This window comes from Aythya ferina, assembly GCF_964211825.1.
Source record: "Aythya ferina genome assembly, chromosome: 1".
NCBI lineage: Eukaryota > Metazoa > Chordata > Aves > Anseriformes > Anatidae > Aythya > Aythya ferina.
Window position 1 is genome coordinate 160809155 of NC_140296.1, and position 137990 is coordinate 160947144.

Consider the following 137990-nt stretch of genomic DNA (forward strand, 5'->3'; position numbering starts at 1 on the left):
AGTGTAGCATTGTCAGCCTCTAGTTTCCTCTTGAACATTTGGAGCTACTTTTATTAGGAGCTGATAAAAGCCAGTAAGCCTGAGGTATTCTCCCTGCTAGTAGTCTTGTAATTAAAAAAGAATTAGAAAATAAATAAAAAAAAAAAATAAAAGAGGTTAACATCTCAAGGCTTGCAGGACCCTGCTTTTCATCCTGAGATGCCAGTGTGGGAGCGTTGCTTTGGTTTCAAATTCCCATGGAAGGCTCCATCGGGAATGCTTTGCAACTTCTTTAAGTAGCATAACAGCTTTCATTTTTGTCTAGCAACAGATTAAGGAGCTTCAGTGCCATAGGAATTTTATTTTTTTCTTACATAATTTTTCTTTTCCTTTTTTTTCCTCTTAAATTTATTGAACAGGTTTTGCCCAATATTAGACCTAAACTACTGCTCATCTTATTAGCTCCCTTCTTATTATCTCCCTAACTTTTGCAACTGCTGTCAATAAGATTTCTTTTGAAAGCTTTAACTCCTGCTTGGCTGCACAGAAAACATTTTTGATTAATGGCTAGAGCATAGTTGACTCAAATTAGAGGTTACTATTCCTAGATGCTTGTGCAAAAAAGAAGTGGTGTAGAAGTTGCTACCGGGAGTCCATTAGTAAAAGGCTAGACAGCCTTTGGCTGGGAGTTGGAGCAGTATGAATAACGCTGCAATGAGGCAAGGGAAGGACTGGCTGTGCTCCTGGGACCCCTTCTTTCAATTGCCTCAACTGCACACTCTGAAGACTTCTTATCAATTTGCAGAGAGTTGAACTGTGGTGTGGCCAGGAAGGGCTTGTCGCTCAGCGTTAATGTTGTTTTGTTCAACAGTTGCATCCAGACCAGGTGTGTGCCCAGTTCCCAGCAGATTTTGAATCTCTCTGACAAAAGAGGGGTGTGTGCATGAGAGAAAGAGAGACATGCACATTGTGGCTGTTTGCACATTAGGAAAATGATTTCACAACTGTTTTGCCTCTGTGCTTTCTGATAGATGGCACCATATTGCCAACTCTGTGAACTGCTTGTCATGGAGAGGGAGGAGAGCAGACTATGACAAACAACTAGTGGAAAGTAATTTTTCTTCATGTCAGTAAAATTGAATAATAGAGCAGCATACAGAAGCATAGCAGAAGCTCCTTTTGTAAGCGGTCAGTTTCTAATGCGTATTTGTCATTTTAATTGAGTAAGGCATTTTTCAGCATTAAACAAAAACAGAATTCTAACTAAGTCCAGGAAAGGCATAAAGAGAGACAAACTGATTAATCTTAATCTTGTGCAGTGTGAAAGTTTTTATATATAGTCACTATGATCTCTGCTCTGACTTTTTAATCCAGGGTCCTGGGAGCTGAATAGCAACCCTGACTGTGCCAGAATGCTTCTGCAAATCCAGATTGAGACATCTTTTGAAAAGATTCCCTTTGAGTCCCCTCCTGCCAGACCTCTGTAAACCTCTGACCCTTGCAATATCTCCATTGTCTGCGTTTATAATTGTAAACTCAAAAGTAAGGAGTGAGATTATGGACCTCCCCCATGATGGTGGAGGAAATGTGTCCTGTATCCTTGAGTTTTGTAGACAAGGTTAGGTCAATGTGGCTTTATATTAATGATCATTGTATTTATTTATTATTTAATAATGAGTAATTGAATTGCACTATGGAAGCTACTTAATCTCCAATTAAGTCATCTCTCTTGATGACTTTATGGATGACAGAGCCTATAGTTTCTGAATTGTATAATTTAGCCAGGATTCCTTTGCTGATATTGAACTAGGACCTACATGGGCCTTGTAAATGTGGTGTCATTTCCACTGGCACATGCCAGGGATCAATTTCTCATGCAGTCATCATCACCTGTTACAATAGTATTTAAGAAACTTTTCCAAATAGGGTGGAAGGAGGAAGGGAAATATATAATGTGTTTCTTGGTCTATCTTGGTTTATATAGGGGAAGCAGTATCATGGATTTCATTTTACATCCATATGCTAAAAGCTGTGCCTATGTAGTTTGGTTTGATAGAGGCAGTTAAGGTACTTTAGCTTAGCTCTCCAGCTGAGTGCAGGGATACTACTTCTCATACAATACAGGAAAACAATTTTGTTCTTTTCCTAGGACAGAAAAGGGAGATATAAACATTAGAAAGCCTGTGAAACAGATGGTGATTTAACTGGTAAAGTTATTATAGATAGGATGGCAGTCATTCAGACAGAAGATGTGCAAATCGTAATAGCTTCTCAGGTGCATATGCATGATATGAGCTGTGTTACAGAGCAGGTCAAGCAATCAGTTTTACATTCATTTCCTGAGTCTCCGTCATTTTTGTTAGATCACTCTCCTGTGAGCAGCCTATTCCATCAGGGCATAGAAATTTATTCTCAGATGAAGAACGTTTGTTTGGCGAAGGAGGCAGGAAATTCAGAACTGTTTTGACCTGTTTCTAGATGACCAAGATAAAATTACTTTTAGTCTTGTTGGGAAATTGTGGTGACTTATTTGAAATGCAAATGGAGTTTTAAACTTTGGGAAAGTAACAAAAATATTGCTTTTTTAATGAAAAGAGTATCTCTCTTAATTTCACACTGTTCTCTCATGCTTATAAAGTGGTTTTCATTAGAAATATCCCAATTCACTTTTTAAGAGTTTACATATAGATATGGACCTGTCTGTTTTGTGATTCTTTGTAGAATCCATTCATTAGCACAAAGTCATGTAGATGAGTCTTAGAGTTCTTTGAATAAAGAAAGAAAAGAACATTTCCAAATATTGAACCAAGTATAAATTGATGTACCAACATCTCCTTGAGAGTGCAGAAAGCCTGAGACAGGAACTTTGATCTTTTGAACTATTCTTATTATCTCTTTGGAGTGTCAACACTCAAACTGTGTGATAGAAATGTCAGTGGCAATGTTATCCATTTTTGTGTTGATCACTTTCACAGAGGTATTCAGGGACTGAGCCTGTTTCTCAATCTTAGGTCACTTTTTGAAGCACTAAATCCTTCATCCCTCTTTTCTGTGCAGCTGACAAATTTTCCTCCTGTTTCAATGACATTGATCATGCACTCTTAAAACAAAATTTACTTATTTAATACAAAATGTAAAGCAGGTGTGATTATGCATTTTAATATAAATTTCTGCCTCATTAAAAACCAAAATTAGCACTCTCTGTGATGGAGAAAAAGTAAATTGAATTTAATGTCAGTGAATATTTTACTGACTGTATTACCAACTCACATATGGTTCAATAAAATTTCTCAGGAGTTGCAAAAGTATTTCCAATCTGTCCAGTAAAGCACTACAATAATAGGAGACTGATAAAAAAAAATATATATCCAGCTATAGGCTTCAGAGAAGGAACTATTTAGCCAAGTTTAGAGTCAGAATTAACAGATGGGAGCCTTGTAGCTCTGATCCATTTTTAAGGAGATGATGATCTAGAGAAACTGAGCAAGGCTCGGATGTGGGTACGCATCTGTTTGTCTGTCATTGAATATATGTCTTCTTAAATTGCAGTCTCTGATAGTGTTTTATTAGTGCTTCTAGATTTGACATACTGCGCATGTAGGAGTAGCAACCAAAAACACCTGCCTTGCCTGTGAAATAATCTTTCCTATTCCAGGGGTTTGGAAGAACAGAGCATTCAGGAGCTTCACTAGCCCTGCTTTTGCCACGGTGCCACTCAGATTCCCAGCCAGATGTATCCATCTGCAAGAAAATGGAAAAGAAAGATGGACTAGAGAAGGTCTAGCAGAGCTAGGAAGCTGCTCAGGACTTCTTAATCCCATGCAAAATGGGTAACTGCGGAGGTGACCATGGTCAGTAAAAGTCACAAAGGAGATGTGTTTGGATTAGGCAAATAAGTGGAAGTCAGAAAAGCCGCAGTGAATTTTTATTTTATTTTTTTTCCCCCAAGAAAGACCCATAAGGATCATCAAGTCCAACTCCTGGCACCACACAGATCTACCCAAAAATTCAGACTATATGACTAAGTGCACAGTCCAAACACTTCTTGAACTCCGACAGGCTTGGTGCCATTACTACACCCCTGGGGAGCCTTGTCCGGTAGATGTAGGCATAGAGCAAATCTATATGTGTTCTAAAATGGAAAATCTAAACAAAACATCAACAAGCCAAAAGAACAAACTTTACATGAAATACTTACTTAAGGCTTGAATATGGGAAGTGGGATAAATACTGCAGGGCTTTACTAAAGGTGGATTATGTCAGGCATTTTTGATATCTGTCTTTGCTGAAATTAATGAATTTGTAGACCAAGGAAGTGTGGTTGATGTAATCTATCTGTACCAGGAATCTGGAAATTAATATCTGGATGTTAATAGTAAAAACTAGGAAAGTGGGGATAACTATCAGTTGAATGACAAAGGACTGGGTTGTACAGGTGTCACCAGTGAAGTTGCTGAAGGATGAGTCTTGTGATCGGTCTCAATTTTTTTCCCAGGTGACTTTGGCACCAAGAGTGAGAGCAAGCTGTTGAAATTTTCTGGTGACACAAAATGAATTAACAACATAAATATAAGAGCAATTAGAATTGCATATAGAAAGGTCTGGATAGTCCTGAAGGTGGGAATAATGTAATGAGGGGAAATTCCATAGTATAAAATGAAAGACTCTGTGTTTATGGGCCAATGAAAATAATTTCTGCTATATGAGTATGGAGGAAGAAGGAATTAGGTCAATTAGTTGATCATTAAATAATTAAGACACTACTATGTACGTCAGGTGGAAAGCAAATGATGGGATGAATTTGAAGTTAATTCTGTGTGGAGAGAAGTATTTGTCTTTACTCAACACAATGGAGAGGTGTCTTTTGGAAGTGCTAATTGACAATTTTGTTTACTTGTCAGGAAAGAGAAGTTATAACTGTTTTAGCAAACTCTGAGATGGAATGCTCATTTCATTCAAGGGGAAATGATGACTCATTTATTTTAAAAGACAAGACTAACATACAAACAAGTTGTTATAAAGTGGACATGACAAATTTGTAATAAAGCCAGAAGTTAGAAGCTTTGTAAAAACAGAGCAAGGAAGTTTTGATCAGGCTCATGAGTATGAATAGAAAAAAGTGAAATAGTTTGAAGACAGTGTTGCAAGAAAACTTTATAGAAAAAAATATGCAAGATGTTATAAGGTAGCAGAGAACTGGACCAGGTAAGCCTGAGAGGTGCTGTGCCACCAGTGTTCATCATCCTGTTTAAGAATGGTTGCATGTACGTGGTTACCTGAGTTGAACTCTTGTCTTTCAGGAAAGCTGGTAGTTTCTGCTTCCCTATTCTACCAGGGTTATTTGAAAGGGAGGAGGAAAAGAAAGGGAAGACCACTTTCATCCTTTTTTTTTGGTCAGGGCAGTTGTGGTAACTAATTTGGGAATTATCTGGAAGAGGTGGTCTGTTAAATGGCCAATAACTCACGTACATACAACAACTGACACCCATGTTGACCCTGGTTATACTGAGAGCTGAAAATGTAAATCTCTGCAGCGGTAGTTTTGGCCTCCTGAGCTGATGTAACTAGAGTAGTGGGACTGATGTTAGAGGCCTACAATTTGGCTTTCTGTTTGTTGCTATGCAGTTGTTAGGGGTGTAACTTCTGTTAGATGAAGCACAATTAGACAGTTATGGAAAAAAAAAAAAAAAAAAAAATCAACCAAAACCAAACAACCCTGTTACTGGCAGAAATAGCAGAACTAAAATTACCCAAGAATCTCTGGTGACTCATTTCAGCAACCATGAACCATGAGCAGCAGTACAGGGTAGTCACCAGCCAGAGTAGGGCAACCAACCTGGGAAATGCTTACCGCCTCATCAAACTCACCTACCTCAGACTGGCCATCCTGGGGACATCTGACCACGCAGGGTCTCCAGGGGTGCCTGGGACTAAGTTTGCTTGGCTAAAGGCAATGCTAACAATACTGTGTTCCTCCTCACTTGTGACAAGGTTTCTTCCTCCCAGCAAAGACGAGGGAAACAGAGAGAACCATGTTTCTATGGTTTTGTATTGTCCTATGCATTAGTGAACACTCCTTCACAGAGGCAATAAACAACCAAAAATATGTATCCAGTTATTTTATAGTAATTAATGCATATGTTAAGTTTGTCCTGACCCAAACCACAACAGTAATCAAGCTCAGAATTGCAACAGATCTTTTTCTTTTGCAGATAAGAAACTGACAGAGGGGATACACAGGGATACCTTAACTACTGTACTTTACATGGAAATGAGCCTAATAATGCAGTAATATGAGGAGGAAAAAAAAAAAAAAAAGGACAGGGAAAGTGTTTGGGAGATTTAGCTTGTGTGTCTGTTGTAGGACCAAGGATTCTTCTGCAAATTAAACTGACTGCCATTAGCTTTGACACAGTGCTGAATGGTTTGCAACACGGACTTGCACACCTCTGCAAATGAGAGCAGAACATTTTTCCTGCAGAATCAATTTATGAGAACAGATCAGAGAGAATTGGAGGAGAAACAGTACAAAGGAGACTGAGAGAAGGGTGGTGCAGATAAGGAGAGAGAAGAAACTGGAATATCAAAAGATGGAAAGAAGAAAAGGATAAAGATAAGCAAGGCTAAGGGATGCACAAAGGGGAACTGTAAAAGGAGAAGAGGGCATGCGGAAAGAGGCAGACAGAGGATGGTGTTCATGAATGTGTGTAGGAGTTGCTGAGAAAAGACTCATGCACAGCAGAAGCAGAGAAAGATGCACGATGGATGCCTGTACTGGGGGAGGGGAGCAGCAGTGAATACACACAGCAGGAGGGGGAGAGAGATAGATGGCAAAAGTATATAGGAGTAGCGGGGAGAAATAGTGGATGTACACAGCAGGGAGAGAGCAAGTGAGAGAGAGACACAACAGATGCACACAGCAGGGGAGAGAAATGCATAGAAGGGGAGAGAAGCACAGGGAAAGTATCAAGCAACCTTAATAAAATCAAACAATAAAATAATAAGAAATCATAAAATTCATTATTTGAACATTCGTTGTTATTTAACACAGAAAGCAAGAGACATCGAAGAAAATATACATTAGTTAAAATTTAAAGCACTTCAAATGTTGTTTGTTTTGAAATAAGACTATTCTTGACATAATGAATTCCTCTTCACATTTGCAGTGAAGCAGATGTCTGCTTTCTGTCTCTGACAGGGGACCCAATCCATTGCTTTTTGACGTCAATAGCACTGTGGCTTTTTTCAAGGGCATGCATATATCTTGTCAATGTGGCTTAACAAGCCTGCATCACTTCTCTGCTGTGGTCTTGCACAGGTAAGGATGGTGAATGAGAAGCGTTGTTACCTAAATGTGGTGAAATCTAACAGCTGTCAGATGCCTCTTGATACTCTTCTGCATGTTTGGGCTCAGGTCTCTGTTAATCAGTGCTGCATGCAGTTTAGGGGAGGTTGCTTTGATGTGCCTCCCTGTGTGGCTGGTAGAGGTACTTGGCACCAGAGCCATGGCACCGGCAGGGTTAGACTACCTTGATGATAAGTATAAAGCAGCATAAATAACAAGGCCATCAACAGTGTGATTGGTTAACAGGCAGCTTGTGGAGGTTTGTGTGTTGTTTTTTTATCCTCTTATTGGACTAGATGATGTGTATCTTTTCCCAGGTTCTGTGGAAAATATATGAGAAAAGTCCAACAATTTTTATGAGCCTAACATAAACCCCACTGGTATGCATATGGAGGGAACACTAGCATGCAAGCTATTTTTGTTATTACAACTGTTCACAAAGTTGCTTTTCCATGACTGAGCTGGTAATTTAATAGACATCCTATAAGACAAAATAACAAGGGAAGAGTGACGCAAAGTGAGATATTTCTCACTTGTTAAGAGACAATGTCAGTGTAGCAAAGGTGTGAGAAACTGAAGGTTAAAGAAGCTGTTTCTCAACAAAGCAAGGTTTCCTCAACAGGAAAAGTGCCTTCAGTATGGAAGAAATGTGATGTTGCTGAAAACTTGGCCTCTACATACTGTTTTTGTGGATGGAGTTAAAGGAACATACATAAGATGGCAGCAGTGTGGGCTGTTATGAAAGACTTTTTCCTGCAAATGCTTTGTACCCTCTAAGATCATTTATTTCCATTGGTGTGAGAAAGGCTCTGCATAGCACTGATTGTAGTCTTTTGAAGGGACAATTGCCAGTGTCCAAATTCATGGGACAAAGTGAGTATAGCCAATGTGTACGTGCAAGCCTGTGCCTTTGGCTGGGCAATAGGAATGTGAGGCTTTTGTAGCTGCAGTGAACAGTAGAAGCATAATGACTGGATTGCTCAAAGGTGGAATCATGAAAAAAGGCATGTTCAAAAAAAAACAAGTGCTGTTATTCACGTCACTGTTTTCCCTCCTTTTGAATTCTTACTTTTTTTCCCCTTAAAAGCTCATATAGAAAAAGATTTATTTTCTTCAAGTTTCATTTAACTTATGCAATATGTTCTGTGGTTGCTGCTGTCCTCCTACAGTGTAGCAGGCTTCAGGAAGCACTGCACTTTGTGGCCAAGCAGACTTAGCATAAAGGAAGGAAGGTGGATAAAATATGTGAATTTCAAGAGAAAAGACTTCAGAGACTCATGTCAAAAATGGTAATGCTATAGGATACAGTGAGAAATTAGAAAGTCATAGAAGCCCCCAGTTCAGAATTAGAAGGATCTTACTGTCCGTTCCCTTCCTGTCATAGGTGCATTATTTGATAAGTAATGTTGAAAAGTAAGGAGAGAGAGACTCTGTCTCAGGACCTTGGCTTTTTGTATAAGTGGAACCAGAAATAATGGGGAAAAGTGGAAGAGTGATGTATTCAATTAGATTTTAATGCATCTGAAAGGGTAATTCAGAGACAAGCTGGCTCTTCTACTGTGTGCATTGGTACCTGCTCTGAACGTGCATTAGTGCTCTTAGTGTAAGTGGTGTATGCATTCATTGCCTGTAAACGTGTCCCTTTAGTTTCCTTCTAGCTCAGCGTTGTGAGTTTCTTCTCCTTTTTATGAACAGATGGATTTTGCTTAGGGGTTCATGGAGCAGGATGAGGTTCTTATCATGGCTGTCTCTGTCCTCAGAAGTTCTCTTCTTTGGTAGTATCAGCTGAGTCTCTTGTTCTGTGCCTTCGTACCATTTTAAATACAGCATAACATTGCTGAACAAATGGCCATTCTAATTAACCAGAATGAACCAGAAACAGAACAAACACTGGTGAATAAGCTCTCTTCTGCATGTCATGTGCAGCCATGTTTTCAGAGTGCTGCTGTGGTTCAAGCAGAAGAAAGGCCTCATAACATTTCTATGGGCTCTGTGCAAAGCCTCCGGAAGTCGATGGGGAAATGACTCTTCAGGCTTGGCCCTGTATACATGAATGATGAAATGATTGCTTTTGGAATGCTAAAAATAGCTAAAATATTTGTATTGTCTTTTTCCATGTTGCCCTAATAAGTTTTGTCTCTCTTCTTAGATACTTTAAATTTCTATATGACGTTCAAAATGAAATATCTCATTAGTCCAGATGTTTGAATAAGGCTTTGAAAAAATCTCTCCTGGCATTTGGATAATTCCATTTTGTAACCTGGGAAAGCATGGATTATCTTGGGCAATTCAACTGTGACAAGATGAGCTGAATCTTATTACCAGGAGATGAAAAAAAAAATGGAAAAGAAAAGAAAAAAAAACCAACACACTAAAATACAAGGGATTCAGCAAATGGTGAAAATCCAGTTGATACAGTTTCAGTGAGTCTGTTATAAAAGGAAAAGCTTAGCTGAGAGTTTCAGATGGGTGAGAGATGATAATTCTGTGAAGGAAGTGTTGCTGTTAAACAGAACTTGTGGCTGTATTTGAGTGCTGTGGTGCCAGGAGCACCATTTGGTTAAGGGTACCAAGATTTCTCTAATTCTTTGATGAAATCTTTGCCTTTTTTTTTTTTTTTTTTTTTTTTTTTTTTTTTTTTAAGATGTGCTGATATATTAACAGCACAACCAGGTTCTACTGCATACATAAGTAACACCTCATTAAACAAATCTTGTAAACAAAGTGGCTGTTGTGCAGATTTAATTCTAGAAGGAAAAAGTTTAGATATACCTATAAAATACTGAAATTTTTCCATTTTTCATCAGCCACTCTACTGAAATTAATTTTAGAGAATATTAGATTAGATGTTGTTTGTTTAACTACTTGAACTGTATGGGTTATGTGACAGATACAGTAAAATGTTTTGAATATAAAATAGTTTAAAATTAAGTCATTTTAAATTGAGAATGAATACTGTGAGAATAACTCAGTCCCCTTCAGCTGTGATTAGTGACTGTGTGATGTTTAAAGGGATAGACTTGAATTTTAATATGGTTGATGGGGCCTATGTTACACCTTCTCTATAAAAAATTAAAACCACAGGTACAGCATAAATCATATCTGATTCTGTTAATTCATAACGTGTTGTGATTTTTCTTTTTTTCTTTCTTTAACTTCAACATTAGCAATGATGTATTTTAGGTTATACTTTATATAAATAGAATAAAATTAAAGGACCTTATATGGATGTTGACTGCAGTTTTATTGATTATTTATGTGTTTATTTATATATTTGTTTAGGACCATGTAGTCTGCAAACACCATAACCTCTTTTTCCTGTCAACAAGCAAAAGAAAAGAGACATTGGATTCTCACATGTGATGAAACACCAGAAGGAAGAAAGAGAGAGAAAAAGAGCAGAAATAAAATGTCAGATAGAGGAAGAGAGCAGTGTAATGCAGCTGAATTTATGTGCATTTATGCAGTACAAACTGGGACTTATGCAGCAACGTGACAACAATGTCAATTATGACCATATCACTTCTACTTACCTAAAAGGAAAGGCCTACTCAGATTGATGTTTCTTGATATATTGCAATATGTTGCATGTATAGTATTTTGATTTCAAATATAGTATTTTGATTTCGAGTATTTTGAATCCTTTGAGTTCTCTGGGCTGAATTTAGGCAATGTCATAATTGCAAACGTATTAGAAAGGAAGAAAGAAAAATAAAGTTTCTATATGCTTTCAGACCTATCAGGCTATCCACATCTCATTTAATGGTGGAAATCAGTTAGAACATGCCACACATTTTTAAGAGTTTTTTTTTGTAATACTCCATTCTTAGTAGGGTTTCTTTGTGTATATACAGACAGGTAATGATACAATAAGCACAAAATTAATTACCTTATTTTAAAATGTAGTTTTGGATTTGCTCCTTTGTTTGACAATATCAATTATAGAGTCTGTGAATATTTCTCTGTTCTGTTTTTAATATGGTCTCTACCTAGTAGTTAAATTAAATGATAGTTATATTAGATTAATGAGAGTACCTTCTTTCCTTCTGAAATCTTCGCATGTAGGGGCTTGGCATAAGAGACCGTGATGACAGAATTCAGACCATTATCTTTTGTTGTTGCTTCTCTTGTGGCAAGTCTTACACCAAATCTAGACAAATTCAGAATAGTGTGGAGGGAGAAGAGTAGAAGAGACTATTTTTTTCTCCTGAAGGTTTTTCCCCTTCACCTTCCCCTTTCTTTTTCCAAAATGATTACCGTGTTGACTTCCTGAAATACACTAAATAGGAAAAAAATGTGTAAGTTCTAAGAATTGCACAGTATCTATGTGATCTGCACTAGATTGGAGTAGGACAGTAGCAATAGATTACAGCTAATGTTCTGCAATTAATTATTTAGAATATAGTGTGTCAGATTCAGTTCTGGTTTCCTGAATGTACTACCATTTCTGAAATAAGTTAAAAATAAATATAATTTTTACAAGGATATGGCAAATTCTGACATAGAACACATTCAGAAAAGTATGTTGGAAAAAAAAAACAAAACACATTATAGTCTCGCAAGGTCTTATATATTTTTAACATTTTGAATATTTTGAACACAATGGTGGTAACATTCACAGTTTCTCAGAGAGAACTTTAAAGAACTTTAGGAGATTCTGAAAAATTCTTTTGATACATTTCCCATACACAGAAATCCTTTCCAAATTTATATCTTCCTTACACAAACTGAATCATATCAAATTGTAGTTGATGAAAATATTGTTGCCTCATTGGTAAATTTATTTTCTCTGAGGAGAAAAAAAAAAAAAGTACTTTCTACAGGAAAGTACTACTCATATGTTACAAGTTGCACAAGGGTTAGCACAGCTGAGAAGATGTAATGCAGTGTTTGTTTTTATTATTAAGTTTTAAACAGACAAACACAATAGAAACTGATCTTGTGCATACAGTGGCCAGTTAAAGCATATTAAAACAAATGAACGATACCTCTCATGGTATAATTCAATTAATCAGCAAAGTAATCATTACTATCTAAATTGCCTCAATCCCCCTTGAGCCTTTGCAGTTTAAGTAACATATTTCATAATCCATCAAGCCACTGCTCTGTCTTTGGTGTCCTGTGTCCTTCGTGTCCCTCACCCTCTCCTTCTCACGTGTTGAGAAGAATTAGCCATTTCACTGTTTATAAATTTTTATATGAGGAAAAACTAACTCAGGAGACTCCTGGACAGCAGTGTGGTCTCAAGTAGGGAAAGGTAAAGGTGACATAGCCTGTATTCTGTACTGTTTGCATTTAGCCATCACTCAGGGCAGGGCAGTTTTCTAGTTACAGGGTGAAAAGTCATAGATACATAAGACACAAGGGATGAGAATAAAGAAGGCCTGTTAGCAAGCCTTTCTAAATCAGAGATAGGGATCACATTTGAAATGCTCACTGAAATATTGTATCAGCCTATTTCACACAAAAATGTTGGAGTACAGAAAAAATTGGAGCCCAAAAGCTCTCATATTTAAAAGGATAAATTACGAAGGGTGAAATTTCTTGTTTTCAAAAAGGTGATTTTGACAGAGAGCTTGTGGTTAGTAGTTCTTTCAGAGATCTGTTGTGGTATAGTACTGAAAATAAGCTAACAAATAAATATGATACATTGCAGAATAGTTAACACAACTTTTTAAGAGAGAAACGTAATTCTAATTTATTTGGACTTTCAGACTTCTTTTAAAAAACAATTTATTTATCAAATTTTCTTGAAGGGAAAAAAACACACAACTACAAAGTATACCTAGATGACTTTCTAGATGAGGGCATGCTAGTCAGATTAGAATTTTTAAGTGTAGAAGTATGTACCTGGGAAGTATTGTGGTTGAGATGAATACAAAGATGGTTGCCTCAGGGGTTATAAGTAGGGACTACTTGTTCATCATCCTCTGTAAGATCCAGACAAATCCAATGTTATCGTTAGCTAGTAGGCTTAGAGAAGAGAAAAAAATAATAATAATAAAAAAAAAGACATTGTTTTTGGTTTGGCTTTTCCAAACTACAGAATTTAAACTGTGAAACTCATCTCTACTGCTTGGAAAAGGTCAAAAATACAATATGATTTAAAAAGTGCTCTGAAAATCAACAGAGAACTGGCTAATGTATAGCTATTGAAGACAATGGTGTGGATGAAACCTGTGATTTGGAAGGTATTATCCTCATTCACTTAATGACAGGTACTGTGCACTTTCCCTAGATGTTAGCAGCTACGGAGATCAGCTATGTACTAGGTGGACTAATGTTCTGATCTGTGGTTGTATTTTCTAGACTCCTAATTCATATATGGTTGTATGTACAAAAATCCTCACTTCAATCTTTGCTGTAGTGTATCACCATAAGATACTCTATATAAAACATAGGCTGCTGTGTAGTTCACTATAGCTGTTTTCTACTCAATAAAGATGCTTTGCAACATCATGACCAAAGGTGATGATGTTCTGCTGTTAAATTGGGTGGGTACGTAATATTAACAATTCTTCTTGCTCTAAAAAATACTTCAGGGTGTGCCAAAGAGGCATGTTTTGGAAAGTCAGCTTTGTTTTGGAAAGTCAGTATTTTAAGGAACACTTACATTACTGAGTGGTGATTGAACCATTTGGAAATATTATAATGTTGTTGTGTGTGGAAGAAAGTGATATCTTTCAATATCCCACTTTAGGACCCAGGAAATAAATGCACTGTGCAGTTCTGAGTAATTACTTGCACTCTGTTCAGGAATCTGTCTCTGCAATTTATATATACATAAACAACTCTCTGGTTGCCTCCAACACTTTGCCTTTTCTTTTCTGAATTCTTTGGCAGAAGAATGTTTTCTCCTCTCCTGCAAGTGTTTAGTTGCTCATCAGCCTATCCAACCCACCATTTTCTGAGATCCCAGTTGGGCAGCAGTCAGAACTGAAGCCTGTCTTCTGAGCTCTTCGTGCTCATTGGTCTACAATTGAAAAAAAGATCCAGTTTAAATCCATTTTGTTTTATTTTTAACTTAAAATCATATGTTTTATTTGAATGGAATATTTAAAAGCATTTTAAAATTTATTTATTTCAATCTACAAACCTGTCAATGAGGCAATTCATATGTAGGTTCAGGTACAACAGTCTTTGATAAACTACATATTATAAAGCATAAGTATTATATAGCACAGAAACACCAAATAAAGAAGAATTTCTAGCATATGGGTGTGACCTTTATCTAAACAGATCCAACTGGAAAATATTGCTGAATTTATACCTTTAAACAATCTAAAAGCATAAGGAGTCACCTGCTGTTTACACAAAACACAAATGCAGTTATCTACTACTTATTACTTCACTATAGCAGCAGAGCAAAAGGTTATGGTTTTGTCCACTCGTATCTGAAGAACGTTTAGGTTATACTCAATTTTTAGCACAGTCTTATATTCATTGGCTTCTGCAGGGAAAGTGAAGCATATGCATGTGTGGTTTGCTGAACAGTGATGGACTTTAGGACACTTGAATGCTTTTGTGCACTCAGGTCTAATCAAGAAGTATCTGTAGGATGTAGCAGAGTTAAATTGTTACCAATTTGATAGTTCTCAGATTCAAGTGGTTTTTCACACAGCACTGTTTTCGCTAGAGCAGTCTGCTTTGACTTGCAGAGTTTTATGCTTTTATAAGGGCTCGGTTGTATGATTTTTTATTTTTTATTTTTTCTTAAAAGAGAAAAACTGTCATAAATCTAAAGGGAAGAGCTGTACTTTGTTCCAAGGTTAAAAAGGAAAATTGAAACAAAAGAAGGACCAGTTAATAGCATAATAGAATAGAATGTAGAATGTTCAGGTAAAATGAAGTCGAGTTTCAACTATGATGAAGATGATACTGCCTGGCAAGCGCTGTCTGAAGAAGACATAATAACTAATAATTTATCTGTACCTGGATTATTAGGATAAATCTGCAGATAAAGATATGTGTATAATGGAAGCTTCAAAAGCTGCAAATCTCATGTGATAAATGATTCAAAGTACAATACATTAGCTTGGATTTTAATGTTTGTAAAATGAATGAAACAATATATCTATATGCCAAAGCCATATTATCATAACTGCATTTGCCAAAATATAAGACATAAATTGCACTTAAATTTAGTAATCTGCGATGGTATGCTTGAATGTATCTTTGTGATTAAATGTGAACAATTGCTCCTTTAAGGTAAAGGTCTGTGTATGTGTGATTAATCAGATTGAAATGACAGGGCGGACAGCTCATGCCATGCCTAGTTATCAGAATGATTGATTTTAGTCGATGCTGCTGGATGAAAAAATATCTGTTAATAACTACAGCTGCAAAACTCCTGATGTCACTGATAGCACAAATCACTTCTCACATTCTGTATTATCTGGCTCATTTGCAGATACAGAGCATACAAACTGATCCATTGGAACGCAAAATTACAACTTACAGATTTATGCAAGAGGGATGACTGCAAAGTGCTTTGCATGAGTAGTGTAAGAAGCTGAAAATTGCTCCTGTTGTAGCTGTCATAGACACGTTGTTTTCTTTGGTATGCGTGGAGTTTTTGCTGTCAGGCTTTTATCGTGCAGACTGTGCTGTACCTCTCTTCCTGCCTAAAATAGAAAATCAGTTACCAAACCCGGATGCTATTAAGTGTTCTTAGAATAGTTCTTAACTAACTTGGTTGATTTGCACTTTCTGATGAAAGAACATTAGGTTGTTTATTACAGGTTCTGAACAAACATGTTTGGAAAGCAACAAATAAGATTACAAATTGCATTACATCAACATAACTGTTTACCATAGTTATATTCCTTGAAATATAATATTTATCTGTTTTGTTGGTATGCTTTTATTTTGGAAGATCAGGAGAGCTCATCTTCTTGCAACATTATATCCTATTTGCATTTTGCAGGGGTTAGGGGAATGGTGTGTGTCTTATGTTCCTCAGAATAGGAGAGGGCAGCAAATAATGTCTTATTATGTATCTGGTAGAATACACTGTTCTTGCATTCCGTCTATTTACTAATGCATGTAAGAGACTACACTGTCCATTTATATTGCCTTTTTTTTTTTTTCCTCCCCTTTTCCCTTCTGTTCTGAGTGTTTAGCACCAGAAGGTGTAATAAGCTTCATTTTTTCCAGCCTCTCATGTCCATAAACTGCAGAATGAACACAGGACTGAGAGAAGTGCAAATCCCTTTGCATCAGTATTAACTGCTTCTCCCCCTCCCCCAGCAATTCACCTCCTGTTGTTCTAAATCCATCTCCCTTGCCCAGCTTTTCCCCACTGTCTTTTCATCTGACATTCCCCACTGACCCACAACAAGACATTTCATACGCCTCCAAACACAAAAATCTTCTGCAGGTTTTTATAGTCTTTCTTTGCCCCCAGAATTCACAAATGCATCAATTTTCAGGAAGCAGTGGCCTGAAATGCTGGAATTGTTGCTTTCTTGGAATGACAAAACCTTTCTTTGCTCTTTCAAGCTTCTGCTTTCTGTTTCATTGGTAAGCTCTTCAACTTCAAAAAGATTCATACATTTGAAAAACAATTCAAAAAGATTCATACATTTGAAAAACAAAAACAAAAAAAAAACCAATCAACCAAACAACCAAAAAAAAAAGATGAAAAATGAAACACCCACAACAAATACCACACAAAACCCAAACTTGTTGAATGCTGTTCCATTACGCTGCTGTTTAATTATGGCTGGTGTTCTGCAGCAAACCAGTGTGGTCTGGATACTAGTTAGCCTTAGCATCTTATGGATATAAATAACAGGGGAAAAAATGTTAAGTTACAAGAAAGCAGAGATAATTCTTTCTTAGTAGGATATTAAAGCATTACTGTCTTTATTATTTGTTCTTATTTCTCCAGAGGACCCTGGTCTTGATTATGATTCTGTTGTGTTAAGTGCCTCTATCAATCACAGGGAGATCATGTCCTTGCCTGAAGATGTGCATATAAAGATACCCCATACAGCAGCATGCCCTGAAGGAGCTTGATGGTAATTTCATAGGTGCTAAATATATTAATGTGAGCTCAGGTAGACTGTTGTGTTTCTGAAGTCTGAGGTATTTAAGATAAAAACTTTTATTAATTAGCTAACTTATTTATTTATTCCAGTGAGATTCCCCTAGTCTATCACAGTAACTATGATGCAAAAACAAAATACTTGCCTGCCTTTCAGATCTGCAAGCTGCTGAACTCTGAATGGAAGAATAATGTGGGATATATGAATATTAATGTATAAAATAATTTTAATTGTTGAAGAATTTCTATAAACATAAAGAACATAATCTTTGACAAAATCTGTGTGGATATTGCTCTTTTATATGCTGAGAAGGGATGTATAGGAATTCCTTGTTAGAGACTTTCACTATAGGAATGGAAAATTGAGGGTGAATCCTTTTTACTAGTACAATTTACTTTTTCCTTAGTACTGAGGAATCGTCCCTTAATCTGAAAGTCATAGTATTTTGAAGAAAAAACTTTTAATATTCAGAATGGATACAGATGCCCTCTAAACAGCTAATAATTTTGAAATATTATTGGCTGTAGATGCCAAAAAAATTCCATTTTCTCACTTTCCCTTCTTCTAAATAATGAATGTCACACTAAGCTGCAAATACGCTTTAGTCTTTTGTTCAAGCAAAAGAGTCAGGATTGATTCTCACCATAGTTATACCTTTCTGTTTTTTCTGGGTTCACCATCTAGTTTGTTTGCAAATATGGCAGTGGGCATTGAGAAGATTTGTTAAAAATACTGCCAGTTCTTTTTATGAGCAAGACAGCTGAAGAAGGAATTGGAAGAATCTGAGCCATGAAGGAACCTGCACTAGGAGAAGGAGATGGGAGTTCCTGGCAACATTCTTTTCCTAACATCAGTAAGCCATTGTTTTGGCTGTAAGTTTGAGTGAAGATTAACTGTCTAATGAATTTTAGATATGAGGTCACAGTTTGACACTGAGTACAGGGCATATGCATCCGTTCCATTTCACAGGGCATACTCACTGTCTCCAGGCAGAGCTGCAGGACTCCTCATGTATAAATAAATAATCTGGTCTAAGACAGATTACGTTCCTCAGATATCAATCACTAGTAAATATCATGTTCTACTCACAGTGTAGGAATACTAAATGGAAACCCATGACGATTTCAAATTGCTGTGATATTTACAGTCCCAGGGCTCACTGTAGAGACTTATTGGATGTCTTTACCTCTGAAAATGGGCTGAAAGCTGTAGTGGGATACTCATTCCTAGCTTGCCTCTCAGACTTTCAAATCAACTTTAATCTTATTTCCTTCAACCCTATGTCTGAATTACTGGAAATAATGCAAAAAGCTACCAGATTACTGCCTGTTGGGTTCACTGAGGAAACAAAGCCCCATCCCAACCTTTCCTGATTCCCTGTCTGGCAAATGTTTTGGACCACTGTATGCTGGGTTTTTATACGAATACAGTGTGTGAATGCAGTGGGAGAGAAAGGAAGAAATGTGGTAAAGCAAGCTTGAAGCTTGGTGTACTTGTACAAGCTGTGCAATTGTTTATTTCCCCTTCTTTCTACCTTGCCATCAGCTCTTTTTCTGACAGTACTCGCACATCACCCATTTCAGGTTGCAAGCAACACATCCCTCCATGTGTTGGCATCTAGAGACAAAGTTGGTTCAATCCTGGAGTATTGCCATCTTTCTGGTACAGTGACTGCATTTTATTTTATTTTATTTTATTTTATTTTATTTTATTTTATTTTATTTTATTTTATTTTATTTTATTTTATTTTATTTTATTTTATTTTATTTTATTTTATTTTATTTTATTTTATTTTGCAGTCAGTTCATACTCTCCCCTTAGAAGCTTCTCTTCTTCACTGGCTGAAATAGAGGTGAGAGATTGTTTATGAAACTCATGAATTCTGTGTTGGAGACTGTCTTTTTTTTTTTTAAGAGGCCACAGTTGGATGCTTTGAGTCTGGACTCTGTTATTTTTCAATACAACTGTAGCTGCTGTTTCATTCTTTCTGAATTTTGGCCTAATAAAAAGGAATTCTGGACATGTTTTGATCTATTTTTCTTATTCTTAGAGGGGAAAACAATCTACATAGATTATTTTTTTTTTTCTCATTTAGTATATTAGATATAACAAGCAAGTTAGCCTGTGATAAATTTTAATGAACTATAAGAATAAGAAGGAACTCAAAAGTTGCTAAATATTCTGGTTTTAATCATTGTTGGTAGGAAATATACACTAGATGGATAGTTTTTACCCTTTTAAGTCTTGATGTAAATGCTCTGATTTTGGGGTTAGATTATTTTTGTTTCTGTAACATCATCATTTCATAACAAAAAGAAGATGTAAATAAAAGAACAGCCCAGCCATGGACCAGTGTTGGCAGAGCAAAAACCACATTGGTCAAAAATGCCATCAAAGAGGGATACACAGCACTCTATTAACCTGTCATTGTCCAGTCCTAGAAGTAGGTCTAAGGAAATGGTCTAGAGAAGTCAGCCAAACTGACTTTGTAAAGTCAATTTACATTGTAAATTGATACACCAATTTACAATGATGAGAATCATTGCAAATTGATGTATCCAGCTTTAGCTTTAATGAGCATATGTGTGGAACAAAAGAATTCATGTTGATCAAAGTTCAGGTGTGTGTCTAGAAATGATTATTTTCAACTGGAGTACATGCAGAATTTGATTTTTAAGTCCTTTATTGGTTCTATTTTGAACTGCAACCACAAAAAAAAATTAATTTTAGCGTGTGTCTTCATGGCAAGAAATTGTGTCTTCAACAGTAACGTCTTCCTTCATATAGCATCATGTTTACCACATCATGGACTTCATGCCAATGGGCCTCCTGAATTTTCAGTAGAGATGGCTTCACTGTGAGGGAAAGCTTACTGTTTTATAATTAGTTCATATTACAGGGTAAAACATTTACATATATAAGTAATTTGGCTTACCTTAAAATGTACAGTATTTTCAAATGTAGAAGTATGAAGCTATTTCTATGAAATGGTCATATAGGAGAAAGCCAGTTATGAATTGAGAAAGAGAAGCAGAGACTTTTCAGAGGCATATCCAGCCAATTTTGATTCAGGTATTTTCAAGCAGTTTTTTTTTTGTTTTTTTTTTTTTTTTAAAGTGAATTCATATTTCAGGCAGTATTTCTGACAATCTATTTTGTGATTTAGGTTTAAAATTCTAAAATTTCAAGGTTTAAAATTCTAGTCCACATTGAAAACATAATGCCAAATTTGTAGTGATAAATGAATAGATTTATTTTAAATAAGTCTTTGATGTTTAATTTATACTTTTTATTTTATTTTTGGTTCATTACTTTTGCTATTTTTCTGTCTAGGAAAAAGTGATCAAAAGAGACAGAGGGATCAAGGGGGAGCATTGCTTTAGACTTGTCCATATAAGTAAAACAAGAAGAAATACATTGGCCAAGGAAGGGTAAGGGTGCTCATAATCTATATTTATTTTACTTTATTAGAAACATTTTATTATATGTTCCTGATTTTATTTTTTTTTAGCGATGGATAAAAGATCATGGTGACACTCGTTCTCTACCAACATTGCTACCCTTGGAAATCTATTTAAAACTGGTAACCCATGATTCATAATTGGCTAATATGCCTGCTAATGTTATTTTCATAAGAGAAGAAGTTTCATTTAGCTGAATTTATTTATTGACTAAATATCTCGAATTTCAACAGAGTGGTATGGTTGCTAAATTATAACCTCGTATACTAAAAGTGATAATACCTCTTATCATTATTTAAGTCTGTTGTACTGTGCAATTATAAGGAGGAGGAGGAAACTGAAGAGGAGATGATACACTGAGCAAATGTTTCAGTTTTAGCATTTTTTGTTCTTTATTATTACTTACCCGTTTTACAGCAAACCATATTTCCTTATAAGTGGGCTTTGAATCGAAAGAGTTAGTCATGTTGTTTGTCTAATTCTAAAGAAATGCACATGTTTTATATTACTCATGTAAAGTTTTCATGATCTCAGTCTTTAAAATTAACACGCTGCTTGGAATAACAAAATCTTGGTGTTTAGCAAGTGATCACACGAACTAAGTGGCAGAAAGATGATCTGATCTTACTAGGATATACTTTTTCCATAGATTTGAATTACAATTTCCTATGGAAATATTCTGAAATATTTTTTAAAAAGTATGAACTGATGGACATAAACACTATGGCTTGACATAGCTTGCAGTGATCTGTCAGGAAAATACATAGGGACAATTCTCCCCCATAGACTTTTCTTCAGTAAACTCATACACATTCTGATGGATGTCCCTACTCTAGAAATTAAGCTGGAATAACAACATTTGGTTCTGATTGTGAGGCCATTAATTTTTTATGGTTTCATATATGCCAAAAATGTAATAGCTTTTAGAGGAGCTTTTATCTAGTTCCAGTCTGAAGCTACCAAGTATGAAAGTGTGAAAAGACATTACTTAGCATGAAAAAATGGGAATGCGAACAGGTGGAAAGCAGCGATTCAGCAGTTTTAAACAATGATGAGCATGCAGGTGTTGTTCAGGAACTGGACTAAAGTTAGCTTATTTGTTCTCTACCATTTGTCTTATCTTTAGCTGTTACCATAGGCAGTCTCAAAATTTAACTTTTGAAGCCCTTGTATGTGATATTGTCAAGGAATCCTGCTTCAAGAACTACTTCATTAAAAGACTCTAATAACCTTTCAGGTTAGAGCTGGAAAAGTGGTTGTAATGCTCAGGAGGAATAGATTGGGAGATCTATTCCACAGTATTTTGGTTGGTTGCGGTACTTTTATGGTATTTTTGTTGTTGTTATTGTTGTTCCTTTCTTATTTATGTATTTATTTATTTATTTTAAAAACAGGTTATACACAGAGATGCTTTACTATTTAAAAATATATTTTACTTTATGTTTTCAGAGCTCCATAAACCAAACTTAAACAGGGCAGATTTCATTTTTCTTTCTTTCTTTTCCTCACCCGAAACATCCTATTTTTGTCCTAACCCCTCAGAAAAATTGAGAGCTGGAATATTTGAATAAACTCTAAAAAACAAACAAAATCTTCTTATGCATGCCTACATCAAGTCGTTCAAGAAGTCATTAAATACTCTCAAGAAATTCTGTTAAATATGTCTTTTTGTGATGAAGAGATATATTAGGTGTATACTAAATTTTAAGGAATGAAATCTATATATTCTGCACATATGAAGTTGCAACTTCCTTGAGTAGGAATTTAAAGTCTTTGGTGGACAATAATTTTTTTTTAAAAAGATGGGGTTGGGGGAGTAGAGAAATGTTGTTAGGTAACTGTCATTGTATACCTGCTTCAGATATTGTAGCCTGGATTTTTGAAGTCTTTATATCATTGTATTCACCTATATTTTATATCTAAATAAAATATGTACACATTATTTTTTTTCCTTCAAACTGGTGTAAAATGTAAGAACATTTTCCTGTGCTGTAATAACTAGGGAAGTCTATCTTTTATATAGACTACAATTAAATAGAGAGGACACAGAGTGTGATTACAGTATGTCAAGAGGGCAAAGAAGGGAGTTGCCTACCTGAGGCCACTGAATAGCTTCAGAGAGCTGGCCAGTATTATGTTATATCTAAGGGCAATGTAGAAAAGTAATTGATCCTTGAACTGACAATAAAATGCTTGCTTCTGAAACTGGTGAGATTCAAAGGCATCCTGTTGGTGTGGAATAGGACTGATTTTGCTTTCCTTATTCACTTGGTTCTGTGGCTTGTATGCACTTGTGTATTACATTTCCCTGAGAACATTTTACATTGCAAACTATTCAAATTCCTGGATTTTTATATGTATCAGAGCTATGCGTGCTTAATTTCATGAGGAGAATTCATTGCTGAGGGGTATGGGTTTTTATTTTTATTTTTGCCAGGAACCCATGACAGTTCTCTATTTTGCTGTTGTTGAATTTAAGCTTCCTTTTGCAGTGTTTTCAAAAATGTGATTGTTTCTACAAATGCTGAACATTTATACATTATAGTACAAACATACAGTACATATAGTACAAAAAAGAATCATTTAGGTTGGAAAAGACCTCTAAGATCATCTGTTCCAACCTATAACCTAGCACTGACAAGTCTGCCATTAAACCATGTCCCTATGCTCTATATCTACACATTTTTTTGAAGACCTCCAGGGATAGTGACTCAACTGCTTCTCTGGGGAGCCTGTTACAACACTTCATAACCCTTTCAGTGATGATTTTTTTTTCTAATATCCAACCTAAACCTCCCCTGGTGCAACTTCAGGCCATTTCCTCTTCTTTTATCACTGGGGAATGCTTGGGAGAAGATATGTCCTTTGGTCAAGAAAGGATGAAATGTTTCAACTGGCATATATATTTATTTGTGTGTGTGTGTGTGTTGCTATCCATCTATAGACATATACATATTAAAAGGTACATATTATATTATATATAATATAATATATCATATTATTATATAATATAATATATAAAATATCATCTAAATATTATTATAATATAATATGTATCGTAACATATAAAAACATTAATATGTTATGTAATACTTATTTAATGAATAAGTAATAACACATATATGCTGAAACTTGAACAGTTATTTCAGAATGCCCAGGAACGTTTTTGTCTTTAAAATTCTAGCTGAAAAGATAGCATCTTACTATTTTCTTAATTGTTGCAATATCACTAATATTATTTTTCATTAAAAGGAAAAAAAAAGGGAAATGAAAGTAACTCAACACAAAACACTCTTTGGAGTGTTTTGGCAGGCTTACTGTTGAATTTCAGCAGATATTGCTTTTCAGAGGTTGGCTTGTATTCTGAGGTATGCTTACTGTGCTTACCAGTAAGCATACCTCAGAATACTGAGGTTTTTGGTAAGCTACCAAAAACATTAGGTACTTGTAATATATGTTGTTTGATCATGAGATCATTCTCCCACTCTCAGATTTAGTGGAATTTGGCCAACAAATTGAAAAATCACTGTACATAGAAAAAGCACAATCTCATTAAGCATAATTTCTTCAGAAATCAGGCCAAAGCAGTGTTAAAAGATCACAAAAATCAGAATGCTTGTATGAGGAAATGTAGAAATATGTTGAGAATTTAGATTTTATTATTATTTCCCCCCCCCCCCCAGAGAACTAAGACTTTTCCCTGGGATAAGAGTGGAGACTGTTTACTGACTGATCTCTTATATACTTCCTTAGTCTTCATCTTTTATTTTGATACCTGTGAGTTTGCAGTATAGGCAATGACAGTTGGAAACAAAATGATTCTTCTCTTCTTTTTCTCACTGATTTTGTTTAACTTAAACTGTGTTGACACAAAGGAGTTTGAAGGAAGGGAGTTTGGACAAATTTATCTCTGTTTGGACAATTTATCTCTGTCATAAAGAAAGTCACACTTGGGAATGAGAAAAGGCAGGGAAGAGCTTCTAATGTTTTAGCATGCATTAGAATATTAATAGCCAATTATCACAATTAAATAATAAATTCTGGCTTCTAAGTATTGTGCCAGTCTTGAAAACAAAGCGTTCCTTGTTATCTCCTTGAGAGAGATAAATAAAATTGTCAACTAAAACTGGGAAATGCTAAAGTACATCTTTTATTTATCATGCCATGTCCATCTATTTGTATTCTCTCTCATTGAAAATGTAGGTTGGTTTGAGATTTAAAATTGTTAATTTTCTCCTCTCTCCCTTTACTTGAATGTCCTTTATTTTCATGTGCAGTCAAAGAAGCGTGAGTATAAGCTTCCATGCTGTGCGTATAAATAACTCCTCTAGCAACTAGCAAGAATTAAAACATGGCATTATCTGTGATAGCTGCATTAGCTGGAATGGTTTACCCAGGATACATTAACTAATAAACTTGTATCTATTTAAGAAGGAGTCTAATTAGGATGCTTTTGTTATATAAACCAAACCACATTGTTTAATATAATAAAACCTACATAAAATAATGAATAGAACATCTTCTATTTCATTATTTCTTCAAATGAGATGACTTAAAGGTAATTTCTACATTTTAAGCATTTAGTTTCATAGCACTCCCTAGTAATTCAGAGTGTAATGCCTCAAATGTTTGCCATTATTAAGAAACATTTAATGTAAGATTAGATTAGTCATAAATATTTTATAGGGATAAATATTTCAGGTGCTTTCCAATGCCTTTATGCCTTTAATTTTGTACATCTACATACAAATAAAAGGGACGCTCCATTAGCATATTTTACTCCTACCACATCCTTCTGTTTTGGGTGAGTCATTCTCAAAACACTCTGAAGTCTCTTTTAGTTTTGTTTCCAAAGTCAGATAGGTAAATCTCAGTCCCTGCCACTCTCTTCCAAGCCGCTTTTCCTTGGATGACAGCAGCCTTTGTGGTAAAGTTATGGCTGTTCTGCCAATGTCCTCCATCATTCATGACATGGATTGTGCCTGGCACTGAGAGGGACAGATCATGCAGCCTCTTTGCTGATAATGGGCAGCAACCTGGAGACCACTGCACCCCCTCCAGATATACATGCCTTGTTGGTTCATTCTGTAATTAAAAGCTGAAATGCTTTGATGTCTAAATGATGATCTGGGACTTCTAGGGGCTAGAGGTGGTTTTACTTAGTACCTTGAATCATATTTTGAAACATATCACTGTTGATGGATTTGGTTCTCCCTTCACAGGGAAGACAAAGTTTGTACCATGGTAGTGCCATCTGAGTAAGGCAGTTCAGTCTGTCCCAATCAAGCCAATGAAAGAAAAGCAGACAGAAGAAACTGAATTTAATTTCTTATGGTGTGTTACAGTAGGAATGCTACAAAAAGAAATATTGTACTTTTGGGCACTCAGTTAAACAAAAAAAAAAGGGAAGTTTCTGAGAAAATGAACCGAATTCTACAGTTGTTTTTTCCCTCCATCTTTTTTGCTTTTTGTAATGAAGGAATTGTGTACCACCTGCTGCTGTTCCATTAGGCCCACTGACTACTACTCTTTTTTTAAGACCAGAACAACAATATCCAAAGTTTCTCTCTCAGGGGCTCATGACACACATCCGGGTTGTGATTCACCTGTGGTTGTCAAATTGTGGTTTGTGACCCTGTTTCTAAATGCATCTTGTCTTACAGCACATGGACCCTAATTGAGGAGCTGCTGATGTGAAACATGCACAAGAGTCAGACGTGAGCAGAAGCAGCCTGGTGTGGAGCTTACTTGAGCACGGCCACAGCCTTGTAAAGAAACGCCACACCCTTGTAAAAAACATCACAGCCTTGGAAATTATGCTTGGTACAATTAGTCTGCTCTGTGCTTTAGGGTTGTTCTTCACTGTGGAAGTTTAATAAGCTTGAAGGAGGCATAGTGTCTGCACTGCAGCCTGGCTATTTCATTTATGCTCTTCCTTTCTGAAGATAAAACAATGCTGTGTGTATATTCTGTTATGATAATATGTTAAGCTAATTTCGTTCAATGACTGAAAATGAAATAATGTTAATTGCTAAAGAGAGAAAAATAGTTTTTCATAGCACCATTTAAAACTGTTTAACTAAATTGAATTAACAATATATATATATATTATTTTTATGAAAGTTGTTTTCTAGTTCAGATCTATCCTCTGTTTTCTGCAAATTTCTGTGCATCTATAAAATCTGTCAAGTCTGGTTTTGTTGACAGGCAATATTGTTCTTCATTTGGAAGTTTGATTTGCTTCCTATGAGTTTTCTTGATATATACTACAACTGCAGCTATAACTTAAGCTTGAAAAATCCCACCCTCCAAGTAGATGTAAGTGAAGATACTGTAAATCATGAGAATATTCCTATATATACTGTTTTTTCTAGCTTTTCACTAGCATTTTGGTGAAAAAAAAGAAAGAAGCTTCAAATTAGATGGGTTCATTAAAATCTTCCTTGCAATGTACCATTTTTCAATGTCTGCAAAATTCAGATATAGAAATGTTAATGTCTTTGAATGTTTAATTACCTCTGTGATAACCTTAAAAAGCTGTGATCCTTATGCTACCACATGGAGACCAGGGCAATAGCATTCTGCATAACAATTAACAAAACTGTTAAGAAAGATAAGTGACTAAAATAACAAAAAAGAAAATATTTTGTAGAACATGTGGTTCTTATGCTTTTTAAGTAGTTTCCGCTGTATACTTTTTTTTTTTTTTTTTTTTTTTTTAAAGATTTGGATTCTCCTTAATGGTCTTTACTAATGCAAACATCAGTCTATATTCAGTGCATATTAATTTGTATGAATATGAATAGTGCCTTCACATATTTCATTCTGCTTTTTTTTTTTTTTTTTTTGGCACACAGGAACTGGCAAGAAAGAGGAAACAGACTAGCAATATCCTTCCTTGCTGTTTAATGAAATACCATTACAAAGTCAACGGTATGGCAAAATTTATATCCTTTTAGCACATATAAAAGAAATACCAAATTGTTTAGAATACCGCCATTTTTACTACTTAAATCTTTTTTAAACTACTTGATAAATACAATATTTTACACATAAGAAGACTATTTCTCCTCTTCACACATCCCACAGAAATAATAAAAGCAAGTAGTTCCTTCAGCACTTGTACTAATGAAATCTCTTCTGCTGATTTGATCTTGGGCTTAATTTTACTTTGGAGCCTTAGAAAGATGCAAACTCTGATTGAAACAGCGATAGGTTTTGTGTCTGAGCTGTTTCCCATGTTGGCTTCTCTTGTTTTATGTTCATGCTATAGCATGTCTCTCTCCAAGTTAGTTTATTGGAAGGCTCTCCCCTTTGCCAGAAATCTCTTTTGACAATACCTGTGGGAAAACTGCGTTTAACCCCTTAACCTCTAAGTTAATTTTCACCAAAACCAACAATTCGGAAGTGATTAATGAGAGCAGCAAGCAGGATGACAGAGTAGATAGTATTGACTGCATAAATCTGTTCAGCTAGGAAATTGGGTTAAAATACCTTTTTTAAATAATAATAAAAAAGTAACTTTTAATGTTACCTTATCATGCGGTATAAGAAGTGGGAATTACTCATAGTAAGTTATAGTTCTAAGGCAACCATATACCATTATAATAAGGGTGATATAAATATTGTTAGGTAGGCTGGCTTTCACAGCTCCCTATGACTAATTACAGACCTAGGTTGCCTGTGCTGTAATCATTCACAGATGATTTATTGTATTGAATCAGCAAAATTCTGGTGGTACTTAAAATTGGACATTATAACTTGTTCTTAAATCACTCCTCTTTTAGAGATGCACTAGAAGCTGGAACTAAAGTAAGTGTAGAAGCTTCCTCCCTTTCTCCTTCAAGTTCTTTTGGAAAGAATACAAGATTTGGCGCTCCTTTTATGAAGGTATGATGTGGTAGATATTTTTGTGTGGTTCCAAGCCACATTATTTGTGGTTCCAAGCCTTCATTATTTGAAGGAACTGGGGGAAGTTGTGGATTTGTACAATGTTTGAGCCAAAAGCTGGGGGTTAGTAGTCTTGCCTGTGGTAATGTTTGTCTGCATCATGGAAGTGTAACAAATAAAATTGGGAGAGCTCATAACTTTTGGATTAGTTTACCTAATAAAAGTAATTTTTTTGATGCTAAAGTCAGGAAATGAAAAAGTGAAGGTTCTCATGGAAACACTTGCTAAGCTACTTCACACAAACACTTTTTTTTTTTTTTTTTCCTTGTATGATGCTAGCACGTATTGTATTACCACTTGTTTTGCTCTGCTTGGAAGAAATTGACTTTCTTGTAAGGTACATTGTCTTCTGTACACTGTCAATAGTTAAATAATACTAATAACAATGATTAAAGGATGGGATGTATAGCTTGGCTAAGTTCAATTAGTAGAAGTAGGTTTTCATTTCCTGAGTCTTGACTGTTGATGATATTGATACAACCTTAATTTTAACTGTCTATAAGCTTGGAAATGTAAATATAAAACAGCTCATCCAAAAATGTCATCAACTGTGATTAAAATGCACTGAACTGTATATCCCACCAACGCAAAGCACAAAAAGCAAGGAAATCAGCAGGTAAGCTATTTGTTACCCTGTGCTTCACTCGGGTCTGCATCTCAGCCATTATTCCTCCCTTCCACCACACACAGCTGACCTATGCTTAGCCCCTTGTGCAACAGTCTTTATCATCCACAATTATGATTCAACAGCACACTTGATAGAAATTATAGACCTGAAGTTTCTAAATTAAAACTGTCACATACTTCGAGTATGCTCTGCATATTTCTGCTCATGCTGGTTAGAGCAAGCTAGACAGCAAAGTCTTGCAGCAGGGTTTTTAAAAGTGCTTCCCCGTCTTTTTCCGCGTTTTTGAGGACTGAAGAGGTATCCTCAACATTGAGTGTGCTGCCCTCTGCTGCTCCATCTTCTTCTAGCCACTGCTCACAGTGAATGTCCCTCACTCGGGTGAGGGACTTTGCAAAACCTGGGCTGGTGGCAGTGAGGTCACACCAGGACAGGTGGGTGAGAATCAGCACGGCACAGGCATACACATAGCCCGGTTCAGGCAAGGACCATAGGCTGGGACTTAAGTATAGCTCCCAAGGTGATGGGCAGAGACAGGTTTTTCTCGGCCCTTTCTCACAGCTCTTTTTCCGGCAGCAGATCCATGGTTGCACCGTAGTACCATTGCCAAGGCTAGCCTTGAGCACAGGCAGTTAAATCCTGGGAGGGGTGGGGGGAAAGGCTGTGGGGCGCCACTCAGGTCTCTTACGTACTCTGTCTCTATAGAATTAGATTTTATAGATAGAGTTAATGGCTCCCTCTGCCTTCCCTGCTGTGAAATGGTATGAGAGTGGGAACAGGATATGTGGAATTGGCACAAGTGGGAAATTCTCCCCAGTAGTATTTGGCACTACCCAGGCACCTTTGAAAACAGTACAATGGAAAATCCTATCATCAGCAAAGCAAGCTTGGATCTGAGCATTGCAGATCTGATGGCAATTCTAGTCTTAGTGACTAACACCGCCAGAGGAAAGGGAAGAGCTGATGTCTTATGTAGCATACTTGCAACTAGAAGCGAATGCAGAAGCTGAAAAAAAAAAAAAAATCAGCTTCTGAGAATGCCTTAAGATTGAGAAGTCTTGTAATAGACTTATAATAACTCTAAAACTTTTGTTGGGATCTCAGAAGAAAACCTCCCATCCAGTATTTGACACTTTTGCTATTACCTGAAATAGCACATTTTCTCTTCCTGTCTTAATTTTCATGAACTGGAATAAACAGCCTAACTGCTTTGCCTTTCATTTGTCATCTGTTTTATGTAGGAGTGGGAAGTTATGTTGTTTAACATGATGACTGAATTGAGAGACCCTGCTTCCTTCCCTCATCAGTGTGAATGTCAACAGTAGCTGATCAATAAGGAGAGCTACACTACAAAAAAAAAGTAGATTTTGATGTGACATTACTAATATTCTTCATGGAAGAAGTATTTCAAAAAAATAATTCCAGAAGATTTATTTATTTTTTTGATTCAGAAGATTAAAGATTGGCTAATTGAAGGTCAAACAGTTCCAAACTTTGCCCTCAGGATTTCTTTTGGTCTTTCAGATTCATCAAATGGGATGGTTGCTTTTGGTGCTTTTCCATATTATTAATGCGTTTCATTGTATGTCCTAAAACTACGTTGAAGATGGTGAATTTCCTTTTTTAGAGAGAACACATTTCAGAAAATAATAATAATAATAAAAAAAAAAATAAACAAACACCAGCAAACCAGACAAAATATTAGAAAAGAACTTGTGGCCTAGAGCTGTTATTTGGGTATCTTTCTGTCTGTGAGGAGAACCCCTGCAGTGTTATATTCAGAGACATTTATTCACTGTCTTTTTATTGTTTGCTCAAAGCTCTAAATATCAGTTGTCAAAACTTTCTCCTTTCAGATGCAGCAATGGAAAACTTTAAAGCCAAGAAATAACCTTTGACTTGAATTTAAACGCATGTCTTCAGAGATTATAAACTCAAATTCTTCTCCCTTTTACCCAACAGATTCTACACTATAATTTGGAAATTCGCAGTTAACCTTGCCCAATCTCTTTTACACACATTTGTGCACAAATGCACACACACACACACACACACTCATTTATGGGGGGGAGGAAGGGGGAAGGGGAAGAGGAAAAAGAGGGAAGGAATGCAGGGGGGGAAGAGGGAGGGAGGAGAAGGAGAAAGCAGACATCCCAGTACTCCAGACAAAAAGTTAGTTTCTTGTAATGACTTGCATTAATCCTTCTTTTTCACCTTACATCAACTGGCACATCTTTGGCAACTGGTGCTCATTTCCATCTCTCTCTCACATCAAGTTGCTCATAGCAGTTTTGGTTTTGTGGTAAACACTTCAGCTGCAACTTTCCTTTGATTTGGCTGGTGTGTTTTAGAATTCGTGAAGTGCATTTCCATTTGAGAAGAGAAGGTCTCAGTGAAAGCACAGAGAAGACATCTTAAATAGACTCTGCATGACTATTTTGTTAGTTGTGAATGCTCTCTGAGAAGCTGTAACACTAGGGCTGTATGTGTGCATGTATCTATATTTCAGTATAATGTAGATGTATGCGTATAGTACTGTTTATGGCTTACACATACAATCATTATCTTTGCGGGGACCTTCTTAGTTCATAAGATGCAATTTTCTCCCACACAAGAGAATTCTGAAACCATGGTCATTCATGAAGTTCATTAAAAGTTAAGGGACACAGAGGCCAATGTCCTTATAGGCATTTAAGGGCACTGTGGTTTCATACCTTGTGTTCATATCTGGAAAAGGACTCTGTTCCAGTGGCTGGTGTCAGGTTATTAGATAGGTACCTGACCTTCTCTAGTGATGTGCTGCTATTCCTCAGAAAGCTAATATTCTGGAAGGAGCCTTGCTCAGCCTTCCAGCTGCAGTGCTACAGCACTCATACAATAATTCCAAGGACTGGAAGATGTGTTAAAATGCTTGTAGGAATGGCATAAATTCCATTTGCTGATAGCAGTTAAACAGTTCTTTTTACACATGCTGGAAAGGTTCAGGGTAAAAGAGTGATTCAGCCTATCATGGACTATGCAACTGTGATGCAGTATTTTTACTATCTAGAAAACTCATCCCGGCTAAGGCTCACCCTGCACCATAATGTGCACCATTGTTTTATCCAGTACACACATTAAAAGGGAACAGAAACAAAATCACAAACACTCAAGGTCGGTCTGTCCAATTAATGACAGGCAATACAATTGCTTTTTTATATGTAAACAGCAAGGGAGTGGGCAAACTCTTTTGTACTATGCCAGCTAGCAGTCTGGCTATGATTTAAGGCATTTGAAATTAAGTCTGTCTCTTCAGCTGTACATTTTTACTAGGTCTGCAGAACAGACTGGCAGACAGTATGAGCAGATGCTTCTAGTTGGATCAGTGATAGAAAATGAAGGGTAAAGTTCTTTGTGCTGGCTTTTCAGTCTGAAATCATCCTTTGAATCTTTGTGCAGGACAACAGCAGCAGCAAACTTTAGGTGTTTTCCAGATGAGGTATTGGACCACATGAGTCTACTGGTGGATCACCCCAGGGAATCTGTAAAGGCAGCATCTGTTTAAAGATCTCTGTCTACTGCGCATGTAAAGAACAGTTACGACTCCATATGAATTTAATCTTTTTCCTTCTTTCCATCTTCTCTTCACTGCATAAAAAAAAAAGTTTAGAAAATTCTTGCCTTTTTTTTTTTTCACCCAGACAATACAACACCTGTTTCTTTTTGGATGTACAGTATGTGAAATCAACACCTTATTAAATAAGTAAACCAAAATAAAGTTGCATTTATATTTTTTCTTCAGTACAAGAAGAAATAATAACTTACTTTTTCCACTTGCTGCCTTATATGTGTGGGTGTTCCTGTCCAGTTCTAGTAGCTGTTCATCAATAGCTAACTCATTAAAGGCTGAGATCCCTACTCCAATCCCACAAGCAGAATGTGACTCAAATGATTTTTTCCTCAAGATTATGGAAAACATACCTTTCAATACCTTTCAACCAGATGTTCTGAACCTGGCATCTATCTTACTTCAGTAATACCAATAATACCAATAAACAGACTTCCAAGAGCTTCCATGATATAACCAAAAACATGTCTGGAATGAGGGCTGAGTGTTGTTGATTGAAAATATTAGAGGTGTGATTTATTATTCTAGATGTGTGTAGTCAATATCTTATTTTTTTGTTTTAAAGCAACAAATAGTCTACGGACTCTGAAAACTGATTTTGACTACTTTAAAAATAAAAAATTGCATTTGATGGAAAGGAACAAGAAGGTAAAGAAAAACTAAAGAAGAGTTTAAAAATGCCCTTCCTGATGGTTATCTCTGCATGCATGATTTTCCTTTGTTCCTCTTTTTATTTTTTATTTTTTTAAAATTTTTTGTTCTTTCTGTTTAGAAGCTTTGTTACCTGGATCTTTAGTTCTTCCCATTTGTTTCATATCTTAGCTGCTCTTTCAGCAAGAGTTTATGGCCTGAAAGACAATTGTCTTTTTTTCCCTTTTTTTTTTTTTTTTTTTTTTTTTTTAATTATGGAAGTTGAAGGCCATGTAGTTTGAGCCGAGTGCTTAATTGAAGGAGAACCATGCTTGCTTTTTTGTTCCTGTCTAGCTTGCCAAGAGTATGGTGCTCTGCATAGGCAGGACAACAGCTTTTGTGGTGATTTCATTTTAATTGGCATCCTGGAGCAAGGGATGCCAATAAGGCATCCAAGGAAGCCAATAAGGAGATAAGGAGATTATAATACTTTTTCCCTGGTTTAGAAGGGCTGTGATGGCACAAAGTAAATGTAGTGTATGTGGAACAGTTTTCAGTTTTGCTTTTACATCGGCAAAAGCTATGGAAAGTTTTTTTTTTTTTTTTTAAGTGGGCATTTAACATCCCCTGTGTCTCTTTTCCTTACAAAAAAACAAGTGTTTTTGTTCACTGGCCCCTGCCCCTCCCCATGCTTACCTTTTCATCACTAATTAACATTTTTCTCATTAATTTATTTTAGTAGAGGTGTACATATAGTCACTGCAAGCTGGTTATATTCTGTCCTTATGAATCAGTCAGAATGACTTTAGACAATAAATACCTCCATTCAAATTCTAGTCTGTGTTTGCCCTTGTCTAACATGTTTGCCCATTTTGACATCTGAGTCAGTTACTGTTTTATAAAAGGAATATCTTTAAAGTTGTTAAATACAATAATAAGATTTCTAAGAGGCAAAATGTATTTGAACTGCTTTTATAGTATTCATGCTAAAATGACACTCAGACACTCCAGTTGTACCCTGAGATACTTTCTAATATGGTTGTGGCTCTGACTTTTCAGAACATGCAGATCTTATGAATGAGTCATGAAGGTGGACCATCATATATCAAAGCTTAATTATTACATAGATTTATCTTTCAACCATTCTCCTCTGATCATCTCATACCAAAACTAAAATATTTCCTGTTGTGATGTGGTTTATTTTGCCAGGAACAAATCCAATGATGCCAAAGGAAGCCGTTGTTGCACTTTAATGACAGAATACAAAAAGGAATGTGATAATTAAATTATGTTATGAATATTGGCTATAAATTATGTTGTCTCATGTAAGCACTTGGGACTTCTGTTTTCCTTTTCTTCCTACTGCATCATTTTTTCACAATATTGGGAGCTTGGCCATGTGCAGAGATTTTCTTATCTAAGGATACCAGCTGTTTACTGGTGGTTGAAACTAGTTGTTCCTTTCTCAATCAATGTCTGTCACAAGGAGACAAAAATGTGCATATGACTTACATGATTTGTTTTCATAATGACAAATGTAGTTTAGTTAGGAAATTGATTATAAAAATAGAAACCAGGCTTTGAAAAGCAATTTGAAGATACAGTATAGGTCTGTTATGATCATTTTAAGGCTAATGAGTATATTTCACTTACGTAGTTAATCTTTTCAGTGTCTAGCAACAATGTTAATGTGGGAAGCTGATGTTGAGGGTAGGATGCACGCTTTGCTGATATGCACCCAAATTATATGCTATTTAATGTATTATTTCAATTGAATGAATACATAGAATGCAAATGTAATATAAAGCTGAGGCATTAATCTTCTTCAGAATACACAAGTATCAACATAGAAATGCAGTAACCTCATTTAGGCTTTCTTTGAATAATGCTGAGAGATTTTGAATCATTACTGGTTTAGAAGTATGTACAACAGTTTGAAGAGTTAGGTTCTATCAGATCCAAACTACCCTTCAACCACATTTCAGCTCCCAACCTGGAAATACCGTAAGGTCTAGATAAAAGGGAATCTACGGGAATCTTCCTTGTTTCAATGCAATATTGTCTTAGCGTGACCCAGACAGATACTGGACCCTGCATCATGCTATTCCTTCACACCTTCTAGAGCATCAGTTTTGCTTTCTTATTCTGTACTAGCTTTGATTGAAATTAGGGGGCATCCTTTGTGGAAGAACTCTCTACCCCCTGATATCAAGAAACCACTCGTTTATTTTACAAAGTTCATGGGCTTTCCCTGAGCAGGCCATTTACTCCAGATTTCCTCAAGGAAGGTTTCAAGGTTTTGATTATTTTCTCTGTACACTTTTGTCATCTTTGATAGGTCTTCACCAAATGAGGAAACAGAGCAGGTGTCATCCCCCTCCCCCCCACCCCCCCCCAAAAAAAAAAAAAAAGTATATTGGAAAAGTAGATTTATCTTTGTTTTAAATTATGTTAATTTGCCTTTTAGCATAGCAGAATTGTAAACTTTCAAGTTGTCTAGTTCAGCATGGCCTTTAAACAAGATCATCTGTGGTTATTTTGCTCTCTTGACAACTGCAAGAGAGAGGCAAAAGAGACAGTGACAGCAGCCTTAAGGAGGTGTCAAAGAAAATTTTAGAATGATGATCACTTTCGGTGATTTGGTGTAGTCAAAATCAGTATGGAAGTTCTTATGTTTCTGCTTTGAATTTGATTAGCCTATGCAAAATTTTGCAATTTAATTTTTTACTCCCTCCGATGTATTTAATAAATGTCATAGGAGTTCAATGGAGAAGGCATAATTAATGAGTAGTTGCATATCTTTAGATGCAACAAGAGTAGATTACCAAAAGGTTCAGTTTTGTCAAGGAAAACAAAACTAAAAACACCCTACACTGCTAATACTTTATTCAAATCCTAAATGCGTGTGAGTAAATTAGAAGAAATTCCACCTTATATAGCTCAGAAGACCAATATAAAGTCTATAGATTCTTTGCAGGTCTTTCATTTCAAGAAGACCCCAACACTTTGTCTGGTCATTGCACTTCTCAGGTTATGTAATCTAAAATTTCCAAGTATCGTTTTAAGATACTTAAATACACACTGCGTAACCTGGATATGTAAGACCTGAGATACTTAGGGGTTTGTAGGTTGGTTGGTGTGTTTTCAATTCTTGTAGCCCTGTTTTGCCCAGCTGAGCATAAGACTACTTCGGGTCTTGGGGGAATAACGTGTATGCCACAAAAGAGTGTGTAATTGGTTGTTACAGTAAGTCATTGCTTTTATCAAAGCTCTGACAAAAGTCTTCATTGAGGAGATGGGAGTGGCTGAAGTTGATCAGAGATGATTGTTCATATTTTCTTACACACCAGTTCTTGCAATTTTTTTAGTACTGATGCCTTCAAGACAGGATTAATATTTTCATCTTTGCACGCAAGTGGAGATCAGGTTATATGTAAAAGAATCTAAACAGAGTTGTCATACTAACATTTAAATCTTTTCTTTCCAACAGTGTCACTGTGGGTGTGTTACATAAATTGCTACAATGGCATGTACATGTATATCAGATTCTTTAGCTCAGAGGCCATCTGTCATTGAAAGTGGCACATTCTCCTGCTCATCATTTCTGTAGCACTGTGCGTTCTGGACAGGGCACATCCAGGTGAAGTTAGCAACCAGAGCAGCTCTGTTTGGAAAGGCTTAGCGATCAAGTCACTCCTTCAGAGAGGAGCAAACACCACAAATAGATTTCGCTTTCTATCCAAGAGAACACCAAGTGCTTTCAGCTTTGCTTCAGAAAAGAACAAGCTAGCTCCCTGAGGGATATTTTTCTACTCAGTAGAATTCAGCATCACCTCTACAGGCACTTCTCTGTAGTGCCTGACCGACGGGTAATCACAGAACTCTAATAAGAAAGTTGTCCTATGATAGAGCTAGGCAGGATTCAGCATTTTCACGATTATCTAGACTTATCTGTGTCTCTCTCCCCATTTTCCTGCCACCTTTGTTATTTCCTTGAAATCTGAGAAAGTGGAAGTGAGCCAGGGCATGATGCTGACCACTTCATCTATTATTTGCCTGGAATGTGTTTTGGCTTGAGAATATGTTCACATTTACATATTTGCCTAACTTTTCTTTGTTCTATATTTAATGCAAACTGTAAATTGCTGAAGGAAGAACTTGACAGTGTGAATGTGTGCTGACAATTTGCTCTAAGAATTCCAACTATGGGTCAGAGATTTTTCTTCCTAATCGGTGACAATGTATATAACCTCTCTGTCTACTCTAAATGTTCCTGTCTGTAAAATGAGGTTTTACTTGCCTGCCTTACAGGCATGTTGAAGCTTAATTAGTGTAGGTAATAAATGCTAAGTTTTTTTATTATTATTATTTTATTATTATTTTTTAAATATCTATTGCATTCCAAAATGATCAGGGTTGGATCTTAATTCACAGCTTTATGGGATATGGTTCACTATTGATTACCTGGGGTTTTCACAAAGCCTGTCCTGAATTTAATAAGGGATTTAACAAAAATAACTCTTGAAAACACTTGTGATTCTTGTTAATAGAGAGCTAATTTGTACTTGCATTAAACTAGTGGAGCTCTGTTCATATTCTGAGTTTTCTTGATTGACATAGGCTTTGAAATGTAAATGTTGCACAGGTCTTCCCTTTCTGAAGAACATATGCTTATTATTGTATTAACATGTTTTTCTTATGATATTTTCTTAACTGGTTGTCTTCACGCTCCAGTATAAAGGAATAACATAATTTAAAATCGTACTCGTTTGGACTTCTTTCAACATATCATAAGTAAAACCAAGTTATAGAATAAGACTGGATTCCATTGTACTGGGGTAGGAAGACAAAGAGGAAAATGTTGTTTGTTTGTTTGTTTTGGGGGCGGGGTGTTTGAATTTGTTTTTATGCCTCATCATGTTTAATCAGATTCATATCAATAATGCATGGCTGTAGGTGTGAGATCCCTCTCTCACCAATCCTTGGAAGACCAGTATTGTTTGTTTTCTCTTGTTTTAGGCTTGCTCTACAAAGACAGATTTTTTTTTTTTTTTAAATCAAAGTTACTACTGGAAAGTTCCATCAGTAGAAATCAGTAGAATTAAAAGATGGAGCATAAAAACAAGAAAAAATGTGTGCTCCATGGAGTTTAAGAGTTTAGGTAATTTTAGGAGGAGCTTTCTTGGCACCAGAAATTACAAGTGCCTTATTGTAAAGCTATTGTGCCTGTTGTAAAGTTAGCCACATCTCCTTCTGTGTGTTGAATGTGATTTTCCTTTTCCTTTATATTCTGTTTCCTTCTTGAGGCTATTTCATGCTATTTTGCTATGTGATGAAAATTAACCTTATGTTAATCAGAGATTCCCAGAGAATTCCTCTTATGGATTCTTCCAATCTTAACGTTGTCTAAAGCTCCAAGATGAAAATTTGGCTGAAAGTGTCATTATCCTGCTATGTTTCTTTGGTTGAGTTAAAACATAGCCTCTGCATGACACAGAATATTATTGGGGATCACTCCAAGACTTTGCAATTCCCCCAGGAGCTAAGAATCATCATAAATTTCATTTTAATCTGTACTTTCATTGGTAGGAACATTGCTGACCTTACCTGTGCAGGTAACATGGTTGGTATGAATCATGTTGCTGGATGCCCTTTTAGAAGATGCTCAGATATTATTGAGTTAAGGTTTTAATGTGTGTGTACTTGCCAATGTGCCAGAATCAGTAGTTCTCATTTTTAATCTGTGCACTGTGGAAACTACAGATAGTTGCCTTCACAGCTGTGCTAGATGCATGTGCAAAAGCAGTCATGCAAAAGCATACCCCCATGTAATGTGCAAATAGACATAGCTTAAAAAGGATTTCTCTTGGTGTTGAGCTGTTGATTTCCAAAGAGGAGAGGATGCCTTTCTGCACTTTCTGGTGTGGTTGTTAGGTGCTCCAGTAATGGAATTCAGGTTAGTTCTCTTCTAGCAAAAATTTGCAATGTCTGAGAACATTTGTTTTACAATGAATAGATAAAAAATGTATGATGATTTTCTGTATAGCACAGTTATGGGTCTCCATCTATTTGAAAGGAAAAAATGTGTGCAGATTTTCAGATTGAACTGGCATAGGCTGTAAGTTATGTCCTTGATTCAGAGCTCGCACTCTTCTAGATGCATCTGATGCTTTCGCTCATTAAGGAAGATTTCCAGCAAACATCAACAGTTTTATATCTACATATTTTAGCGAGTTGAGAAGTCACTGAAAACAAAGCAGCAAAGAACTTTTGTATGCTTTAACACTGGCCCAAATAAAGTGCATGTTTAACCACCCTTTAAGAGCTTAGGTTAGCTCACAAAGACTAGTCTGACACTTCAGGCTGCTTTTTCTGTACTTCAGTAATTTATTTTCTTGTTAGGAAGCAAATGACTTCTTAGATTCCACTTACTGCACAAGAGAAACATCATTGCAAAAATCTGTCTTTTTTTTTTTTTTTTTTTTTTTTTTTTTTTTTTTTTTTTTTTGTTCCCCCAAATATATTTTTCAAGATCTCAGTGAAGAGCTTTGGTTGTTCTATCTCAGGAAAAGACTGACAGTGCTAGGTAGGGAATTCTTGGTGCTACGTAAGTCACTGGCTTTGATGCTAGCTGGTAGAAAATGGGCTACCACTTGGTAGTCCATTTTCTTTTTGGATAGCGCTTTACCTAAGCATTGGTGGGTAAATTAGGTAGTATTTCATTTAACACTACACTTTGGGGTTGATTGTACCGAGGCTGTAAATATTAAAATATTTTGTCTTGTATTTCATGTCTTATGGTAGGTTGTGGATTTTTTGTCTTTGAATAAATGCACTCACTATTTGAAGTTTAGAATTCCACATATTCCTCTTTCATGAGGGAAAGAGGATTTTAAGAAATCTGCTCCTTAGGAGCATTTTTTTTCCTTCCAAAACTGAAAAATTAGGGAGGTACTAGATGAGTGAAAAAAAGGATGTTTTTCTCTTTTTAAGGAAATTATTGTCCCTCACTACTTGTCCAGGAATGATAGCAGAAGAGTGTTTTTCATTTCTGTTGTGGGGTGGCTTGCTGGTTGATATCATTATGTAATCTGTTTCTTTGGTTATGTAGTCTGTCCTCTCCCACTCCTCCCATCACTCTTCCAACTTGGAGGATGTGAAGAAGGTTCTTCATCACTAGGGAACTGGTGAAGAAGGAGAATTCTCTTAATTTTATTTAATTTTATTGCCAAATATTTTAATGAATGTCCTTGATCTAAAACTATTTGCTTCTTCTGCCTAAGCTACAAGGTAAATAGCATCTTTGTGAGGTCTACATGTGGAGGGGGGAAGGATATCATACTCTGAACTTTACCTATTTTTCTTATTTGATGAAAAAAATGAATGAATGTTCTGGACACCCATCAGCTGCACAGCTGAAGAATTATTTATGCTAAATGAGATCTTACTAAAAGTATATAGCAATAAATCCTTACTTCCTTTAGTTATATCAGCTGTATATAAAGTTTTCTCCACGGAAAAAATGCAGATCCATGTGTACATGTGTGAAGGAGCATAAAGGTTTTTTTGTTTGTTTGTTTGTTTTTTCAACACTTAAACTGTTGACTCTTCACTTCAAATGCCTTGTTTAGTCCCTGATGCTTAAAAAATACTTGGTCTGTGTTTTCCTTCTGTGAAAATAATTTCCTGAGGGTTCCCTGGCTTAGAAAAAAATCAGTGGATAAACTCAGAAATCTTATACAAGTCCCAGAAAATCAGTTGCCTTGTGAAAGGTGCAGGAACTGTTTGAATATCTGACTTATGTAAAGTCTGGAAAGAAGGTTCTGCAAGAACATAATTTAGTGTTTCAAGGTACAATGAAACTGATTTCAATGTTTCTTATACTTTATAATTCAGATTTCTCATCCTTGCTCTTCTGGGACAAAACCTTTACATATTTTTTATTTATTTATTGATGAGTTATTTTTAAACTACAGCAATTTTTCCTCCTTGAACAGAAATTCTCTTAGAATGATTCAGCTTTGTGTTACACATAACGTTAAAACAAACAAACAAACAAACAAACAACGGATTGTGAAAAATTATCATCCTCTCAGAAATTTTGGACAGAAATTACTGTTTAGCATGTTTTTTTTGTTTGCTTTATGTTTTTGTTTTTGTTTTGTGAACAAAAAATCTTCACAAAGACTGTATTAATTATTGTAAGCCAGATTGAGTTATTACTTGAATACATTGTTTAATTGGCACATTAAATTACCCTTGAGATGGTGGAAAAATAGGTATGAAGAACAGGTCCAGATTCTGTCAAGTTTGCTAAAAAAAAAAAAAAAAGTGACTGTTCACTGGTTGCTTACAGAGGGGCAAGAGAAACTACAGGAGCTCCACTAGCCCACCCTCATATCCCAGGGCAGATCAGCTCAGATCAAATCCCAAAAGAGCTACATCTGTCTGTATTGATTTTTGCCAGGACCACTTGTGGAGCATGTCAGTAATCAACACAGTCTTAATAACTGTCTGTTTTTTATTTCAAATCTCTATTGATAATCGATTTACATTTAGTTCTTCACTTACATCATGCTGCAAACTCTTTCGTCCAATAAACTTTATCGACAGTAAGTATTAACATACTTCATGTTTGCAGTTACTGCTTATTTAATGGATGTGAATGCCTAACGTTAGATTTTAATTTCCCAACAACAAAAGTCAGTTGCATAACTCCCCTCATAAAAAGATGACATGAAAATAGGGAATTTGATTGTTTGGCATAGATAATCTATTTGGAAATAAATCACTTTCATAAGCATATCCAAAAGAACGTTGCCTGGTATGGATTTTTTTTTTCCAATTTTGTAAAAAAACAAGGAAGTTAATGCAAAATTCACAGGGACAAATATTTCATTCTCAGTATTTTTATAGTCACCTGGAAAATTTCCAGTTCAAAGAGTTTTTGTAATATGTTTATCACTACATGATACGATTTCAGTATTTTTAATAGGCCATTTCTGACTTATAAGAATAGAAACTCTCATGAGGCTGAAGCAACTGGCTAGGATTAGCAGTATACCCATTTTCTATTAAGCTGCTTGAAAAAGTGGTAGGGAAATACTGTGGATGCATTCTGTAACCTAAGACTCCATTTTTAAAGGCATGATAACTGAATTAAAAAACAATGTTTATATAGCTGAGTTCTGTTTTGTTGAGGAGACGACTGTCTCATTTGTTTAGCAAGGGGTTAAATAGAAACTAATCCTCTAGGCTTACTTTGAAAGGTGGTTATCTTTCCAGCAACAGAGAGCATTGTTTGCTTTGCCAGAAACAGTGTAATTGTTTCTTAAACCAATTCTCTAAAAGAGTAAACTTATGAGAAAGAGGAAAAATATCATTGGCATAAGCATTGTCTTTGAAAGATTCAAAAAGAATGAATGAAATTACTTTAATTTATATCTAACAAGCAGACATTTTATACCATGTAAGCTCTATTAAAGCTTTTTGTGAAGAGATTATTTTGTGTGAGACAAGTGCTCTAATAGAAGTTTCATAGGTTAAGGGAAACAGAACAGGAGTATGGTTGGCTCAAGTTAATTACATTTACTTAGATGAAATACTATTCTCCGGTAGTGTTCAGACCAAGCAGAGAAAATACGGAAACCTTTTTTAGCTAGCATTTATCTATTTCAATTATTTTTGACAGTATGTGTTGCATGTGTGCTTTTGCTACAGTGCCTTTCTATCGACAGTTGGTAGCACAAGCCTTTTAAAGCACAAAGGGTAGCAGTACTTCAGCCAATCTGTGATAAAAGGGGAAAAATGAAATCACTATGGAAACTGCAGGAAGAATCTAAAAGCTTTCTTTATAAAGTAAACGTCTGATGTTTGTGACTGCGGGGGCAAAAAATTCATAAATCTGTACGATGCTATCATTTCTGATTTGTTATCGCAGCAAATGCCAAGTCTAAGCAGTCTGACCTTAGCCTTATTAAGTGCTTTCTTTTCAGATACAGTTATTATTTGACAATAGAGAGACTGCAGTGCTGCAGGGGGGAAAACTAATATATTTAAAATGTGTGTGTGTGTCTGTGTGCATCTATCTATCTATCTATCTGTCTATCTATCTTTCTTTCTTTACTCATGAAGCTTCTGGAGTTGGGAGCACTGAATGTGGGAACTCAGGGACTACTATTCTGAGCACAATTCAGAAAACTCTGTTGCGTCCCATTACGTGCGTGTCTTTGATCTCAAATTGAAAATCTCTGAGCCTCTTCCTCCAATCCAAAAGCAAATAAATACCGAAAGGAAGAAACCTCTCTCCTCTCAGCAGATAGGGCCTGCAAGACTGAAAAATGAAGGTGACTGTGAGAGCTCTGGTGAGCCTGTTTGGACAACAGACAGCACAAATACCTGTCTCAGTGGAGGAGTTTAAGAGCACTGCAGAGATCCTCAGACAGTGCAGAGTCTCTTGGCTTACACAGGCCACTGTCTTTCTCTCTAAACAATACCAGCCAAGTTTCCTCTGTACAACTGAAGAGCTGCAGGAACAGAAGGACAGTAACTAAAGCTTTTAAATTTCAATCTCCTGGTCTTATTAGGAAAAAAATAACAATAATAAAAAAAAAATAAAATAAGAAAGGAAGGAAGAAAGAAAGAAAGAAAAAAAGAAGAGAAAGAAAGAAAAGGAAAAGAAAAAAGACATGAAATATAAGGAGCATGAGGGACTCGGTGAGTATTTTCATTGCATTTGGTTGCTTTAGCTTGGAGATTATTTTTAGTCATATGTAACTCATAAGTAGGATTAGGGCTTTGAATGAGTTTATTTTTTGATAAAGTTTTGTAATTATGGAAAAATTTAATGCCCGTTTTTGTTTTTCAAACTTTGATAGCTTTTGAATTTCTTTGTTTTGTTGTTCTGCTGTAATTAGTGTATTAGCTTTGGAAGTTTGATGTTTCAAGATGCTCAAAACAGCACGGCTGTTCCTAGTCTTTTTGAATATCAACATGTCCAGTGGTAATAGGCACTATTATATGTTACATATATAAACAGAATAACAGGCATTAATATTGTTTTAGTATAGCAGTTTTGAAATATATTTATAATGACCAAAGCCAGGTACTTTCCAACTAAGTGTCTCAAGCTCTGAAAACTCTGTGAATGTTTTAACTCATATTGAGCAAGTTTATATATGAAGATTTAATCTATAACAGATGACAGCATGGAATTATTTGGCTATAAATGTGAGAGGGCAAAGGAATTCTTGATTACATTCAGACTTTATGGTGGATGTTACTATAATGTGTGCTTATGTTAACAGTAAGACTTTTCAGGTTAACAGTAGAAAAACAGAGACAATACGATTCTTGCAAAAACAGGCCTGTCTTTCAGTAATAAATATAAATCTTAAAAAAGATATAGTTTGACATATTGGCTTCATTGTAGCTTTTTATACATATAATGAAAACCAATTATCTGTGGAGAAAATTTGACTTTGTGGAATGGAATTAAATTGCTTTTTAAAGGCTTCCTTAAACAGCACTAGCTGGAGGGAAGTCCAATAACATTTTTTGCTCTGAATTGTAATGACTTTGCTACATCAATAAATCATGTTGTATTCTGACTTTTATCAAAAGATTCCAAGGAAGAAAACTATACACGGCAGTTTGAAGCTACAGGGGCAGTCCTGCCTGTTCCTCCAACCAGCTACTTTACTTCAGGCCCTTTGAAACCAGCAATTCCCATGGATCAGCACTTAAAGCGGTAGGTCCACATTGGTTCTGAGTTGACGAGAAAAATTGCTAAATACAAATTCCTGATAACAAGTGAATTGTAAAACTGGAGCATCTGTAATGTACTATGGCTACTTAAACCAGAGGAACTCTCTTCATGTTCATCACATTTGTATTGTGTTTTGTTGTGCTTTGTTTTTAGGAAACATCTCATTCTGTTTATTTCTTGTGTCAATATGGAACAGGGTCCAGCATTGATTTTAAAAATAAACTTTTTATAAATAGAAAATTTACCCTGTAATATACAAACCTGCCCTTTTGGTTGGGGCTTAGTGTTGAATGGAGGGAGGTTTTGTGAAGTATGCATTTGGGATTTGGAATCTGAAGCTTTACAAATGAAAAGCTTTATTTTGAACCATGGTTCAATATCCTGAAACTAACTAAAGTAATAGAATGCTGAGGGGAGAGTGGGGTCGGCAGGAGAGGGGGAAGATGCATGTACTGTCAACTTCTACCCATTTTTCCCAACAGATCATGTATCAAAAGTGTAATCTCTAAGAGGCACATGAACTGGTGAAATGATTCTCTGATGCTGGTTTCCTATGTTATTATGTAGAATGTTCGTAATTATCTTGCTGAGTCCTAATCCCTGACATTTGCTTTCACAAAGCATCTAGTAGAGAATGCAATACCCTAATTATATTTCTGAGAAAGAATGGAGTGGAAAAAAAGTTGTGCTCTTCAGCACTGCATTTTAAAGAGAAGCATTAGTTATATATACATAAAATTTTGGGAAACCTAAGAACACTATCAACTGTAATACCTGGTTGTTTTATATCACAGTGTACAACTATAGTTGAGTATATATTAACCATAAGTTCTTTTCTAAACTATGTGCTGCACTTGCCTACATCCTAAGCAAACAGGGCACTTGCTCCAGTCTAAATATTTCTATATCTTGCTATTTCCTATCTTATCTTTTAAAGTATTTTCTGTGATAAATAAAGATTAGTTACCACATTTTAAGTAATTTGTTTTTAATTATCAGTGCTTCCTCATATCATGTTTTACAATACCTTTTATGTTAAGTAAAAGAAGAACTGACAAAGTCAGTTAAATTTAAATTGCAGCTCATAAACATCTCCTTGAGTTATATTCTTTTGTATAGAGAACTAGCCACAAACCACATGAAGTATTAAACCTGATTTTTGATCAGAGGGAGAGCTCACTTTTTATAGATAATTTGCCTACAAACTGAGGCAAAAGGTTAATTGAGGTTACGTGCTGGGATATGTGATGTTTATTTCACCTCTATAACAGTTACTGAAACACCGGGCTTTTTTATATCTGGTATGAATAATCTCTTAATACAAAGCTATTTACTAAAGAATCATTAAAATGGGATCTCTAAAGGAAGATGGATACATGGTGCTGGCATGTGGCTTTGTTCATGCAAGTATGACTGTGGGTTAGCTGAAAGAAATCACCACAGCCGTGTGGTCACAAGCAACATTCTCAGGCAGAAGGTTATTATGCAGGGCAGACATGGTTTTCTTTATGCTCTCCTTCTGGGAAATCATTTCAAACTGTTAAAATATTCTATTTTACATGAGATGAAATATCATTGTCGTGCACACAATGCCTGTTTCTCAAGCAGCAGTCTGCGCTTGTTTTTGTTGTTAAAAGATTATTTTTTTTAAGCACTTATCAGTATAAACAAATATTGTCCTTTACAGAAATCACACCATTTGTACTTTATAGCAAGGTGGTTGCTGTCAGTTGTCAACTCGGGTAGAGTTGACTGGAAGGGCCATCTTCCTGCTCAAAGGCAACCATCAGAGGTGCAGAAGGTCTTTTGGAAAGTATTTTTTCTCCAGTATTGTCTGAAAACCCAAAGAAAGCTGTTTTCCTCACAAACGCAGCCCGGAGATTGTTCCAGTAAAAACAGCAAAGGGTTTCTGGGGAGGAAGTCATGTGTTCACAGTAAGCGCAGATTTCTCCATCCTCCTGTGAGGTGCCCAGCTCTGTCATTATCTCACTGTGGAAAGTTTTCCTTTTCTTTCTCCCACAACCTTATGCTTTTTAATACTATGTTGTTTTTGAACAGCATGTGCATTTGTATAGCTACCCAGCCAGGAGTCAATCACAACAGCGCTGGAAGATGTGTGGGAGACTCCATTCAGTGTGAAATACCCCAGGAGCAAGGCCTAGCCAAAGACTAGGCAGCAGATATGACCAGCATATACTGAGCAAGGCCTAGGCAAAGACATGTGTTTTCCTTGGCTAGCCATCAGATACGGCCATGCTCAGAAACTTCTCACATGATCAATACCTGTGCTTAAGACTGCTCTTTTCACAGGGTGGTATTGGTGGCCCCCATTTTGCAGTGCTGTGTAGGGTAGAAAGGACCGGGTTGTTCTCTGCTATCCACCAGTGTTGCAGCTTCGTGGCCAGCTTGTCAGCTGGCACAGCTCCTCGAGCCTCTGGGGAGTTACACCAGCACCTAGCAGCAGAGAGGCTGCCTGGCAGATACTCCCCCAACAATTTTTAGTTACGCTTTAAGGTTTTAGTGGCCAGTGTTACTGGTTTGCTCAAAAGAGAAGGGAAACGGGTGCAGAATGCTTCAGAATTTGTAATAAAATCACATTTTATCGAAGAACACTATTAATTTGTAAATATATTTTTAAGTGAAAGCTTTCTACATGTTGCTGGGCACTTCTGTAAGTTGCTGAGAAAAAAATAAGTACAGTTCAATAGATGTCTCTGTCCTTAAAGACTGATACTCCCCTTAAGTCAGATACTGACTGATAAAATAGAAGTAGGGTTTGTGAATGCTGAATCCTGCTTCAAAACACATCTGGTATTCTAGGGGTATTCTGCCACACAGGGTACACTGCCCTGTGTAACACTGATTTGCTTTCTTGCTTCTCTGCTTGTTTCTTTGCTGTACTGCAAGAATCCTGAAAGTCACTGGACACTTGGCATTTTTGTAGAAGTGTAAGAAAATTCTCAAATATTAAGAAAAGATTACTTTGAAACACGATAAAATGACCAATGGCAACTTTTCAAATAAATTGCATGCAGATTTTTATGAAGTTACTGATAAAATGATTATTTATGTAATTGGTGTTGAGGCTTGTCTGAATTGATAGGTTCTGCCAGGTCTAAATATTGTTTTTGACATCGTGTCACTAATTTGCACTTGTGTTAGCAGTCTTAATATTCAAAACAAAGCAAAACCACAAAACTGTATTTTATAAATCAGATTTTATTGTTGTGGGGAAAATGTTGTAATCTTCAACCTTCACACCTTAAAATTGCCTTAAACAATTCAACCAACCCACTCAAAAGAAAGTATGTATATCCTACTGCAACCTGCTTGAAATAAAGTTAAGACTGGCTTAAACTGAAGAAGGGAAAAAAATTATGTTTAAAACTGGAGTGTATACCTGGGCTGAACTTACACAATATTTAAACAGAATGCAGAATCTTTAGTTTTTCATATGACAACAAATTGTTTGCTAATAGTCAAGCACAGAATATAAATATCAGGATATCTTTCTTATCTAACAGATTCATTGATCATGTCATTGTGAAGACATTCTTAAGCTTCATGTCATACAAAATAAAAATCCTTCCTATTAAGTAAAATCTGCTTACAAAAAAATAAGACCGCTGCAAGACTGACATGAGTATCTGCTTCCTCTTACTGCAACTAACTGGCTAGCTACATCCTTGCTGTAACAGTTTGTGTTGGGGACCCTAACTTCATTTCCATTCAGTGTTGCAAACTGATTTCTGGTGGAAAAACACCCTGCCCATGACGAAGCACTTGCATTAAATTACACTATTTTTTAATAACTAGAATATTTGTGCAGAGATGCACAGTGTCTATTCAAACTGTTTTATTTCCTCATGAATTATGAGAATTCAAAAGGCAGCAGAGCAGGAGTTATTTACCTTACAGAGCTGGAATCCTGTTTGACTGCTGAAGTGTACTATTGCTGTGTTGCCCAACAGTAGGCTAGATCAGATTTCAAAATTAAAATTGATGCTTCTAAATTTACGTAGGATTTCTTCCCATGTACATGAAATTCAGAAACACTTTCCATAACAAAACCAGAACAATGTACCGATGGTCTTACGTATTTTTTGCTTTTTCTGCCCCTCCTTCTCCAGAGCAAAAGGAGACCTTAGTAAAAAGTAAAGCACTAGTAAATAAAGAGTTAAAATGAAGGCAGGCTCACTGGTTTGTTGAGATCTGTCAGAGTCTGAGTGGCTGGCTACATATCTGTCTGAGGAACAATAGCTACCTGTATTCTGCACAGGCTGCTGGGCAGGCACTAGCAATCAGGAGACGGTCTGCCTCTGCTAGAGGTTTGCTAGTGGGAATCCCTATTGACAGCCCTGCTTCGCTCTGGGGGGCTGGGGGGGGACAAAACCTTGTCTGCTCTGCTGATGAGGGACAGAGCTTTGATCATTTTCATCCAGCCTTGGCTTGGCCTGAGGTTTAGGTTCCCAGTCCCGAAGTCAGTGGGCTCTCTCCTCGCACACACGCACACACTCGCACACACCCCTTTGCCGGCAGATTCGTGTCACGGCTGTAACTGAGGCACAGAGCAATAAACATAGCAGAACCAATCTCCATGGTGGCAAGAGGGGGCACTGGAGGTGACAACAATGGAGAAGGATCTTTCTGCTGACAAGTTTTAGGTAAGAGAGACTATTTATACCCGCAGCCAAGTATTTTATAGCCTTCTAAATAAGTTAGAAATTGTTAGCTTTCAAACGTGTCTTGTTATAGAAATTTTTCTGTTTACTGTGGTATCCAGGCTGTTACTAGCTTTTAAAACTGTGGTTGCAGTGCTTTGTGTTACGAGACTGTTTGCAGAAAGCAGGCAGGGCTTTTGCATAGAAGTGGTGGCTACTATAGTTACGTTCTTAAAAATATAACATTTCTAACATTTGCATTTTTAAAATTAACTGTGAAGCTGCATTGTGACTGAGTTAAAATTATGCTTAGCTATAATTCATATACATCCACAGTAAAATGCTGTGTAGCTGATAGTACACATGCAATATTAAAACAGTGCTCCCTCAACCCTAATTTGTAATTATTTTTACACCCTTAACTGCACTGGGGTCAGAGAGTTTTAAAAATTAATGAGGTTCCCTGCTGAGTTCAAATAGTATGATCTACATGAGTTGTTGCTGCAGAGGACTGAAATTATTTCTGCATATTTTTATTGTAGGTTTAGAATTCTTATTTTAATGTATTGCTTCTGAATGCTTTCCTTTAAATGTTAGTTTATGCAACCTGCAATAAGAGGGGAATGATGATCCAGTTTTAGTAATGATAAATTTTGTGCAGGGGAAAACAGAGCATACAGTGAAAATACAATGCAAACATTTGCAATATGTTTTCTGATCTCATGTCAAACCCGTGTTAGATTCCTGCAGCTGTGCTCAGCTTTTACCTATTCAAAAGTAGCTACCGCTCTAGGGAGAGGTAGAACAATAATACCTGCTGCTTTGTCTGAGAAGGACATAGTAGATTACCTATGTGTTTGCTATGTCCAAACGTGTTGTTGGAGTACTTCAAAATATATATAAACGTGAAAAGCAATAGTGTGAAAAGAGGCAGTCAAAACGAAATAATGTACCATGCCTTTTCCTGGAAACGCTAGACAGATAGTATCATCGGCGCTCCTAGAAAGTAGAATTTGCTGAATATCCTCAAATGGAAGGACTGGAAAGGAAAGGGGGAGGGAGCTGTTTACTATGTGATTTCCATATTGAAATAATGACAAAGTTTCATCCTGCAAGATTTAAAGCATTGTTTATATTTATTATAATCTACATTGCATTATGTTTAAAAGAGAAGCATTTTAAAGCTGAATATACTGTAATCAGCACTAAAGCTGCCTTGCACTCGGTCTTCCATTTGTAAGACCCACTCTGAGCTTCCTGTGATATATTGTTATGTAAATACGGTGCAGCAAGGGAAAGCAGCACTATGGAGATTCAATTTACTTTGAAAGTTGTTCATTATGGAAGGGATGAATGTTATTTATTTGATGTGAATCAAAGGCTAGAAATGACTTTTTCACTGTGAAGTCTATTGTGGTGGGTGCAGCGTGATCTAATCTTTTTAATTTTGGCTTTCACACCAGTGGAGATGAAAAGAGATCTGAGCTCATTTATTGGTTGCTAAGTCTTACTGGAGGCCTAAGTACCATTCTTGGTTGCTATGGCCAATCTGACCTCAATCTATGCAGTTTTAGGGACTTAAGCAATCCCTTTTTTATTTAGGAGCATGTACCTTGATTTATGTCCAAAATTGTGCCTGAATGTCTTTGTCTACAAGTGATAAATGGCGGTGTACAATTCATCAGTTCTTACAAGTAAACACTGCTGTCCCACTAAAAATATGTTTTGTTCTGAGTTAATGGTATGGAACAAGCCAGTCTCCACAAACAGCTATCTTTTATTGTAGAGAGCCTCTGAAACTTGGAGCAAAGTGAAGGAAATTGGCATTCATCTTCTCTTCCATTAGCATTTCATTTGTGCTCTCTGGTGATGAGACTGGATGTCAATTGACAATGAAAGGCCAGCATTCTGTTTCCCCGCTTGAATATATAATTGATCAATTAGGAATTTATTTATTCTGTACAGATATTAAAAAGTCAGGAATACGATTTCTCATGCTGTTTGTCTGCTGCTTCATTATTACTAACTGTAAAAGTATTTGCAGTCAAATAAACCGTGGCTTGGCTGTAGGAAATTCCCAGTTTCTTAGACACGTTCCTTGTATTCAAGTAGTATCAGATATTTGCTACTATCAGATATGTGCTACTTGTGTGGTTCTTAATGGCACTTAATCTTTCACATACATTAGAATTTCTTTCTGTATGAGCTGTTCTAACAGGTCATTAAGAATGTAGAGTGCTTTTTTGATACTCTGAGCAGTAATAATTTTGTTGCATCAAAATTTCTCATAACCATTCGGGGTGTAGATACACCAAACACTTGTGATAATGAATGCTCAGTAACAGAAGCAAAATCTTTTTTAGGTGGAGTATTAATAAATAAATAAGGTTACATTAAGCTGTATGTTAATATAGTTTCTACTAAATTGGCTATCACTACTTTGTAGAGGGGAAAGTCATATCAATTGTTTATCTTAGTACAGTGTTATAAATGTATTGCCTTGAAAAAAGAAAAGTGAGTAAAAAAAGAAAAAAAACCTCATTGCTCCTTAAAAATGTGAAGAATAGCTTGCTGTTAAGTACAGGTAGGCAGATGTGGAGCTAAAATAACTCAATTGTGCTCACATTTAAACTAGTGTAGTTGAAGTAAAAGTAGTATTTCTGAAACCTATTTTTTTTCATAGCTCATTTTCAATAATAGGCTAGAGTGAGTCTTAGGATTTTAATTGAGCCCACTGTGCCAATTTTTAGTCTTCCTGAGGTGATTTTGAAAATTTGAATCTACAGTGGTGACAGATTTATCTGTAGATAATAATTGCTACTGGAATAAATTCTCCAAGAAATGGAATTTGCAAATGGAATTTGGGACTACTGAGGTGCCTTTCAGATTTAGATTGATAACTGAGTTTGCTGAGGCATTTCCTTGGTGTATGTTCACAATAGCGCTGTTGCTTCAGGTCCTCAAGGAGTAGCAGTTATTAGTAGCTATTACTAAAAAGGTTTTAGGATACAGGTGACAAAACTAACCTGGATGTTCCTCTTGAAGATGTTCTTTAGAATCGTCTGATGTTCATATACTGATTGTTTTGTATAATAAAAATCTGTTAAGCCAGTACTTCTCACTTTGAAGTAGATGTTACCAAGCAAAAAGACCTAAAGACTACTGGATGTTTTTAAAAGGTTTTTGAAATAGAAATGTCTTAGAAAAACACTTAAAATTACTGATCTGGCATTACTTATTTTGTCCATGACAATACTTCAATGCGCAGTACTTGTTTTTTCAAAGTACAAAAAAAGTTAATTCTTTAATCTTATGAAAATTCTTAATTTGATAGCACAATAGTTACAGAAGTTGTGCTGAGTGATGTATATCTTTTGTCTTTTTCACACCTATATTTAAGTTAACTGGTTTCAGCATACACAAGCAGAAATTGCTTTTGGAATAAGAGATTGTACAATCAGGACACAGTCTATGTCCCTGTTTTTCTTATATTTTGGTTGTCTAAATACAAGTATGATAACTGAAATAGTTGCTTCAGAGCTTCAGAATTCAACTTTAGAAAGGAGAATATAGAAATTATATCTTCTTATTTCAGTCACACATAATAAACAGTGTTGATTAGCCAGCAAAAATATCACCACCACCTTACTGGAGTAAAAAAATGAGAGAGAAATTCATCACTGCATTTTATGGGATATCCTTCAGATTATGAAACAAGTTTCCTTTACTGGTATTACAATTTAATTTTTTGTAGCAGACTTCCCATTTATGAAACATTATGTAAGAAAGATGCATCAAATTGCAAACTACTGCAGGAAAGCGGAAACAATTTTAGGCTTCTACTCAGTTATCCTCTCCTAATAAAGTTAATAATTATTCTTTCTTGTCAACAGCTATCAGTCCAGCTTTTGAAACAAAGGTATAACGTTGGATAAACTTGCATTTTTGCCTTTAAAATGCATGATTTTGCATGTAATTTTGCAGATAACATGTAGATAGTTTGGATATATTCTGTGTGGTATCCTTTAACAATATTAAGTAATAATTCTTATATTTTCGAAGAATAGAGTACAGAAGAATAAATCATAATATAACCATAAATTGATGCATACTCATAAACTGTAATTTTGTTGTTGTTGTTTTTCTCTCCTTGATGTTTTTCATGAAATATATGCATGTTCCTGGAGTAAAACACCTTGACATGTAACACTGGTCCCCTCTGTTTGAATTTTGGAGGTAGCCAAAACTGTGTATGAATTAATTTATTGAAGAAGATATATAGTTTTTAATATTTGTTGTTTGTTTTTACACCATAGGTGATTATAGTAGGTCATATGTAGCTCAAACAGTGCAGAGAATTATAAATTAAGGATTCTTTTATTTTTTTTCCCCCACCTTTGAGTTTTCTCGCAGCTTTGGTACAGTGCGTGCACTGGGAAACCAACTGAGTGAGCTCCCAGGTGAGGTCTGGTTTACCCAGCCTGCTGTTGCCCCTGGCCACAAGTGGCCAGAGAGACAGTGACTCAAGGGGAGCAAGTCCTCTGCTCCTATTTTCTTTTCCTGGGACAACTGAGTCACCCATCTGCATAGGCTGTGGACAGTCCTCTCTCCCTCGTGAAGACCCTATATTTGTCTCTATCACTGTAACTGTTTTGGTCAGATATGACTTTGCTTTTACATAGCTGGTATAAAGCTAATAATTTATTAATTTCCTGATGGGATTTTCCATACCTCAGTGTCTGACTGTCCACTGGTGTTCATGTCCTTGTCTCTCTTGAGATGTTTCATTGACTAAAGTCTCATGGAAGCTGGAAACATGGTCTGGGTGACTTGCGTGTTTTTTATTTCACCTGCAGAAGAGGGATTTTAAGTTGGATGCTGAATGGCAAAAGCTTGAATCGTTTTAACATCTGATGGTTCTTGGCCCTGGTATCATCAGCATGCCATCCCTCCTCCCCACTGGACAACTTCCTTGTCTTTGATTTTGTCTGCATATCACTTCACAGGCAGAAGATGCCTGAGAACAGAGTCATTTGGGTGAAATAATCCATTACTCAGTTACAGTCTTCCTCTACACTTAATAAGATATTCCCCCCACTCTCCCCCCCCCAAAAAAAAAAAGTTTGTAACTAAACCCATTATCATAAGATCTGCTGCCCCAAAATAAAAAATATTTTTTATAATTACCATTTATACCTTATAATTTATATATTTATAATTTACCATTATCATAAGGTCTGTTTCTGAATTCATGATCAGCCTTAATTTTGGTACCTCTCCTGTTTGTTATTTAACTTTGCACCCTCTATCATAATCTTCAAGATTAGTATCTGTATTTATATATGTGTGTAAAGTGTGTGGTCAGTGTATATTTTGTGAGAATTACAGTTTTGTATAACATCCATTTTGTTGAACTAATGTGGCAGTCAGAATAAACTCTCAAGGTTGTCTTGAATATTGTTACCCGTATTGTTTTGTTTGCATTAAATCAATAGATTCTGCCAGAGCCCGGCTGAGTGAGAGCAGTGTTCTTTGTCTCTGTGCATCAATTTCATCATCTTCAATCATCCTGATGATGCTACTGACCAATGATGTCAAATGTTTGCAAGCCCCAAACACTGTGTGACACGTAGGTCTCTCTGCAATACCCAGGGACGAAGCTGTTGTGATCTTTTCTGCTGGAGACCTCCTGGGGCAGCTGCTGGATAATTTAACTCCACTTGAATTGCAGGCTGAGCCGCCCTCTGCTAAGCCCAGTGCCTTTCCGAAGGATGCACATGCAGATGGCTGCTGGGATCACCTGGCGTTGGGCTGCTTGCTCGGCTGCCTGGTGGCTGTGTGCCTGGAGGAGCAAGAGTTTTTGAATCAGCTCAGCTGACCCGGGCCAGCAATACCACTAAAAGCTCCGGTCCTCCCTCCTCTTTGTTGCAGAAATGACTTCTGAAGCTCTCTGACCAACTGAAAACTAATCTGTCTTTTCTTTCCCTGGTAGGGTTAGTTTCAGGCAGATCAATCGCCTGATCCAGCTGGCTGCATGGCTGCTCAAGCCCCGGTGTCAGTGTGAGAGAGGCAGCTGTGTCAAAGCACAAATTTGGGGAGGGCTGGCCGGCCCCTTTGGCAGGTGCAGGCACAAGGCATCAGCATGAGCTGGGCTGGCGTTGGTGGAAACGTGGGTCTGGCTCGCTGCACCGCCCGCCTCGCTTCTGTGCCTCCTGGGGGAAAAGCTGCCTGCCTCGGTGGTTTCCAGTGTCAAGTACTCGTGTGATTAGGGTGCTTTTTCTTTTCTTTTCAATTTCCTTCCCCCCTGCTTCCTCCCCCCACCCCGTGCTTGCATCTTGAAAGGAATCGGATACAGTCTTTCTTGCCTGAGTCTGGTAACGTGATTTCTTGCTGAAACACTTAGATTAGTCCCTAGATCTGTCTCCTAGACGAAGGTGTTATACCCCTTGAATCTGAATGAGCACTAAGACCTCTTGATTCCAAATTCAGTTCTTGATGCTCTCTGTGCTGTTCTGTGAGTAAATTGCAAGCACACTACTAAAATAGGTAGGTTATGTCTTCCAGAGGTGTCTCTTACCTTTGTGGGCTTTTTGCTAGATTATTAAGGTATTTCCTTTAGCTCCTTTTGCTTTTATTCAGTCTGCTGTTATTGATTACATGGGTGCCAGCCCTCTCCTTTAGAGAGGCAAGAGAAGTTTGTACTTTCATGTCTAGCTGGTAATTCCTCAAGCACTTCCACAAAATCATCTTTATCTTCCATAGCAGCTGTCATCTTAGTCTGGGCCTGCGGCATGAGAAAATGGTGGCAGTGTATTCATTGCTGATGGCATGGACTTGATTCATTTTTGCAGTGTTATTCTCAGCTTCTGGCATTACATTTTTAAATTTTGCTGCATAAACCATGCTATCTAAGCAGCAATGTGATCTGTACCAATAACTTGTATAGCAATCTTATTTTCATTACTGCTTAATTTGATCATCTTAAAATCTAAATTCCTGTTACTCTGCCAGGGCCCTGAGAGCAGAGAGCTGAGGCCCCCAAGGCCTTGACTTGGCCATCAACTGGAAGATGTTGATTTGGAAACTGAACGCCTTGTTGGAAACTGAACTAGCCTTCAGTGTGCATTTTAACTACTGCACTAACCTGTCTTTCCATAACTGAGGAAATATGGCAGATTGACACAGGGTGAGTATGGTTGGGGCGCTGTAAGTTTCTCCAGCAAAGAAACCAATTCCTAGCTCAGCATATCTTAGTAGGGTTGTTGCATTGTCACAGACAGTAGCTGCACTATCCTATACCAGCAACACTGATACAAATGGAATTTTTTCTTCTATGATGAGAACCCAAATTTACACTTACCATTCAATGAGATAGTAATAGACATTAAAAAATAAAAATCCATGATACTGGGTATCATTGCTCCATAAATTATACCTTTGAAATGTTTTATTGGAAAATAAATTATTTACTTCTAGGCTGAAAAACACAGTTGTAGAAAATTGCTCTCTGAAAGAAGGAACGGTTAAGTGCTTTGGACACAAAATTTTGCCAACATAAATGTGTGTATACTGATATTGTTGAAAATAACAGTCTTCCTGAGAAGTAACTTGAGATCACTGCTAACTGCACTCAACCTATTGATTCAAAACTGTTACTAAACAAAGATGACATTTTTTCTTTCAGTTCATCACCTTCCATATCCGTGAAATTCACTTAGATATTTATTTTACGTGTTTTTTGTAACTATAAAATATTTGCAGAATCACAGAATGGCTGAGGTTGGAAGGGACCCCTAGAGGTTGTCTTGTCCAATGCCCCCTGCTCAAGCAGAGCCACCCAGAACAGGTTGCTCTGGACCATGATGGCTTTTGGGTATCTCCAAGAAATATGCTTCCACAACCTCTCTGGGCAAATGAATCCAGTGCTTGGGGCACCCTAACTGTATTTAAAACAAAGGGAAAAACCTCCCTTTCAGTTTATGCCCATTGCCTCTTGTCCTGCCACTGGACACCACTGTAAAGAGCCTGGATCCCTCCTCTTCATACCCTTCCTTCAGGTACTTATGTATGTATTGATATTGATAAGATATTCTGAGCTTTCTCTTCTCCAGGATAAACTGTTACATCCTTTCCTCATACGAGAAGTGCTTCAGTCCCTTAATCATCTTCATGGCCCCTCATTGCTGAGGACCCTCCACTAGCTCCATCTGTCTTGTACTGGGTATAATTAAGAGCATGCCAGTTGTTTCAGCCAAAATGAGCCCTACTCTAAGATCAAGGAAATGGTAAGAAACCTGGACTGGGGAATCTAAGGAAAATTTGGATCAAAATTTACAAAACTACACAAGGGCCAGATTCTTCACATTCTTCACAAGTCTAGATATAACAAAAGCCTGTTATGCATAATTCATTCTTGCAGCATGATACACATTTTGATTGTCGGTTTGTTCTAGCATTCCATTAAAAACTATAGATATGGAGCATCTATAATTTATGTATTGTGGGTGTACACGTGTATTCACTTACATGTTAATCATGTTTATTATGCAGTGCCTAGACCTACTCACACTCACCAAGCTCACAAACTGTTCTGGAATGTATGGTTTGATATTTTATATGTACAAGTTTCATATAGAGCTTGAGGCATTCATACATTGGAAAAATAAAAAAAAAAAGAATTCTGTTTCTTCTAGATTGTCAGGTGATCTGGCATGCTTTGGAAACATCTCTCGAACAGAAACTGTCTGCAGGGCCTAGTAGGTACAAAGAGGAGGAATCATGTTCAGATATTATTGCAGTAGTTCCCAGATATGTAAGGATACTTCCTCTTTTCTTTGGATTTCCACAGGTTAGATTTTGCTGCTACTTATTCACTATTGAGTGAGTGTTTCTATGGGCTTCCTTGTTGTTAGCGAGTTGGTAGCAGCCGTTATTGTGTTTTTTGTATCCATAACCAACTTCTCCCTATCAGGGTGTGCCTGAGAGAAGATGAGATTTATTTTAAGAACAATTTGCTCGAACTGAAATAAAATTAACTGTGGTTGACAGGGTAAGCCATACTGAGTGACTGTCTCACTGAACATCTCTGCTCCTTTTGTTAAGAGGAATTCACCATCTTGGGTTTTTTAGTAATCCCCTTGGGCAGTCTGTAGTGAGTAATACTTTCTTTTGCATTTGACTAGTCAGTTTTGGTCACCTGGTGACTCAAACTGTCATCTCAAAATGTCATTTTCTGGGTATATTCTGATAGGGATAAAGGTGGTGCAGAAGGTAAAAAAAAAAAAAAAAAAAAAAAAAAAAAAATCCACCTGATTATTCATTTTCAGACCATTTAAGTAAAAATAATGAATATTAAGTGTCTTCTCTTTATAAAATGAGTGAATGGCACTGGAAGGAGCTTTCTTCTTCCTAGATGAACTCATTGAAGTAGACAAATACAATGGACAAAAGGCTTTTGAAGTGTATCTTTCCATGGCACCTGTGTACCTTTAAATATTCAGATTTTTTTTTCTTACCACCTCCCCCCGTCCCCAAATTTATTTCCTGAGACTATCCACCATACTTTCCTAGAAGCAGGGGAAAGGGGCCGAATGGAGAAATCTGCTACTTAGTACCAACTGCCTTTTTGCTGTGCAGATTATGTACATCAATGTCCCCCCATTTAACTGTTTTTCCAACTTTTGTGGGTTTTAATTTGAGGACTGAGAAATGTCCTTCATCCCTGTTCACCTATGCATTCATGTGGGAGTGATGGAGAAAAGGTGAAGAGTTTCTGCAGAACCAGCTGGGATTTGGACCAGGCTACTGCCCCAGTCCATACAATATGGTAGAAGTGACTTCTCTCTTTTATGTATATGGTCTCCATATGGTGGGAGGTCAGCCACACAGACCTTAGCACGTAAGCACTGCTGCCATTATCTTCCACCTGTGTGCCCAGCCAGGTTTGGAATCGACTGAATTTGAAGACTGGAATAGTGAAGCAGGCAATGATGCTGTGATGGTTTCTATGGAAACAGAAGTGGGAGATGAGAGGCAACTAATAAGAGCTCAACTCAGCCAGCTCCTGGATGGTGATTTAAAAATACGGACTTTTAAAAATAACCCTTTACCTTATTTCCCCCCACCTAATCTTTGTTTCTGAAGAAAGGGATCAGAAAGGCAGTGGGTTGCTAGCAGCAATGAATGAGAGCTCTCACTCATCGCTTTCATCTGTTGGCTGTCATGCAAAAGCTGTAAGTAGCAGTTTACTAAAGCTGGCTGCAGGCTTATAAAGTGTGTGGTAATTGTAATTTTGGACTGGAAGAAAACATGAAAGGCATTTTAAAGGTGTTCTTCCACTCCTGTTTTCATCCTTTTGAATGCGATGACTTCAAGGATAGCACAAAGGCACTTTCTAAAGTTACTCTAGATGCCTACTCTGTCAGAATGTGTGTGTATCTTACTGCATGCAAAATACTGTTTTGTATATTTTACCCATATTGCAAACAGGATCTAGGTCTGTTACTCGTTTTAATCTGTCTCACTCCTCTTCATTCTTTCCAGCATTGTCCCTACCCAGGGAAGTTCTGATTTGTAGACACACAACGTTTTAAGAAATATTTTGTGAAGATTTTTACCAAGAAGTATCTTAGAAGTGGATTATTATGTATTGGTGAAAAGATGAATTATTTATTAGTCCTATGCTCTATTTAAATTGCTTAGATTTATTTTTTCTTTCCTCAAATGATTTAGGAAGTGGGAATTTCTTAGATAAAATTGAAGACTGATACAACAGGTCATAGTTGGGGTTAAGGCTGAATTTAGTGCATTCAATCTCATGCTGGACTGATTTTGCTGTTGTTATGTTAATGTGACTCTTGGCTGCTTGTGTTAACCTTTTTAATACAGGAACTAGATCAGATTATGACTCAGCTTCTTAATCAATTTTTTAAAACCTGAGAATTTTAAACAAAAGAAATAGCAATGCCCAAGAGAGACAGGAGCTCCACAGTCCGTGTTACATGGCAGTTCCCATCCCTGCAGATGGTGAGCCAGAATGAGGAAATCAGCTAGATGATGTCCTTGTGCATCTGTGTAACTCTCCTGAGGATCAGCAATATTGTCCTGTCCCATCCCAACCTGTCCTGTCCCTGTGGCTAATGCCTTGGGGATTCTGGGAATTCTTGAATGGAGGTAGTGGGATGCTGCTTTCTCTGTCCTGTCTCATGTGCACAGGATTTCCTCCCCAGGGAGTCCGATTTATTCCCCAGGGCCAGTCTTCCTTCCAAAAGGCATGGCTGCAACTGCATGGCTGTGTGATACGGATATTGGTGCTGAGAATGCACTCAAGAAAGGAAGCAGTGGGAAAGACCGGAAATCAGCAGTTTGGGGAAACTGGGAGGTCTGTCAAGGGATGTAGATAAAATTCAGTTCTGTGGAAAGGGAAAACACTCCTGCATGTTGTGCCACAGATAAGCACTTTCAAAAATAAATAAATAAATAACAACTGGTTCTATGCATAAGTGGGGGCAGAGAACACAGTGGCCACTTAAGTAGAGAAAAAAGAGTAAATTTGCTGGAAAAAGCCATGTTTAAAAGGGCAGCATATAAAATATTTTCTCTGTCCATTTAGTAAACATTTTTTTCTAAACTTTCCCATGGAAAATTCAATTACCTTTAGAAAAAAGTTACCAAAACTGAAGCTCCAATTTATTCACTGTAATGTTAACCAAAGGAACTTTAATTTACCTCTAAATGAAAAACTCAGTGAATTTTAAGTTTCCATTATACAGATATTTTGTGATTCTTTGAGGAGTGCAGGGGGAGGAGGATAAAAAGGGAATAGGGAGGAGAGAAAGTAGCTATGGCTTATTTTAATTAATAGCAATTTAAGTATGAGCAATTTTCAGCATCTTAGTATTTTTTCCAGAAAATAAGAAAGTGGTTACTATCTACTGTGACTTTTATTTTTCCCTTTGAGGTACTCTGCATTCCTCCTGTTGATTATAATACACTTAACAGTTGTGCTTGCAGACTTACAGATGTAACACATGCTGATTTGTCCTCCCAGAGGCATGGTAGACTTGACATGCAATTTTTGAAATACTGTGTTTGTCGCTGTTGAAAAGCTCCTAAGACTATAAACATCATTATTTCATTAAAAAAAAAAAAAAAAATGAAAAAAAATCAATTTATATAGCATGCTGTGTTTGTACATATATGCAGGTATGAGTTCAGAATATTCATAAAAATATTGAGTGCTGTGATGGTGTAGATACCATAATATGAAAAAGCACTTTTCAGTAGGTTTTGATGTAAAATAATCACTATATTCATAATAACTGCCTTTTTTAGCGCTGTGCTCCCAAAGATTTGCTTCAAGTATCTCCTAGAGATGCCAGGATAAAAGTATTATTATCCTGCTGGCAGTTCAGAAAGTAGGTCCTTTTCCAGGCACACTTAAGATCTAGTCTTGTAAGTGTGAAACATCTCCCTCAAATGTGATCAAGACACTTAAGCACTTCTTATTTTTTATAGCAAATTGTAGCCTTTCCTGGATTGTCTTTTTAAATCTTCTATCAAGTGACAGCAGTGGAAATACTTCCTGAAGGACTGGTAAACATACTAATAAATTTATCGAGAAAACCTTAGAATTTCTTGAAGTCTTGGTTTTCTTATTGTAACACTAGTCACCACAGCATCTGAGCAGGATTTATTGGAATATATATTTTTTTCTTCTTAACTAGCCTTGTTGGCACAAGGTAAGGTTGACTATAATATATTTAAGGATGTTTAATAATATTTAGACTAGTCCAGCTGGCATGAGTCACACTAAGAAAAAAAAAATTAACAGTTTTGATATAATTTGCTTAAATAGTAGTGAGATAGGTCCTAACACGTCTGCAGAAATGGAACAGTGCTGACTTATGATAGCACTATTGCAGGGCGCTTTCAGGGTGTGTGGAGCAAATATTAGCATTTTCTCTGAATGCTTCTTTTGAAAGGAAGAGTTAGGAAATGATTCTACAGCCTCGGCTCTGTTTCCATGCAAGTTTTTATTTTATTTTATTTTATTTTATTTTATTTTATTTTATTTTATTTTATTTTATTTTATTTTATTTTGTTTTAATTTTTTTTAAGTCTATGCTTATGAGGTTCCTTCTATTGCTTCACCAATTTCATTGCTCTTCTGGAATGTTGCTGTCATGTGAGATAGTGCCCATGGAGAGAGAGAAAAGGGGAGGGGCTTTTAGTACCTTGTGCTAATCCCATTCAGCCCTCAAATTATCCCTGTTCTGCAGGGGCCTTCTATCTGTGAGTATATGATATCCATCCATCAGCATTTGCAGCTCTGTGGAGGTTGTTTCAGGCTGAGGTCAGATTTACACAGCTTTTATTAAAGAATCACTGATGCTGGAGGTGGAGAACAACCTGAGAGAAGGTCTCTTATTTTGTTTGTTTGTTTTCTTCCCCGTGTGAAATTATATCTTTAACTTATTTTTCTGTTTTGTTTCTTTGTTTGTTTCTTTGTTTGTTTTTAGTGTTAGATGTTCTTCGAAACTGAACTTGTTGCCATGATGAAGAGAACTGTTTCTTAATTTAACAAATCTCACTGATAGTGTTTTCCAATGTTCAATCTTATTTTTTCCCTTCTTAATGTCATCTTAATAAAACCATCCTATCTTCCTGCATCACACTAAGCGGTTTACTGAGTCTCATGACAGACAATTGTGTTCCTTTGGTCACTGGTTCAGGCAATAACTGCTTGGTTAGCATCATCTCTCTTTTATCCTCCCTCAACAGTTTCAGTTTCCTTTTTATTTTATTCATTTTGGTAGGGCTCAGAGTAAATGTACTTCATGTCTGAGGAGGTTTTTGGTTTGTTCGCGCATGTTGTTTTTTTTTTTTTAATACTACTTCTGACGAAGACCCTGAGCTTTCTTTGAACTACATGGAAGTTTTTGGCAGGTTACACTTACATTAAAATAAGAATCAGTTAGAAGGTCAGAAAGCTTTCCCAAATGGTTGTTTTAATGAGCACAAATATTAAGGCTAATTTAGATACAGCCATAACTATATGTAACTGTCAGCTCAGGAAGAAGGGCACTGAAAGCCTCATGGGCTAGAAATGATACATCGAAGTGCTGGAGCAGTTGTGAATCTCCTGGCAGGAGTGCTTTGGGAGAGGAGAAGTTTCTCTTTAAAGGAAATTACTGTTTTATGCACAGCAGCAGAAGTGGGGAAAACATTTAAATAAGAATTTAGAGAGAGGAGAGGAGAGAGGGAGAGAGAGAGAGAGAAAGGTGTGTCTCTTATGGCACAATTAGTTCAGAGTTGGCTCTCCTTCCATCAGGACACGCGAGGAGAAGGTGACAAGAGAATAGTTAGTAAATGTTTCTTCTGGCAGCCCAATAAAAGGAAGTTTTGAAACCCTTCCTGGCAGCATGAGCTTGAGTTGCAGAACTCAGTGCCAGAGGACGTTAAGGAGGACGAAAGTTTAAACGAGCTAAAAATGGAACTAGGGGGGTTCACGGAGCTGTAAAACACAACTGTCTAGATGTTGTCTGCTTATTCTCTTTAAATCATAAATTTAACAGAAAGTAGGAAGAATACGTCCTGTTTTTATATTCTTCACAGACTGCTTGCTCTATGCCATGGTCAAGGACAACATTCAATGTGAGTTAGGGGCCTTGGATTTCTTTCTGCAGATATAGGAGATACTCACTTCAGTGGATATTTCTTTTTGTTTGTTTGTTTTTAAAGGATGCCCTGAAAAAAGATTTTCAAGTGGTTTTCACTCTGCTCTGACATGTGTAAGGAGGTAATGCAGAGATGTTCAGTAAGACTCTGTAGTGATCAGGGAGGTCAGGTCTTACAGTCTTCTACTCTTTGACAAGCTTTGCAGGTCTTGGATAGAAATTGAATCATGTATTTGTCATTACACACTCACCTTCCAGAACAGATCCAAATTTCACTTCATATGTTTAGAAAAATGTGCTGCAGTGTTCTGTACTTCTTTAGTGATGGTTTGTGTCCTTTAAAATTATATTCTAACCAACTTCAGCATGGAATTTTTTATACAATATTTTGTCAAGAAACATAGATTTAATAGACTCTGACTCTCTTTCTGTCCTTGATAAGGTTTTGATATAATTTGCTTAAATAGTAGTGAGATAGGTCCTTGATAAGGATGCTAGTTGTTTCCTTATTGGTATAGATACTTTGGTTGAATTGCCTATGTCGATTTTGATTTCAGAAAATTAGGGAAGAAATAAATACCAGAACTCGCTACTTCTTACACAAATGTTTTTTCTTCAGCTTCTTGGTAGGTGACAATCTCAGACGCTTTTAGGAATCAGTCCATAATAGCACATTTGTGGCTTACATTTCAGGGTTATGGTAGTGTAGTGATTAATTCTGAAAAAAAAATGTGGCCTGCAGCTAGTGAATTTTACCATTAAGGTCTTCAGGATTGAAATGAATATTTGCAAGTGCACTTTAGTCCATTCTCCACTGTTTTTAGATTCTTCTATTCTCCTTTCCTGGAAGAAGAAGTAAGATAAGACTGAGGAGATAGGGTTGGGGGTGGGGAGGTGTGTGGGAGAGAGATTAACAGTGCTGAAGACAAATAGCTATTTGGCTTTTCTTCAGAGGTTTGAAATTCCTAAAATATTTGGGTTTTGAGAATTAATGTATTTAGTAAAAGAGAAAAAAAAATGCTAATGTCATTAGCATTTTCATTTATGGATAATTCTCTTTTAAGTTGTCCTTTCCCAAGAGTAGTTTTAAAATTGGTGCTAGTTATTCCAGAAGAGAAAGCAAAGATTGCTTTTAGACTGGGGGTTGGGACTTTACTTACACATGAATCCCTGAAGAGTAGAACCACTTGTTCTGTTTAGCTCTACCTTAATTGTATTGAAATGTTTCAGCAGATAGTTATTATTTGAAATATCATCTGTCACTTAAAAAGGTATGTGAAATTATCTTAGAATATCAGTCATAAGAGTTCCTTGAATTACTAGTTCACAATTTAGAGTCGTGCAAAAAAATTTTCATAAATTGTTGGATGAACATTAGTTCTCTAGTGAACTAGCTGAATTATGATGAAATACATATATCATTGAAGTTATATCTATACAAAATAATATATTTTTTGTGGAATTACCATGGGTGTATCCTGCTTTAGCAAGATATATGACTTGATCTGAAACTACTGGAAAATATTTTCTGCTTATATTAAAAAGCCTAGGAAAGCTGCTTTTTTTTTTTTTTTTTTTTTTTTTTCTCCAAATCTTGGCACATGAGTGCATATGATGTGTATCCTTTGTCTTCTAAAATTCCAGCAGCCAATGAACACAGTTATGAAATTTTGCTATCAAAATCAGCATTTAATATCTGTATGGCAAAATTCAAGTGACTGAAGTCTACAGATGCATAAGCTTATGTGATTGGTCAGATTACAGATTTGGTTCCTGAAAATATGTCCTCTCTTTGGAAGAAGATCTGAAAGGATGTGCATTGGTCAGAAACAGGCAGAAGTTCCCAAGCAGCAAAGATCTTAGTATTTCACAGCTCTTCCCAGCTGGGTTTCTACCTAATTTGGCACACATATTGTAGTTGACCTCAGACAGAATAATTCAGATGTTTGAACCTCTTAGATGTGTAGCCAAAAGCGAGCTGTCTTGTTGCATGTATTTTTAAACATCTGCAAGCTGAGCTGGGAAGCAGAATGCAAATTCTAGGGCTTGAAGATACCTGTGAGGTTATGAGAATCCCTTTGAGATCATGGGGAATCCTGGTGCCTATGAACATATGTTTTTCCAGGCACACTGTGTTTAGTATTTGCTTTAGTTTCTGGTATTCCAAGCACAAATGACAATAGAAATAGCTCATCAATAATTTAAGAGTAAATGTACAATCTGACATAATATCTTTTGTTGAACCTTTTAATGCATATCCCATGAGGACTAGAGAAATTATTTCCTGCAGTTTGTATTACTGCTATATTCTGCTATAGGAATAATTTGTTGTTCATGTATGCCAGAAATATTTAATGCAGTAGCCAGTTAACACTAGCAGAATTGTTTCTCTTGGTAGCTCTCTTTTATGCAGTGTAAGTACCATTACATAGAGCAATGACATTTGCAATAATACATGTACACTGCAGAGGAATTCCCATGCCTCATAGTTATGGGAAGACAGGGGCTAAGTCCTCCACTCATGGTCCTGTGGGGATTAGGTGGGGAGATTTGGGTTAGCATTTTGAAGCTATAGGTTAATATAAAGATGTCCTGATTGTTTTAGCCTGCCTGAATATTGTATATATATTCCCTGTTTTCACTGTATAGTACTTTTCACTTGAGATATTCCGTTATCTGACCGTGATTTTTAAACGCATAGTGGGGAAGCTTGCATTTCACCAGGGTGCCCTACATTCACTGGTTAACCTTTTGAGGCAGAACTGTATTCTCTAAACATTGATTTTTGAAATACTTAAATTGTCTGCAACTATAGGTTTGATTCCAAGAAAGGATAATTGGTTCTTTATAAAGCCACCATTGTACAGAATAGCATGAACTCTGTTGGTGTTTTTCTGTGGAGGTCATTCTCATAAACACATGATAATCCGGGATTCTTTCTGCTATGAAAACATCACTGTTTTTTTGTTTGTTTTTGATTTTTGGCTGTTTCTTTGTTGTAATGGTGACTTTTGGCCAAACTGGGGTTTAGTCTTAGGCACAAAACTTACACCTACCTTCTTGTGTTAGCCATGTAACAAAGTTGCATTTCAGTGGCTAGTGAAAGGACTTGTCTTTGCAGGTATTCTTAAAGCCCTCTCAAATCCCTGAAAAGTTGCAATCTCATTTCAGAAACATTGCAAGCATCGATTAACATAAGGCAAAGAAATGGATGCGTATCATCACATTAGATGATTTCACATCACTTGCTAAAACCCAACACCACAAATTCAGTAGGTTCAAAACTTCCCTTGGGTTTGCGCAGTTCCAGTCTGCGAGGTCCTTTGTGGCAAAAGCTGTTGTTTTACAAATGTGGACAAAGCAAACGATGTGGGCACCTGCAAGTTTGTGAGTTCATATAGCTTTCCCCATTTGGGATCTGCTGCCAGTATGTACTTAAAGATGAGGCATGCTGTCATCTCTCTATAGCAATCCTTCTTTTTTTTTTTTTTTTTTTTTTTTTTTTTTTTTTTTTTTTTTTAATAGAGAAGTGTGTTAGCTTGGGAAAATGTGTTTTCTCAGCCTCAAGTTTTAGCAGGATAGTGGAGAGGGTAGCTTGAAGAAGCAGTTGAAGTTGCCACAGATATGGTTTCATATGATATTGGGGTCATGTGTGCTTCAACATCTTCAGTTAGGAGGCACACAGGAGCAACTTCCCTGAAAAGTGCCCTCACTGATTTTAGCTGACTGAACTATGTTTAATATCCTGGCAGTGATAACTGAGCATGGTATCTTCTTAGTCAATGAACATGAGGAACTGCAGTTATGACCTTTTTTTTTTTTTTCTCCTCTGTAAATTGTTGGCTTTGGGTTTTGGGTGGAGGAAAGCCCTGGGTGGAAGAAAAGGAGAGAAATAATTGAGCCTCACTCCATAAATCAAAATATCCAACAAGATCTAGACAGGAACTCAAATGTATTTCTGAACACTACAATCAGTATATTTAGGATTGATGATTTGGCACATCAGAAACCCGTAGTTTCAGTGGCCTTAGCTATGCTGATTTCAATCGAAGATAATATGCTCTAGTAATTTGCTGACTAGATACATTACAATAGGTCCATACAAAACTGCCTGATCTAAAAGAAATGTATTAGAACTGCACCCTTTTATGCTCAAATAAAATGTTTATGGGAGATATGTCACATTTTGGAAGGTGCTAACAGGGATGCACATCATTTGGAAAAACAGAGCACCTCTGAGAATGGCAATTTTGCAATACTGAGCTGAGAAACTGCTGCCCAAGCAGTGTTTCAGGAGAACAGACACAAGGCAAAGAGATCTCCTGGAGATTGTTTTCAGGGAACAATAGTGGTTCATTTAGTGCTTGGGTTCCCCCCCTCCCTCCTCTCCCCTTCCCCCAATAATTGTGACATTTGATTAACTCTGAAGTTTTCTGCGGTGTCTTATGATAAGGTAAACTATTTGCATTCTGAAATGTGGAGCTCATTAAAGAAATAATTTGGCTATAACATGAAGAAAAGCTTAATTAATAATAAGCTTGAGAGGAAAGTACATTCTCTCTGGAAAAAGAAAAATAATCAGTGGACTATCAAGAGAAAGCTTTGAGTTGAGTCTAAGTGTATTTGGCAGCGTGGCTGTTCTTGTGGGTTTATTTCTGTCATCTTAACACCGGGCTTGTCACAAAGCAGCTCCAACGGTGTCATTTCAAACTAGGATGTCACCCACAGTGTGGAAAACAACTTTTATACTTTCTCTTCCTCAGGAGTTGCTGACAGAGCCGTGAAGTTGCCAGAGATCCTCCCTGTGGCCTGAGCCGATGCCCCTGGGGAGCCCCGCACCGAGAGCCACAGACCTCCGGGTGTGACGCAGGTGCGTGAGAAGCACAGGGAATGCGACTCCCTATTGATTTTACATTAATGTTTGACACTTAGAGTGGGGGTCATATTCTGGTGGCAATTACCCTCAAGACATGCACCATTGTGTGAAATAAATGTCAGTGCTTACCGTCTGTAGAGCTGGCACTCTGCTGATGCACACAGTTGAAGATTATGAAATTTTAAGCCATCTCCACTTCTCTCCTGGCTGTATGTCCTAAAAAATAATTATTAAAAACATAATGTAAAGGTTATTTTTATGCTCCTTGTTGCTGTTCTTTAAAGTCTTAGGGCAAGAATAAACGGTCATGCTAACCAGCAAGGGTGAATGTTTGCCTGGTCTCTCCACTGTGCAGCACCTTCTTTAACTCCCTTAGCCTCTCTGTTGACTTTTTTCATGAAGGTCAGATAATAATTACAGGAGAGAGAACACTAATGTTTAGTATACGTTACCTAGTTCTGATAAACCATGAGACAGCGATTGACAGAAATCAGTCAAGTTCTGAAAAAATATGAGTCAGGTTTCCTGTTTGATGATGTACACACATTTATATAAATATTCTAATATTTTTCTTGAGTTTTGGTTTCTAAGCTATTAGAAGAGCACTCAGGTGCAAGATGAAGCTTTTATTTGTAATTTTATTGCTAGTGAAAAGTGCGTGCCTCATAACTACAACTGAAATCCGCTATTCTTTTAGTCAAATACCGATGCACAATAAAGGAAAAAAAAAAAAAAAAAAGACATGCCCACCATACTATGTCAGAGTATAAAGTTTACTGCTGTGGGAGCACTCTGTGATTTGCAGAGAAAAGCTATGTTTGTTTTGTTTTAGCCTACTGCTGAGAATAACAACTGCTTCGCTGTGGAGAACACTGTCCACTGATATGTGGAGAGAAACATCTTATTAATATATTTTAATGCCAGAGAAATAATTTGATAATGTGAAATAATTTGATTGTTGCTATTCTGAACCTGAAGACTGGACTGGAAGAGTCCAGGGCATAAGCTTTCCATGGTGACTGAGATCACCCAAAGTTATGGGAGCTGTGCACTCTGTGCTCATAGCTGGTACCTTCAGAGATCAGAGCTTAATTCTCACTGGAACTTCTCTGGAGCTGTCAGTGGCCTTTAACTTCTTATAGATGAAAAACAAACTTATCTTACAGATAAAAACAAACAACAAAACAAAACAAAAAACTAATATAAATGATCCAGGTTTTAGGAAAGATGCCACATTATTTTCATAAAAACAAACATTTTTAGAAGAAATACTTTTGGCTGGACAAATGATTATGTACTTCTCACTTTCAGTTTTCTCTGTGAGTTAAGGAAACTTAAAAATGTATGGCTACAATGGTGTGTTACCTGTTTTAACCTTAAACATTACTTAGTCCAGTTGTTCTAAAGTAACTAAGAAACATTAGAGATACCAAATGAGCTGCTTAAAATAGATAAACTCTTTTGAGACATTACAGAAAGAGTGACTTGTTTGCTTAAACTTAAATAAGAATTACTTCCTGGTGTCTTTCCCAAGTTTTGGACAGGTAATACATTCCAGGCTTAACATCAAAGCTTGTGAAATCTCTCTTCTCATTAAATTCTTTTCAGTTACTGTACAATGATTTATGTAAGTGACTTCTGTTGCTAGTTTAATGATTACCTGCTTTTCTTGCTTTGTTTTCTTGCATAGGATCACAGGTTCACTAGCCAGCCACTTAAGTGATATCAGTACTGGACTAGAAATGTTAGATTTTTATACTGGAATTACTGGAATGTCTCCACAGTGTGAAAAAAAAAAAAAAAGGGGGGCGGGGAGAATTATTGTTTCACCCTTGAAGAAATATAACACTGATTAGAAACTAGGTTATTAAGATTGGAGAGAGATTGCTTGAAACTGTGCTAGCTTTTCATATTGTACTATATTGGAAAATGGTACTATGACACAATTAAAAAAAAAAAAGAATTAAAGTTACTTTTGACTGTATACCATTTTCAGTGTTCTTTGATTCACAAATACTTTTATTTCTTCACTAGTAATCTGCCAAGTCTAGAAAAATTTTTATTTTAAATTCATAGTAAGTTACTGCATATGTTTTTAACAGGGTATTATACTAAGATTATTATTTCTTTCCTTACTGGCAGGATGTTTTCCAGGCATAAATGTAAATGTTATAGCAATCTAATTGAACAATATTTTTATATTACTTATGTCGTCAAGCACATAAGGTTATTTTTCAACAAGCTAGAAAATATATGTCAAGTTTCAGTTACATAGAAAGACTCTCATCCAATTTTTATTTTATAACATTCTCTTATTCAAGATATTTCTAAGAAAAATATGAGAAATATTTAATTATTTTTTTTTCCCCAACAAGGAAAACAATAGTGAGAATAGCAGAAACTGTTTATTTGGTGCATAAAAAGCTTCTCTGTTCATAGGAGATGCAAGTACCATTTGTTACAGTGTGTCAGCGAAGTCCTTTTTTCACGTTGTGGATTATAGTTTGCTTACAGTTTCCAGTACAGAAAATTATTTTAAGGTACGGTTTAGGCAGTAAGCCTGCAATAGTTTATTATGTTGTGAATTTCTGTTGCTTGTTCCTATTGTGCAGGTAATGACTTTGGAGGTGGAGAGTAAAATGAAATTCCCCATTGAGTAGATAAATACCCATTTATTATTGCTTCTCTAGGTGCCAAATTATAGACTAGTTGATAGTGAGAACCTCTATCAGATTTTAGCCTTTGACTTGAGATGAGTGAGCTAATCACATGACTCATATCACCTCCAAAGAAAAAGCACCTCTTCAGAAAAAGTGGTTGAAAGACTGTTGCTGCATTATTAATAAAAACAGAGGTAACACAGAATCCCTGATCTCTCAGGATGATGAGGTGAGACTTTGAATTGTCCCATAGGAAACAGCTTTATTTTATTTATTTTCTTCCAACAGGTTTTGCATTTCCTTTGTTGCCAGAGGCAGCTGTAATGCTTTCAAGTATGGAGTACAAAATGCAAATAGCAACTCTACAGTTGATAAGTGGTTGGAAATGTTCAGTGCCACAGAATGGCAAACCTGCTTGGAATGTATCTCGTACATATATTTCCACTTTGTAATACATCTGCTTAGACTTCCTGGGTAGCTTTGACAAGTAAGGAACAATGTGCAGTGATGCTCATACTCTGCTAATGTCACAGAGCTGGCAATACGGTATGGTAAATACAGTACTTAGGGTGAGCATCTAAAGAATATAATACTGCTTTGGTGAAAAAAAATCACTGTTGCTTATCAGTAACTATGAACTTTGAATTTTTGAAGGAGATACATGTCAGAGGCTGATCATTTCTTTAACGACAGATGGTATCGTTTAGTGACATCATTAAAAATGAACAATTTGGAATCAGCTATGTTTAATGTGTAGTATCACTATTTGTATTTTGACAATTTGGAATCTGTGCTCTAGTAGCTTTGCCCTGGGAATAATGACTATCAAGTTTGGCTGGTAATGTATAATGAGAGCCAGGCTGGTAATGTATAATGAGACTGATGACACCTAACCCATGTAAAGTACGAGGAGCGGGGGAATCCCTCTGGTCTAGTACAGCCTTAAAACTTACAATTCACTGTTGCTCTTTCAAAAGTGACTGCTTATTTTCATAATATAGTACACTATGATTCTTGCTTAATGGAAGTAACTTTGTTCAGGTATGTGAACACAGCATGTTTATTTTTGTGACCTTATTTTTGAATAGCAACTCTGACTATGCAAAACGTCTATTAACCCAGTAAGTACTTAGCTAATGAAACAATACAATACACTTCAAAACCAATATGCATTCAATAGGTAATGTAATGAAGCAGTGTTCACACCACAAAACAGATTGCAGATTATAAATTAATGAGTTTTTGTTTTTGTTATTTTCATGTTAGTTTTTTCTTTAGGTTAGGTGGCTAATAGTTTTTATTGCCCAGTCAGTGATTTTATTATTAAAAACTGCCAAAGGACAGTTTTAGTTTAAAAACAGCACCACTCAGTAAGTGTTAAGTGCAGTAGGCAAGCACAATGTCTGTATGTCGGCAGTAAAGAAAGTAGTGCTGTGGAAGTTAACAGTGTGTTTACAGTTGCATATCATACTCCTTTAGGTGGTCCATGACTTTCATGAAAGGCCAAATGAAATCAGTCAGGAGGACCAGCAGACTAAAAAACTTGCACACATACACAAAAAAAAACAAAAACAAAACAATTATTTTGAAAGAATTATTTTTTTTTCCATCTACTGAATAATAATAAAAAAACATTTAGGTTCAAATAATTCGAATACATGAAAGGTTGCTGCAAAGAGGAGAAGAATAAGCTTTCCTCTTTGTGGGGAATAGAACAATAATAATAATGCACTTAAATTGTAATGAGGGATATTTAGTTAGACATTAGGGGAACATTCTGTAGGTAAGGTTAGTGAAGGATGGCAGCTGATTGATTGGAGATGCTGTGGATTCTCTGCTGGAGGGTTTGGGAATGAGGAAACATCCATCAGAGTTGGTGCTCCTCGCTGGGAGGAGAAGGATGGATGAGATGGCCTACTGACATCGCTTCCCACCCTACCTTGCCCAGGTCTGTTTTCATGCTGTGTTGGGACCCAGTGAGGTTAGAAACTGACCTGAAACAGCTTCTTTACCCTAAACTTTTTATGACAGTACATCTAAATTTACTCTGCTTAGGGCATAAGATAATAAAGCTTTAATATACTTTTCACCAGTAAGTTTCCATAAGACTTCTTCCGCAAAAAGGGTGTTAAGAGGACAGTCAAACAAAATTTGGATTTCACTTGTGAAAATGCAGCCTATGTATGTAATCCTATTTAAACCCCAGTATTTTTATCATTGGGCAGTATTCTATGTGCATATGAAATCTTTTTCTTATCATTTGAAACAAAATTTGCATATTGTCATTGGGGATACTGTCATGGAGCCTCAGAAATTCACGGCTTCAGTTCCAGTTTTATTTAAACAGGATTTGATGAGATTAATTAAAATGGGGGTTGCAAATGCCCTTCTGTTTTTCTGGATGTAGGAACATAAAGTCAGTCCTTCTTATTCTGAGTCTTTGTGGCATTACATCATGTCCCACATCAATTAAAAATTTCTTCTTTAGGGAAGGTGTTATTTACAGTAAAATCCTATGGTATTCAAAATAATATAAAGTGCCTGGTCACAGTTGATTAAGACGTTTTCTAGAACAGATAGCAAAGTTCATCGGAGCATTAAGGAGGGTATTCTTGTTATCTTGTATCTACAGTCTAGACACTTGAATAATCAGCAGAGCCATTAGAATGTCTGCCTGTAAGAATACTAGTATTGGTATGAGAAAACAGAAATATTTCTTGCTCATCATGGCCTGTCTTCCCCATTTGTCCTTGCATCTGACTTTTCTTGTTTAGATTTTAATTTGTCCTACTCGTAGTTTGTTTTTCCATTTCTTCTTTTTATTTTGATCAACAGCTGGAACAGAAAAATAGTATTGGAGTCGTATTGATGTTTTTTCATTGACTGCTAGCAGAATTAAACTGGCTGATATTTTTCAATCTTAATTCATTTTATTGACAACACTGGAGAAGAGAAAAGCCTTTTTTTTTTTTTTAAAAAAAAAAAAGTAGAAATCAAACCATTGTCTTTCACAAATGCTTATTCCAGCATGCTCTTAGATTTGGAAAGATCAATGCAAAGTCTATCTAATCTATCTAGTCTTCTAATTGGGAAAAAATTTAATTGTGAGCTTGGACTTCAAGTAGAGCAGTGGTCTTTCTGAGTATTAAAACAGTGGCATATGTGGCTCCTGCTTCTCTTAAGTTTCTTATTTAAAAAGCACAATTAAAAGTATATTTTGCTGCTGCTGTTAAAACACATTTGTTCTATGGCAATTTTGGAGGGGGAATTTGCTCTGAGTCCAACAGGATGAGGCTGAAGTGCTACACATGAGAGAGAATATATTCTAGTGGGTTTTTAATAGATTTAGAAAAAACACTGTTTGTCTTACAGAAACAAGTAAAGGGCCTCCTGTGACACATAAGATTTTGTAAGCACACTGAACTGGCAATCAGCTAATCTCCAGTGTCAGAATGATATCAGTAATTGGATCCCCTATGAAGCAGCAGGAGTCAGTGGTGGGTGGATTGTGTATGTGCAGTGCAGTGCAGGCAGCTGAGTTCTCTGTGCTCAGCTGTGAGGTTGTGGGAGCACAATTGCCACAGTACCAGGAGATTTGAGGCAGGTTTTTAATTACTGCTTTATTGAATTATTTGGTATTATTTCTTGCAAGTGTGCAATGAAACACCACGTGAGAATACTAATTTCTACTCCATTAATCATGGGCAGTAGCACTTCCGTTGCATGCTTGTAACCTGCTTGTGTGTTTTAGTTTTATATTAATCATGAGAGATGCTATTCTTACATTTCTGTAGACAATTTAGGTAAATTTTTGAGTCAGAAATAATATTTTTATCATGCTTGTGATAATAGGATTGAAACTCACAGGAGAGATTTCAGCTTTACTGGGTAACACCATGGGAATGCTTTGTTGTTTGACAACAAAAACCCAAAATGTGGAAGGCAGAAGTATGAAAGGGTTTATTTTCTGTTCCGTTTGTAATACGTACTCCTATTTTGACTCAATTAAATATCAAAAGTCCCTGTTCTTCTGCGAGCATTTTCACCAAGAGCAATAACTCCTACAAGACAGATGTCCTGATATTTTTGAAAGAGTGGTTTAAATATGTATATGTATTTTTTTTGCATCTATTTGATGTTTAAATTAATTTTAGACACAGACATGGATGTAAGGGATGTAAGATGCTCTTTCTCTTTTAACTGCCTCAGTCCATACTCCTGTGAAGAAGTATAGCATGTTTTTCAAGTCATTTTGGGGCCATAACAGGCCAACTTTTTAAATCACTAAAGTGCCAAATAAAGCCAAGCCTTTGAAACTGTATAAAAATGGTTACTATCATCTGATGTATTTAGAATCCATGAATTGAACAACAGCTTTTGAAATTGATTTTCTTCCAGCTTAGACATAATTTCCCCTCCACCACCACCTGCAACTGTTTCTGGCACTTGAATGAGTCAAAACACTCAGAATATATTTTCCTATCTTATGCTAAATCTGAAAGACCTCAAAGTAAGTCCCTACTGGAATGATCTCCCTTGAGTTGAATTTAAAAATGGAGAATGCCCCTGTGGGGAATAGGGAATATATATCTAAGGGAATGCACAGAGGGAGCATTTTAAGTAGAGTTTTATTTAAAATAGATGTTTGTGTGTTCTACATTTAAATTCTATTTCAGTAACTTCATAAAATCAGCTTAGTTTCAGTGTTTGTCCTCCAGCTTCTGGATCACTTTATTTGTTGCTTTGCAGACCAGCACTAGGCAAACAGGGGCAAAACAGTGTTGTGCCTTCTCAGTTGTGTGCTGCAGATACATGCACTGTAACAGCAGTAAGCTGTTACTGCATGCAGTTAAAGCAAGATTAAAAGTGGTTTGCAAAGAGATCAAGGAAGGCCGGTCAAAGCCCAGTACATTTTAGTAACTTTTGAAAAAAGGCAACTTTTGATCTGACTTGGCATAGAGAAAGAAGGAGTATCTTCAAGATCTGATCACAAGGAGAAATCACCAACTGTTCTAGCAGTTCTTGACTCCATTTTTTTTTTCTGTCAATTTTATAAAGTATATATTTTTCTCTTTCAAACTGACTATTAATTGCTTTCTCTTACATGATATTGCAGAACTGTTTCATATAATTTTTCATATAATTTTTCATATAATTTAAGTGAAAGTATTTACTTTTGGTGAACTCAAAACTGTTTTGTCTTTTCTGCTTTCTGTAAGCTAAATAGAAAAAAAAATAATTAGCTGTACTGGTTTAATTATCTTATCTGCCTAGCAAATGCTACACAGAGACGTAGTCTCCTCTGTGAGACATCTTATATATCTGAGTATGTCTTTAGCTTACCTTCTCTGGGATGCTCTCCCTAGAGCATAGGTTCAGATTTTGTTTGTTTTTACTTCCTTTTCCATTCTCTGCTTTTGTAGACAGTTATGTGATTATTTAACAAACAAACAAACAAAATTTGTTTTAATTGTTTCCTGACCACCATTTCTTGCCTTAATTTCCCTAGTCGTATTTTTCATTCTCTAACTTTCTCCCCTGCTTAGAGCAAGTTTTCTGTGAGAAGGGTTTTGTGCTATGGACACTTTTCACATTAACTGAGTACTGCTTTTCCATCTTATTTTTGCAGATTGTGTGAAGTGATAAGATCACTGTATAAGAAAGTTGGACAAATACATCAGTGCTCTTCTTGGCATCAACATTTGTGTTTTTCCAAATACCCTGATTTCTTGGTTCTCTTTTTTATAGTCCTTGCAATCCCAGTATCACAGTTTCAGGCTCTTAATCAGATCCCAATTTGATGACGAGAGCCTCTCTTTTGGTAAGATTTTTTTCAACAAAGTTATACAAAAGGTATCCTTCCCTTTATTTTCTTTATGTAAAAAATCTGTTCAGGATTTGCTTTGCCCAAATAGACATTTTTACACCTGCTGTTTCTGTGGCTCGGTGTTTGGAGAGATAGCTCCTTGGTTCCTGATGCTGGGTTGCTCTGACAGGCCGCCTTGACTAATTGGTCTCTGCCATTTTCTTGATCTTTATCTCCTTCTGTTCTTTCCAATTTTGAGCAAAGCCTCACTGACAACAGCACACAGGAAGGTGCTCTCCTTGAGCTTCCAATGACCGCCTCATCTCTCGCTCAGTTCTGTTATTAACAAAATAGCAAAAAGTCCTTATGTGGGCTTCTTGCAGGTAGTGAGGACCCAAACTGTGAATTAAATGTCTCTTGCCTACATCGCAGCTGAGAAAGAAACAGCTGAGTGATGTTTCCGAGGTGGTTTCTAAGAAAAAAGAGGGGACTATTCAGTTGTGGATGTTACATTTAGGTTTCTTTAAAAATAAAAAAAAATATATATTGTAGAACAGTTTAATTTCACATTTAGTAAGGTAATACTGTTAAGAACTGACTCCCAAGGTAGGTATAATATAATTACAATACTGCATTCTCACACACAATATGTAACTTTTAGCATCCTTCTAGTCCTCAAAATGAGTCCATACAAAAATGGATAGTATTACCAAAGTTTAGGAAAAGGAAGGAAATTAATGCCATGAGTTAATCCTGTATTTACTTGCTTCACTAGAATTTTAATTCAGTTTGAAAATTATAGAGAAGCTTTCTATTCATGGTGTTTTGTGACATTATTTTAAAAAGTGAATTGGATGGCATCGTAGAGCAAAAGAACCAACTTTTTAATGTGTAATTCAAGTCAGGAATTTTCAACAGATACAGAGGCACAGATTTGATGCCTTCAGACTTAAAATTTCACTTTTAAAAGTAACACTGAGCAAAAAGCAGGAATTTACAGAGCAGCTAAGCTGTCTTGATGCTGCCACTTAGAAAGGTCCTGTAAGAATAATATGATTGCGTTTAAAATGTTTTGACATTCCTGATTATAAAGAAACACATACCAATTTGACTCTTCCTATGTTTTCTTTTTTTCTTATGACAGACATGTTGTCCAAAGTTAAAGCTTTTGGGGCATCTTATATGCATTTCCTTATTTATCCTGCTTGAAGTTCTTCATTTACCCTGCTTTTATTCTAAACGTCACTAAGGCAATGGCTCTTGAGTAACTGCTGGTCTATTTAAAATGTGTATGTATTCATATTTCTGATATAAATTCTTAGCCTTGATTCCACTTCAAAGTATTTTAACAGTGAGTGGGCTTAAAATTAGGTTGTTCTACTGTATTGCTGATGATCTTTGCAATATTCAGGATGATTCTGTTGATAACGTACTGACATTAATTCTTAATGAGCTATAGCTTTCAATCTTATGTTAACGCAGAGTTACACAAGTGTAACATTCACATCTAGAGCAACTTTGAATTAAGCTGGATTTGATATTGTTTTGTGCTGTTAGAGTAGCATGGTCATCCAACTATAGTTCAAACTATCTGTGGGCTGCTACAAGATATTCTGCAGTTGATTTCTTGGAGGATTTGCTTTGTAAAATCAGTATTGATGTTTCTGGATGTTAAGGATTTCCCTTGTACATCAACTTCTTCAGTGTCCGCAGTATGTAGTCAAATCAATGCAGCTGCACAATGTGTCAAACAACACCAGTTACCATGGCAGATGACTACCAAAGTCGTTGGCCTTCAAGCTAAGTACAGATCTAGCTGTAATTTTTGACTCTCAAATTCGTTCTTCCTTATCCTATGTACTCATGAAAATCAACATAATTGCTTCCATGGAAGTCATCAGTAGAGATAGTGTAATAGTTGTTTCATTTACTTTTTTTTTGACCTTACTTTAGAGGTGTGTGCATGTGTATATACGCACATATTTATATGTATGTATATAACTTGTACTGCCAAGGTATATAAAGTTCTTTGATAACATGGTTGAATTGCAACTTAATATTTTCAAATGTAAATTTGCAGGAGACTTAGGATAAACAATATGAAAAGTTTAAACAATTGAGTTTTACTTATGATCAGTCAGGATTAAGAATACAAAGTGTTAAATTCGTTAATCATTAAATACATATATATATACTAGTCTACACCTGTATAAAACTAGTTGTGTAAAGAACACAAATCTGAAATTCAAGGATACAGTATATTTTTCATACTTCTCAGTAGACTAAATAGCTTATAGTAACTTGTATTGAAGTACAGCACCAAAACTAACTTCAACATTTGCAAATACATAAAGCAAAATTTTTTCAAAGTTCACTAAGTTGTGGCATTATCTGGTATCCTGATGTATAAGAAGAGAGTTAAGATCTGAAATGCTTTTCCTAAGAAACAATGTGACAACGTGCAAGAGACTATCTTTTATGGCCTATGCAGTGCTTTTGCTTGCTCACCATCCATAACTATCCAGATAACAATGTGACGCTGTTTTCTTCTCGTATTGTTTTGTTTACTTTTGAAGCTAAAGATAGGTTCTGTTATGTTATTAGTAATTACTATTAGAAATGTTATTAGTAAGGAATGCTAGAGGCTTAGAGGAGACCTAGGAGAGGCAAAACATTCTTAGAAATGCAAAGGAAACTGCAAAAGCAAGATCTGTGTGTTCACTTTGTCACTGCTACAGTAAGGAACAAATCACCATTTGGTGTTTCCAGGCCAGGCATCAAGAAATTGATAACCTCATTGTTGTCCCAGCTGGAAATGAGTAAACTGTTCATGTTATACTTTCATGACTGCTAGTTTTCTACTTCTTGATGCATTCAACATCATTTTTTTCTGCTGCACCATACATCATGTCAGTATTTGTTATGTCACATTCTCTACAAAGACATTAAATTATATATATATTTTTTAGATTTAGCAATTTTTTCTTTGGCTCTTTTTTTCAAGCTTGGTACCTCTGCTGTGACATTTCAAACAGGTGGATCAAGCCTTAGTCTTGTAGCTGTACAGATCAGGCTATAATGTTGGATATAAAAAGGCTGCCCCATTCCTTCTTTCTTTAGTAAGAATGAAGAGTTTATGTGCTACCCATCACACTGGAAATTGTGGCAGCTACCTATGGGAACTGGAGACAGAGTGGGGAGCTCCAAGAGGACCAGTGGCCATCTCTTTTACCCTTTCACAGTCTGTGCTCTGAGAGGAACTGATACCAGCAGATCCCTGTGGGTAGGCAAAAGGGGAGGTAGCAGATGAAGTCACTGAAATTTGTCCCTTCTGCTTAGTGGTGGTGGTGATGGTGGTGGTGGTCTCTTTCTGCTGGTCCATAGAGGTTGACACTTTCCTTGACATGCCTTTGAGCAGAGGCACAGATTAGGAGAAAAAAAGGAGGTCTGAGTTCACAGAAAACATGTTTTTAAGTCTACAACTAAAGACAAGAAGAGAAGCTTAGGGAGGAGATGGGAGTGCTGCACAGCCTATTTAAACTTTCTGCATTTTCAGTGAGGATGTTTTCCTCAAGAATCTAATTGAGTCAAATCTGGTGTGCAACGTGCAGCAGAGACATCTTTCAGGACCCCTTGACTTCAAATCCAGTAACTGAGAAGGCTTAACTTGAAATGAGAAGAGGTGTTAGCACACTTTGTGAGTGGAAGCAAAGCAGACCTGGGACAATTTATTCTTCACTAGAGTTTGTCACTTCCACCTTCTATTGTTCATAGCTGTGGGTATGTGTGACCACCTTTGCTGTTACTCTGCATTCAGCTTCAAGGTAATGCCCCTTGCAAAAAATGGGGGTGGAAATGGGCACTGAGGTAAAGAATTTAAAGATTTTTCTCAAAGTGTGAGTATCTAAGTATTTAAAGGGCATGTTATGCAAATTATCTGTCATAGTTACTTTTGGAATTGAAGATGAGATTTTTAAGAAGGAATTAGAAGATAGCTTGTATTGGTTATGGATTTTATTTAATAGTGTATGAAATTTTGTCTGTTGATCGATTAGATTTATTTGCAAATATGAAGGGAGATATTTCAGGGTAAAATCTATATGGTATAAAGCCTTTCATTAAATTACAGATATCAAAATCCAAACTTGTCTAGTAGTTGCTTGATAAACAGTTAATATCTGGTCAATAGCAAAATAATAAATCGTGATGGTATCTACTTCATATTTTGAATAACTATTTTTCATCTGAAGTCAAGCAAAACATATTAGTGATGCTTAAGGTTGTTGTAGTTGAAAAGAGAATGAAGCTGGTGGTCATCCTTTATTTAATGGTCATGTATGGTAAATGAGGCCAGATATTTAATGGAAAATCCTCTATTTTGGCTGTATTTTAGTTCTTTAACCTTTCTTTCTGTACTGTTTATGCCAATGTACACTTCTTATTAACTTAAATGGGTGTAGAATCATGCCCTTGCATCATAATTTCATTGAGTCTTATTGGAAAAAAATGTTCATGTAGACCCTTAAAGTGTTTAATATTTCCAAAAAAACAGACTGTGTTAGGGTTGTGTTTAGAAACTGAGGAAGAAAACTTTAAACTAGATCATAATTTCTACAGATGGTATTTGCTTAGAAACATTTTCGGTATTTGCTGGAAACATTTCCGTGCTTTAGTTGTCACTTGATGACTGGGGAGAAGAGTAAAGAAAGAATGCTTTCCTTTGCCACTGCTGTTACTCGTTGGTCTGTTCTGTGAGTATGACAGTATTTCTGGCTGGTCATATGGAAATGAATATCTATGAAATTGAGAACAATCATCTGAAAATTTACGGCGTTCAGTAAAAGCTCATCTCATTTTAATATATGCTGTGGGTTTAAATTTATTTCCCTTTGTCAGTAAGCTAATACAAAAGAGTTTAATTGGGAAATACCTTTTACCCCTACCCTCAGTGGGACTGTGCTTTCAAACCTATTCAATTTCCTCATCAGTCTTCTACAAATTATCTCCGAAAGCCCAAGGAAAAATCAATGGAATATTTCCCTTAGGGTCCACCATACTGATTACAAAAATATCCATACTTAATACTGAGTTTATTCTTATATCTTCCTAACTGATCATGAAACAGATCCAGTGTATACATTCATATGGAGACAGTGTTTGCAAGTATTTCCAGTGCTGGTAAATTTTCAGAGTCACATTTCCACCAAATTGTGCTTTGCACTTTTGGCCTAAATACACATGCAATTTCCAAGACGTAGCATGTGTATACATCTTCTCACCACATGTGCAAATTTGACACATCAGACCTGACCGTGTAGATCAGACTTTTCTGTTTTGAACTAGCCCTGCTAACATTCTGTCATCTTTTCTAGTAACTCTTTAACTTTCTTAGGGTTAATTACAAATGTTTTCACTCATACAAGGCATAAATATAGATGGTGACAGTGTCATTCCCAACAGCTGCATGTTCCTATAGCATACAATAGCAGCTGGAACTTGGTGGTGGGAAAAAAAGAAATATAGTTATCTTTGTGGGGACCCCTCTGTTAGTGTTGCCAAATTCCTATAGAGTTTGACATCCTTTTTTTTTTTTTTTTTTTTTTTTTTTTTTTTCTATTTCCTTTTATTTTTTCTTTTGAGAATGCAAAACTTCTGCATGGTATTGCTGTTTCCCTTCTACTAAGCTTGCAAAATTAAATTGTCGGTGATGATGTTTTGATAGAAGTTTATTTTCCTTTTACTTAGTATAAGAAACTCAGCCGAATTTTTTCGGGCTGGAGTTCAAATTCTCTTACAAACAAGGACAAAATTAGATTAAATTCCCTTTTTCTGAAGAACCTCAGTAATGTCAGAAATCCTCTACTCTTTACAATGAATTTCTGATGGTCAAGTGGTTCAGTGTTAGCACCATTTCCATCAGGAATGAACACAGTAGTGGCAGTATAGAGTTCTAGTTTACGCAGATATTTTTAAATCCATGATAGAATGATGAAGGCAGTAGGAGATGCAGATTTTCTTCAATGTCCACCTTGTTATAGACTTCTGTTGCTTAGTCTTATTTGTTTTGTAAGTGGCTAGAGACAAGGAGGTGTCAAATTGTGTCTCTTCTATTCTCCTGTGTCTGAACATGGGTGTTGGACTATTTAGAAGCTATAGAAAATTATTGGCATCTTTAGCAATCCTAAATTTTTCCTGATAATGCTCTTTTGCACATGATGAAAAAAACGTTCCTCTTTTCCTAACACCTGTATGCCAGGCTCATTTACTCAGTCTGTGGAATTAGAGCATGAATGTGTTTCACCATGAGCAATTGACTGATTGCCTTTTGAGGCATTTAGAGATGTGTTTTCTTTGGTGCTCTGTGATCTGGTGGATACCTTAGGTTTTAAAATTCATGCTGTTTCAGCTTGCTAGGAGCCTCGGGCAGGTCACTGAAGAGGGTGCCCCATTTACGTCCAACCCGGAATCAGAGGACTTTCTTAAGAATAATGGAGTTAAGAAAGGAGGCAGACAGCCTTTTCTTCGAGCCTCATTAACCCTTGCATGATGGAAGAGCAACGTGGTGATGGTGATAATGGTAGGGCTGGGATTAGCTGTTGTTCTCTTTAGATCTCTGAAAGAATTTCATGAAGTAGAACTGAGGGTCTCTCCACAGTGAGGAAAGCCAAAAGTAGTCCATCCTAAAATACAAGTTACAAGGAGTGGATTGCCTGACCTTGGTGACTTATTGCCAAGACATTTTCAGGTGTGCCTAGCAAAGTGGTAGCCTTGCAGCAAAAGTCCACAACTGTTACACTGCATTTCTTGCTGCTGTGGCCAGTGAAATGTGTCTGCGGTCAGTGGTGCCCATGTTCTCCTGGAGGATGGATAACTGCAACTCGCATGTTGGGTGCTGGGTTTGCTGAGCCCTGCAACTTTAAAGCATTGTTTATTAAACCAACCAAACTAGGGAATTAAACAGATTATAGGTTTATTGTACAGCAAGTGAAAGACAGAAATCACGTAATTGGAAGGAGGAGTGTTTTGACAGCTTCTGCAGATGGCAGTAGACAGAAGGGAGGATTGCATTCCTAACATGTAACTTTTTATTAACAAGGTTCAAATAATACTACCAGTTCTTTCGAGGATATTGTATTTGTCATGAAAAGTATAACTGGATTTATTTATTTTTTGTAGATATTGGTTATGACAGTTTAACCATTTTTTTTCATTATCCAGAACACATTCTTAACAATGCCACTGTGCAGATTATGTACTAATTTTTGAAGCAAATCTCTGATTTGTTTTTATAATGATGTGTTCTCCAGAATGATCTGGAGTTCAGTATTACCTCAGAGACTTTGCACTATTTTGTCACTTAGCAATCAGAAGTATTTTCATATTCAGCATCATCTCTGAAGCAATATATTTAAATGGAAGATTATTTCAGAAAACTTATTTTTTCAGAAACATATATAAATACAGAAAGAATACAGTGAAGAATTTCTCTTTGTACATGCTTTTGGCTTTTGCCTTTAAAAAAAACAAAAGGATTTCCTTAGGGATTTGCTTGTCTAAATCTATTTTCTTTCTAGCATATGAAATGACAGGCTATACAAAATGCCCAAATATTAATTTTGGTGGCATGTCTGTATATTCATCTGTCAACCTTCAGTGAATTTTCTGGTTTTCTATTAGCTTGTCCCAAACTGCTGGCAAGCTAAATTTCTCTAACAGGCATCAATTCAGTGCATTAAATGCCTGTTCTGCCCTGCAAGACGTATTGATTATTTTTTTCTCAGCGAAGTGACAAATACCATTTTCATGACAATAATAGAGATTGATTACAATTTTATGGAACAGAGAAGGAGCCGATATTGCTTAGAGAACCATAGGGCTTATAAAAAATTTGAAAAAAAATCGTTTGAATTAATAAAGAAATTAATGAATTCATCTGTTGCTGACGAAGCTGAAGCATTTTTGATATAACAAAAACTACAGTAAATGCATGATCATTGCTGAAGTGAGGCAAGCTTAAATGTATTTATAGCATCTGGTGTCTGAAATAATTTGGAGAAATGCTTGTGGGTTTGGAGAAATCCATTTTGAAGAGTACAGACTAAAAAGAACTTTCAGATCTATTTTCCTATGGATTTAAGTATACATGATTATGTACTATTGAATACTGCAGTACTATCTTGATTAGTGGATGCTGAATATGAAAAGCTGAGGAAATATTGTCAGGTTTTGTGGTATTTATTTTAAACCTAAAAGAAAATACATTTCTTTAGGGCTTTTTTGTTCATTTGCATTTGCATCTCATGTCGTTATCTCATTTGCTAAAGGTACAAACTGTAGGTCAAGTTTGAACAAACCTTGTTCAGAAGAACAAGGGCAAAGCTTATTCTCTTTGTGTACCACCTTATCCGCTATTTAAATGAAGCTGAACAGATAGACAAAGTAAGGTTTCAAGATGAGACTGAGTATTTGAATTTGACACAGAGTTAGATTATTCATGACATTGCATCAAAGCAAGTTGTAAAAGCAGAATTCATGCTGAGTATAATAGCATTTACAATTTGTATGTGTTCTTATATATTATCTTAAAACAAAACCTGTGTATGAAGATTTTTCCACATAGACAGGGTTTTGAGTATGTGATGCAATTGTAAAACTCACCTCTCTTATTCAATGTGACTGCTTTGTATCAATTTTAATACATTTTTTTTTTTTAACTTCAGAAAATATACTTGCCTGATTGATATAAAATTGAAAAACTATGGTTAGAGTACGATGGATGTGAGACTTTCAGACAAACTGGAAGGTAGGATGGAAGAAAAAAGATTACACTGATAGCTATAGTTTCTGAAATGGAACTAGAGTCTGCATATAGTTTATTTTCTGATCTGCTGCTTCAAGAAATATGAAGAACAATATTTTAAGTCTAGGAGATTGAATCCAGTGAAATAAGTTTACAAAGACAAGCCTGAGGGATATGCAAAACTGATCAGTTGCATATGTCTTGCACACATACACGACTTGGCAAAGAAGGAAAGTTTTGGAGTTATGTGCAATTCATGCTTTATTTATTTATATATTTATTTTGGTTAGGCTTGCATAAAAGTAAGTTCAAATGAGCTTTTTTTTTTTTTTTTTTTTCTCCTTAAAATTCTATTTTTAACTATGCAGCTTAAAAGGAATTTTTGTTGCTTCTTTCACTCGAAAGAATCAGATAATACATTGTTTCCCTTCTGCCAAATCTATACACATTCTTGTCGGAAAATCTGGTTATTTTAGAACAATAGATAACAAGAGCTGACAGATTAGTACTCAAATTAAAAATGAAACAAATAAGCTCAACAAATATTTTAATCATTAAGCTCTGTGCTCTTGCATAGAGCTTAATGAGTAAAATTCCAATAGAGCCTATTTCATTTATCAGCATCTTTCAAACTTTTACTGCTGTAAAATCATCTACTGCATACTTCCAGTGCAAAAGTTACTTCATGAGTATATCTAGAGCTGTCCAGCAATATGTAAAGGCAGAGAAAGCAAAATAATGCCTTCATTATAAAAAGGGATGGCTGCGACCTTTTAAATGACAGCTGTAGTACCAAAACAGCTGAGGAAACAGTTTGAAATTTTTCGAGGTGGCAGCCCTCTCTTGGGAGAAATGGCTTTGGAATGTCTCTATGGGAATGGTTCTCTATGGAAATTTTAGTAATGGTATTTCTACCAAGTTATTTGGAAGAGAAAGTTGTCTGCATCTCTGCTTGCTTATCTTAAGTGATTTTTGCAGGATGTTCACCTGGGATCTGTCCTGGTGTCATTCACTGTTAGTTGTAAACTGTAAAATGATGGGCTTCCTCTTTCCCGATTTACGGTGTGCTAGCAAGCATGTTTGTGCACTGAGAAGTCAGGCAGTTGGTATTGTTAAAGATTTAGGCACTGTCTTAGTTTTCCCTGTGTTTTCCTCTTCTTGAAAAGAGAGCTCTGCTCAAGGTAGATTGAGAAAAGCTGCAGTCAACCTTGCTTGGAGCTGAACAGAATCCAGTGAGACCTTAGAGCAGCCATAGTACTGCATGAGCTTATCTGCTCTGCCACTAGCATCAACTTTGGTCCATGTGCAGGTGGAACCATATTCCCATGATGCTTTGGCCATTTGGCCTGTTAGGACCCAGATTAGTTGTGTACAGAAGCAGCTGTCAAGTCTTGATGCCGCACTCCCCAAAGCAGCTGCAGTGGTGGCCATACGTCATTGTCCTCCTGCATACCTCAACATTGCTCCTTAAACTGTGGTGAACTCCATGCAATACTGAGTGGGTTTCCACAGTGTGCCTTGGCATATGAGTTAGGCTGTGTCCCTTATGGAAATATCACGAAATGTTTAATATTTTTACTTTATATATTTCATTACTGTTTCTGGTTAGTACGGTACAAAAATCTGCAACATAACTTCAGAGTTGTTGCATTAGCAATCAGTGTGTTCTTAACAGTGTTGTGCTCCTACACCATTTTGTGAAGCAGTAAAGTTCAGTGGCCATAAAATGGCATCAGCAGATAAAATGTGCTCAGTGACTTTTTTTTTTTACAAAACAGGAAATTAACTTGATTTGTTTATAGAAAAGCAATTCTCTTTGACTGCTCAGAGCTAGGCAAATGTGTTGAAAAGTTATTTTAAATATTATCCACAGCTTGAACATATGCAATCAGGAAGTAATATATTACTGATGAAACAACACATAAAATTTCTCACAGGAATACTTGCTGAATTTGGTTTTAATGTTCTCATTTTGGGTTAGTGTGCTGAAAGCAACCCTGTAGAAATTTGGCTTAAAATTGTGATATGCAAATTCATTTTTGTAAATAATTTTGGAAACAGTGAGATTTGAACACACTTTTTTTTTTTCCCCCCCATTTTAAATTCTACTTGAAATATAAATTCATTTTAAATCATTAATCTTATATATAATGCTGCTGTGTGATTGATGATTTTAATTTTGCATTTGATACTTTTAAATATTCTATTTTTGTAATGAAGTTAAGAATTTAGTTAGATGAGGAATGGTGGGATGAAGCCCTACTTTCATTCAATAGGTGAAGGACTCTTAAATCAGTCTCTGGAGTTATTTAACTGTTACCAATTACTCCTGCATTGTAAACAATCAAAGTGCTTGTACCTGCAGGCAGTAGATAACCTGCAAATCAAATATATCAGCTCTGCCCAGATCCTTGAAGAGATTGTCCTGTCAACTAAAACAAGAATAAAAGATGTGATTGTAAATAACATTTGTGGGACAAACAGGTTAGTAACATTCATTTAAAAAATAAATAAAGAGCCACCTGTAGCAAGCAGCTGACATTAATTGAACATCCAGCAGAAAGCAGAGCCTTAAGAAATTTCCAAGCCTGTCTATGTTCAATCGTTTTTGTTCCCGATTGTTTTAAGTTTTGGTTTGCTGCCTTCTGATGCAAGAGTAAAGAGTATCTTTCGTATGTTCATTGCAGTGAGGTATAGCATACAGCACTCTTCCTTTTACAGGTGGTAAAAAACTGCAGTTCTACGCCTTTGAGTAATAAAACAACTGAATTCACTGGTAGTACTATCTTTTATTTATTTTTATGTATTTATTTATTTATTTTTATTACATAAGGGTTGTGTTTATGGCTAAACACACACCACATGGATTTTAATTTAATACCAGAATTAATCAAATTAGTTCAGGTAAATGGTGTTTCTTACTTGTTATGAACTTTTTTTTTTTCAATTTTTCTTGATAACAAAGATAACAAAAGTAAAGAAACTAGTTACGAATTGTTTTCAGTTGTTGAAATATCTCCATTTCAATCTATTTAGTGAGTAGGACAATAAAACTGAAGATTTCTATATAACTCTATTTAACTATATTAGTACGAAGAATAATATCATATTTAGTGACCTTTAGACATATTTAATCCTGCAGCACTGAAGTTATTAGAGCTTTGGCTATTTAATATGAGTGAAAGAGATTCCAAGCCAGTAATTTTTTGATAGGTATTTTCATTGAGAATTCTAGGCCAACCCTGTTATATAGGCATGGTAGTGTTCATAGGTTAGGTATGTGGTAAGCTTTTTTTCTTTTATTTCAAGGGGATGAGAGGATAGTGGTAACAATTTCTTCATATTCAGTTTTGACAGAAATGTTTGGTAAACTAACTGGAGGAGGAAGAGCAAATTTGTTACCTGTCATTTTCTTGTATCGACTCTTTTTTTTTTTTTTTTTTCTCTTAAAAGATAGCTATTTAGTCCATTAGTGGATTTCTTTGCCCTTCCAGGCTGGCTTCCTGTAGGTTCCACTGTGGAGTAGCAGGTGTACAATTCCAAAGTGTCTTTACAAGTGGCTCAGCAGGGCTTCCTGTGCCGTACATTCACTGGAGACAGCTCATCTGTTTAATCCTTATGTTTTAGTCAACCTTTTTTATTATGCGGACAGGGCTTCCATGCTCAGCTGGATTTTGACTCTCAGAATGAATTGATGGAGCTCTTTGATCTTTGCTGTGTATTGCATCTGTTTCATCTTTCATCTTAATGCATGATCTTCCTAACTCCTTGCTAGCATTTTATTTATTTATTTATTTACTTATTTATTTCACTTGAATCCATTAATTTTACTTTGTTCTTTTTGGCATGCCTTTTTATGTGCTATGAACTCAATTGCCAAACTTTAACACAATGATAATTAAGTTGGTATGGGTGTTTAAAAACACAGGCCAGCCATGCTTATTTGGGATTGGCACTTAACATCTTAGAGACTCAATCAGAATTCTTAAATGAGATTCATGCATTTCTTTACAAACTTGCAGAGCATTGCACCTGGTATATGTGGTAAATTGGGGAAGTACCAAAGAATCAGAGAATGTAGCAAGACACTCATTGGAGTAGCCTGCTAGTGGGTATGGAAACCTGAACTGCAGGAACACTGGGCAGTGTTCTGCAGAACCATAATAATGCAGTGGTTTCCTGAGGTTTAGCATCTTGATAGAGCACATATTTAAGTTCATTCTTGCTAGAGGGAACACCTAAATTTCTGTTCAAAATTAAATGGCTCCTTAGGTACTGTTAAGCAGGGATACGTATCCTCAGCTGTGGGTTTATTTTGCTCCAAGCAGTTTTGATTAAAATATTCAAAGGTCCATGTTCTAGCTCTGTTAAATGTAAGTTACTGTTTGGTTTTAGGCTTTCTGTTTCTTCGTTTGTTTCCTTGTTTTTCCCTAAGTTTTAGTATGGCAACTAGCAAAGAATTCTCTTTCAAGTGAAACCCACAAAGGAACAATTTAGGTAATATTTTTTTAGCTGAAAGTAGCCCTATCAACAAAGCATTTTGTAGTGGTATATTTGATTCCTGCACTTACACAATAGAGTTTTAATTCCCTTTTCAAAAATATTTAAATTGGTGTTTACTTTTTGAGTGACAGTAGCAAGTTATTTTTTCTAGTGATGCTAGAGTAGCAAGAGCATTTTCAGGGGAGCAAGGAGCTTTTGGACTCCAACAGCTAAGATCTTAAGGAGTCCTTTCTCATAAGAGATTTGATATATTTCACTGCAGTGCAGCAGCTTAAATATATGGCATTGTACAGGGCTGTTTCCTATTTTGCTCCACATACAGGTCATATTTTGACCTAGAAATGCTTTGGGAATAGGCAATACCTGGCTTGTTTGTTTGTTTGTTTGCTTTCCCCTCTTCCTCAGGAGAGGGCTCAACTTCCATGCCCCTGTGTGGTGAAGTCTAGGGCAGTTGATTGTTGCATAATGGAGAAACTTCTATGTGCAACTGGAAAGGGATCCTTGAGTGATGCTTCTATGGACAAGTATATATGACCTATTTGGTCACATTCCACAGCAATATTAAAATATCTTTCTTCAAAGAGCATAAGGGTGTTCCGTCCTTCATAAGGAGAAAATAAAAGCAGGAACCAGTAATTTTTGAGAAACAGGACCATTGTTCCTTTTGAACTTGCTAGGATTCATTTAAAAATAACAGCATGGTGCAGACTGAACTTAAACATCCAGAAGACTTGGGTATCTGCTGTTCTGACAGATTTGAAAGCTTCAGTGACATGTATTCTTTATCGCAAGTCTTTGCAACATGTCTGGTTTTGAAATTTGCCTCAAAAATTTATAAATGTTAGGCTTGGTTCCGCTGTGGCACAGGTACTATTCATAACAATGTTCATAACAATTATTTCTGTAGTGAAAGCATAAAAGGATCTTGATATGATACAATCCAACTACATCTGCTGCAATAAAGGGTATTTTTTTCCTGCTATAATAAATATCTCTTTTCCTCCCAACTACATTTCTTTTGCTGTTGTACCATCATCTTTTAGGTGCTGCTTGATATAAGTCTTCATAAGAGATTTCTGTCCTCTGACACTGAAAATAAGAGCTATGGCCATTGATGTAGGGTCTGGTGTTTAGGGTCTATAACAAAGAAATGGAGATTTTGAAGAAAAAACTGAGTTTGACCACTTTGTCTTTTTTTTTTTTTTTTTTTTTTTTTTTTTTTTTTTTAAATTACCTCTGGAGCTATTGCCTTTTAACTGCTATGCAATTAATCAGGTGAAAAGCATTTTCTGTCAGGAAATTAACTAATTGTATTGAAAGGAGCTTATTAAGTCAATCTGGAAAATTACTAAAATCCTGAATGTCCATGGTGGGCAGTTTCACGATCTGAGACCTACCCTTGGAGAATCCAGACCCAAAGTATATATATATTAACTCCATTACTTTTTATTTAAAGAATGAACTCCATTAATTTTTATTTAAAGAATGAATTATCATCAGACAATTAATTAATTTGTTTATTTATGTGACTGTTGTGTGTTTTAGGTTATGTTGCTTTGGTTGGAACACTGCAGATACAGCTTTTCTGAGGAGTCACATGGCAATTTGTTTCAGCCACATTATTAGTGTTTTATATGCACTTATTAGTGTTTTATATTCAATTTTGTACAGACAAAATGGATTCTTTTGGGAGGACAGTTCAGTTTTAAGTGTTGTTTTTGTTTTTTTTTTCTGTAAAAATATAAAACAACATGTTAAAAAATAAATACCATGTTATCTAAAAAGATTGTGTTGCTGTAACATGGCTGTATGTTTTCACCAATGTACTTTTAATTCATTGACTCCAGAATAAGCATTTGTTTAATTCAGTTGTCATTTCACTATTTTTGTATGTTTGTGTGTTTGTCTGTCTGCCATCATATAACTATAAAGTAATTTGTTCCAGTTTACTGCAGAGAGGAACTTTTGCTTAGAAGCCTCCAGGCTTTAGAAAAGACTTTTTAACAACAAAATTGGGGTTGAATTTCTGCACACTAGTTTCTTGCATAATGGTGCAAACCCTGCCTTCAGGGATAAGCTATTGCCAGAATCTGGAGCCCTGGAGCTAAGATGTCTCACTTGACCTAGTGAGGGGCTCTTTGAGAAGACGCTTTATATATGAAAAAATCTTTCCACTAAGACAATGCAAGATTTTATTGTCTCATTTTACGGAGTGATACGAAGAAAGCTCTCACTCAGAATTGTGCAGATTGGCATTCTGAATGTGAATGAATGACTTGCTTTCTTTTTATTTTGTTGTTCACTAAGTTAGAATTGTTTTTGTAGACTTCCTTTCACTCTTGGTTTCCTATTCACACAAGCTTTTCTGTTTTACACCTATGTTGACAGTTATTTAACTGCATTCCTCGTGCTGACTTTTTGTCGTTCTATGTGACAGGAGAACTTTACTGAAATTTTGCCTAATGTGCTGCATTAAGACATCCTGACATTCTGAGTACAAAATAAACTTCCTCACCACAGATGGCCAGAGGTTTTGGGGACAAATTGCCCTGTGTTTTCCCTTATATTTTTTCCTGGACCCCTACTACTGAATGTTGTCAAAGGCAGGATGCTGATATCTGAGCCAGTGTATATATATAAATATTCTTACCAGGCATTTTAAATAGATGTATATGTGATTACAAGCTTGGGTAACAGAATATTGGTGCAAGAAAAAGGGAGTGTCCAGCAATAAAAAGGATCATAGTTTCAGGCTTCCTAAGAGCTAGTCATAGAGGAATAGAACAAAAGTCCTTAGTTCACATGTACTGACGATGTTATAACAGCAGAAAACTGAACCTGTTGATCTAACGATGGAGGTGGAAAAATTCTTCTTCCTTGGTTAGTTCCTAAAGTGTAAGCAAGGTCATTTTTCTTACAACATGTTAATATTTCACTTCTATTCAGTCTGTTCTAAGAATTGACACAACATGTGGCCTCTTTGCATCTGCTTCATGGAGCTTCCCCCAGGAGAAGCTATATATGACCTTTGCAGACATTGTTCAGCACTGTGAAACTTCATGGTTTCATTCCATTCAATGAAATATATGTGCAGTTTATGATGCAGGGTGACTCTTGATTTGTACTGCTAAAAATAAAGTAAAATAAATCCGTGACTATTTTTGATGCTTATGACATGCCAAAATGAGAAACTATACCATAAGCTCTCTGTCTGTAGCTGCGTATGTTCTTTCCTAGAATAAGGAGGAATCATTCAGTGTGTTAGTGGGCTGGTGCATCATTAAGCATCTGAAGCTCCTGATTTAAGGAAGAGGTTCATTGCAAAGGAACATTGCTTCTCAGACCCTTGCTCTGCCATGTGTTCCCCTAAACCTGTTGATCAGCATTCTGTGCATTGTCCTGTATTGGCTTTGTGTCCTTGTGCTTGATCCTAGTTTGTGTGTTGTAGTAGGCATAGGGGTAGGTTCCTCATTAATTGGGAGCCACTGAACATTAAAAGTTAATTTAAAAGCCTACTTGATTACAAAGTGTATCCCCTTCATTACACTGTCCCCATTTTTAAAGCTATAATTTACATGTATTATTGCTTTTTTTTTTTAATTTTTTTTTTTTTATATAATGAGGTACTGAATAGAAGATTCAGTATTTAGAGGATTTAGAGTACAAATGAAAAGTTTATTAGGCTGGCATTTTTAAGGTAAACGTAACAGTAAATGGATTTATGTCCATCTGGAATTGTGCACTTCAATTACGACTATTGATCAAAATATTTTAGAATATTCTTTTTAGAATATTATTTTTTTTCTTTTGATCATATATCCTAATCTATGTTTTTGTTTATTTTAATTTTTTATTTATTATTATCTGTGGAAATCTTCTCTGTTATGTGAGTGCAGCAAATATTGTGGGAACCCAGAGATAATTTTGTATTTACCAAAATAAACTTCTCCTTTGAACCTGGACCAACATTATTGTGGGAATAGCTTCGATGTTTTTATTTATTTATTTTTTAACTCGTACATGTTTAAGGTTAACTGAGACCTATCCTTTGCTGTATCTCCCTCTCCGCTAACGAAAATTTTCTTTTACTTGAAGCTAAGTTTACTTTTGCTTTACTTCTTGCCTTCCTTTTCTCCTCCTATATTAACTATGTTGTCCAGTTACCTCCACTAAGGTCTTTCTGTACTTTCTTCTTTGTGTTTTCCCTTTTAGATATTTTGTTTTCTCTGAACCTCTCGTTGTTGGATGATGCGGTAATTTTTATCTGTTTCAACTGAGAGAATGAAAAAAAAAAAAAGCCTGACCTCTTGAAAGAATTAGACATGTAATTCATGTAACTGGGTGCATCTCTCGTAACTTTTGTCAACTAAGTTGCTTTTGTCTTAGCCAGTTCATAGGCGAATAGAATAATTCAGGTTGGAAGAGACCTTAGGAAGTCAGCTAGTCCAAGCTCCTGCTCAAAGTAGGGCTAATACCAATTGGGTTCAGACCAGTTTTGTAGCCTCCATTGTAGCCAACAGAGTGAGTGGTAAATCCAGTGGATGAGGCATTCCACTGGTGTAGGTATGGAAATTGTATTGTGTCTCATACTCAACAGATCCCTGTCAGGCTCTCCCTGATCCTAGTGGTAACAGAGAAGAGCACAGACGTCCAGCCTAGTTGCCTTGTTTCTAACAGACTGGGAATAGGTGAGACTAATAGACTTATTCTGTATTTTTTCACAGTGAACTTTGCAGTAAGGAAGGGGAAAAAAAAAGTATGAGAAAAGCCTGACATATTTATTGAAAATGGACAAACGTAAGTGCTGCTAGGGCACCAGACTTTATCATTCTTTCATGATGCTCTTAAATAACTTTCAATTTGGACCTGTCAGAGACCATCCTATTCGTTTCCCAGTTCCGCCAGCTCAGATCTGCTCTGGCAGCTTAGAAACCTGGTCATGTCTGTGCGGGTGGCTGACTGGAGATACTACTGTGTCTGAGGCTTATGTGTCTGATGATTTGGTTCACCTTTTGGAAAAATGAATCAGTTACTGCAGCCTTCCATTCTTGTGTCTTTTGCAAGTCACTCCTCCTTTTGCTACATCCAATTATTTCCTCTTGCCTAATGTCAGGATCAAGACAACTATTTCATATTTAAAAGCTGTCTATAAAAGCAAGATATTGAGTATAGCAATAGAAATGAGAAGGAATAATGTACAAAGGGCTTCCTTAACTTCTGAGTAAAACCCTCTCAGTTGTAAATATTTTAACAAAGTGAATGAGTCATTTTATTTGGGCTAGGGCTGAGCTGAGCTTTCTAACAACTTGTCTACCATTGCATTGGTAACACTATGGTGGGGATATACTTAGCCAGATCCCAACTTGTTAACAATTCAGGTATAGGTAGTGGCACAGAACTGGTGCAGTCTTCAATATTTGCCTGAGATACTGGTGAATCACCCAAAATGACCGGAGTGATGACATTACATTTGAAGATATAATTTATTTTCCTGTCCTCATCATTTTCAACACATAGCAGAAAGCAATTAGTTGTGTTTTGACCAATGAAGAATATCTTAATGATTCCCATATCTGATGTCATATGCTTTCTAAATGAGACAGCAGTTATAAAAGAAAAATCTGACTTCTGAAAGGTAAAGCAGGTTCTGGCAACACTGTAATTTCAAGGAGTGCAGTCAGGGAATAATTGATACTCCCACAAGCTGCTGTTTTCTAACTGTTGCTATTTTCTGTTTGGTTTCCAAGAAAGTGTGAAAAATGTATCTGAATAGCATGGGACAACTTCTTTCAAAAAAAAAAAAAAAAGTATTGTTTTCAAATGATTTGTTAAAGACAGTGATATTTTTATGCTGCAAAATCCAGAGTGTCATCTCGTTTGACATTAAGACAGTACATATGAGTATGCACAGTATTACTAGGTACCACCGTTAATATAAAACCAGCCTTAAATTAAAGTGAAGTAAACATAAGATCACATTGTATGAAAATATATATAGTTTTGGGAAAATGATCTTTGGTCCAAGTACCACAGCAGCCAGTGTACCATGAATCCAGAAGCTGGCATAAAACTGTTTGTAAGTCCTTATAAATTAGTATTAGTTGAATAATGCACTTAGCTCTAATTAGTTAAATGGAATTGTTTGCAGGCATTTCAAAATGTACCAAATTGGTGGTTTTGTTTTGTACTGGAATTTGTTACTGTGATGGCATTTATCCTACTGCAACCTTTGTTTCTGCTTTATATGAATTACCTTCCAGTACTTTGCAGCGCATTTGGTTTATGAAAAAAAATTCTTACAGCAGGAATGCCAGATTGTCCAATGCTGCAGTAAAGGAAAAAGCCAAGCATTGTTTTCTAGAGCACTGCTGAAACGTTGCTATCAGTTCATATTTTGTTAGAATTCTTTTATATTTGGGGCTTATAATGCGTTTGCATTTTTAAACTTCTCAAAGCGTAGGCTTTGCTAGTTGCGATTTATAGACTATCAGACTAGTTGAGAGGAAGATGTATACAGAGAAGCCTTTAATGGTAGCTAACTGCTTCTGTGGACCCAATTAAGACTATCCAACTGTGAAACACAGTCCCCTGAGTACTGGTATAGTCAGCTTGCCTTTTTAAATATTTTTTTTAATTTTAATTTTTATTTTTTGGAGTTGGAGGGAAAGGAGGCCTGGAATAAGGGAATAGTGCAGCTGTAAAAAAAAAAAAAAAAAAAAAAAAAAAAAAAAAAGAGTAGGGATAAAAATCAAATCTCAAAGAAACAAAAAAGCAACCAACCCTCAAACTTTTAGTATGCAGTGTTAATAAAGATTGGGGTCAGCTTTACATATGCACCACATTCTGGACTGGTAGCTGCAGTAGCTGTGCCTGAGATCTGGATGTGTTGTTGGTCCAAAATCAATCTTGTCGCTCCTCAGAAGGCAATGAGAGATAATAAGTACTATTCACCTGATTGCCTTCCTGCTCTGAGACAGCTGGTGACGCTTGTCTTCCTGATAACCAGGAGTTTCAGATCTAAGGCAGGGATAAAGAAAAGCTGGGAGCTTGCTGAATCTAAATTTGACAGTCGATGGCTGTGTAGAGGGTCAGGAGGGATAGAATCTGTGACACGTCTAAGAAAGGAACAAAATTTATCTGCTCTGGTTGCAATGATTAGATGTCTCTTTGTCTGGCTTTCTTACAGTGGATGATTGATTGTACCCGCCAGCTGGCTAATATCATAATTAACAAAGTTGCTACCATGTCTGAGAAGTTTAATCGAAAAAATTGCCGGCAGTATGATGCCATTGTCACAGAGATCACAAGCACTGCAGTGTTGACTTTTGTACTGGTGGAGCCGCAGGACTATGTAGATGTGCAGAGAAGTCGTTCGCTGGGATAACTAAAGGTATGTTCCTTTCCCCACACATTTCTCCTGTGTCTAGTCTTTTGAAAAATGAAGTAAATGGTCCTTTGATGATACCTTTCATTTCAGGGTGCCACGTGAAGCTATTCAGTTGTATTTTAAAGCAGTGGCAATGGCAATTTAGAATGTTTTATCAGTGAATCAAAAGGGACATAATCAAAACTGTAGTTAAATACTACTCACCATTTCTAGGTGTTCTTCACTGTATTGCCAGATGCTTATTGCAAAAAATATGGATGTGATTGTTTTCGTAGTTAGTTTTCTTCATTATAGGAATAACAAATGCTGTTGACAGTCTATATTCTAGGAACTCTTAGTTCAGTTCAGGTTTATATTTCATAATATATCATTTTATTAATTTCTTTAAGTTAGAATGCATTTTCAAAGGCAGAAGAAAAACAGAAAAACTATGCATTCTTGCATTTGTAATTCAGTGTTAAAATATCCTTTTAAAACATGTGCATTTGTATATACATCTTTCTGTGTGTTTGAAATGAGAACAGCATCAGTTCCGTCAGCTGGAGAGCCACTTCACAGCACTTTTATAAAATATTGCCTGAGAATGCCACTTATTCCTTTTGCACGTTTATGTAGTTTTCCAAGTTAAAAATGAGCTCTTCTCTGCGGTTGTATTTTTACGTGTATGTGTGTGTGTGCTCTGCGTGGTAGTTCAGTTATGCTCTGGAGTATGTGTTGAAAATGCCAGCCTGACATATTGCTAATGAGTGTGCATATTGACAGTGACGGGGGCGTGTGTCTGTCTGTGTGCCATATATTAAAACAAAAAGAGGAGAGAGACGGAGACTGAGAGAGACAGAGACAGAGAAGGAAATATTGGGATGGGAAAGAACAGTTTATTTACATTACGGTATGTCAAAATGTTATTATGGCTAAAAAATCCATTTTAAATAGAAATGAGATAACATATGACGGTTCGTTCTCTTTCTCAAAGGAATTAATATGGCCATAGTGAGAAAATAAGCAAGAACCATTTTTTTTGGTATTATTAGGCTGTTCATTTTTGTTTGTTTGTTTTGTTTTCCCTTACTAACGATGACTTTTTGGTGCTAGATTCTAAAATTTGGGAGATGAATTCTTTGTATTATGGTTCAGTTCTGTAATGAGATCTCCCTGAGTTTTCTCTTGTTCTTTGTGTCTTTACAGGTAAAATAGTTTTGAGAATTCAGATGAAATTGTTACGGTAGACGCTTGAAGGAATGCTTTGCTGTATAGCTAACGTAGCTGTATTTAAAAACAACTTATTTGGGGGACGTACTCTTTTCTATTTCACAATTTTCTGTTTAGAGTTAAATAATTATATACCTTTGAGCCACAGTTAATGCCACAGTAATTTCAAACTAATCCTGGCTTTTATTTTTGAGAAAGGTTTTTCAATTCTCATTTAATTTAATTTCAGATAAATTATTTTCAACTAGTAGACCAGAAATCAATCTTTCTTTCTTTCTTTCTTTCTTTCTTTCTTTCTTTCTTTCTTTCTTTCTTTCTTTCTTTCTTTCTTTCTTTCTTTCTTTCTTTCTTTCTTTCTTTCTTTCATAATGAGCTGTATCTCAAAAGATACGTCTGTTTTGAGAGAAAAATACTGTTTTTGCAGGCCATGAAAATATTTCTATCATTGCGATTATTCCTATTGTCAGTAATAGAATCCAGGTTCTATCTTAGCCTTGTAAATCTACTGCTTTTCAAGATCTACTAAACAAAATTAAAAATCAATATTTTATTTTGAATGGAAAATGCTGTGAACAGTGGCAAAATAGATTAGTATTGTAATTGCAGACAATAGGGAAGATTAAGTTACTAAAACAGTATATTGTTGTTCTAAAGTAAACCCTGTAATATTTTGTGTAATTGAGACTTTGTGCATTGTTGGAACTCAGTTGGAGTATCAAATGGTTGTGAGGATTAGAGCAGACAACTAAAGCAATGTCACAGTAGATGTGGCTGGTTTTTAACAGGATTATCTTCTAAGATGTGTAGAAATGAGCTCTTGTAATAGTTTCAGAGGAATTAATAATTTTAGTAAAGTGTTAATGGCAAATGTGCTAATGTAAAGAGTTAGAAGATTAGCGGTGCATTCTTTTGCATGGAAATAAGAATATAATAAATGTCCTGCAGGTGACTGAAGCTGCTGCAATTTTATTGGAGATTAAAGTTTGATTGACCTTTGCTGAGGTGATTAACCCTTTTGAAATTAAAAGCCGGTGGTAAATTATTCTGTCCAATTTAAATGCAAACACAGAACAGTATGCTGTGTCATTCAAGTGTAAGGGGAAAAAAATGTTTTAATTTTCCTTTTGCACTCAGTGAGCTGTGCTTGCAGACGGCGTGACTGGGGTCTGCTGGAGCTGGCCAGTGGCATACTGCCTCCACTCTTCTCATCACTGTTGGAGCAGCCATGCTGCGGGAATGCCAAACCTGGGAGCAGCTGCCTGAGGCAAGCCCTCGCATGCAGGCATGTCAGCAGAAGCACATGGAACCGCAGCAGCAAGGTAAGTGGTAGAAAGCAATACCAGGATGCTTTATTTTCTGGTTTTGAACCTGAGCTGGCTGTAGCACACATGAGCGGGCAGTGTAACACAGATGAGGGGTCCTGCTGCGACTCACAAGGCAGCTTGCAGGAGTTGGGTGCTTACCTGTGAGAGCCATGCTGGAATTAAATGCAGAGATGCACGTGTTGATTTTTTATTTTTATTTTTTCCCCCTGGCCCTTAAAAGTCAGCTTTAGAAGCTTATGGAAGCACGCTTTTTGACTGATAGCAGTTACTAGAGAGCAGCTCAAGTGCAGGTATAGGAATGGTTGCACCACTTGAACACGTTGGTCCCAATCCTTCAGACCACATGTGCACACTTTCTTAGGTCAGAGCCAGTGCAGGTAGGATTAGGCCATGATCTTAGTAGATGACTAAAGCCTCTGGGGGTTACTTCTAGGTGTCAATTCATGCAGATGATCATGAGAGTCGCTGTGGCTATGCTGCTAAGCAGTCCTTGAAAATGTCTTTGAGTTAATTTCTAATAGATTGTGTAACTTTGTTTCACAGTACATTTGGTAACTGAAAGTGCGCGCTTTATTAAATAACGATATATTTTAAAGACCTGAGTGATACATTCACTGTATTTTTTCTAATGGGTCTTTCATAAAAGTTGAGTTTTCAAAATTCCTCCCAGAATATCTACTGTTTTGTTTGTTTGTTTGTTTTTGACAAAAAAAATAATATTAGGACCATGGTTTGTTTTGTAATGAATCTCATTTATTTTCCCAGAGTAAGATAGCAGTGTGTTATTATAAAACAGCATGCTGTCTAAAAGCAGTTCTCGAGGATTGTAGTGACTCGGAGTGCTTAAATTTACACTAACTAGAACCCTTATAATTGGATCTGTTTTAAATTCACATCTTTCTGTTGCTTTTGGTGAGCAATGATGCATCTGGTTAAAAGCCTTGCACCAAAATAGCAGTAAATTTGAAGCAGATTAATTACCTGAGGTTGAGTTGCATAAAGAAGCCCTTGAAGCATAGCTGCCTCCTTCCTTTGCCTGCCACTATAGGGAGGGAGGCAAGTGGATCAGATCTGCACCCAGGGGGTTTTGTGGTCCTTGGCACAAAGTGTACTGGATCAGACTACAACCCCCCCCCCCCCTCACTGCCCCAAGTCCACTTCTCTCTGATCATCTGAGAAAAGATAAAATGGCTCTTTGAAGCCTTTTTCTGGAATTCTGAGAGTAGTAATGGTGGGATTTGCAGAAGGAATGCTGCAACTGTTTGGCCTTGACTGGACATTCTGTCTAGTAAAATTTCCTATTCTTTAAAACAGCTGCAAAGCGTTAAAATGATAACGAATGTGCTATTTGCATTCCATATTCAGTCTTCCTCCTCAATTTTCATCAAGGAAGACTTCATATTGCATCTGTCAAGGTAGGGAAGTCCAAGGAATTGTAGTTTAGAAATAAGGACCCTGAGGTAGTGGCTCACTTCTATCTAGTCTTTTCATTTACACTTTAAACAGCCTTCAGAGAGATGGACTGCTGCTTCTGGGACCCAGTGAAGAAAGTGAGGAATAGATAAAAGTTAAACTTGTGGTGGAGTGACCTAAATGGAACAGCTGGCAGAATTATAGAGGGGATCCTCCAGGGTACTGAATTATACCTTCAGGCTTGGATTAGTAGGATGTTTAACAAAGAGATCCATTTGCCAAAAGGATCTCTGCCTGATTTTTAATTATGGAACTTCAGCACTTCAACATTTGTAATTTACTGAGCTTTTTTTTTTTTTTTTTTTTTTTTTTTTTTTTCCCTCTGGTAAGGTGTAGAGTACACCTTTTTGTACATTCATGATTAATGCTATAAATTCTATGGATATGAAACATTTCAATAGTTTTTATTATGAATAACAAGATGCATTCTCTATATACAAAATAAACATGAACTTTATATACATATATATATATATAGTTTTGTTTATAATCCTGGAATACTTTTGAGTGCTTCGAGTATACTTTTTCTAAAAATCGAGGAAACCAGTATTTCACGGGATCTTTCCAATCATATATATCCATCATATTTCAGTTAACGATATTTAGCAACCAACTATTTATTTATTTTTTAATTGGGGTAGTTATATATCTCCATTCCTTTCCATATTTTATAATTGAGCAGCACAGGAGAGGATAAAGAGTGGGGCTGCGTGTCTGAGAAATTACTATTGTACCAGGCAAATTTCATATGATGCTGTGTTTTTTGAGATACTCCTTATGCAATATTATTAGCTAATACTGCCACATGTTTACGAAATAGCAACACGAAAGAAAAATTACAAGGAACAACGATACTCTAATAACACAGAGTTTTCAAATGGTGGTACATCAGGACAATTCATGATAAAGTAATAATGTAGACTATATATGTGATCAGTGAAGAGATGTTTATATTAACTGATACTGTTAGGCAGAAGAAACAGGACAACATAATAAAATATTTCTGGAAAAAATATTAGAATATTTACTAAATCTGATTACTTTATGTTAAAAAATATAATAATGGGATGGGGGGTGGGGCTAGTGTGTTGTCACAGTACTCACTTCCTACAGAGTATAATATTTAAATAAACACTGTTAGTCATTACACCTTCTGTTTTGTTCTTTCAAAAGCCCATTTATCAAGCAGAGGAAGTTCTTTCAGAAACAGGTCACATTCGCTGTGATATTTGCTTGGCAATATTCACTATATGTCAATGTAAATAAGCTATATGGGAGATTGAACAGCTGTTTAGACTGTGCTATGACACATAAGTGCACATGAATCTGTCTTGCAATAGAGAAATGGAAAAAAAGGTGAAGTTATAACATCATTTCCCATTGCCCCAGACAGAATGACATAGGGAATTGCATATAGTTTTAGGATGACCTGATGGTTTTTTTAGAAATCACATTTTTCAGCATTCTAACATATAACTACATCAGTCATTTTCTAGTTGAATAGAAAATACTTCAAAATCATATTTCTTCCACAAGTTTTATTTTTCTTCTGAACTCGGTTAATATTCTGTCAACATCCTGCTCTGCCAATAGCTAATTTAAATGGGAGTTTTATCTACAGTATATACTAAGCATTTTTCATAAAAGAACAAATTATACTTTTCTACATAGAGGAAACTTTCTAAATTGTGATATATGCACTGTAGTGTGACCACAAAATATGCTGTGCAATTTCAGTAGCTATATGCTGTTAAACTTTAATGTTGTAAAGAATTAGCACTGAAGTTTTTATCAAAAAAACGTGTAATCCATGTTGTATGTTTACACATGATGAAAATGTATTATATACCTCACCTCAAAAGTCACCGTGAAACCAGGACAGAAGATGCAAGCTGACTAATCTGACTAAATTTATCATACTACTTTGGAAGTAAAATTATTTTGTCTTATTTGTAATGGAAAGAATAAATTAGCTGGAAGTAGGCAAAAATGGTAAATTCATGTTAAATTCCTGCTTCTGTTTAGGCATATATTAGACAATATTTTTGTCGGTTATACAGTTTATGGAATATTAGCTATAAGCTGATAATGGAATTTTTGTCCATCGGACTTGTGTAACTTTCTTGAAGTGTGCATAACAGAGAACTGATTTTGAATAACTTGAATAGCTCCATACGAAAACTTTTGAAGCACAATGTTACAATGAACGTTCCTTCTTTGAATTTCTATACAAATTAAAATTCTGATTATAAATATACAGCTTTTTATATAGCTTTGACATTTTTGGAGGTTTTAGAGGTTTTTAATTATTTTATTTTGTGGTGAGAGGAAGGGAAAAGGAAGGAAATTGAAGAGATATGAAATTGTAGTTATATTGTGATAAAACTTTGTAGGTCAAAGCAGAATGTTTTTGAAGTATTTACTATTTTACAATCTTAAAATCTGTGGCAAGAGAAATTTCTAGAAACTTTTCTTTAAAATAAACTAAATATTTCGTCTTTGAAGAAATTAAATTGAAAATGAAGTGAGGGCATTTTTATTAAAAGTTGCCTAACTAGATATGAGAGCAAGCTGGACCATTATGTTCAACAGTTCAAAAATTACTTGAGGAACCATTAACTTTTAAAGTCCTCTCTTAACAATCACTAAACCTTTAGTTGGAATTGAATCCACTTTTCCATGCAGAAATGTTGAGGCAAACATTTATATGAAAAAATATAGTCCAATTGCTGAAAATACAGACCAATTACTGAGATTAATTTAGATATTTGTCGCTGAGTATACATCATCTATATGTTAGAGCTGATTTACCATTATTTCCTTGTCTTATTTGCAAAAGGAGACTCCTACTTATTGAAATATTACTGAAGAATCTAGCTTTCCCCACAAATTACACACTTTTTGCATAAATGTGCCTAATTACCTGAATTCAGTTTTGATTAGCAGTGTTAATTGATGCAGCTGTGGATGGGCTCTGTTTACCTAAATTACCATGTGCAAACAGCAATACGTCTGAAAGTGAATATGCTAAACTGAAAATACTAATTAGCTAAGACAGATTGTTATTCAAGTCACATCTCAGAGCTTTTTAATGAAAGCCTGAATGTGTCAAGGTTTTATGATATTCAGACAGAAATGTCTATATTACATATGATTTCTAAATTTAATTCATTGGAACAGATGGGATGTCGGCCGGGGTTCTTCTCCATCGCTTCCAGTATTAATGTGAATATTTTACTCCACTGGAGACATTTTTGAGTGTGTATGTGTGTATGTTTGTGAGAGAGAAAGAAGTGTGAGAGAGGAGGGAGGAACTCATTGTGTGCACTGACAATGTGCCAGCCAAGAACAGCTAACTAGTCTATTTTTGACTGATATATTTACAAATTATAGCCACCTATTTTCCCTGAGTGACGATAAACAAACTGTTTTGCAAATTTAATAAAGCCAGATAGTAAGTGCAATAAAACCAAATAACAGAAAGTTTAAACAGATCTCAATAATAGAGAGATCTTTGGCAACAACAGAGATTATTTCCTTCAATAACAATAACAAATGTGTCTGTTTTGATATAAGACGATGATTGGATTGTATATTTCAAAATATTGCAGAAAAGCTTTAATTACATTAAGCTGTGCTGCAAAATGCAACGGTTTTCTCAATTTTGTTTAGAACAGTATGGATTTCAGGTATTCAGCTAATGCATTTAATCACTCAATAGTATTGTTGGTTGCAAAACTAAATACATTTCAGAGTAGTATAAAAGAATATTTAGAGGAGATACATTGACTTAAATGTTCTCAATGAAGATCAACTGTCATAACTGCATATGCCTATTCTTCAGTCCATTTATTCTTACTTTTGCTATAGAGCTTAAATATTCTGAGGTCAGCTCCCATGTGAAAGTCAGTAATTCATCAAAATCTTTTCCAACAATATCTTGTCAAAATGTAAAGCGAGGATTATAAGTGCTGTGCATTACTATATGTACCAAAATAATAGTTATAGTTATAATGTTTCAGTTTTCATATTTGGACAGTTCTTGGATAAATGTTCTCCAGACGTCTGTAAAGGTCCTAATTCCATATAGGTGACTATGGTTATATTTATAAAAAATGTTTAATCTTTTCAACTACATTGGTCAAAATCTATTTTCATGTGTGTGTATGTTTGCAATGGGAGAATTCATTTGAATCTATTATTCCAGAATTATAGAGAATATACTGAATAGAATTCAGCCTGGTTACTTAGTTTTGGTAGCACAATACTCCTTTTCTAAAGTCAGTAGTTCTGTTTTTTAGTCAGTTGACATGTAGAGCTGATCATATTTTCTACAAGTAATTATCTAAGCTCCTAAGCTTTATACCTGAATCTTTTAGTCATGTCCTCTTATGCTTCATTTATGTAGGCTTTTATGGAGTGTATTCCTAAACAAATCAGCCACATGTACCTGCATTGTTCAGCTGGCAATTAACTCAGGCTAGAGAGGAGAACAGTAGTGATGCACATTAGATTTTGACCACTTTGGTAAAAGAATCACTTCATTCCCATTACAGTTGCAAAATAAAGAGTGATCCAGTATAATGAACCGTCTCTTCAGTCCAGACATCTGACCTGGTAAAGAGCTTTTATCCAAAATAAATCATACTTAACAGGAGTTCTGAGTCAGAAAATGTTATAGTAGACCATGTTATGACACATACTCCACCACCCTCAATAGGGCTTGACTTCCTTATGCAAGGTGTAGCTGAAAGAGTAAATGAGAAACAGAAGCATCATCTTCTGGAGAACAGAAGAGGAAAAGAGGCAGACACCAAAAGCCAAACTAGTTTTAAGATGGCGCTTGAAAATATCATGAAAAACTGCATCCAGTGTTCGCTTTCACTAGTGAAGTAAATGGTCCAGAATGGAATAAATTACCCAGAGATTAGCTCTTTGGGGCTGGTGATAGTCTTCAGGTAGACTGGTAGATGAAAGGAAGAACAAATTAATTAATTGTTTAAAAGTAGCTAAAAACACATCTTTTTTTTTTTTTTTAACTCCCCAAATAAAATAATGGAGCAACTTCCACATAAAGGTATTGAGAAAGCCAGCACTTGATGGCTATACTTTGACCTATATTCAGCCATAATTTATGAACAAAACTGTTGAGAAAGAAATTCCTCTGATTGTAATATTTGGCTGTGTGAGAAGCAAAGTCTCTGACCCTCGTCAAGCAGTACTGAATGACAACTAAAACATCTGTGTGTTTTCAACACTCTTTTCATCACAAGTCTGAAATATGGCACTGAATGAGCTACCATGATGCAAATGAACGAAACCAGTACAATACCATAATAAAAACATCTTCAAGTATACATATTTGGTTCTGATGAAATATACCTAACAAACTGCACAAATGAACTAAAGGGGGAAAAGAATAAAACACTCCTCACTCAGCACTATCTTCACAAGGTTTACATTGCCACATCATGTAGTGACATTAGAGCAGTGGTTAGGGAGAAGCATTTAGAAGAACAGAAATGATTTCTAGCTCCACTCCTTAGTTCACAGAATCATAGAATGGTTTGGGTTGGAAGGGACCTTAAAGATCATTTGGTTCCAACCCCTCTGCCATTGGCAGGGATGCCACCCACTAGATCAAGTTGCCCAGGGCCTCATCCAAGCTGGTCTTGAACATCTGTCTTGCTCCCTACTCAAAAGTTTATATTGAATTCCATTTTACTTTTCTACAGCAGCAGACCAATCTGCGACTAATGTAGAAAGTGTCTCTTCCTGTCCTCCTTAAATGTTTATGATCTTCTCTTTCACCACATGCAGTCTGTGTTATTGTGAATCTTGCAATACAGAGATGACCTATAAGGAAAGTTGATGCACTGTATGGTGTTGGATACTGCCCTATGAAAATGCTGGGACACCATAATATTCACCCCACTCTGTTGTGATATTTCCGTTGTATTCAAAGTTTCTGCTGTTGCCAACTCAGTGACATGTTTCTCATCTTCAAAGCAATTCATGTGTCAGCATTGGCTCTGTTGGCTACCTCTGACTTTCCAGTGTGATTCTCAAAACAAGTAGGATGTTATTTCTGTATTGGGAAATCTCTTCATAGACTGCAAGTCAAAAACATCTCATTTTTGCTTTTATAAATAGTATTTGGCATTTTCACAGCTTTCTAAATTTAACATGTTGTATTTTCTGGATACAGTCTGCTTTTATTCTGAAATAGTTTGTAAGTTTAGAGGAATAGCTCTCAATTCACTTACAAGAAAGCAAAGTTCAGTTACTTGCTTGAACTGTATTTTAAGTCAGTATTAGTTTAGGTCAATTGCACACTTTCTTGTTCCTAAACTAAGTGAATATGTTTATTCCCCAAGAAATCTACACAACTTAAATCGTTTCCTATTTTCAAAGTTAATTGCATAACGTTGTAAAATTAACACTCTAAAAATAGGAAGATCATTTAGAAAATGTTCTTTCTCTTTATTTTCATGTTTGATCCCTAAGTGTCCATTGCTGTGTAGGGTCTTCGTTTAAAAGAAAACTTCCTTCAAGACTCTGTCAGAGCAGAAGTCCTCCAGTCACTTCCATGACCCTTGCATCCCCCTTGTCCAGGTTCCTTTTCACTTATTTGTTCTGTTGCTATTTTTACTTTCACACTGATTTCTATTTCTTTACCATCACTATATCTTACCTCATCCTGAACTTCATTCCTCTCCATCTCTTTCTCCTTATTCTTGCTACATACTCTGGGTAATTTTGATTTCTCCCGTTATCATATTTCCCTTCTACTTTAGGGTCTTTTTACTGGCTATGAGCTTTGGCTGCTCTTGCTTTTTTACTGTTGCCGTTCGTTTCTAATAATATGTGAATGATGCTCTGCACCTGAAAAAAAGATCTTTAACCTTTGTGTTAATCTAGTAGGATACTGTAGTAATCTAGAAGTACTATACTCAATGATGAATAATGTTTTCTAAGAGTCTTGTGTCAGCACAGATTTCAAAGACTTGCAAGCTACCACTTAATGAACTATTTCTGTGTAATGTTTTCACTCGCTTTGTATGTGAAGTTTTCCAAATGCTTTTCTCTGATAGACAGTCATCTCTATTCTGCTCAGATTTAGCTTCAATCTAGTGTTTTTCATGCATTAATTTGGTACTTGTCTAAATTACAAGCCACTGCAACAGTATGTATGACAAAAAAGGAAAGTACAACAACTGCATGTTATCTGCAAAATTCCATCAAATCAAGACTGGTTATCAAAAATGTATTTTTTTTTGTTGTTGTTGTCACTGATCTTAGTTATATCCACTGAGAAAATACATTTCCTAAAATTTTCTCTTTTCTTTAATCCAGGCTACATCATTCCTGTTATACTTCTCTACATGAAGTACAATAAAATGCACCTTTAATCTAAAATTATTTACAACTATATAAAACAGAAATAAAATAGTACCATATTTTCCATCAGATTACAGCTATTCAACTTTTCATGTATGTTGAGTATTGTTATGTTATAGTATTAATGAACTATTTTGTGTGTCGATTATCAGCTGTGAGAAGTAGAATAAGCAGTATACATATTTGCATTTAGTTTGGATTCTTTCCAATGTGTGTATATATGTGCTAACTGAAGCAATCTGTGTGTGGCATTTTTATGTTGATAAACTTAGGGCATTCCATTTGTGTGAGCATCTACTAAAAGATACATAATTTTGGATAGTGCTTTTCTAAGCCTACAAACTCAAAATGAAAATTTCATGACTAGATAAAAATATGCTTAAGTGCATTTAAATTAGTGAAACTGTCTGTCTGAAAAGTTGTGTTTTGCATAGTATAAAAAGTGTGCTTCCATCTCCATTTAGAATACTCATATGTGTATGCATACACAAATGCATAGCCCACCAAAATGACTAAAGATTACCTAGGAAATTTATATAAACCCTCATTGTCTCTCTTTTATTTTTCTTTCCAATTCTACTTTGGGTGACCATTGTTAAACTGGGAGCATCATTCAACACAAAAAGACAGAATTAGTGTCTTTTTGCAAATATCTTGCAAAAGTTCTTTTTCTCTTAGATGCAAATTTTCTGTATGCTTATTAGTCTCTGGAGTAATATCAGGCCATATTTAAATCAAAGAATATTTTTATGTTAATTTTCTCTCTGGGTAAAGACTTTTTCTTGGAAAGAAGGCTTAGCCAGATTCCCAGTGGAAGAAAATATTTCCTTCCAGGTACATGAGCTCTCAGATGTGTAAAATAAAATATTGATATTGTCATTACCTGCTTTTTTTTTTTCAGTTATATTTTATAATTATTTTAAAATCCTTTTGCCATGATTGTACTTTGAATTTTAGATCTACACAACTTGAGTTTCCCTTACACAACATCAGTGTGTTGTAGAATATTGGGCCCTATCTTCTTTCCCCATTTCATTGTTATAATGCAAAATTCGATTCCTTACTTATACCATCCCATTTCTCTGTAAGTTTACGTCCACCTCTTTTACAGAACTGTGTGGATGGAGGGATAAAAAGAAGTTTTGGGGCAAGTCATTGCCCAAAACTCATTCAAAACTCTTTCATTTCCAACTGCTGTTTCCTGCCTCCTAAAAGCACAAGATCAGGCAATTCCAAAACATCAGAAGGCAGGCAGGCAGGGCAGAAGGCCGGCCTGGCTGACCGGGGATCTTCTACTGGAGCTTAGATGGAAAAAGAAAGTGTACGGCTGCTGGAAGGAGGGTCACGCGATGAGGAAGGAATATAAGGATGCTGTTCGTGTTTGTAGGGAGAAAATTTGTGGAGGCAAAGCCCAACTAGAGTTGAAGCTGGCCATGTCTATGAGAGACAATAAAAAAAGTTTTTTTTAGATATGTTAACAGAAAAAGGAGAACCAAAGAAAACATAGGTCTGCTACTTGACAAGGAAGGTCTCCTCACAGACAATGACATAGGCAAAGCAGAGATGTTTAATGCCTTCTTCACCTCTGTCTTCAATGCTGATGATGGGCTTCAGGACCCTGGGTGCCCTGAGTGGGAGGACCATGACGGTGGGAATGACAAACTCCCAACCAACCCTGAACATGTGCGGGATTTTCTGCTCCACCTGGATCCATACAAGTCCATGGGTCCAGATGGGATCCATCCCAGGGTGCTTAAATAGCGGGCTGATGTTATCGCGAGACCTCTCTCAATTATTTTTCAATGATGTTGGGAATCTGGAGAGGTCCCAGTAGACTGGAAGCTGGCAAATGTTGTGCCAATTTTCAAGAAGGGTGAGAAAGAAGACCCTAGCAATTACAGGACTGTCAGTCTCACATCAGTGCCTGGTAAAATTATGGAGAAGATGATTCTTGAAGTTATTGAGGTGCACCTGGGGGACAATGCAGTCATTGGTCCCAACCAACATGGGTTCATGAGGGGTAGGTCCTGCCTAACAAATTTGATTTCCTTTCCTAAGATCACCAATCTAGCTGACCAAGGGAAACCAGCTGATGTGATCTTTTTAGATTTCAGCAAGGCTTTTGACATGGTTTCCCATAGGATCCTACTGGACAAATGTCCAGCATACAATTTAACAAAAACATCATACGATGGGTGAGCAATTGGCTGACAGGCAGGGCTCAAAGTGTTGTGGTTAATGGGGCCACGTCTGGCTGGCAGATGGTCACTAATGGGGTCCCTCAAGGCTCCATTGTAGGGCCAGTCCTCTTCAATGTCTATATAAATGATTTGGATGTACGACTAGAAGGTGTTTTGAGCACATTGCCGATGACACCAAACTTGGGAGTTGTGGACTCTGATGATGGTGGAAAGGCCTTGCAGAGAGATCTGGACAGATTGGAGAGCTGGGTGATCACCAACCACATGAAGTTTAACAAAGGCAAGTGCTGGGTCCTGCACCTGGGATGGGGCAATCCTGGCTATACATACAGACTGGGTGACGAGATTTTGGAGAGCAGCCCCGCAGAGAGGGATCTGGGGGTTGTGGTTGACAGCAAGTTGAATATGAGCCAGCAGTGTGCCCTGGCAGCCAGGAGGGCCACCCGTATCCTGGGGTGCATCAAGCACAGCATCGCTAGTCGAACGAGGGAGGTGATTGTCTCGCTCTACTCTGTACTGGTGCGGTCTCACCTCGAATACTGTGTGCAGTTCTGGGCACCACAGTACAAGAAGGACATTAAACTGCTAGAGAGTGTCCAGAAGAGGGCGGCGAAGATGGTGAATGGCCTATAGGGGAAGACGTATGAGGAGCGGCTGAGGTCACTGCACCTGTTCAGCCTGGAGAAGAGGAGGCTGAGGGGGGACCTCATCGCGGTCTACAACTTCCTTGCAAGGGGGAGTGGAGAGGCAGGTGACCTATTCTCTGTAAACACCAGTGATAGGACCCGTGGGAATGGTGTTAAGCTGAGGCAGGGGAAATTTAGTCTGGACATCATGAAGAGGTTCTTCACCGAGAGGGTGGTTGCACACTGGAACAGGCTCCCCAGGGATGTAGTCACTGCACCAAGGCTGTCTGAATTTGAAAAGTGATTGGACTGTGCACTTAATCACATGGTCTAAACTTTTGGGCAGACCTGTGCAGTGCCAGGAGTTGGACTTGATGATCCTTATGGGTCCCTTCCAACTCGGGATGTTCTATGATTCTATGAAAGCATCAGCTTCTTTTAGGGGAACAATTCTGAGTGCTTCTTTTTCCTCACTATGGCTAACCCTTCCTGATCTGCTTTTAGGGCTATAAATTTCTGGAGGAGTGAATAGATATGCAACTATTCTGCTGCAATTTCTTGTTACTCTGAATGTATGGGGCTTGAGGGGAGGGAACATGACTGTATGGAAATGGCTTTCTTATCCAAGTGGAAACAGTTTTAGTCATCTTTCAGGCAGGCTCCATAAACATAATGCAGTGGAGGAGCTCACAGAGCCATACTTTAATGGCCATTAAAATTGCATCTGCAGTGCATTCAGTGCCAGGATACAGTGAATACCCATGTTTGTATTATGAATGGAAGACAAATGTCTTGTGAGTGAAAGAAAATCTAATGTTAATTAAACTTTTTCTAGGGGTTGGGATGGATAATTCTGCTTTTGTGTTGTTAAATCTACTTTGATTTTAATTGCATGACAAAAAAAATTGACTGCAAATGTAATGTGGGCAAATGCTCATATTGATTACGAGCTCCTGTGTATGCTAAGTCAAAGAATTAAATGCTTTTAATTGGGGTGGTTTTGTATGTGTGTTTGTGTTTTTTGTTTGTGTTTTTATTATTATTTTTTTTTCTTTCCATAGGATATCCACATTGATAACAAAGCTTGTACTGTCAGTATGTTGAAGGTCACTCTTATAACCTGTTCAGTGAGAACTGCTCCCCTTTAAGTGAAAAGAAAAATCAACTGAGCATACCTAAAATTGTCAAAAAAAAAAAAAAAATCCTATTACATTTACTAAATTTCAGTTATATATTTCAGATTTACATGGAATTCAGTGAACTCTCAGGTCAAATATGAAAAATTGTAGCAAATTTTCAATAATACGCACAATTTTTCCCCCTTTTGTGGCTGACTTAGAGAAACAAGGCACGTTCCTCTCAGTGATGACAAAGGACAAACTGAAATGATTAACATTAAAACATACATAATACTGGTGATATGTTTTAGAACTGGAAACAAAGGTACGATATGTCTTATCCATCTGTCTTGCCTCCCTGTGCATCTGTCTGTCTCTCTAGAGCAAGTCAATAAAAATGATTAGAGCTGGCATCTCACAAATGTACACCCTTAAACCATGAAGCAATAATACTGTGAAGGAAATTTTTTTCTGACCTTTTCAAATTACATCCAACTGTCTAGGGAATTTCTCAGTGACTAGAGGTAATAAGGTTCAATCCGTTTTGCTGGTTGGCTTCAAATTTAGCTCCTCAGAAGCCCTAACTTATCTATTCTTTTTATCTTGGCCTTGGCATCTATTCAGTACAGTAATCCATGCATCTAATCTTTTTTTTTTTCTCCCCTCTCAGGTTTAGCTGGTGGATCACGTTGTAAAATCTGCAGCCATGAAAGGCCCTCCATTTATTGCACCCTTCAAAACGAAATATTAGCATGGGAGGCTAAGCTGGTATGTTGCCTTTGAGAGGCTCTTGTTGAATTTAATTAGCTTTTAGATTTCATCTCCATCTCACATCTCAGCTTTCACTATTGTATGTGATTTAGGCTTCAGTGATTTTCATTATTTAAAACTTTTCTGACTTAGCTTTGCCACTTATGCCCTATAGAATACTAAAAGGGGGGGGGGGGGGGTGGGAGGAGGCAGGGAAAAAAAACTTAAAGTTCATTGTCTTAAATTGATTTCTGTTGTTTTTATGATGTGAACTCAGAAACAATAGAGACATAGCCTTCCAGTAAGTTAGTGAATCAATCAAGTGAGAAAGGCAAACAAGCATTTGTGCATGGCTTGTTCCTCATTGCACTTCATGAAGTAGAACTGGAAGCAGGTAACGAAAATCTTTTGAAGAATATTTATTAGAGAGTATTTTGATGTCAGATGCTTTCATATCTAGGAAAAAAAAAAGTTTTCTTTTCAACTCAGTATAAAAATATTATAATAGGGTAAAGGGACTTACAGTTTTAGATGTCTGAAGTTTCATTTTTGTGATTTATGCAGGGTGTTACGGAGTGGTGACTTCAAGTTCTGGTTCACAAGTAAATCCATGTCAGTATAAGGAGAGCTGTCGATGAGAAATGGTAAGCTCTTGGATGTTAACTGTGTAAAATTTTATCCTCCACATGGTTAAGACTTAGAGTTTCCTTTTACTTCAGGCAAAGGAAAATCATAAAAATTGGGCTTTACTGCTGTAGCTTCCCAGGAGTATTAAGTCTGTGCTTAGTTATATCTGATGTGCTATTGAAAGGGCTACAAAATGTTCCAAGTGCATGCATATCAAAAAGTACCTATAAAATATTTGCTTTTAATCATATGAGAAATATTTGGAAGACATACGCAACTTGCTTTAGATTCAAGGCAAAGCAGTAGCTATAAGGAGGCTTGGTAAAGATATGTGGTGATGATTTTCGTGAAGTAATCTTAATCATATTTTGATTCTCCTTTCTGATGCAAAGGAAAACATAGCTGGTCAAAGTACAGAACAGGGTGCTTTTAGATCTTGTCCCTGTAAGTAACTAGGTCTTTAAAAATACTATAATATTTGTTGAATCACTTAATCATTTTTCATCAAAACTTTTGTGAAGAGCTGTCACAGCTCTTCTTCACAGCTTTTGTGAAGAGCTGTCAGTCAGTACTTGGCATAGGATGAGTGCTGGTGTCACATGACTATTTCCTTGTCTTCAACTGGTGCAGCTGAAATAAAATAGGTTCATTTTTAATCAAAATGCGTTGTGTATGATTGTTTGTAGCAATGTTAAAGATAGAGTACTTACTGATCTGAAGGCCAGTAATACACCTAGAAATCAACCACTTAAATGTTTGAGAATATCTTTCATTCTGAAATTACTTTAGGGAAAACAGTACCACACATTGCCAAGCCTTCTGTCCACTATTATTTTTTTTGACTGTCCTTATGGTCACGTCATGAAAAGAAGAGTTTCTGAATGGATGGACCCAGGTATATTTTTAAGCAAGCAGGAATAAACAGTTCAAAACTCCTTTACAAAAGATAATTGTCAGTATGCTAGATAGTGCCCTTGTTTAAAAACTAATATTAAAGGACATATTTTGACTGTATAAAAACATACAACTCTACACATATAACCCTGTCCTAAACAGTACAGTAGCTGGTGAGGTCTCTCTCCTTTAAAATGGTGTCTATAGAGTATAGTCGGTTAAATCAATCTTTGTCTGAATGCCAATTTACTCTCACATCTTGGAAGCTCCACTGATACATGTAGAGTTATTTCTTAATAAAATAATTTTGCTTTTCTTAATCCTACATGAATTAGGCTTCTCCTGGCATTCCAAAATCCAGTCTGGACTCCAGACAATGGAGGCCAGCAACCTCAAACTATTCATAGTTTGCCAAGGCTATCAAAGGACCAAAAAATGCCTCATGTAGCAAGCTGTAGCATCTCAAAGCAAAGTCGCTGATGTTGGCTGTATGTACATCTTACAGTAGCTATTTTGAATAATGTATAATAAATAACCCCTCTCATATTTCTACCAGAAATACGTAAAATACATAGGGATGGGATTATTTTGAGTGCAAGTAGGATATTAAGATGGCAGCAGTGTGAGCTTTCTATCACTGGACGTGTTCTTCTTTCCAAAATAGTTTCTTATTTAAAATTCTGCATATTGGACTGAATCTTTTCAGTTTATTCTTCAGCTCTATCTACCACTCTGATGGGTTTCAACTCATAAGTATTGAATATATTGAATATATTCTCATTCTCTTGTTATCTTCTTCTCTCTCTACCCCTCTTCCTCTCTCCCCCTCTTCTTCTCTTTCTTATTGGAGTTCACAGTTTATGTTGCATAAAGGAAACTATGTGTGATATCTAAATATTTACATTTCATTTGTTGGAGCAGTTTTGTATCAGTAGCTATGAGCTATTGACAAAATACATATTGAACAAAATGTCTTGTGTATTCGGAATGTAGTTGAATATCGTTTTCTTTGTCAGAGCCAAGCATTCTGGATCACTGAAGGTCCTCAGTGATCCATAACCTCAAAGCAATGTTCTACTTTATGTTATTACTAGGGAATATCAAACTCTTCTCTGCAAACTAAACTACTTTCAAATCAAACACACTCAATTGTCTTATTGTGGAAACAGTAGTAATTCAAGTCCTGATTTTTGTCTGTTTAAACGTCTTTGTAGCTTTGCTTTCTATTCTGTGCTTCCTGATTTTTTATAAATTGGAAGTCAAACAATAGGAAAACAAAATGGGCACCAGGGATAGGTATATGAAAAATTGTGTTTCAGCTTTGCCTTCTTTTCCTCAGTTCTTAGAAAAAATCAAATACTATTATATATCAATATAACAAAGCTTTATGAGAAGAAAATTCTGTATATCAGGTCAAAGTATGTCCCATACATATATCAGTAGTGTTGAAATGGAAGTTTGCATTGTGCGCATCAAAGGAATTGTGTGAATGTTATTGATACACCATTCTTCATTGTTCTGTGTTATTTGTATTTTCATCGTTAGTCTATAAAGTCTTAATAATTAGCTCTCTAATTTTCCAGAAAGAGCATGTTAATTTATTGAACTGGCTGAAGCAAAAAATAGCTGATCAATCTGGCATTGTAGGTTAACAGTATAGAACAAAGCATGGTCATAATTAGTCGAGAAAAGGACTTTCCTTGTTCATTCCAGTTTATAATAAGAAGTCCCTTGCCAAAGTGACTTAGAAAATAATGCATTCAGACTGAGCAGAATTACCGCCTAGCAGATTCTATTTATCTGTAGCTTAAAAAGCAGCTGCGTTTTTGTAAAAAGCAATGAATGTGGCAGTCCTACTTAAAGGTAGAAGAAAAAGAACACCCCTTGTTTTGTAATAAGGGGATTTTCAATTTAAAAGAGAGAGAGAGCCTGTTGTGTGAAGTATGGTTATTACATTCGCTGTATTCTATCTCACCCACCAGGAGGCTAATAACGAAGGAGTCAGTGAAGGAGACCAATGCCACAAGGGTTATCTCGCAGCCCCAGATGCTGGATAAGTTGGAGGAGGCAGAATCGCTTTTGGATGACATTCAGGAAGGCCTTGAATGATTATTTGGTGAAGAACAGACTATTCTTTTCAAGGTAAACAGTCCATTGCATCTGTCTGTTGTCGGAGGTGTAAAATATGTTTGTATAAATACCTATAAAGTTAATTTTTTATCATTTTTCAGGTTTTTCTTTCAATGCAGCAATGATCTCTCAGGAATCCTTTTTGAGACAAAGGATCCACTCCATATCCAACAACACCTAAAGAAATGCTTTGAAGGAATTGCCAAGCTCACTTTTAATCATGAGAAAGAAATTACCCACATGGAGTCAGCAGAAAATGAAAAAGTAGAGCTCGTGCTGCGAATAATTCCAGCAAGTGCCAAGGGGCTAGTTGAGCAATGGCTTCATGAGGTGAATATCTTTAGCTCTTACTTAGGGTTTAGTTACTGTATAATCATTTTCTCTTTTAGGAGCAATGAATATCATAAGCATATTTCCTAACTAAACAGCTCTCTGAATATTTGTCAAGATGTTGACAGATTTCAGCCTTATTGTTGTTATTTATTGCAGCTAATTTAGCAACTGCAAATGTGCAAAAATTAATTTTAATGAAAAGCTCTCAGAGTCAGGCTGTCAGCAGAAGTGGGTCTGTGTCTGAAACCATGTATGTGAATATATGTCCGAGTCTACATGTATGTGTTTTTGTGCTTTCATGGTGTAATGTCTGTAGCTGATGAGGAAAACATTTTTTAAACAATCGCAGAAATGTAAGATTTCAAATGCTTCCATCCTGTAGAAATGTATCCCATTGTGTTGGAGGGGTTTAATTTCCAATACATTTTAACAAAAAGGAAGAGAACTGATAACATCCTAACCTTTCCCCTTCAGGCCACTAATCCAAATTCATTGGTTTTAGCAAGAAATTAGTTTTGTGACCTTTTTTGTTGTTGTTGTTGTTGTTCACTTTATTTAACCTTCCTCTGCCAGAGGATAGGAACTGGCCCTTTTCTTGTTTTTCATTTCTGGGCCAAAAAAAACTTCTCCTTCCCCCGTGTCTCCCTTTCTTATGGGGCAGGATCAACCCTGGGTACACGGGGGCTGCCAGCCAGCAGGACAGAGCAGCCAGGGGAGTGTTATTTCTATTCCCAGATAATTCAGCTGACACCCTGTGTACAGAGGTGGCAGCAAAGCCCCGTGCAGGTAGTGGGTTGGACGGGTTTGGCCCCATTGTGTGTCACACTTTTGCTGACTGGGTGAGCAAAGCTGAGCCCTCAAGCCCTCTCATGTGTCCCTGTTGCCCACTGTGTTGAGAGTCACAACAACATGCTAGGTTGGGCCAAGCCCCCTTTTTTTTTTTTTTTTTACAGCAACTACATCACATTTGAGGTGGTCCCGCAACAGCATTCTGTGGGGTGAGGTAGGGAGGAAAGCATGTAAGGATTTAGACAAACACAAATGCTCCCTACCCTGTTCTCTGTGTCAAATGGCTAGCTTGATTTTTTTGGACTATTTTTCCGCACAAAATTTTCTTCCTTGGAGAGTAGGGGTGGGGAAGCTACAATGGGTAACTGGCGGTTCTGAGGAGCCCAGGAAAAGCCTAAATTCTATTACACTAAGCCTGCAATATGCTTTTTAGTTTTTACCTTCTCCCTCAAATGAAAGATGTTTGGAGAGTTGAGCAGCTGTGTTTATTTTAACACATCTCATTTAACCTTCACCTAAAAACAAATTGGAAGGTTTGGGAGTGCATTAATCTGGACCCAATTAGTGTCTCTTTCTCTCTCAAAAGTGCAACCTGAGATTAATGAATATAAACTAGAGTTTCATATGCAGTCTTTAAATCATTTGCATGTTTTATGCATGATAATTGAATTTATTTATGCACTTCCTTTCATTTAGTGATTTCTTGCTCTTTTCTATTCTATCAACATTATATTATGCAAGACACAGGATTATGGTAGGCAAGAAAGGATAGCAGTATATAAATCAAACCCGATTTAATTCTTAGTTCTAGTGTCAACAGTACATCAGAATTAATATTGGTATCATGCCAGTGGGGTACGTGGCCAGGAAAATGTAAAATATTTTTGGTAAAATAGAGGCTTTTAGATTAAGGAGACATTTCTGATGCAGTTTAGATTGCTTGCAAGTGTATAAGCAAAATTATTTTCAAATGACAGTTAAATTATTGTATTGACTTTTCAATGACCGTAGAGACTTGTGTTTCAACTTGGCCAATTAGTAGTAATAAGAAGATGAATAGTAATTACATTAATAAATAACTGTTTTTAGACCAGGATTCAGTATCATAGTCTGGCTAAGAAAATAAGGGCATTTTATAATTTGTTTCATTTGGTCTTTGATCAGGAGAAAAAGGACTTTGGAACTATAGTAAATCTCTTATAGCCAAGAATGTAGCAGTCCTAGGGACTAGTGAGCCATATTAGCTAGCAGCTCTGTGGTAGTAGCTGTTTCAGTGCCATTGGTAGGGAATTTTGCTTTGTTTAAGATCAGATGTCTTAAAGATTTCTTAGTGATGGTCTCTGCATTTTTTATAATGCATGCCAGGAAGCTACAATGGCAAGGAGTTTTAATAAGATTCTGGTAGTGGTGCTTTCAAAGCTTTAACCTATACCAGTTTCTTTTTTGTCTCTCGTCTTTCCTATGTGTTGAAAGATGTATGTGGAAGTGATATTTTTCTGTGGTGTCCTGTCTTTTATCAGTGGATTAAATGGCTGTGTGTTGTGATCGTTTCCTGATTCTCGTAGGTAGGAATGTGTTTAAAGGCTACAGCTCTGTTAATTTGTGATGTAACCATTTCAGTGTGTTTCTTGTCATTGAAATGTAGTTTAAAATGTTCAGTAATGTAGCATGAAATTATTGGTTAGTTTTGGAATGGTGGTGAAATCATGTGAAGAAAATAAGTATTGCATCTGATCAAGATAAATTCACTCTAGTGTTTTATGGCTTTTTATTCCTATGTGATAGTAATAAAGTCTCATGTAGGGATGGAAGCCATGAAATACATTGTGAAAAATCATCAACTCAGATGGGGCCATCAGGATAGCATGCTGTAGTTGTAGAGTTCTTGAGAATGATTGGAAGATGATTTAGTATGTCACCATGTTGACTACCATGTTTTGCATTTTGTTTCTTCATCCCTCACCCATGTAGTTTGATGAGAAGAAATCAGCTTCTAATGAGCTGAACCATCTTTACATCAGTGTTCAGTGTTTAAACTGTTCATACATCTTTCATTTTCTGCTAAAGATAACACTGTATATGAAACACTAAGCTAAGAATTTAATACAGCTAATAAAAAAGGCCACAATGAATACAAGTAAAAACCAATGAATTTGTAATTGTTTGAAAATTAAGAATGAAAAAACAAACAAACAAACAAACAAAAAAAAAAAAAACAAAAAACAAAAACACAAGGTCTAACCTGTTAGCACACGGGCCAGGTTGTTTATTTCCATGTTCAAGAGCAAATCTGAGAGATGGTCTGGGGATTGACAGATCTTTGGGGATCTTTTCCCTGCTTACTTTTATTGGTGAAAGTGCACAATCTTTTCTCTCTCTGTAACTGAGATAAAGGCTGACAGTGTTGAGGGCAGAAAACAATCTCTGACAATGTCCTTGCAGTGCTGCCATTCCATATATTGCCTTACTGCTGCAGCTGTTTGGCTCTTTTCCTTTGGGAATATTTTTGGGAAGTTTATTTGGTCTGATACAACTATTTACAATTTTCATTCTGTATTTTTTTCTGAAATGTATACTAATAAAACTTCATTGATTTTTTGATACTTGGACTCCTTTATTATTTCTCTCCTGTGTGATTTTTTTTTTGTCTGTTAAATGTGCTTTCTCATTAGTGTAGCTCAGGACATCATCTATTGAAAACCCCCACAATAATTAGGCAAGAATTATATTTGCCATTTTTTTCTAAGTTTAAATTTGTAGTTTAAATCAAATAGTACACAGAATAGTTTAACCTTAATCAAATTCAAAGACATAGTGTGGCAATTATTTCAGTTTTACTTTGGCTTACACAAATGGTAAATGCTTGTGCTGATGCAATGGAACTAAAATGTCTAAAACCTTGTAAAATAAGATAGCTTCAAACTTCTATGAAAAGGCAAAGTATTTGCCTTCTTATGTTTTAGCAGAATTGCTTCCAAGACTATCCAGGATGTACTGCCAAGAGAATAAACTGGTCTTGTCTTTCAACTTTGTATTTGGTTAAGATAAAAATTGTCTTCATCGTTTGCCCCCAAAATGTTTTCAATATTTGCTTTGGATATGGCAATTACTTTCCAGAAACCTGGAAGAAAATTCTTAAGACAGTTTCAAATGTGTTACTTTACTCTTTTTCTCCATTTATCCCAATTTAATGATAACAATACAGATTAACTACAATCTATCACTCCAAAATAATATGAAATTCATCTTACTGCAGACCATGCTTTGAAAAGTACTCTACAGTTCCACCTGAAGAGCATTTTTTCATTACTTTATATTGTTTCCAAATTATTTCCAGAGTCAAATGCTCTCTAAATTGAAGTACTTCCGTTAAATGTCTAGCCAAATGGTTGAAGGTGGGATCATAAAGGAAAGCTGAGTTCTTTTCCTGCATGCCAGCACTAGCTTGGAAGGGCTCTACTGACCAAAAATTAAGTCCTTAGTTTCATCAGTGCCATTAATCTTTCTAAATTGCTTTCTTTGCAATGACATTTCTTTTAGTGAATTTATACTGGTTTTACTTGGTAAATAATTTATTAATTATTAACTGTTGAAGAGAATCCAGCTCATTCTCCCATAGTAATTTTGGTTCTGCAGTGGCCTGCAGAAGCTATCAAGTATTGAGCATTCTATCAGAAATTAATCTGAAAATGCAATGAGGAAACACAGAACTGAATTTCAAAAGGCAGGTTTTATCACCAGGGCCACTGTCATACCCATACTTTTTGTGGAGGACATTTGATAGTGCAAAGTAACGAGATATGTTAAAAACGTACACAGTTTTCATGGTCTGAAGGTTCGCACAGTAAAGAAAAATTTACTTATTTTCCCACACCTCTGGTAACTATGCCGGGTGCCCACCTGACCTTCTGGTCACTGAAGAGGGTTTACTCTGCTTGTGCTGGTGTTTCTGGGGTGAAGTGGTTAAAATGCAGGACTTGGCTTTGTATTGCGCTAATGTAACTATAGCACTTTCTGTCTGCTGAGAGCAAACCTTCATTGAAGCATTAGCGAGACTAGTTCATGCCTGCAGTAACAAGGCCAGTCAGCAAAGCTGTAGGAGGTTTCATCTTGCCAACAGTTTTTGTCCTGTTTGCTTAATGAAACATAGGATAAATTTAAAAATTTAAGCATGGCTTTTTGAAACTGCCTTAATAAGTCGGTGCCCTGGTTTTACAAATTAAAGTCACAGAGTAGTGGACTGAAATATATGCAGAGAGAGACAGAAAGGTTGCAATTCCCTGAAATAATGCTAAGGTTATTATATCCCTGTAAACTAGGCACCAGAATGGCCTAACAGAGCTATTTCAGTTTGGTACCTTTTCTTGATATGTCTCCTGATGCAACTCCACTGACCTCATTTTATAACCATTTTTACAACCATTTATTAATCCATAAATTAGTGAGCAATGGCCTGTCCTGGAGCAGTCACAACTTACGTTTTTGGGTTTCTGATGTGTTTTTCTTTTGTTATGAGGGGTGAAGGAGTTGGTTTGGGATTTCTTTTCTTTGTACTGTTTCATCCAGATAAACTGTAGATACCTTTACTCTATTTCCATAAAATTTCATTTTTTATACCCTAATTGTTTTTTCCCTTCCCCCTTCTACCAGGGTGGAGCTGATTTCTCTCCCCTCTTCCCCTCTGTCTTTCCCTTCCCCCTCTCTTCTCCTCTCCCCTCTTTTTTTTTTTTTTTTTTTTTTTTTTTTACAAATCCTGCAATGTGATACCAGAAGTCTCTCTTTGAATTATGTGTTATCTTTATAAGAGCTTGACAATCAAGCCTTAAGTGACACCTTGCCTTGATGGCAAAGAGAGTATTTTTCTTGTCAGTGTCAATTTGAGTAAAAAGTGTGTGTGTATATGTTTAAAATGTAGTCACTTGTCAGAAGAAAAGCAAGGTCTTGTCACAGAGATGAAATGTTAAAGTTACTACTTTGTTTAATTTTTTGTAAATGTCCATATTGTGTAACTTCTTTATTTATTAACAGCCTGAGTTAAGAGCAAGACAACATGATACTTACACCTGGCACTACTCAAAATACTGTCTTAGGTAACATACCAGCTTTCAGGAGAGGCAACCTCTGGCAATCTCAAATCCCAAGCAGGATTTTAGGTCTTTCTAGGACAATGAAAACAGCTTGAGTGTCACCTGTGAAAGGATGTAAGTCTTTGAAAACAAGTGTAACATGCTTTCCAAGGCCAGAAATGTAAAATGAAGGGCAGTTTTTTTCCGTTGGAGCTAGTGCTTTAAAGCAGTCTTCAAGTGTAGCAACATGGAGAATAAATTACAGCAATTCAATCTGGATGTACAAAAGACTTTGTTAACTGTTGGGAAGACCATGCCACTGGGGAAAGAAGAGAGGTTTGCAATAGCTGCCTAAAAATTGGAGATAGTATTTCTGGATAGTGGAACTTACCTATTCTCCTAGCACTACCTTTGTCTTGCTGGTGTCAGCATCAGTTGACTTCATCCACAACCTTTTGCTGGATTTTGGAAAAGTAGGCAGGTTTGTGGGGGTGGAAGGACCTATGTGCATAGAGGAAAGTAAGTTTTCCTGATCGACTTTTTCAGTATCATTTTAATTAGATTGAAAGGTACCTTGTCAACCTGGTGTTTTACTACCCAAGTGTTTTTTACCAAGTTTAATATTTATTTGAAATATCTTATTTTTTCTCGATTTCTTAAGAAATATTGTACACAGTGAATTACTTTAAATCTCTCTCTCACACAGTCTTTTTAATTACAAACTATTGTCTGTAACTTCACCATCTGGCCAACATTACATGAGTTGTCATATTTCTCTCTCCCTTGTCAACATAGGTGGTATTTGTTTCTGGTTTGCAACAGCCATTACTAAAAGATGTTTCATGTCTTTACATTACTTGCTTGGACAGCTGAATGTTTTGAGATTTTTTTTTTCCAGATTCGAAATAAAAATTATTTGGTTTGATCTGAGTTTTTGGTTGATTTGCTCAGCTAGGAATGGCATTTTGAGGGAATTAACTGGGATACCTTTGGAACTTTAACAAGTAGGGAAACTAGAAGAATCATAGGAAAAAAAAACAGTTATATCTCAAAACAATTTGGACAAAAAGGATTTTTGTTCTTATTTCATGTATGTTTCCTACTCTGTATGCTATTTTTTCCTGCCCCAACAAGGAAGTCCTATGAGGAGGGTGTTTTCTTGGTTCTTTGGCTCTGGAAGCACTTATGCTCCAGGGCATTGGAAGGGGAGGTAAGAGGAGATGCCCTGGCTTGATAAAATCTGGAGACTAACAGTAGTCAGAGTACAAATACAAATTTGGTGCTTTCTCTTTGGTCAAAGTTCTTGAAATTTTGAAGAAGCTGTGAGTGGAAGTCCTATATACCCCAAGAACTTATTATCTTAGGACCCACTACATTTCTGTGGGATATTTCTGCTAGCTATCCTCATGCTAATCTTTGTCCAGTCTTTGTCCTGGGAAACATGAGGCAGGGGGACAGGGAGAGGTAGATAAGCAAGGGAGATAGAGTGCCAAAGAAAGGATCAGTGGGTTAGTGAAAGCTGCATGACTCTGGATTCATTCCAGCCGTCCTCTGTACAGACGCTTTTGTGAAACTCACTGTGGCTTCTGAAAGGAAGGTCCCTATTCATTCGGCCACTGAAGGAGATCATGCTAATAGGCTGCAGGATCACAAAGCACTCACCACCTGCTGTCATGAACGCAGGTCAGGCTTTGTCTGCTGTGCTGAATGCTTTTTTTTTTTTTTTTTTTTTTCTCTGTAAAAACTGAAGTGTAGGTATATATTTGATGGAGTTTGTGACTCTTTTGTGTCAGCATTTCAATTTTTAAAAGATGAGGATGAAAAACAGATATTGTCTTTATTGTTACAGGTAAGTGTAAAATACATCTTTTGCCACTAAAACAAGGTAGCATTCAGAAAGAAATTTCTAGAAATCTGTATGGAAATTTGTAGATAAGAAAATTAAGTCTAAACCAGTCTGATTTAAAATTAAGGTTTATTAACCTTAGGCTGAACTTTCTAATTTTTATGCAGTAATGATGAATTATTTTGCTGACAATAAAAGTATTCTTAAGTTTCTAAACTAATACATTGAATCTAATTTCTCACTGAAACTTTTTCTTTAATAAAATACTTGTGTTTAGTTTCACATTGACAAAGTGAATCTCTAATATTAGGGTTGTTAGAAGCAAAAGTCTACATTTGTAACCATTCTGTCAAATTTGTCCTTTGAGGAGAATAGAAAAATACATAGTTTATAATGTAAATAAAGAAATGTTCAGTGTAGCCTGTTTCACATTTCTAGAATATAACTGGTGATAATCTAGGATTCACAAGAGCAATAAACTCTGTCCTGAAATAAATCATCAAATTTGAAATGCAAACTTCATAACAAATCTGAATTTCAGCTGATAGTCTTGGTATTGGTATTACAAGTTTGTAATGAAACTTGTATGTGAATCAACAGATAGTGTCTTCCTATTATCTCATGAAGATCCATTTTAAGAAATCAATTTCTTAGTGTGTTGAGATAATAGGAACTTTTTGAAGGATATAGTGTGATAAAAATTAAATTAAGGCTGTGCTTGAAGTGACAAATGTAAACATCTCCTGAGGTATTGCATGCTGTATCCAAATAAGAGCACAGCTGCAAATAATTTGAAAACTAAATTGTATTTTTACATCAACATGGTTAGACAAAAATGACTTATTAAGTAATTGCTATTGTGACATAAGCTTTATGCAGTAGCTGAATTACTTGGCACAGCTAAAACCTCAAACTACCTTGGGAATTTACCACATTCTTTAATTTTCTGATTGATTAAATGGATTATTTGACATTTTGGCAGAGCTTTGAAATCACAGCATAACAAAGACTCCTTTCATTGCTCATTATTTGCTCTCTTCAGGCTTAGTGCAGATTCTTTGAAATGAAAGGTTTAAGGTGCTTCTTTCCTGGGTAATTTTTGTTCCAGTTCACATTTTTACTAGCAGTGTCACATTTCCAACTCAAATTCCCCTACTGTGTAAATGCAGTTCCTTATAATGAAAGCATAACCTATGGAGATTTGTAATCTAGAAAACACTTTTATATAGCTCACAACGGTGCAACTGAAGAATTCAGTACGGCCAGTTTGTTATCAGAGAGGCTCTTAACCCTCATGCCCCTGGCATTTTCTAGGCCATGGAGTGCAGGGAGCTGCACTAAATGATGGGCGTCTTTGTTCAGTGTGTGCCAGTGCTCATTTTTCTGCTGCCTCAGGTGGAAGCAGTCAACATAATGCACCAGTTTTGGGTCACAGCTCAGAGACAGACAGGTAGTGTGGAGGCATTTATCAGCTTCACACCAGTGAGTAAATGCATTACCTAACTGCACCGAATGTCATTAATGAGCAGCAGCTGGATAAAACAATCCCACTTTTGAAGTAACTGCATAATCCTCTCTATTGAAAAACAGCTCATGAGGGTACCTGAAGTGTTAGTGGCTGTTCTGCTCTATGCTACTTCTCAAACACAAATTTGGTGGAGCTAGGTAGCAAGCACATAGATGGGAGTGAGACCTTCAGTGTCTTGTACTCATGCATTTTAATGACAGAAATCCTTGGCAGTGCTGGATAGGAGAGTCTGATTTCAAGCCTGTGTCTTTTCTAATACTATGAATACAATGGAGGCAAATTGCTTTGGCAGTTGCCCTCAGAGAGAGCTGTTTCCCCTCTCTCACAGATGTGGACAGCAGTCTGGGGGCTACACAAGCACAAGGACATGGCTTCAACAATCCTGTCACCATGGCAAGATTTCTCTTCCAAAAAAAAAATCCCTTCCATGTGTCTGCATCAGTAACAGAGCGCAGCTCTCCAGGATGCTTCTGGCATACAGTGAAATATTTGCATAGGTTTCTCTGAGCTCAGATAGGGTTTCTGAGACATGGTGAACTTGCAAGCAGCTGGGACTATACAAACTACTTGCTATTCTTAAAATGTAACCTTCCTTGCAAACCACCACTTATTATGCTCCACCTCCATCTCTTATGCTTTTCAAGACAGAAAAATACCTTTGAGTGGGGAAAACTGGGTGTCCAAACCTTATAAAGGTGAAGCTGTGATTCCTTTCAGTTCTGTATTCCAAGGGAAGAAGAAGGAGTAGGGTCCTATTCAGTCTCTCCAAGCACTTACAGTTTTTCTCCAAGGAATTAAATTATGCTCATGTGTCTAAGAACCCCAGCTTGTTTCCAGTTTTAAGCACTGTTTCAGAAATGATGCTCCTATCTGTCACACTTCCCTTCCTGAGGGTGGGAGCAGGATCACTGCTAATTAGCATTTTCTGAGGTTATAGCTCGATTGGAAGTTGTAAGGTAATAAGGTAACTAAGCCTGTCCTGAGTTTAACTATTTTTCTAGCTGAGGTAAAGCCAATGTTTCTGATAGTCCCCTATTATAAAGTGGTTTAAACCCAAAGGATGAAAAACAAACAAACAAACAAACAAACAAGTATAAATCTATATATGATTATAATTTTAATCATCTGAAGTAGTGATTCTTGAAATCAAGGTTGTGCAGTGCTTTATGTTACAAGATGTTGCTTTCAATTGTTTATACCTTGTTCAGGCTGAACAAGGTATATTTTCCTATGTGCTCTTCAGGCTGATTAAAAATAATAATAATAATAAAGAACTGTAATCCACTGAAAGAGAAAAAAATAAAGTTTTACTATCACAGTGGTAGTTTGAGGTAAGGATCTATGCACTCTCTAATCCTGTTAATGAACTAAGCATGGTTCATGTGATGGAATCTGCTGTTTAAAAAAACTTAGAACACAGAAGATGCAAAATTAAAGAAGAAAGTAAAAATTCCCAATTCTGTGTTTAAATAATGTAAAAGCCTCTGAATCTCATAAGCAGTGAGATGCATTCTTTTAAGTGTGCTTAGTCTAAGTCTTTCGTTAGACATTAGTTTTGTGTCCTAGTCTACATAATAAACCCAATGGAGGCTGGCACTCAGATCCTAGCTTTCTCCCCTGCTATAAAGACAGGTAATGTTTTGCCTGAAATGGAACACCTTCAGAAAGAAAGACTAAGTAATTCCCACTTCAGATATCCCACCTCGAATATCTGTTGTGAGGGAAATGAGTACAAGAAGTCTTAGGCAAAGTCTTAAGCATCCTAATAACTCATCAGCTGGACAGGAAAATATCAACACCACCAGTATTGCCTTTGGGATGTGGTATTTTGAGAAGTCAAAGCTTGAAGAGTCAGAAGGGAGCGAGACAGTGCATTTATGAGTTGTGCAACTCAGATTGGAACATCTCAGAGGTCAACAGCCTGTTCATGAAATTTAGGAATAGGTAGGCTCCCAGAGCCAGAAAATCAAAGGTATTTCAGTGCTTAATTCCTAGTGAGTCATCTAAATGGAAGTGAGATTTGTGGAAAACAATGTGATTCTGCAGCTTGTAAATGACAAGCTGAGAAAAAAACATAGCCTCTCTCTTGATGTGCTTTAATGATTCAGGTTTTAGAGGTGTGCTTGAATTATGTCTGAGGTAGCCGTAGAGGGGATGTTTGTAGCATCCTAGCTGTCCATATGCATGCTTTTAGTCTGCTGCAAATGGGAGAAAATGTGAATTGGCACTTAGAGTGAAACACATCAACCTACCTCAATCAGTACAGTTTGCATTTGCTGTGGGCTAGCAGCAGTTTCTGTGGCTCTGCTGATGTGTGGCACACTTGATTTCGAGGCTGAACCTGGGGCCACAGTATCAAGTGCATGTCTGAATCCTGCATATGCAACAGGATCTAGCTGTGACAAAGTCATTACTGGCATGATTTAAAAGGAAAGAAACCCAAACCCCCAAAGGTTTTACATCTTACCTATAATGAGATCATACAGCAGTTTTATTTAGTGTAAGACTATTTAATCCATAGCTCTGGAGCTAAAGTCATCCCCTCTGGGTCATGTATCTGACTCAGCTCTAGAACGAGCAAGACCCTCAGCTTTCATTACCGTCAGAGCAGTGGCATATATATGATCAGCCACCTGTGCTACTTAGAAAGCCCTTGCTTAAGCATTGGTCCTAGCCCTTTGGGCAATGCCACCTTGTTGTCAGTTTTAGTTCCCACTTTATTTTGTCATCTGTATTAGCATAAAAATTTCTACTACCCTGCAAATGGCTTGAAGTAGGCTGTAAAGATGCTGAAGAAAGGTTGTGATTTTAAACCAATACAGCCACATAAGTATGAACGTCTTGACTAAATGTGCCACAGATCATTTTTCTTCTATTCCAACTCTTTATCTTAGGCCTAAGATTCACCTTGGTTGGTTACAATTCTGTGAAAATTTCAGTTCCTTTCTTATATTTTACAGTGCAGTGCCTGCCTCTAGTTAGGTCAGTATAGAAATGCAACCTTGTCCTGGTTTCACCTGGGATAGAGTTAGTTTTCTTCATAGAGGCTCACACAATGCTGTATTTTGGATTTTTGATGAGAAATGTGGTGATAACATGGATGGTTTCAGTTGTTGCAGAGCAGTGCTCGCACAGAACCAAGGCCGTTCCTGCTACTTGCGCTGCCCTGCCAGTGAGGGGCTGAGGGTGCACCAGGAGCTGGGAGGGGACACAGCCAGGACAGCTGGCCCAGGCTGACCAGAGAGGTGTCCCATACTGTGTGGCGCCGTGCTGAACAGTAAAACTGGAGGCAGTTGGACAGGCGTGTACAGGTGGGGGACTACCATTGCTCAGGGTTTGTCTAGGCATTGGTCAATGGGTGGTGAGAAATTGTGCATCGTTTATGTCAATTTTTCATTATTTTTATTTTATTTCATTCTACTTTCTTTTTCTGTCCTGTTAAACTATCAGACATTTTACCCAGAAGTTTTTTTTCTCTCTCTCTCTTTTTTTATTTTCCCTGTTTCTTTCCCCCATCCCACTGCAAGTGGGATGGCAGTGAGCAAATGGCTGTGTGGTTCTTAGCTTCCCGCTGGGTTAAGCAACAACACCCCTATGTAACAAAAATACAGCCTTAGAATTAACTGAGCTCAGCATATATACTTCAGTTTTTATTTTAAGATGACAATAGCATTTGTAATGTGTTTTGCATTATGGCTATATTTGAACATGAAAGCTCAGTGCATTGGTTCTACCCTGTATAAGTGGTAGTTAATGAAACCTTTTATTAGTAAAGTTTAGATAATTACCTGGGTAATTTTACAGACAAATAATTCAGTAACATGAAATGATTTATTATGTTTATAATGATACTTTATTCTCTTTAAGTGCAGATTAACATGTTAATTACAGACACTCAAGGGACTTGCAAAAAGTTATTTTAGTGATTATATGTTATTAATTCTCCAGGGACTTTTTTTGAAACAGCACCTGCAGAAAGATTCAAATTATGAAAGATTCAAGACAATATGCAATGTTGGCATTTGAGGATATTTGTTAAAAATATATATATATTTCACAGTTGTCGGCTTGTTTGTTTGTTTGCCCTTCTAGTGTTGAGGCCACTTCATCTCTCTTGATAATGAGACTGTACCTGAATCAAGGTAGATGCTAAATGTCTTCCTAGAGCACTTGTCAGGGCATAGTAATCCTGGTATGAAAGTACACCATGTCATTTGATCCTATCTTCCCCTGTGACAGTTCCAATAAGCTGCTATTCTTCAGGTCCTCCTGGCTATAGCTACTTACAAATGATAACAGATCTCTCAATTTTGCAGGTCAATAATGTTAATATGCACTGCTGCTTTAGTCTCTGATAGTATCTTTTCCATTGATACCTCAGAGATGTCTTCTGAAAGTGCAGAATATAGCAGTCTTGCAAGCACTTGTTCACTGCAAGCAATGTGCATCTGATCCTGGGTTTGGTGTGAGGACATTATCACCTGTTCACTATTTGACACCAAAGTTCAAAAGCCCCTGTGACACTGGGACTAATGGTGTCTAACAGTTTTTCTGACAAAAAATAAAAAATAAAAAAATTGAAATACTGTTGGACTGAAGAGTCTTTTTGTTTGTTTGTTTGTTTTGATAAATCATGATTAATGAAAGGCAGAATATTCTGAAAACCTGACTCACTCATGATGGCTTGGTGGAGACACCACATTTAGTGGTAGGTGTGTCATCTCTGAGGAGTTTGAGTGTACCGGGACTTTGGTGGTTTGGATGTGGTGGTTGAGCACCAGTACCATGTCAACCAGTGGGGAGCCCAGTGCCACCACTGGAACTCAGGACTCTCAGATCTTTTCTGTGTGGTTGGTAGTTGGGGCTGCCTTAAGCACTGCTGTTGTAGACACCTCTGTGAGCTTGCTTGAGGCTTGCTAGAGGTTTTGGACAGAGGGAGGTATGTTGTGAAGTACTAATACACTCCATTGTGGTTCTATTCCATGTCAATCTGAAATCCAATACCCCAAACTCATCATCTGGACAACCTACGTTTCAGACAGTTCTCATGAGGAATTATTGTCAACAGTGCTATGTCCTGACACGTCATATTCCACATGTGAATTGTGTAAATAATTCTGAATGGAAACAGAGGGAGGGAAAGGTGCAATGATTAGTAGCAGACATGCACTCCAGAAGTTCAAATGATGAGTTTTCCACATCAGTCCTGTCATATATGCACAGCCTTCTGAAGTCTCTTTAGACCAAGTTGTTTTAATAGTTTAGACTACCCTGTGTCCCCACCTGACCTTAAATTTAATAGTAGGATAGATAAATTTAAGTAGGTATCTTCTTTCTTTTACCTTCAAATTCTTTGCATTCACAATATTTAGACTTTATCATGTAGCTGGCCAGAAGACACTGATGTCCAGAAGTGTTCATCCCACTGGAGCAAATATGCTTTCCGCCTTGTCATTTTATCATAGCATTGACTCCTCTGGTCTCAAGTTTCATTTTGGTGGAAATTCCATCTCCTCTGGATAAAAATGTGTAGCTCTAAAAAGTGATGTGCATTTTATAACTTCTAAAATGTCCAACATGTATTTTTCTCTATAGGCAATTACAAAAACTATTTATAATACTGTAGCAAAGATGAGGAGATTCCAGATAATGCAGAGCTGATAGTGACATTAGGAAAAGTTTCAAAACATTCAGCAAGAAAAATGGCATCCCATGAAGCATCAGCATGAGGACTATTATATGTAATTCATTTAGTAAATATATAGATCACCAGTGGCATTCAAAATGTGCTAAACTGAGAATGAATACTGTACTTACACTATTAGATAATCTTAGTACGTTTGTGTGTAATGGTTCATTCGGGATTATTCCAGGCATGTGGATATTTATCATGATATTCCTGCATCTGTGTCCAATAAACTAAAGAGATAGTATATCTGATTAAGCTACAACAGTTTTAATAGCAGATACATTATCTTTAGGGTAATAAATCAAGGGAGCCTCTCTAGCCCAGCATAAAATTTGAGATGTTATAACCTTTGCAATAACAATATTGATCTCTCAAAATGATGCTAGGTGGGAACAACTAGGAAAAAAAAAAACAGGAAATCCCCAAAGAGATGGGAGCTGTGACAGTTTTCCAAATTGCTGCTTAAAGGGATTCCCCAGATCTATTGGCTACAGCAGATAAAATAAGGTAGAAATGGATCACATGATGTTAATTGGAAGAATTAATTCTTGTATTAACATCCATCTACTTTTATTTAGATTGAGAAATGTTCTGCCCAAAACTGAATGAAGAAAGAAATAAAATACCATTTCTAACATGTTTCTCTTGACATGAAATCTTACTTGTGGGAATATGCCAACATGGTAATGAGCAACAGGGGTTGTCCAGAGGACAGCGTGCTTCCAGTCTCTTTCTTTCCTGATTGAGTCCCTGTGGCTAATTTGCTGTTTTTCCTCTGCTGCTGTTGAGAGTTCATGAGGATGCTCCTGATGGAGGGAGCTGTATATAGAGTGTTGAAATAAGGATTACTATGAATTTATGCCACAGCAGATTACAACATGGAAGCTGAAACTAATTTCTCATCTCACAGCCTCACTTTGTTTCTCCCATATTTTCACAGTCACATCTTGCTTTGTAGTTGCTTTAAATCAGGGACAACTTGGAGGAGACTGCTGAAAGCAATAAAAGTACACAGCAAAATAAAATCACTAAGATCACTAAGATTTTTTTTTATTTTTATTTTTTTTTTCCCAGAAACCTCTCTTTGGAAACCTCTCATGAAACAAAATTAAATTTCTTTAAAAAACATTTCTGAACAAAACTTTGTTTGTTTGTTTTTTTGTGTGTGTGCGTTTGGCAAATTACCTTCAGGCATTCTGTATAACAGACTTTTTTTTCCCTTTCCTGAAAATTTAGGAAAGGAGTTGCTTGTTGGCCAACTTATCCATAAAGCTATTAGTTGTTCTGACCTTTGAGAAGAAAACAGGAAATAGAAGTGTGACATCTAATAACTATTTCAGCTTTTAGTACTGGGAAAATTAATTTGATTCATGCGAAAATTTATATCTAACCAAAACTTTCAGACAGGCGTCTTACTGAGAATGATGTGTGTTAAAATATTTTGAGAAGTGATCAAAATGAAAGTTGTTCTTTTGATATGCAGCTGCAGAATCATTCTTTGCATCACATAAGGCACAGTAATGCTCATAGAACTTTAAGAGTTAAAAAACATGCTCATACAGAGCACCATCTTTGCATCATTCTGATAAGGATTTCTATGGCAAAAAGCATTTTGCCTAATCATTTTTATAGCCAAATATTTGTGGGGTGAATGTTATTTCTCCAGCTGATCTTACATTTTTGTGGTTGGAGTGGAGAACAAAAGCCAGTGGTTCAGTTGTTTAACATCTTCTGTAACCATTATTATTGAAATTTTCTATAACTTTTGCTCTTCTGTTGCTCACGTTGGAAATTTAGTTAATGCTTCTTTTTCATAGGACTTGACAGCAACATTCACCAAAACAACCACACTATCCAGCGGGGAAAGAACAATCTTAGAAAATGCTGATGAAAGCAAAGTAGGTTTGCCATAGCTAAAAAAAAACTTGTCCAGTTTCATCTTTAAACCAGTCTTTCTCACACGAGCAGTGTGTGTAAAGATTTTCAAGCAAAGTCAACAGTGCAGACACACTAGCAAATTCCACCCATTCTGAACTCACTCCTATCTGGCTCACCCTACATGCAAGCTCTGCCCCACATGCTCCCCTGCCACTAACCTTGTGGAATAGAAAAGCAGAAGAAATGTGTACACAGGGATGCCTCTTCTCATGCATTTGCTCCTCATTCACCTATACACCTCTGAGAAATATAGGGTCTTTATTTACTACCATTGTTCTACTGCCTTATGTTTCTTCTTTGCATCTCAACAGCAACATGCTGCTGCTCTACTTTGTGCTATTGGATTAGTTGAATACAAATATTATTCAACATTATTCTGATGAGACTGAAACATAAGTTTTTTTAGTGTGGCAGGTTTGAGCTTTTCAAGTGAAAGCAACAAATTTCGATGCTTATTCATTTTGTCTTGTGCTTGCTGAACAACAATCTCTCTGCAAATTTTCCCGGTTCCCAGCTGATCAACAAATTGTCCTGTAGACACAACTTTAGAGAGTATACCCTCAGACATTGTCCTGTGCATGGGGGCAGGTTTCTTTTGAGCATGGCTGCATAGCTATCTGTGGTTTCAGGCTGTGAGGGCTTCCCTTCTGTTTGGATCAGAACTGGAAGGATGGGCAGAAATAAGCAACACTGGTACAGAAAGAAGGTTTCAGTTTGGGATACTTATGAGATATGAGATTCATGCTTTATGCATAAACTTTTTATGCTAGCAAAAAAAAAAAAAAAAAAAAAAAAAGCAGGGTCTAAGTACCTTATTTTCCAGCAAAGCTGCCAGCTGAGAAATTCTTAAGACCTTGATTAGAAGGAAGCCTGAAGGAGGGATTGTGCTGGACAGAGGAGCAAGCTGAGGCAAAGCATCAGCACTCATCACCCCTTAGGCCCTTTTGCCTCTTTAGGTTACTTTAGAGTACGAAACCAGGCCTGGCTTCAGATGTCACTCAGGTTGCTTAATCAGTATCAACATCTAAGGGCTGGCTGGTCCTACACAGTAATGGTGTGGCAACTTGTCTCAAGGTCCCTGAGGTCATTGCTTGAAAAGGTGGCCTCCTGCTCTCATGCCTGACCTTAGTGCCATGATACAGGACTGGCTACACGTTGTGTGGCTGAGCGTGGGGGTGAAGAAATAGAGCTCTTCCCACGTATACATGCATTATCATCTTTGCCAGCTCACTGGTGACAATATTCTTTCATTTTGGTACCTTCTGTTGTGAAAGAACCCCAGTAACTCATGAACAGCATAACACCAGCAGGTAGATACTGTGTTCCTAACCAGCCTGCCTTTCTTACCTCCCCCCAGAAACTCATACTTCTTCTGAGTCTATTAGGTTGGGAGAGATAGAGAAAAATCCTCTGTAGATTTAGGAATTTCAAATAGAGATGGAGAAGAATTTGAAGTAACTGTTGGAGATAGGGAGTGCCCAGCCACGATACCTGGACTGATCCTTCTGAGAGGGATGACGGTTGAATGTGATTAAAGCGCTGTGTTGAATTTCCATAAAAAATTCTAAAGAATATAAATTGCCTGCCCTATGAAATACCAGCATTTGAAGTTCTTTAAGAGTAAGTTAGCCATGTGTCATTGTTCTTGTGAAAACATCTTAAAAATATATTAATGAATGAGAATTTTACTCAAAGAAGACTACAGTCTTGAATATTGTATTGGTTTGCCTCTCCGCTCTATGAATGTAGATGAGATTTAAAAGCCATAGTAATTTATGAGCTGTACTTAGAACCTATAAAGAGATATCTTGGATTCAGAATTGTTTCATTCCTGATGTGATTTAGAAGATTAAACTGTCATATTTTAGCACAGATAGATGGCCATCATTGCTATAATTAATCATGTACAATAAACTCTATTATTTAGAAGCTATTTCATATAAAAGTTGAAAATATTTTTATATAATACAAAATGAAGTAGATTAGTTAAGCTTTATAATTATATTTTCTAGATATATGTTGATTTGTTTCATATGCAGGGGTTATTTAGTTTACTAAATTGTCCAATACACTGAATGCATACCGCAAAACAATATAGTAATGGAATCTTTGCTAATGACTTCAATTTAAGGACAGCCCATCTAATAGCTGAGATAAGATGTTACTAAAACAGTGGGCTAATGATTTGAAAATTGCTACAAAAATTGTGTTCAGTCTATGATGGGTTGCAAACATAATTGTACTAATAAATATCCAAGTCAGC

The 137990-nt window shown here is 36.4% G+C and overlaps 1 long non-coding RNA gene across 2 annotated transcripts; it reads left to right on the plus strand.

The window, feature by feature from the left end:
• The first annotated feature begins 44094 nt into the window (after positions 1 to 44094).
• LOC311430578 lies at positions 44095 to 119844 on the plus strand. 2 transcript variants are annotated; one of them, XR_014688883.1, is made up of 8 exons: positions 49724 to 50077; positions 69516 to 69622; positions 98584 to 98787; positions 101128 to 101312; positions 114808 to 114905; positions 115452 to 115531; positions 118391 to 118550; positions 118640 to 119844. It is a non-coding gene; the product is annotated as an uncharacterized lncRNA (long non-coding RNA). The 2 variants fall into 2 exon arrangements; XR_014688882.1 differs by lacking the exons at positions 49724 to 50077; positions 98584 to 98787; positions 101128 to 101312; ... (2 more) ...; positions 118391 to 118550; positions 118640 to 119844 and adding exons at positions 44095 to 44362; positions 45269 to 45395 and having other exon boundaries at positions 69516 to 69881.
• The last annotated feature ends 18146 nt before the right edge of the window (positions 119845 to 137990 follow it).